The following is a 142,928-nucleotide window of genomic DNA, read 5'->3' as shown; positions in this document are numbered from 1 at the left end:
TAGTTCGTCCTGAAATAAAAAGAAAAAAAGAAAGTTTAAACACATCAACAGTTTGCTTGTAAATACAACATCAGGCATCTGGTCAACATGAAAAGTTTCAGATGCATTTCAAGTCAATTCTACAGTAAAGCAGTTGAACAATGAGTAAAGTCTTACTGTGTCTGCAGAAGAAACGGCCAAGCCCATCACGAGGAAAATGAAGACTTTCATCCTTGCAGTGTTTCTTGGACCACACCTAAGTCAAACAACAGAGAAGATGGTGAACCATGAAAAGAACTTCAAAATATATATATGCAATATAGCTACAATATGTGTAAGTGAATTGTTAGTTTAATTTTGCATTGAAATAGGATAGAAAAGGCCACTGATGTTTACCTTCTGCCACTCTGCCCTCAGCTGTAAAGAAGCTCTGGGCTGCAACAACCGGCTTTTAAGCGCAGCCGACCCTCTTGCAAACAAAACAGGTTTTCAGAGAATTTCATGCACGCATTGTCTGTGGACTAGTTGCTGATTGGGTGTAAAGGCTATGAAGACAAAAAATGTGGTCATGCAACTTGCAGGCAGGTCAGGTTGAAATCTTGTTTCAATTTTTCCAAATTACACTGAATCCATTTCTGACTCTTAGTTTTTGATATTTTGGTTTGCTCTCTCGTCTCTTTTTAATAATTTCCATTGCAGCACGACATTAGCTCCCTCTTAATTGTTGAAACTTGCTGCGTGATTACATTTCAGTCAGACAACTAACGTCAAACATTTAATGCAGCAGTAGAACAGGATTAGGCTCCAACTTAATCACTCCATATGATTACACACAGTAATAATTGGAGTGATGAGCAAATACTTGTAAACCCCCATTGGAGCCTACAGGTGGATGCTGGGGCGGTGGAGGGGCTGAAGCAACTGGTCGCAATACTGCAGCAGCAGTGCGAGCAAAGGGGATGATCGAAAATTTCTCTCAGATGATGTATGTCGCTCCATGGGACGGATGGACTTACAAATGGATGGACTTAAAGACTTTCATGCATAAAAATCACAATGTTTGAAAGCAATATTAGAGCAAAATTACAGTCTTTGGTCCAATTGGCTTTTGAATATTGGGATGCAAACAATACCATAGAAACATTTTACAAGATGGCAATGTCACTCTACCATCCATGATATTGTTCCAGATAATGGTTATGTGGTCATCTCTGTCATATCTTGATTGTTCATGATAGAAGCCCAACGTGTGGAGCAACTCATGCTCCACGGTACCAAGATGACCACATTGCTCATCGATGGAGACAACTTGGCCATTTTGGCTAACTTTGAAAGATAAGAGGAACACCTGCAGAGAGAAGATTTGTTGCACATCACAGACAGATCAATGAAGTGGAGAGCTGGATCGCTTCAGTAGAACGTGAGAATATGTTTGGGAAGGAAAAACAGAATTACCGTGAATTCCTTTTGACTGAAAGGTGCAGGGCTGGCCCTGGCAATGTTGGCTCCCTAGGTGAGATCTCAGATTGGCGCCCCCCCAACATAAACAAGCAATTTGTCATGCATCCCCAGGAACCTTTGGACTGTATATAGATGCACACATAGGCAGATAAAATTGTAAGCTATGAAAAATAATAAAAATATATAATAAAAATATGAAAAGAGTCTGAGATCAGCTGTACTGACAGCATATCATGTCATGTCGACAAAAATAATCATTATTGTGTCCACAATCGGGTTGAATTTTACCTCTATATTGTTCTTTCTTCTCCTCCTGTACTTTGCAGCGCTTTCTGAATTGTGCACCTGATAATTTAATTGTTTTTTGAATCATCTTTGACTCTAACCACAGTCTGACACCGCTGCGTGTACGTCAGGGATGCACCTGAGGCGGAAGCGCAAATTCTCGTGCGAGCAGCTGCCTGACTGTTCACACAGGAAGCGCATTTTCTCCGCGCTTGTTCAAGTGTAAATGATGATGGTCTTCACAGGTGACTGACCTACGCAAGCATGTAGCTGCTATTATGGAGTTTGTTTAATGTCAATTACAATAAAAGACATTTTAGACTCATTTCATTATGTAAACAGTCTCAACTATTAGCGGGTGCTCCTGAAATAAGAAATAAAGAGAGTAGAAGCCAGGTGAACATCAAACTGAAGTAAATTCAAAGACAAATATGAAATAAATATAAATGTTCTTACCCAGGAAAGATGAAATAGGCTCAGCAAGACAATTATGCAGATATACATGATCCAGAATACAAATTTGATCAAAACCACCAGTTCTAAAATATTTTCTTTGTCTCCCTTAATTGACGATTTTTCTTAGCGAATTCTTAAAATGTCTTCTGTGATTAACAAATTTCAGTGGTTGCACTTTTGTCACAAGTTCCTCCACCCGTTGACCTTGTTTCGTATCTTTCAGTATATTCTGCTCAGCTGATAATTATTCTGTTGCAAAACAAATGTTGGAAGCAGGATTATTGACCCAGGATTAATTTGCTTGTTTGCCAGACAGCGAGGGTGTGATGGGTGATATAAGACTGTAAATGTCAGTATGACAGGTAATAAGTGGTTGAGACTGTTGAGCACAGTGAAAGGTTTAAGACCCTGTCCAACCAAACCAGCAACATTTCAAAAATGTTTTTTAGACTGTGAAAGAATCTTCACAACAGATCTCCTGCTTTTCAAAAGAACATATAATCTTCGTAAATCTCTTGCGACATTCTCAGCAATCTTCGCAGCACAGCCCGAGGGATACTAATGTCAGCCGTCCTACCACTTTTGGGTTCATACTGAAGTGTCTCAATAGGCCTAACTAATAAATGGACTTCTGTAAATGTTGGTGCAGACGTTCATGGCACGATTTACCCTGGGAGGGCTCAATTTATGATCATTTTACCTCCACCTTGGAGTAAATTGTGCCAAAGGACCAACCATTTTTGATGTGTCATTGTTCTGAAATGACACAATAAAAAAAAGGTATGTATAGTAACACTTGTTTGCAATAAATAGACTTCTACTTTGCAATATACTGGTCAAAATGTAGAAATACCTGCAAAACCATAACTTTCTGCTGGATTTAGACCATTTGCTCAGTGCAAATTATTAAAAGTTTGCATGCTCACATGATGAACTGAAATGTATACCTTTGAAAACCTTACACTTGAAGAATGTGTAGTTGGCCTGGGGGGGTTGGAGAGCTGAGAACACAATGTCATGCAACTTGTTTGTCTGGCTTCTGTGAGAACGAAGTTGTTTCAAGATGAACATGATCTTTCAGCATGGTGATAAACCCATTACAGTGAAACTAATGTAATTATAAGAGACACATGTGTAATTTTTTACTTACAAACTATCTTCCAATGACAAGTTTAGAAACATTGTACTTAGGCTACAAAAATCATCAAATAATAAAAGCTCTTTTGATACACCTCAATCCAAAAATGTCCTAGAATTCGACATGTTTGAAAAAAACTAAATAGCCAGGGCGTGTTCCTGTAAAAGTAGTTTATTGGCAGATTTATGGTATTAAAAATTCATGCACACCTTCCTGTACTGTGGAGTAAACTCTCGTTATATACCAATTATGTACTAATTTCACTATAAAGTAAAAAGCTGACATTTTCAGGTCGTCAAGCGGAGGGTTCCTGCCATCAGGGCCAGTGAGGCTGTCACCATGGGAATCATGGTTCCTGTGGAAGGACTGGGAAGACGACATGGTGGTTACAACAGAGAATTGTTTGAATAAAACTAGTATAGTTTTACTCAAACATTGCATTGATTTAAGTTCAAATCTGAAGTGCATTGCTATTAATTTTTAGAAAGCATTTAAGAACATTGTTAAATTGTCATATGAACATGGCTGAAACAATAAGATTGAGTTGTCTGTTGACAGACTGAGCAATATCATGAAGTTATTATTTCAAATTTTATATATTTGTGATTTTGTCAGTGACACGTTGTTTTCCATAATATCTAAATGACATTTTATTATTAAAGGATCTAAGTAAAGACTGTGAAGAAGGTGCCAGTGACACAAAGATCATTGTACCTGACTGCAGATGATGATGTATAAGAAGGAATGAGAGTTGTTGTACTGTTTCCCATCCTGTCAGAAGAGGTAGGGGGTTATTACTGGTTTGGTTTAACAAGCATTTTCACATTCTTTGGCAATCCATCTCCAGTGACTCAGTACATGTGTACATATCTTTCAACACACTGTATTAGTTATTTTCCGTGTCGGCTGCATCTCTTACTGTTGGTTTAAGCAGCCTCCCTTATCGTCTGTCTGCAACAGAGTCACGAGGCTCAAGTTCGACCATCTCTGAGGCTCAGGGAGGTCCCAGCCATTCAGTCGCAGTTTTGATAGATCTGTAAATAAAAAGTGTTTAATATATAAAGTCTTAATAAAAAAGGGTTATGGTTTACCTTTCCTGTAACTCATCCAGACACCATGACACAGCAGGATTGAACATTAACCCTGCTGGAGTTAAATGGTTCCTAGTTATGCATCTATCCAATGTAATGGAGGAGTCTTTAAAACATCAGCACCATGAACTTAAGGTTCAGTGAACATGCAGATGCATAATCCATGTACCATCAAAGTTGAGGAGAATGAAGACACTGCCTCCTTTTATAAAGTTCCCTGACCAAAATGCATTGGAAGACAGGAAAGTCCTGTAGCCGAGGTTCGGACCAGCATAGTACGACTCTCCGTTGGTGTCGTTGATGAGATGCCCCACCTTCCTGGGGTTATCCCAGTATTGAAGTGTCTCGCCATTATCTTGATGTGAAAAACACATATTATGAACTCTCAATATACACACACATACAGTACAATTTTTTATCGTGTTTGTATTTGTCTTATGTCAGTGCCTCCCAGTCACCTCCACTGAACGTGCTCTCTGAATTGGTTGTGATGCTTATTTGCTTGGACATCCGCTGCTGGACGTGGGGACTCTGGTCCAGCAATGAGGCGGTCATCTGTCTCCCCGCACACGGCCACTGGAGCTGCTCATCGTTATCTGTGGACACCAGCCGAAAGAAAATACCGAAGTGGTCGGGGTAGCGATACAGCAGGAGCTGGAGGCCGTAGCCCTGTCTGGTTAAGAAGTGTGGGCTCAGTAAGCTTGTTCCGATGCTGCTGTCTATCAGAAAGTGGTCAAAATTGGGAATGTGCCAGATATGATGTGGACACTCAGCTTCAAACAGGCTGACGTCATCGACCGAAAACCCCCCAGAGGAGTTCCCTGCTCCTTTACGAACCTCGAACTCCACCTGGAAGGGCCTGGTGGCATTGAGAGGAATGTGATGGAGCTGCCAGTGGGATGTTGGTGGACCTGGAGAAGGATGATGGACATACAGAATGACTTATATACAGAGGTGTCAAGTAACGAAGTACAAATACTTCGTTACCTTACTTAAGTATCTATACTTTACATGATTACTTATTTTTTACTTCTACTCCTTACATTGTCACGCAAATATCTGTACTTTCTACTCCTTACATTTGAAAAATAGCCTTGTTACTCCTATTTCATTTTGGCTTGTTTTCATTCCGGTTTGTCATCGTTCAAAAACACACAATGCGTGTGTGTGTGTGTGTGTGTGTGTGTGTGGGGGGGGTGTTGCCAACACACACCCCGGACTCGTGAGACACCTGGGGGGGTGGGGGGTGCCATGCTCGGTCGAGTCGAATCAGGCTGTACCGGTTATGATCCTTCCGCAGGCATAGGCTCAAATGGCTTTGAGAACCTGCTGCTTTTGCGGCTGAACAAAGCCTATTGGTAGTTATGTTGTAAATACAGGATTGAGTCCAAAGGTCTCAAGGTCTCTTCCAATAAAGGTTATTGATAACATACCACTGAAGTTTGACTTTTTGCACTATTACAATACTTATTGGTAACTAATTATCATGTCTTCCGCTCCATGAAATGCATGTTAATGCTCAGTAGTACACATATGGTACTTTAATGTATTTGCATTGTAATAAAATTTGATCGTTTTCAATGGGCATATATGCAGCTGAAACGGGTAGCGTAGTGCATCCCACATTTTTCAACATAACATTTTAATAGAACATTATAGTCATAATATAATCAGTTTTGGAGGAGGTGGTGTAGTGCACTATAGGCCCCTGAGACGCGGCTTAAGAGTTTGTCCTTAATGGGGAAAAAATTCCCCTTACATTACTTTTACTTTTATACTTTAAGTAGTTTTGAAACCTGTACTTTTACACTTTTACTTAAGTAAAAAGCTTGAGGTGATACTTCAACTTCTACAGAAGTCCTTTTAAACCCTAGTATCTGTACTTCTACTTGAGTAATGAATGTGAATACTTATGACACCTCTGCTTATATAGCTGTGGAATGCAGTAAGTGCACATGCAAAGTCCTGCTCACACGCGAAAGGCTTTAAACCACACTAGCTAAGGTACGTTTGATTGGCAGTCACCAGCCGCTGTGTGTGAACTTTTCAAAGACGTGACTTGAGGAGGTCACAGACAATTTGGCGACAAATGATGCTTCAGAATACAGGATTTTTTTGTCAAGTTAAGGATCGGATTTACTTTTGGCTCATGTATATCTTCCAGTCCTATATGTCAATACCTCCTCTGAATATTAAGTACACATTGGATTTCGCTGCATAATGTGACCCCCTTTCAAATGACCATGTTTTGTGGGTACAGCAGTGTATGACGTGGAATTTGACCTGTGATCTGTCCCATTAAATAGGTGCTTTCCTGAGCATCCCTGTCGTACTCTCTGATCCAGATGTTGAGCTGGTCTCTGTCACTGCCACTGTGAAAATAGAAAAACTGGAGACACTGAAGTGGCCTCCTTGGATTCATTTTCCTGCTCTGCATTTTGGCGCCATCTCCCTCTTTTCCATAAGATGTGGTGCAGTGCATGAAGGAGCCTCCACCTACACACAATGAAGCACTGAAGTGATCCTCGTGCAATTGGCAGCAATTTAGACAAAACATTTGTGGGCACAAATAATGTTGGAAATTCCGACTCATAGCTCCAACCTTGCTGTTGAAGTATCATATAACAAAAAACTCACCTCTTTTACTGGTTGTTGTGCCGTTTTCATGAGAAGACATTGTTTGATTGTCTGTAAATATAATGAAAATGCAAGTGTTGTATATTTGGTATAGCTGTCAATGCTGATGTAGCATTTCCACTGCCTCTTTCCTATCTATCACAATGATATGAAGATCACTTTGAATAAAAAAGACATGAGCTGCTGAGCGATTAATGAACGGATGAAAAGGAGCTGAGGTCCTGCGGGTCCTTACCTCCCTGTGCACTCAGGCTGGTGTGGTCGGAGAACGGCCCGGCGATGGTGCTGCCGACTCTCTCCCAGCTGCTGTTCCCTGCAGCACAAACAATCACATCACACATCCTCTCGTCCTCAAAGCTGCACGACATCAGAAAGGTGACGGCAGATGCTGCGAACGCAAAAACACAAATTCGTCATCATCTGCCCAACAAATACCACAATTAATTAACATTGTGTGGTAAAATACTTACTGCAGTTGTAAAGCTGTTGGAGTTTCCGTACATCATTGGAGCTCATTTCTAGACGCTGACCAATCACGTCTTGGTACTCCGGTTGGTTAGCGATGATGGTGGACCCGTTGCCATTCGAGAAGGCATCTTTTCCATAGTGCATCACAGAGGCGTAATCATACGGCGTTCCAAATGTGGTTGTATGATTTGCACTGTGTTTCAAGAAATTGTGTTCCTTTCCTGAGCAAAACGTGGAAAATATGTTTTCTTTTCCTTTTGCATACAAACATCAGAATGAAACATTCAGCTAAAAGGTAAACAAACCTTCTTCCACGTTTTCCCAGACTATGGTGATGTACTCATCTCTGTCATATCTTGACTGTTCATGCCAGAAGCCCAATGCATGAAGGAACTCATGCTCCACAATGGCGAGGTGATCACACCATTCTCCAATAGAGAGACTTTGGTTGCCTTGACGTTGATTCCCGACATATGACCAACATCTGTGGACAGGACATTGGCAAAAGGCAGATAATGAAGTTACGTTACTAGTTTGACATTTGGGGAATTAGCCCCTTTATTTCCAAAAGTCTAAATAAAATGAAGGCCTACTTAATCGTCACTTGGTGCCAGTGTTGGGAGATGGAGTGACGGTATCGGTGTTGTGACGGCACATGCGCTCCACCAATCTTGAGTCGGTCTTAAATTAATTCAAACTAAACTTTCACACTTGAATGTGCCTTATATGAAGGAAACTATCTTCTAAAGAAAAATGTGCTTAATGTGGACTTTTAGTTTGGTCCATATCCCATCCACTAACATGGAGGAGGCAGGGTTTATAACCTTTACTGCAGCCAGCCACTAGGGGGGCGTATGAGATTCTTTGGCTTCACATTTGACGAGACATCACATCATAAATCTTTACACGTAGTCTTTGGTTAACGCAGATATCCTCATCGAGTTACATGGGGAAAAGAAGAACCAGGACAGAACCAAGACTTCAGCCTGAGCCTTCTATGTCATAATAAACAACAGCATAATGAATCACCCCTCGTCCCTGATGACCACGATGTAGTTTGGTTCGTCTTCCCAGGGTTTGAAGTCGATGCATGTTTTCAGCCGTATTTGGTCAAAAGCCCGTAGAACAACTCCCCTGGCATTTAAGTCTGGGTGTCAGGGAGAGCAAAGACACAGAGGTGCAGAGTTATTTATCGGCATGTAAATCAGTTTGTTTTCTTAACAGCTGAACGAAAACAAAGAAGATTCCTCAGTCGCACCGAGGCTCTCATCCAGCACATATGGGACCGGTATCTCCCATATCCTCTGCTCTTCCAGAACAATGTTCCTGTCATGGCCCTTTGAAATGCAAGAGAATGAAATGAGTGATCAGACAAAGAGTATTGTGAGTGTTGTTTGACAGTATTTCTTTAACAGTGAGATAGTTGAGATGCTCACAGTTATCACTTGTATGTCTCCATCACGTAGATTCAGATCTGAAAGGTAGAACGGTTATTGTTATTTTTTAATCCACATGGCCCAAAGTCACAGTTTGATGCATGCATGTCTAATTTGGTCCACTAGGGGTCTCTCAATCAAAACTATGACAAAAGACTTATGACACATTAAAAGGCAACCAAAAAGAAACTCCCCGCTACCTTGAATTCATTTTGGGATTTCTCAGGGTTTGTTGTTGGAAACATTTTGGTTATGTAAGTACACAAGTCAACAAGATACATTGTATAGATCCAGTCATTCTAGACATTTGTGTAATGAAGGATTGTTCCATGTTTATCTTTAACACACCTTTATTTATCTCAACAATGTCTGGTTCAGCTTCATTTCCATTCCAATCTGTTAAAAAAACAAGACAACATGAGATAAAAGAAAAACGTTTCAGCATGACTGAAATTAGTAATTCCAAAATTGATTATGTCACTCCATATGATCTCAGCTGGATAAGTCATTATGAGCTCATTAAATCAATTGACTTCATATAAAATGGTGATTGAGGTCATCAGTTATTATGAGTGACGAGGCTGCTGTCATCACGTCACCTCCAGCCGCTCCTGCAGTTGAAATGGGCTGTGGATGCATGCACACAAACGTGAGATGGATCGCAGCGGTAGTGTTGACAAACGAGATTAATGCTTTAAATGTGCGAAACCTACCGAGGTGGATGACTGCTGCAAAAACAAACCCACCAGTAGAGATGCGAAAACGTACATTTTCTGTTTGGAAGAAGGAAAACAGCAAAACGATAGATTGATCAAAGTTAGAGTTGTTAAAGATAATTTGTTATTCATATTTTAACATAACGCGTTACATAACTGTAATATAGAGAGCAAAAATTGGGTAAGAAATAATCAGTACTACGCACAGGTGTCTGGCAGAAAAAAACCAAATACCAGACTTTACGACGCTTCACAGCAGACACCTGTCATCTAAGTTTCTTGTAAAACTGTCAAACAGTAAACGAAAAATTAAAGAACACACAAACACTTACATTGTTGGAGACGTAAAGTTCAAGCATCCCTCTCTGTCCAGAAATGGATCCGACACAAAAATCTGCGTGTTCTTAAAGTGGACAAAGCTAATGGTCTGATGATCTGTGGACATTGAACTGCATCTGACTACAGATTGACAGAGAGGTTAGAATTTAAGTGCCCAGCAGGGCAAATTTTTCAATAAATGTCATGTTGGACAAGACTTTGTTGTTGACTTTGGCTTTTTTTCTTCCATGTAGTTTGATGTCTCACAGTGGCCTCTGCTGCAGGCCAGTGAAAGAACATTATTAAAGATAAAAATCAACCTGTCCTCGCCCCTTATCCAGTCTCCCTTCTTCAGCCTCACCCACATGTTTCTCACCCCTTCCTCTGTCAGCTTATTCCCACTGACACCTTACAACTGTCGCTAATGTGGCATTGTTACAGCCACAACCTGAATATCTAAACTTTTAGCTCGAGTACGATCTTCCACGTTTGCACAGACTCTACATGCCATTACATTACATTTCATTTAGCTAACACTTTTGTCCAAAGCAACTGTCATAAGTGCAATCAACCATGAGGGTATTTCTTTTATTTGCTTTATTAGGAGCCCGCCTCTAACCACTACGGATGAAAACTCAAATACAGAAATCTTTTGTGCAGGTAAAAACAGTACAAGTTGTGTTTTTACCTTTAACATGTCAGGAATTTACCTAAAGGTTGGAACACTGCTTATCCGGTTTTGTCAGTTTTTTTCCAGATGTAAATACAAAGTATTTAAATATGAAGGACCCATTCTGGGGTAAAGAAAACTAAAATCCGTACAATTTAGATGAGACACACTAGTGAAAACTTCACCGCATTTATTCTATATTATATTTCTTCCTCTAGATCCCTTTCACCTAAATCTTACACACTGAACCTTTAACATCTCAATGGAGCGCTGAGATTTTTCTTTCACACTGAAGCACTTACACAGCTCTGTCACTGGGTGGCAGTGTTGCCTATTCTATCGGCTCAGGGGACAATGACGTTTGTTCTCACAACATTTTCCATTTATGCCCCATTAAAGCTGCAAAATTGTTATTGTTTCTTATCATTATGGTTATTATTATTATTAGTAGTAGTAGTAGTGTTGATGCATTAGCATGTGCAGATGTGCTGTAAGTTCGGATTTACTTTGTTGTGGAAACTGATGATGTATTTAGTGTCTAAAAGTAACCAGTGCATTAAATGTTTTTTAATTAAAAGTGAAAGGTAAAAAAACGTCCCTTTAAAATGTAGATGAGTACTTCAAAGTAGCATATTGCTTAAATACAATTCAAGTACCTCAAAGAAGTACAGTAATAGTGTGAGTATCGGCCATATAACAAACTTTCAAAATAAAAGTTATTTGTAGCGCATCTTACAAAACAAATTTACTTGGAAAAAAAATTGAAGGTAAACAATACGCAATAATTTGAAAGATCGCATAGCAATAGAGCGCAGATGAAATTAAAAGAAGGTTACAGGTGAGAAAACGATCAAATAAAACCTCATGAAATGATTGAATTAGCAGATAATGAGTTTGCAGACAGAGCTTCTCAGGGAGATTGTTCCAAAGAGTGGGAGCTCTGACAGAAAATGTGAAAAGTCACCTCTGGTCCTCATCCTCTCATGGAAAAGTTTTCCCTTTGCAGTCCCACACAATCAGTCTCCAACAGACAATACCTTATAATCACATTTTTTTGGAGCTGTTGATCAAAGGACATTTCAACTATGTTTTAAGTGAACTGTCCCACAGTCCACAGGGGACAACAAGGTGGGACAAACCTCACAGCCTGAGAGCATCAAAATGACCCATTGACAGACGGAGACAGTTATCTTCTGTTGCCAACAGGCTCTGATCTGCTAATCTAACCAGCAGCAACAGCAGTAACAACCTCCTATCTACATCAAAACAACACTAAATCTCTATTTATCACTATGGTGAATATGGCATGATGTGTCTTGTTCAAAAGAGCTTGTATGCCTGAAACAACAGCTCCCTCCTCTGAGTGTGTGGAGTGTGAAAGGGGCAGACAACCGTCTAGCCTTTAGTGTGGGACGTGGCCGTTGGGATTGAGGCCTTAACGATGCCTTCTGGCTCTTTTGACTGATAATGCGACGCAACGAGTGGCCACATAAGTGCTAAACAGGCCGACACATGAAAATGTCACATCAGATTTGCATTTGTAAAGTCAATTGTAAAGATTTTCAGCTGTTTGCTCTCCAGCGGATGTAGCACTTTAAAATGCTGTAATTAAATCAAAGGCAAACTGAATTCTATTGAGTTACAGTGAAGAAAAGGTTCAAACCTATGCCCAACAAAGCCTCAGTAACTGATGTCAATGAAGCAACTTTGAATTCTCGTGAAATAATTTTGTTCTGTGGGGAATCTCTTATTCTGTTAAAGTTGTAGGATTGTAGGATATCTCAAGAATGACCCAAATGTATTCTTACTTCCACCAAGGAGGTTATGTTTTCCTCAAAAACACTCTACTGATTTCCATGAAACTTAGTAGGATAATGGGAAATGGGCCAAGAAACAACATTTCGGCATAGATCTGGAAAAAGCAGGGGATCTAGTTTTTTTTTTCCTTTCTATGAAATTGCAAGTTTTTTTGTATTTTTTCACTGATTTGCTAAAGAAGAGAAAGTCTGGCGTATTAATGATGTTATGTCCGTGGGAAAATGTCCCTTGGCAGAGGTATGAGCTCTATTGAGAGTAATTCTTGTTTGACAATGCAATTTTTGTAATTGTATGTGTGTTAGTGTGTCTACTTGTTTTTGTAAAGTCTTTACAACCTTTTCCAGCAGAAACACCGACCTTATCAGGACCAGTTTACTTCATTGATAATTCATCCAAACCACATTTGTGAGGTCATGGTTAAGGTAAGGGGTAAAAGGTGGGTTAAGGTGAGGAATACAGTTGTGGTAAGCCTGTCCACAATGAATAGAAGTCAATGCAAAGCCCTAATAATGGATAGCTGGGTAAACCTGTCTATGTGTGTGTGTGTGTGAGTGTGTGTGTGTGTGAGTTGTCAGTAGACTCTGACCCTCCACGTTGGAAGCTGGCACTCAATATAGGGGAAGGATAAGACTTTGTGTTGTGCAATAGTTAGATGTTGCACAATTCTTGTTTTCCATTGTAGAAAAAAGTTCTGAGGTTCTTGAAAAACATATACATTTGTTTTGTTTTGTGTGATGAAATGGGATAAACCCATGCCTGAAGTGTGTTGCCTCTCTCACATCACGTTGGTCATCCACATTTCTCAAAGCAGGCTCAGCGTTGACACCAGGAAGGTGAGGTTTCCTGGCAAGATAAGAAGTCTATGTCTTGGAAAAGATTCTGGGGAATCAAACGTGTTCCATGAGCCAGGACACGTTGAGACCTGGCAAATTACATCGAAATACCAAGATGCTTTCTGGGAATAGAGAGAACAACAGCACGTGTGCCACAATTGATTGTGAAGTGAGAGTAAAATAGAAATTTGTGTAGTGGAGGTACCGATTAGAGACATATTCTGTAAAAAACATGAATAAAGTAATTACCAGACAATTAATAATTTTTTTCAGATTAATCTATTTATTTTTTCATATCTTACAGACAAAAAAATTACAGTTTCCAACTACATTATGCACAATAAAAACTAGGTATATACAGATGTCTGCTTTGCAAATATTGCAATTAGCAATAAATATAATGTTTAATTTTTGATTTACAGTACAGCTCAGATATTTGCAACAGAGGAGACCACACAAGGCCGGCATCTTGTTCACAATGATGCAGGATGACGATGGAGGATGACTCAGTTGGCATTGACAAAGGACTGGTAGAAGGACATGAGCTGGGCTTGGAGGTCCTGGGCGTAGGGGTCAAGCTTTCCTCTCAGGTCCTCAGCATAGGGGGCCACCATTTTCTTCACGGAGTTGGCTCTTTGACTGAGCTCCACCTGCACCTTCTCGGTCATCGGGGCCACACTATCCTGGAATTCCTGCAGGTGCTGGTCCACCTTCTGCCTCAGGTCGTCGGTGTAGGGCCCCAGCTGAGCCTGCAGGTCCTTCACGCTCTGCTCCAGGCTGGTCTTCAGCTCCTCGCTCTTCTGGGTCAAGGTGGTCCTCAGGGCCTCGGAGTCCAGGGAGTCTGCGTAGGGGACCACCTCCTGCTTGAGCTGCTCCACTCTCTGCTGGATCTGGGCCTTCATGTCCTCGGTGTAGGGCTCCAGCTTCTCCCTGACAGTGCCCAGCTCCTTGGTCAACACGTTTCTAAGCACATCAGCCTCTGTGGTGATCTTGGCCATCAGGTTCTGGGCTGCAGGGGGAAGCTGCTCCTGGAGAGTGACTGCATAGGTGCTGGCGAGGTCGGCGCTCTCTGCCAGGCGGGCACTGGGAGACAAAAGCAAAGATTAGACCAACACAATGACTGTGTATTACCAACACGTGTCGGCCCAGTCATCATGGTCCAGTATCACTCTTACGACTTACTTGACTTCCTGTCCAAACTCAGACTTCCTGATCATGTGCAGCGTGTCGTCTGCTGTCTGGGTGGCCTTCGCAATGTAGTCCCAGAAAGAATCAATCAGCACTTCCATCTGTGGCTTGGGCTCATCAGCATAGAAGAGGTTGGCATGACAGCCTGTTCAGAGGACATCAGTTTGAGATTAGTGAAGAATTTATCAGTTAAATCAGTTTATTTAGTTTTCTCAACAAGCAATACAACATCATCTTTGACTTGGCTTTATAAAAAAAAACAAAAACACTGATCAGGTAAAAGCTAAACTTACCAGACAGCACCGCAATGGCTATTACCACAAACGCCTTCATGACTGTGTCTTCCTGAAAAACAACAGCAATGTAGCTTTAATCTGCATTAAGTCAAAACTTTCATATTTCCCTCCTGAAGTTTTGTTTTGAAATGTTGTCTAACTCTCACCTGCGTGTGGCTGGTGTATCTCTCGTGGTTTAGCGGGTTTGTGAGTGTGTGAGGGAGCTTCCGTGTATATATACTGAGGCCAGGTGACAGTTGTAGGCAAGAGCCCAAAGTCCAGGAGTTCCTGCCATGTTGTCACGACGGCTCTCTTCCTGCGTCTGCTGCCTCTCCCGCATGGCTACTATCACATGACTCATGAGGCTACGACCCACAGACACAATCTCTAATTCTGCACAGAAGTTAGGTGCATTGTAGATATGTCATAACAACAAAACTTACCCCAAAAGGAATGTTGCCGATGTTCTCCTCTGACCCCCTTTCCAGAAAGCATTGTGATAAACTATCCACGTAGTTCATTGCTAACAGCCGGGAGATAAGTCCAGATAATCTTGGAATTCTTACAATGCTGGACTTTGTTTTAGGGTCCGGCAACCTGAATAAAATACTTTTTGGAATGAAAAGAAATACTATCACACAGATTATCAACTTTATGTTTTACCAGAAGGTATTTGTGCCAAGTGTCAATCAGTAATGGCAACAGGGTCAGAACTGCAATATCTTCCAGTGTCATTGTATTTCCCTGACACTGTTGACACAGGCCCACATATTGGAACAGTGAGATGAAGACATCTCACTGTTCGAGGATGATGATGTTCTAAAAGGCCTGAGAAGTTTTAGAACATCTCAAATAACTCCAATAATAAAGTTTGAGTAATGTGTAAACCGCCAACCATGACCAACAGTCCCCTAATTACCCCAAATTTATAATAATTTATAATTTTATAAACATCATTCCTCTTAACATAACTTACTAACTCACCAACTAACTAAACTCACTCACTCTCTCACTGGCTGACTACACAAAAGGTAATGTCAGAGGTAATAAGGGTTTCATCTTTTACACAATATCAACTTATAAAAAAAGACCTTAACGGTACATTTAAACGTTACTGGTCTTAGGAACAATCCTTTGAAATATTCACACAGTGATTGAGCAGATTACAAAGTAATTCCTTTTTTCTTTTCATCAAGACCCTCAGGGATAAAAAAAAAAAGACCCATTCTCAGTGAGAGCAAACAGTGACACAATGAGGATTTCAATCTGATGCAACAAGACTGTTCAGGTTCACTGTCTTCAGCTGGAGGGTGTGAGACGGTTTTTGACACATTTGATTTGTTTTAGTTTTGTTCTTAACTGAGATGTGAAAAGTCAGATTGACGCATGTGGACATTGATCTATTCAGTCACCAGCAGCTTGAGTCAGTGGAACCTTTGTTTCATAGCTGCTGCTGCACAAGTGAAACTGTTACATGAACCATTTAGTTAAATAAAATAGGACAGGAATAGTTAATTAAATCACCAAGTGGCTTTGCTGGAAAACGCTCTGTCCTCTCTTTTTGACAGCCTCTCTGTGGGCATTGATTTTTTTTGTTGACCTTGTAACTCAAGTTAGATTTTATGTACTTGTAAAGGCCTAATAGCAGCAAACACATTGTTGGTGCCTAGTTCTCAAAGTGGGAGTTATTTTGCTTACACATTTCTCATGTTTGAGAATGACATGAATGGCTTTTTCGCTTTCTGCTGCTTGTACAGATTGGAACAATTTCCTGTATTGTCAAACTTCTGAGATACTAAGTTATTACTGAGCAAGCAGTTTTGTTCTACTCTCTAAACGGCTTTGCTCTTCAAACTACTACGGATCACTTAGAGGAATAATAGGAACACCTAGTTCATAGTAAAGTTCACAAACCCTTTCTCCATATAAAAAGAAGCAGGAGATACATAGATATACAGCTGAGCCCACTTGTATGAAGGACCCTCAGAATAAAATGAAGGACTTCTCAGTGAAATGTTACAGTTTCAAATCTCAGACAATTTGAAGGAGCTCTTGTAAGGCTTCAATGGATGACGGTGTCTGACATTGCTGACCTTTGCTCTTTGTGATACACTGAGATTACTGAAACGTTGGCGTGACGCAGAAACCAGAGCCATAAATTAATGCCACATCAACTTGCAAAATCTCCTGCTATTAGAGACAATAAAACAACAGACTCATATCTCATCAAAGCTGGGCATCAAAGACATTAAAGAAAGACATTTTGCATGTCTCTGCAGAGGTTTATCAGTGGCCTAGAACAGCTCAGTGATAACAGATGTGAACTATGCTGTGAGGACAGGGTTTGTTTGAGGTGAAACGTTTGGATTTTGTCACTGTAACACTGATGTATCACACTTGCAGGTGTTTGCATCATTTAAGGCCATAAAGGGATGCATTGATAGTCATAATTACAAATAAAAAAATTGCAAAAGCCGCATAATCACTGATATATGAAGCCTCAGAATCTGGGTTATGAACTTGTGTGTTTGTTCGTGTGTTCTCATGTGTGTGTGTGTGTGTGTGCGTGCATTGCAATAACAGTATATGGATGTGTGTGTGTGTGTATGGATTTTCTGGCAAAAGGTCTCAGTGAGGACAGGGTGAGGCAGGGTGACAGCAAGGCACTAGCACCTGGACTTTGGGATCATTCCTTCCTGGCTTGCTATAAAAGCTGCTGGACTTCACCAGCTGGACACAAGCATTGACTGGTGGATTTGCAGATACACTCGCAAAACTCAGGTGAGCTGGAGAACTAACGGGAGCTGTCTGGACGCCTGCTGCTCGCTGTGGTGACTTAACTCTCTGTTATTTGTTTTGTCTCAAGGTCTAAGAAACATGAAGGTCCTTGTCGTGCTCGTCCTTGCTGTCTTCAGCGGTGAGTATGATGGAACAATAATGTATTGTATTTTTAAAGTGAATTTAAGATTGTGAAAAATACAAACTGCACGATAAATAAATATGAAACTGTCATACCTCGGAACAGGCTGTCATACAGGACTGAACAGTCTCACTGAAACTAATCGCGTCTTCTCTGAACAGGCTGTCATGCCGACTTCTTCCACGCTGATGCACCCAAGCCACAGATAGAAGTGATGACTGATGCTTTCTGGGACTATGTTGCCAAAGCCACCGAGACAGCTGATGACACCCTGCAGATGATCAAGAAGACTCAGTTTGGACAGGAAGTCAGGTACGCCATACAAAATGTGTGACCATATGTGACATGAAATACACTGGATGCTGGTACCTGAGATGCAATTCTCCTATGAATTTGTCTTAATCTTAATCTCAACTTTCCTGTCCAGTGCCCGTCTGACAGAAAGTTCCGACCTCGCCAACACATACGCCCTGAGCCTCCAGGAGCAGCTTCCCCCTTCAGCCCTGGACATGATCACCAAAGTCACCGAGGAGGCTGACGTGCTGAGAGAGCGTATGATCACCGAGCTGGGCACCGTCAGGGAGAAGCTGGAGCCCTACACCGAGGACGTCAAGGCCAAGATCCAGCAGAGAGTGGAGCAGCTCAAGCAGGAGCTGGCCCCCTACGCAGACTCCGTGGACACCGAGGCCCTGAGGACCACCCTGACCCAGAAGAGCGAGGAGCTGAAGACCAGCCTGGAGCAGAGCGTGAAGGACCTGCAGACTCAGCTGGGGCCCTACACCGACGACCTGAAGCAGAAGGTGGACCTGCACCTGCAGGACTTCAAGGAGCGCGTGGCCCCGATGACCGAGCAGGTGCAGAGCGAGCTGACCCAGAGAGCCCAGCAGGTGAAAGAGCTGGCCACCCCCTACGTCGATGGGCTGAGGGAGAAGCTGGACCCCTACACCCAGGACCTCCAGGCTCGTCTCACCGCCCTCTTCAACTCCTTTGTCAAAGCCAACTAAGGCCGAAACTTCATCCAGAACATTCACCTTGTATAGAAATATAACAACATAAACTCACCGGTTTTGAAATCTGAAGAGATCTATAGATTTGTTTACATTATTACAAGTAGATAAATTGTAAATATTGAGTGTTGGTCTGTGACCACAGCGTTCTCTCCCTTTATGATGCAAATAAAGTGAAAGCCAAACGTAAGATTGCATGTCTGCTGTGTTATTTTTGAATCCACAACGAAATTATTATTGAATGGTGATAAGATTTCAGGTGTTTTTTTGCTTCTAATGTCAGAATATCTTTTAAATCAAAATATTAAATGAAGGAATTGATAACATTGACCGAAACAACAACATATCATTCCTGATTAAATTGCACATAACACAAGAAACCGGGACGTTCCTGGACCTCACTTCACACATTACTGGACCAATATACTCTGATAAGAATGAGTGCCCTCTAGTGAACAAGTAGAGTCACTCCATTGAAGAGATGCAGCTGCTTATATCTGCAACAGGGTCGAGTCAACTTTAATGCTCTTTCACATTTGTATAAAAATAAATAAAAAAAAAAAACTTTCTATATAAGCTCTACAAAAACATGAGGAATAAATCTTTTCTTCTTTGTTCTTTGTCTGGTTGCAAAATCTCCAAATCCCCCCGGTGCTGCTGTTGGTCGATAGGACAGAGGTTTTCTACTCTGATTCCTGAGTAAATACTAATATGATTCTAACTATTAATTATTGTTACTAATGTAACTTATTAATAAGAGCCTGTCATTGATTGGTATTGTTTTTACACCACCCTTCTGTCATATTTTAATGGAAGCAGCAAAGAGCTTAGATGGTGTTTTGTTGCTCTTATTGCAGAGGACTCTTTTACTTTACACTCACTCAAAGCAAGAGACTTAACCTCTTGGAAAGTAGCGCCAGTGGTGTATAAAGTACTTGAAAGCCATACTTGAGTAAAAGTACAGATATCTTACGAAAGTGACTCCGGTTAAAGTAAAGGTCACCCGTCAGACAATGACTTGAGTAAAAGTCTTAGAGTTGCTCATATTAAATGACCTTAAGTATCAAAAGTATCTGGTGTTGAAATGTACCAAAAAAGTACCAACATTAAAAGTGCTTTTTATAGTAGGCCTATACAGACACAAAACAACCCAAAATTGTTCAGTTCAGGATTTATTTCAACTGACTGAACTTCTAGCGACAACAAATAATCAACACAACAGAATAAACAAGTGCCTCTTGATTCTACCTAAGAACACTAATAGACCAAATGAACATTTTGTGTCTATTAGCTGTATTGTGTAACTGCCTGGATGTTTACCTGCCTGTAATCCTGCCCGCCAGCTTGTCCACACATCTACATGTAAGCCTGTTTATTTATCATTAGACTATCTTCACTGAATGGGCCTGCGGTTGTGTTTGCATTTGTTTCCAGCAGGGTAACAATACACCTGTAGGGTATCTTGCCTGTAGGGACGGCAAAGTGAAGACACAACCCTGCTTGAAGTTGTACACATTAGCCAGTTTGTACAATACATATAAATAGACTCAACAGCTTCTAAGTGGTGTTGAGTCAGCACAAAGGGCGACTAAGGATTGGAATTGGCAATATATAGATATATAATATCTTTGCAAAAACTATATTGGCATTATAGTGAGTGGAAAACCAGTGGTGGGAAGTAGAAATACTTCATTACTGTACTTAAGTAGATTTTTCACATATCTGTACTTTACTTGAGTATTTATTTTCCTGACGACTTTTACTCACTACATTGGAGCACAAACATTTTGCACATACAGGAAATTGCCTTGGTGTTATTGGTGCACTTAACATAAGACAACAATATAAAAACAACAATATATAACAAAATAGAATAAAATGGAATAAAAATATATACAGTAACAGAGTTATGGACACGTGCGGTGCTAAGGTGCAGTGATAGTGCCAATAATATATAAATTATAAATTATAAATTATAAATTATAAATTATAAATTATAAATTATAAATTATAAATTATAAATTATAAATTATAAATTATAAATTATAAATTATAAATTATAAATTTAAATTTATATAATTCCGAGCTCCTGCAGGAGCGAGAAGGCGAGAGAGAGAGAGGTGTGCCTCGTGTAAAGGTGCATGTTGCGCCAACCTCTGCTGCTCAAGTAACAAGCCAGTTTTGAGAATGTAAGGTAAAGTAGAGAGTACAGATATTTGTGCTCAAATGTAGCGAGTAAAAGTTAAAAGTCGTCAGGAAAATAAATACTCATGTAGAGTACAGATATGTGAAAAATAAGTACAGTACAGTAACAAAGTATTTCTACTTTGTTACTTCCCACCACTGGCCGTGGGTTTCGAACAGGGCATGTCCAGGTCTGTCTCTGCAGGTCTGGAGGTTCATAAACACATCAGGCTTCCACCTTGTTTTAAAGTTTTCCTTTTGTGCCTCCATCCCTGCAGTCAGATCTCTCCCACGCTGTCTTATCCAGGGGCAAACAACATTCCTCTGTTCTGCCCCCAGCTGCCACAGGCTTTGCACGCCATTAACCCTCCAAACACACACGCAGCTCCCATTTCGCCTTTTGTTTGATTAAATAAATAAAAAAGGAAAAAAGAAAAAGATTAAAGATTGTACGTTTTTTATAGTTAGACACGCTATCACCTTTTCAGATGTGTAAATATACTGTAAATGATTTCTGCGTGTTTAACACTGGGTTCTGTTCTTTTTTACTGGTTTTAATATGTCGCTTTGTCTAAAATATTTTGGACTATTGGTTTGAAAATGCTGTGTTGGAATGAGTGGCCTCTAAAGGTGGAAATGTGTATTGCAACCCACTGAATAACCCTAATCTCACCTCCCAACTGCGTAGAGCTGTTTTCAGACATGACCTGCGGGCAAAGTCCGACAGAGACAGGAAATAACGTATTAATTCTACCGCGGGAAGATCAACATGATCACTCTCCTCACATAACTCCACTTGACTTCCTTTGGACTTTATACTGAGAGACCAGGTGGAGAAAGTCCAAAGGTAATCCCGAGGGTCTCAGTCGAACATTTGCATTCACACAAGCACATCCTCCGGAGAAAATACTGGGGATCTGCGGAGTTCAGTGCATGTCTGAAAGCAGCTTAGGAGAATGTACAGTAAACTCCAGTTAACATGAGAAAAGGGAAATGCAATGGCGGTGCAACATGCCCGACACTTGTTGGAAGAGATGTATGTGAAGGGCTCATTCTAACCCAGGCGAATACATCACTTTTGCTACTTTTACATCTGGTGTTTACTACAGTCCTTCTCTGACACAGAGAAGAGCGTCTGGCCCAGTTTTAGTTTGAAACCTCCGTGACTGTGTGAGTCTGGACAGTCTGGTTCCAGTGACGCAAAGGCACACTTTCACTTCCTGATTTGGGTTTTTTAAACTCACAACACGACTACCACATTGAACGCAACAAGGGTTTCTAACCCTTATTGTCAGTAACACTTCCACCCTGTCATTGGTTCAAGGAAAAAAAACTCACTTTGACATACTTTTCGCTCTGCTAGTTGATCCTCGTTTATAACACTTTCTTCAACCGACTGCAGAGTGGACATTCTGCTACGTGGTTACATCAGCATGCATGTGCGAATAATCGTGTCATATGTTGGGTGTATTTGCACGGATAGAGGTCATTTTCATTTAAAAATTCATAAATATTATTCAAGAAGTCTCAGGTAATTAAAACTTTTACATTTCTGACAGTTGAGTTGCTAAATCCTACTCACTGGATCTTTCACGACTAAAATCAGATTACACTGATAGATCCTTAAAACTAAATGTTACCAGATAGCAAACAGGCAAAATGGAAAAGGCAAAGAAAATGAGTGACACTGAAATCCCTGTACTATCCATCTCGTGACATTTTTGATTGATTAAAGCGTGTAATTGATGGAGCAGATTGCCAAGATCAAGAGTCTGAATTTAAAATGTAGAGAGTTTCGATATGTTAGGTAACAGTTATAATCGTCTGTTTCCTCTGGTATTCAGAGCCGGCAGAGCAAGTAGAGGAATACTTCAACATCTGGGGAAACGCCTGCAGGCTTTACATGTTATGATTGACACCACTATCATGTCAGTGTGATGAAATAAAATCGCTCAGGTTGCAGTCACTGCCGCTACTGCTACAGAGCGCAGGTCGCCTGTTTATTTCAAGTTGATAATATTGAACAAAATTCACCACATTCAACATTTCACTTTCTTGTTCCGTTTAACATTATTCAAGTGTGAAGCTGATGAGATGAACGATTCTCAAGACCTTTGCAGAAGTTTCTGCATGGCGTCAACACCTTTAGACATCAGGCTTATCTCCTTTCGCCTCCCAGGATAAGTTCACCACCAGCTCGTCACTTCACCCTGAGCATGTCGCTGCTACGTGAATCCGACTCGGGAAACCTTTATCACAGAGACATGGAGCCACAAGCTTCAGGAGCCACAAGCTTTAGGCTCCGTAAGCACCAATCTCCATCAGCTGACTCTGACTCAGGCCCAGAGGCTGGAGGATATGCTGCGGGGAAAACAGTAATTTCTAAAGACAAACAGCCAGTTCAAACAGCTCTGAGCCATCACATGTCAACAGCAGTAACCCGGCTGACTCATCCACACAGATGCTTGAATGGTCTGAGGGGTGAGATCCTGCAGGTTTAAACAAATTCTTCACACCAGCTCCCAGAGAACACCAGAATCACGTCTGGGTTACTGTGGTTCAAACCAGGGAAAGATGCCCTCTCACGCGATCTGTCCTGATAGACGTTGGACATTGCCTCTGTTGTTGTGGTGCAAAAGGAGAAGCGACTGTTTATAGCCTTGTCAGATGTTTTACTGTATTACCTCACATTACTCCTGTCCCTCTGTTTCCCTTTCCTGCCTTCTGTCTCTCTCTCTGTCCTGGTCACAATGTGGGTTTATGAGGTTGAGTGTGTGATCTCTCTCCTCACCATGTGTTGCTGGTCGGTCACTCTGGTCCAGGTCACTGAAAATGAATAACTACATAGTTGTGGTGCAAGTACATGCTTCTATCAACATAATAAACAAAACGCGTCTTGATAAATGTGTAAAAACTCTAAAGGGTCAGCATGAGGATATTTTGCTCAGAACAATGGTTTGTTAATGGGATTACACAAAAACTACTGGACAGCTTTCAGCGAAGGTTTGATCGATGTGGCCGGGGTCAGGGAATTAACAAACCCTTTTTTCAACATTGCCAGATCGGGTGTTTCTCACCCTTTTCACAGATTTCTCAGAGAATAGTCCATGGATCCCAATGAACATCAGGGGAGATCTAGTGAGTTTAAATGTTGTTTAAAGGGGTCTGTTCGGGCCTTGGTGGAGGTTTGCACTCTACTGGGTGTTTCAACAGGATGGAACTCCCGAAGTGACATATTATTGTTGTGGTTTACCAAGATCAAAGGTCTTCCACAGAAAAGTTACACTTCAACATTAAAAAAACTGTTTCATCTCATTGTTAAAAACACCAAAGAACGTCTTGTTTCACAATTACAAACCAGCTGGACAATCTGGCACTGTGTCCTAATCTCATCAGTGAGCTGACCTCTCAGAGTTATCACACACTCGTGTTATCACGTCCTCACACTAATTACCCGCCCAAGTCGTGCCAGTTCACACTTTGTTCTCGTGTAAAGTTGCATTTCTGTGGAAAAAAAATGACAGGACATCGAAAACTGTCGGCTTGACAACGAAGAGACTAAGTGCTAAAGGACGAAGGTCGTTACACATGGTCAGCGAAGGACTCAGAGTTAAAGTTGATAGCAAAACAATGGATTTTAAACATAGGCAATGAGAAAATAAAACAACACACTGAGATATATCATGGCTGGTGGGGAACAACCTCAACCTTTGTCTGTCATTTGTTAAATTGTGGAGTTTAATTCAGGTGAGATAGTTTTCAGTTACTGGAGAAAACAACAAATAAAAACAGGTCGAATATGATACAGTCTGTGAGTCATTAATAGTTTGTGCTACTCAGTGGTGGAAAGTAACAAAGTAGAAATACTTCATTACTGTACCTAAGTAGATGGTCTTTTAGTGTTCTTAGGTAGACTCAAGGGGCACTTGTTTATTCTGTTGTGTTGATTCTTTGTTGTCGCTAGAAGTTCAGATGCACCTGTCCAATACTATTTTAACCTCAGCATCTCGGGTTCAAAATTTGTAAAATTATACATTATATATATAGTGTTGTTATAATTTTTCAGTCAGTTGAAATAAATCCTGAACTGAACAATTTTGGGTTGTTTTGTGTCTGTATAGGCCTACTATAAAAAGCACTTTTAATGTTGGTAGTTTTTTGGTACATTTCAACACCAGATACTTTTGATACTTAAGGTCATTTAATATGAGCAACTCTAAGACTTTTACTCAAGTCATTGTCTGACGGGTGACCTTTACTTTAACCGGAGTCACTTTCGTAAGATATCTGTACTTTTACTCAAGTATGGCTTTCAAGTACAGTAAAGTACAGATATGTGAAAAATCTACTTAAGTACAGTAATGAAGTATTTCTACTTCCCACCACTGGTTTTCCACTCACTATAATGCCAATATAGTTTTTGCAAAGATATTATATATCTATATATTGCCAATTCCAATCCTTAGTCGCCCTTTGTGCTGACTCAACACCACTTAGAAGCTGTTGAGTCTATTTATATGTATTGTACAAACTGGCTAATGTGTACAACTTCAAGCAGGGTTGTGTCTTCACTTTGCCGTCCCTACAGGCAAGATACCCTACAGGTGTATTGTTACCCTGCTGGAAACAAATGCAAACACAACCGCAGGCCCATTCAGTGAAGATAGTCTAATGATAAATAAACAGGCTTACATGTAGATGTGTGGACAAGCTGGCGGGCAGGATTACAGGCAGGTAAACATCCAGGCAGTTACACAATACAGCTAATAGACACAAAATGTTCATTTGGTCTATTAGTGTTCTTAGGTAGAATCAAGAGGCACTTGTTTATTCTGTTGTGTTGATTATTTGTTGTCGCTAGAAGTTCAGTCAGTTGAAATAAATCCTGAACTGAACAATTTTGGGTTGTTTTGTGTCTGTATAGGCCTACTATAAAAAGCACTTTTAATGTTGGTACTTTTTTGGTACATTTCAACACCAGATACTTTTGATACTTAAGGTCATTTAATATGAGCAACTCTAAGACTTTTACTCAAGTCATTGTCTGACGGGTGACCTTTACTTTAACCGGAGTCACTTTCGTAAGATATCTGTACTTTTACTCAAGTATGGCTTTCAAGTACTTTATACACCACTGGCGCTACTTTCCAAGAGGTTAAGTCTCTTGCTTTGAGTGAATGTAAAGTAAAAGAGTCCTTTGCAATAAGAGCAACAAAACACCATCTAAGCTCTTTGCTGCTTCCATTAAAATATAACAGAAAGGTGGTGTAAAAACAATACCAATCAATGACAGGCTCTTATTAATAAGTTACATTAGTAACAATAATTAATAGTTAGAATCATATTAGTATTTACTCAGGAATCAGAGTAGAAAACCTCTGTCATATCGACCTTTGTTTCTTACCAACGTATTTAAACCTCAGTCATTATCACAGCTCTGTGATGGAGATGGTCATGACAGCAGTGGTCTGACTTTAAGCAAATATTTGTTGGCTGCAGTTTACAGTCTCGTTCTGCGTCAAACTTCCCCTCTTTTGTGCCAATTTCACAACCCTGGAGATTTCTTGGATTATTTTACAACATAAATACAGATATGTCCTGTTTTTTCCTGCTTGTGGCTCCTGGATAATTTACTTATTTCGTTCAGGGTCTTTATCTGTTTTTTTTTGTTGTCGTTTTTTTACAGGTTATGCAATCTTTTATGTTCTCTTTTCTCCCCCCATAAATCTTGTACAGAGTTGGACCGCACCGTATCCCCATGCTCCAACATGCCCCACGAGTGCTGCTGACACATTATTTCTACTTCATGTACTCACTAGTAATTTAAAGGTCTACTTCATGCACCATTATGTGCCTCAAGTGAGCAGCAAATGAATGTATAGTTGAAAAAGCATTTGGACGATAGGAGAATGTGATTGAGATGCAAAGGTACCCTATGCGTTGGGGGTTGTTCATCTGCCAGGGGTGTTTAGATGCAAATGCAATGAAATGCAAATGTAATGGTCTGAAATGCATGTGAAGCAACTGAGGTTACTTCCTGGTGCCGGGGGGATTTATATTCAGATTAGATCACTGCCGATAACAATCTGAGAAAAAGCCTCAAGGAGCTTCGGTCGTTATAAACAAAACCTGCAAAAACAAAAGGCAGAGGAGAAATTTAAATGTCTGTTACCACCATGAAAAAGGCAAAAGACACAAGAACATTGATTGAAAACAAATGCAAATATCAAAAAACTAAAACTTGATCAATTTAAATTCTTGGAATTGCCCAATCTGTAATACCACATCGTACTCAATTTAAAGTTACATAACAGTTTAACAGCTTCAGCTCCACCAGCTTATTATAAAATAAATTCTCTTTATACAGTAATTAAGCAGTAATATATATCCTACAATATATGTACTTTTTTTAAATATGATTTATCTTTATACATTTTAATGCATGACTTGACTTACATGCTAGAGGTTTATTTTAATGACAATTTGATATTTCGACATCCAAGGGCATCTTTTTAATCTTTCATCTTTAGCTGATACAAGAAATACAACATGACAAACAGAGCTGTCTTTGGAATCAATATCTGTGGAACAAATAAGGAAGAACAACAAAATAAACATGACGTTCATCATCAGTCTGTGACTGGACATGAAACTTTGACCCCATTTATTCTTGTGGCAGCAAGTTGCTCAATCAACACTTCAAACTTCGGTCGCAGTGTTGGTGGCACGACGTGTGTGCAAGGAAACAGGATTACACTCAGCACACAAATCATCATCTCCACGTGAGTGAGCGCCAGAATTCACCCCTCCCTACCTCCCTCCGCCCACCCCTCCCTCCACCCCTCCCTTCCTCTTCTCCCCCCCATCCCCTGGGACTGTATAAAAGCCATCAGTCTCTGCTCAGGGAGTACGAAGAACTCAACCCTTCAGGTGAGTGAGAGCAGCATGAGACCTGAATTTCGAAGGAGATGGAGTACATAGCCAGTCATTGGGTGTGACTGTGTTTATCTTGTCAACTTTTCTCTCCTTCCACCTCAACTTATTTTACCTTTCTATTCCACAGGTGCATCTGTCCAGCAACCATGAAGTCTGTAGCTCTGATCCTTGCCCTGGCCGTCATCACTGGTAAGTGTTTCGATAGTTTATGTACCAGCAGCATGTGATTTTCTCCTGTTCTAGGTTATTTATGTGTGTTTTCTTATGTCTGTCCACAAAAGGCTGCAATGCCCGTGTTGTGCGCCAGGCTGATGCCACCCCAAACGCATGGGAGGACACTGTGGAGCGTTTCTGGACTGCCATCTCTGAGCTGAACAACAACGCTGATGGACTCGTGGACAACCTCAAGGCCTCTCAGCTCAGCAGGGAACTAGAGTAAGTTCATTTGACTTTGGTTTTACCTTGAAGTGCTCCGTTCTTTTCCAGGTCTCTTCTCCCTCTTCCCAGTTCCTGCATTTTTCCTGCATATCGTAACTGGCCCCTGACACTTGCATAGCACATTTGTGACCATCCTGTTCTTCTCTTTTCTAGCACTCTGATCACTGACACCATGGCAGAGCTTTCAACCTACACAGACGAAATCCACACCAAGCTGAGCCCCTATACTGACATGTCCACCGGTCAGCTGTCTCAGGACATGCAGCTTCTGGCCACCAAACTGCAGAAGGACATGCTTGACGCCAAGGACCGCAGCACAGACTATCTGGGTGAGCTCAAGAGCATGATGGAGCAGAACTCCGACGATGTTCGCAACCGTATCGGCATCTACTCCACCAAGCTGAAGAAGCGACTGAACAAGGACACCCAGGAGATCCGCAAGTAAGTGGTGAAGTCTTTCTGACCTATTCTTTATTTTTCACTCTTGTCCAACTTGTGAAACTAAAAATGATCTTCTCCTTCTCCACCACCAGCACCGCAGCCACCTACCTGGGCGAGCTCCAGTCCCGCGGCTCCCAGAGCCTCGACACCGTGAAGGAACACGTCCAGCCATACATGCAGCAGGCCGGCGACACCGCCAGCAAGAGGCTGACCGACATGTCCACCTTGCTGCAGAGCCAGGGTGAAGTTCTGGGCGTTCAACTGCAGTCCCAGGCTGAGGAGCTCAAGACCCAGCTGGAGGCCACCGCTGAGCAGCTGCGCACCTCCCTGGAGGGCAAGATCGATGAGCTGTCCGAGCTGATCGCCCCCTACGCCGCCAAGATCCGCGAACACGTTGATACCATCATGGATAAGGTCAAGGAGACTACCTCTGCTTAAAGAAAGACTCTTTAGGGTTCTTTTTTTTAAGGGTTATAGATGGTTTATGTTAGTAGAAGGAGAAATGAGTAAAACACAGATAGGGGTCAGTTGAAAGCGGTGATAGTGTTGATCTCTTCATTTTGGGTCTGGTGTTCAGGAGTTAGGAGGTTGACGAGAGGAAGGAGGGAGGATGAGGATTTTCTTGCTCCTCACCCTAACTTCTCCTATCAACCCCCTTTCTCCACGAACACAAGCACCACAGTAAATAGCAGCCTGTCATGCACAAACAGACGAATATTTGTAATATGCTTTGCTTTTTCTACTTTGAATTAACTCCCCCCCCCTGAAATTTTACAATTTATTTCGTTTGGTTGCAAAAAAATAACTGCAGAGTTTGAGCCTCACGGGCAGGAAACTCAAACCAAAATAAATGCACTAAAATGTCATAGTGAAAGGAATCTGGGAACAGGCAGTCATGTGTAATTATTCTGGAGCTGAGACTGAACCACTAAAGTGCCCCTTTGTCCGGGCTGTTGTATTGTTGTCGCTCACACTGAGTTTGAGTGTAATGCTACCAGTCTGTTTCTTCAGTGTCCCCAATGTTTCACATGTCCTCAAAGCTGCTCACTAACTGCACACGTCCTGTGGCTGGACTGTGCTGAACAGTGCTGAGTGAATAAAGAACCTGGAAAGCATTCTCTGTCTCCACCTCGTCTCTGAAAATGAACATTAAACTAAAGTGTGGTAAAAAGATGAGATTCACATATGTTAACACACAGAGGCACCACAAAACTGTTACATTTAATCTCAGAATAAAAAGACAGTCTCACAGGTTTTACACCAAATAATTTCTTTCTTTATTGCAGGCAATTTACAAATGCCTTAATAATACTAAGCTGCAGGTTTACCCCACTTGCCCTTATACTTAGTAGCTGTTGCATAAGGCTACATGAGCTAATTATATAAGAGAATTTTTCTGAAGCCATTGGCTACTTTTCATCCACCTCCTGACACGTAACACGGAGGCCTCCACTTCTTTGCCAAACTCTTTGCTTACTGCTGCTGTTCACTCACAATTGATTCAAGAAGAATTAAAAAAAGGTGAATTCTTCTCCCCCTTCTTGTACTTGTACTCCACCCCAAGCATCTCCACCGTTTCCCCCCTAATGCAGCCACCCATCACCCCCGCCCTGTCTATTTTTCTAGTCCAGTCTTGTAAAGATCTGCTTGCAGATTCCTTTCTATTGATCACAGCAGGCATTTGGGAACACAGTGTGCCCCAGACTGAATCAATGCGATGGTGACCTTGCTCCTACCTTTCGCTCAGCTTGGCAAAAGTAACACAACGTGCATCAGTGCACTTTTATACACATATTTGCATGAGCATGTCAATAACAAGCCGTCACACACATATATTGTCAGAGACCCAGTGTGCTTGCGAGGACATGCGCCCTGGTGGCCTGGTGGTAAAGATGCATATCATGAAACTACATTGTTTGTTTCTGGCAATCTGTTGCATGTCATCCCCTCAGGCAAATAAAAGCTTTACTGTAAAAGTGTGTGATTGTGTGCTTTATGTTTCTTATTACTGTAGTTTTTTAAGAAACATACCAGTACCACGTAAAACATGATCACAATCTTGTTTCAGTGCCGTGAAATGCAAAAGAAGATTAAGATTTTCATCTTTCTTCACATCTGGACCTGCCGCAGGCGATGAATACGGTCCCCATTGTCCTCAACTCAGAGAAGTACCTCTTGCATTCAAAGCTCCACTGATCAAACTCAGCAGGCTTTTTGCTTTGAAGAGACGAGGCCAGCAGAGGACACCATTTGTCCCTCGTTCATCTCCACTCCTCTTCTCTGACCCCTCCACTTGAATCCGTGCTGCACGACGCTGCAGCTGTGTTTTCATTTATGGAGATTGAGCAAACTGTGTCAGAAAATAAAGCTGCACAATCTCTGTGAACGATAAAAAGCAGCAGCAAGCGTTACATTTAATGAGTAGAACAAATGTAGAGAGACAAGTACATTTTGAAAATAAAGAGTCAGGGTCACGAGGGGCAGAAGACATGTACCACTAAACCCTATTGACCATAGTGTGAAAGCAGCTGGGGGTCTTTCTTTTTATTCGTATTCACGACATTTGATGTTGCACTTTTTACAGTACGCTCTTAGAAAAAGAGAGAACATTCTCAAGAAATACAATGTTATGGCTTTAAATGACATGTAGCTATTGTGCAACATAGAAGGAAGGCGGTTCGATCCTCCTCCAAAGTGTCCTTGGGCAAGACACTGAACCTCAAATTGCAGCCGCCAAAAACAGAGCTGAGCATGCACTGCATGAATGTGTTCCTGGCAAAACGCTCTTTGAGTGGCAAACCAGTAACAAACCACCCACCATGGCCTGCATTTCTGTGAAAGTTGTGCAATTATTCATCTGTACAAAACAACCTTTTGGTCTGACAACAAAACATGTTTACCACTTCTCTCTGTGTTAAAGGGCATCGCATGTAAAGTGAAAGAATGACTAACATGGTGACAGAGGTGTTTGTGCCCTATGAAATCATTCCTGTCAAAAACCGGAGCTTGTTTTGAAACTCAGACAAGTGAAACTCCTTCGCCCGACTGTCCGCTGTTTTGCGAGGACCAGACTGGAACGGTAAAAACAGGAAAACCACAAGCATCCTGCCGTTTCAGCACTTCTGCTCCGTCTGTTCTTATAGGGTGTCTGAAACCTGAGCACTGCCCAGCAACAACAAAAAAACAATACTCCCAGCAATTTATCAGGTGCTAGCAAGCCCGTGACTGCAAGTAACCCCTCTGATAACACCCCTGCAGAGATTTTACCCCCCCATTACAGCCACCGCTCTTCTCTCCTTCCTCTCCCTCCCATTCAGAGCTGGCACACAACACCAGGCTCTGCAGGGGCCTTCAGCCAAACACAAAAACAGCTTTTTTGTAAGCTTGTTATTGCAAATTGGGAGCACGCAAGACATGCACTTTCACGCCCTGTGCCTCCTTCAATTATTCAAGAGAGGATTATATGCACGCAAGAACAAGCTCATACATAAACCTACTGGCCACTTCATCACAAAAGTAATGGAGATTTAGTCTTTCAGAGGTGTTGTGTGAGAGTGGAGGCATGTGAAAGTTGATTTGATGCAAGCAGAGGTCATTCAACAAAGCATTAGCACCTTATAGCTCAAATCATCGGCAACAAATGTGCATTTGGTCTTTTGCAGACTGCCTGGTGTGAAAGTAGATGTGTTAAGTGGTGGTGAAGACTTTAAACTATCAGGGACAGACTTCCTGGCTCTTACTCAGGTCACAGTTTTTAATGAGGGGGTTACTTCAGGTCATGCACTTTACTGTTTTCTCTTGCATGCCAACTTACACAATGGGCCACATTTGGATTTGTCTGATTTACTTCCCTATTAAGAAAGGGAAGGTCTGGATAAGAGAGACAGAAATTAGGCAATGGGATTCTAAGTCGGGCATTTAATTAAAAAAAAGAAAGGGACGATATTTTAAAGAAGTCTGCTTCAGTCTGCAGGCGACGACTTCTGCCCCATAACGCACAATGCAATATGCAAGATTTAGCAGAGTTTGTGAAAAAGAATCAGAAATTAAATAAATAAGTAACGTGCTGTTAAATTCTGAGGTTCTTATGATTTCCAGTCATATTTAATTATACAATAATTTAACAATTCAAACAATTCAGACATATATATGACTTTTTTTATATTATAAGGATACATTAGTTTCTATTTTTCTATTTTATGAGCTCCACCTTGACCAAAATCTACATTTACTTTAATTTCAATGCCTGTATAATAATATTGATAATTTGTTACCTAATTCTGTATCCAAATATTTTTTTAGTTTAACCCCATCATTTTGAAATCAGGACTTTTAAAGATAACATAAACATTTTTCACTCATTCAAGGGATTATAATACATCTCCATACCCTAAAAATTATACAGTAGGCCACAATAAAAATATCAGTATGAACATGTACAAAAAATGGACGTGGAGGTTAAAACAAAAGATAAAGTAGAAAGAAAATCACAAATCATTTTTTTTCACGTTTTTATTTAAAGTCAATCTTTTGAATATCTAATATTGATCCTGTTTCAGAATGATTCACGACTTAAGTCCGTCTTCTTTATCTAAAACCCTTCGTTCAATATATACATGCCTGTTTGACACATGAGTCTTGTCCAACACGTCAGGTTCAAAGGACAGCTGAGGTCTACACTGGTAATAATGACACTATCAATACTGACCTATGTTCCTTCAGCAGCACGTCTCACCTTATCTACCGACACCATTATTAAACTCTGACCCAGATCCCATGACATAACCGCACAGCTGGAATCTCCTCAAAGATAGATAACAACTTGATTGTATTCTTAGATTTATTTTTGCTGCTAGATGTGAGCTATGTGGACACATTTCTGATTTTGAAATGATCAACTACACTTCTTGTTGTCAAATAAGTGACTGACACCTACACCCCCTCCCTGCGGAGCCTCTGACACTCTCCTGCAGCACAGGACCCATTGTGCAGAGTTTCTTTATCATAATCACTATCTTTTAATGCAGTTAACCGAGGCGCTGATCAATAAAAGGGGCAGTGGCTCGTCAAGGTTACCACGTGTATCTGTTGACTTAAAATCCACCGTTTCTGCGTCACTCTGCCGGGGCCGAGCAGGATTATAAAAAGCGACCCACATAGGAGCTCAAACACTCCCGATTGATTCCCCTTCTGAGACCCGAAGAACCAGGTAAATTCCACATTTTTTAATCTGAACTCCGCACCGAGGTGGAGAAGTTTGGACTGTTTGTTTCTTTCATTAGAACATCAGATTATCCTCAGTTATCATTATCCGATTCATCTCTTCATGTGAGTCATTAAAGTCAAGCATAGAATTATTTGTGAATCGAGGTTTTAGACGTAAATAGATATTTAGGAAGAGAGGATTGTGTGTAAAAGGGGAGCTGTCCCCCCCTCCGTGGTGCTGACGTACCGCGGAGCTGCTTTTAAAGAGAACGTATTTATATGTGAATGGTTCTGCCACATGAAAAACGTCCTTTCAACCACAACCTGTCTCTGTGCTTTGCTCCTCAGACACTCGCAGCCAAGATGAGAGTCTTCCTCGCAGTTGCCGTGCTGATGCTGGCTTTCGTCGCCTACACAGGTGAGATACACAGATCCGCCGTCAATACAAACCTGTCACTGCTACGAGTTCCCTGTGATTAACCTTAACGTGTGTCGGTCCCCTGCAGAGGCTCAGGAGGAAACCATGAAAGACAAGTTCACCAGATTTGGGGAGAAGGTGTCTGAGCTAAGCCAGACCATGGCTGACAAGGCCAGGTCCACCTTTGAAACTATTCACAACAGCGAGGCAGCAGTCAAAACCCGGTACGTGCGCGTGAACACCCGCAGGAAAAAACACGCACATTTGCACAAATGTCCCGCGTGCACACTTTGACTTGTGTGTTTATTTTTCTTGATGTCCTCAGCGACTGGTTCGAGGAGAGGATGCAGCAGATCAAGAACTCGTTCCAGTGAAGTAGATGAAAAGATGGTGTCAGCGGTCGTCCCCCCCCCACACTCACGTATCACTCACATCACCCTCCTGACCAGCAGCAACGTGAAAAGTACCACCAAATAAAATAAAAGGTTTTCGGTGATAACATTAAAATTTATCCTGCAAAGAAAATATGAAATGGGTCAATGTAATGCGTGGAAGCAGATATGTTGTTTGATACGAATAAATGAACAATTCTGGTCTATACACTGTATGTCCTCTGTGTCTCTTTTATAAACCCACTGCATGTTAACAACCTGCACCACCATATTTAATATATTACAGAGCTCTGAAATTTAAAATAAATTCAGAAATACACATACACATGGTTTTCTGTAGTTTTGTATACAGAGCCAGTGAAAACATTTAATTTACGTTTAATTATTCCTGTGTTTACTTATGATACATTATCATGTGTTCTTGATTGTCTATAAAGGTGCTGTGAAATTAAAACATTATTTATTTATTTATTATTTACCAATCAAGTCACAAGCATTTTCTTCGTTTTTAGTTGAGAGACACATTATGTGAGCTCAATTACTGATTCTTAATCCTTAATGTATAAGGTTTCATAAACTGCAAATTAAATGCAGAGTTATTTCTGTTGTATTTCCACACATTGAACATGCTTATTCTTAACGTTATGGATCACTATTGAAAAGATCTCTACTTACGCATCTGCTTTAGCTAGAATATTAGAGGTTTATTTTCATAAATTAACCGAATAAACAAGAATTTAGCTTCACTCATAACGATAGTTTCCATCTGTATATCATTTTAATGTTAAATTTAAACTCACACGTATCTAATTGTGCTTCATGGGGCAAATAAACCTACTCACGTTATCAAATCAAATCAAATCAAATCAAATCAAATCAAATCAAAGTTTATTGTCACATGCACCAATGACAGCGTCATTGGAGCAGTGAAATTCTTGGGACATGGCAGGCAGCATCTATGCAGGCAGCATCTACACAGTAGACGGGCTTTACAAAAATTTTAAAAAAAAAGAAAAGAGAATTGACATACCATATAACATATTACATATAACGTATAACGTATTAAAATGAAGCAGAAAAATATTAAAATGAAGCAGATGTTTACCAGGTGGGTTAGGGTTAGGGTTAAAAAAAAAAAAAAAAAAGAATATATATGTAGTAAGTACGTAGTAAGTGGGACCTGTGATCTTTTGACCTGGCAGGCAAGGGCTTTACAAAATAAAAATAACACTAGAGACTTTTACGTTTGTCTGGTCATGATACACCTGTGCATTGATTTTTGTGAAGATCGGTCGATGGGAACACCTTCCGGGGGTCTCGGGGGGTCTCGGGGGGCACCGTTGAGCCATTTTGCGACGCCCATTGAAAATTCTTCCAGAATACGTACATTTTCACCACTTTTCAACTTTGTGCAAATTTTGGTAAGAAGTTGAGCATGTTAAAGCCCTCAAAAAGCCAATTCATTTGCCTGAATAATAATAATAAAGATAACAAGCTCTTTGGCGGTTGGCCTCTGCCGATGAAGGAAGAATAGAGAATAATGAACATTCAGTGAGAGTAGGTTCTGTAACAGGAAGAAGAACTAGTTGGAATCAGTTGTCTAGTTTTTAGATCATAAGCACGTGAGCGAGTGCCATCACATAAATTGGATTCAACATATTAGCAAGTTACTAGAATGTGACTTTGATCCTGTTTGTATATTTGGAAAAGTACAGAACAAATTCTAATTCCAAATATAAAATTTCTAGGGCTGCAAAGCAGCACTGGGCGGGCCCGAGCAAATGCATTTTGAAGCGTTGCATGCGTTTTGCCTGAAAATAATAAAAAAACAAAGATTCCTTTGATATTTGACCGGCTCAGCATCAAAGGATTCATGGTCAATGTATGTACAGAACATCGTGTTTTAATATCCAGGACATCGTGTTTACATGGCGTGTAATCAAACTTTGACGCCACGCCAAGGTCACACCGTGTGACTAAAAAAAAATCCGTCAGTCAGTTTTTATCTCCATCTTGTTGTGATGACACTCATCTCAATTTGAAGTTGATCCGATGAAAACCCTGGAACAAGTGTATCAAAGTAAAAATGTGGAATAATGGCCAAAATGGCCACTAAATGCAAAATAGCAGGCTTCCTGTTGTGTTTTTCCAATTGCAACTGAAGACTTTTTTGTTTGTCTGGTCATGATACACCTGTATATCGATTTTTGTGAAGACCGGTCAATGTGAACACCTTCCGGGGGTCTCATGGGGCACTGTTGAGCCATTTTGCGACGCCCATTGAAAATTCCTTCAGAATACGTAAATTTTCACCACTTTCTAACTTTCTGCAAATTTTGGTAAGAAGTTGAGCATGGTAAAGCCCTCAAAAAGCCAATTAATTTGCCTGAATAATAATAATAATGAAAACAAATACGTATCATAATTTAAGAAAAAGTCTATACTCTTATTCTTTACAAGAATTAGGATTTTCCCAACTGAATAAAAACGTGTTCTTACCTTTCCTGTGTTAGTGCTCGATTTGCTACTGGCAGGCTTTTGTGATTTGATCATACAGCTAGGTCTGATATAATAGTCCCCGCCTACTAACCCAACTAATAAAACCATTCATATTGAATGTCCACTGTGCCACCTGCCATTTTCTAATGTGTCATTCCTTTACCTACTGTTGATATTGGGTTTCCTATTGTTTTGCCTTTACACAGACTTTTGTTTATTGTGGTCCATCTTTCACACTGCTGCTCACAAGTTAATCATACATGATTGTGCTACTGTAGAGTATCTAGTAGCTGATGGATCTTTTGAGCATGGTTGTGAAGTGCTGTGACATGTTGGTGTCCTGGGGCGCCTTGAATCTTATATCTAGACTTTTATACCTATTCAAGATGCTCTCTGCTAAATTCCTCCTACTCTGAACGTTATTTGAACCGTGCAGTGTATTATAAAATATAAAAACAGGTTCTGCAAGGAAGTGCACCTGCTATCACACCTACAGATGAACTTTGTGGTTTTCAATCTACAGACAGGTGTTCAAACGTTTCTTTTGAACACAGAGCCGTTGAAAATTCACTCCAGGATTTACATGTAGATAGTGTCTCGATGTCTCAAAGGTTAACCTGTTCGACCACGTTCACTTCTACCATTGGAGAACTCAAACCTTCCCTCCTCTCAGCTTGCACCCAGTTCTGTCTATTAATTTCGTTGTCATGCAGAAGGCAAGTCAGACTTTCACTGTTGGCTGTGATGTCTCAAAGTCTCTAGAGCTCGTCCTGACCTGTGAAACTTCTTGTAATAAACATTATACTTGAAGTTCTGGGTCTGCGGTCTACTCTCTTCAAACACCGACTTCGACAAGACACTGCTGCTAAAAGACACAACACTACTTTTTTAACTTTATTCAGTAAATATATCAAAACAATGCTTTTGCATGACATAGACAAACAGATCCTGGCCGATTTAGGAAAATCTCCTGACAGGTAGCCAAGACGCGGAGGAATTGATACCTAAGTGCAGGGGTCACCAACCTTTTGGGGTGCTCGGGCCCACCTCACTGGGTGGGCCCGAGCACATGCATTTTGAAGCGTTGCATGCTTTTTGTCTGAAAAAAGAAAAATAACCAGTTCTGAGAGAGAAAGAGACGTGACCTTTGCAAGACATAAAGTTTCCTTTGATCTAGGAAGACTGAAATCAAAGGATTCATGGTCCATGTATGACCGCGTTACAGAACATCGTGTTTTAATGGCGTGTAATCAAACTTTGACGCCACGCCACGGTGTGAAAAAAAAAAAATCCGTCAGTCAGTTTTTATCTCCATCTTGTTGTGATGACACTCATCTCAATTTGAAGTTGATCCGATGAAAACCCTGGTACAAGTACATCAAAGTAAAAATGTGGAATATGGCCAAAATGGCCACTAAATGCAAGATAGCAGGCTTCCTGTTGTGTTTTTCCAATTGCACCTAAAGACTTTTTTGTTTTTTGTTTGTCTGGTCATGATACACCTGTATATCGATTTTTGTGAAGACCGGTCAATGTGAACACCTTCCGGGGGTCTCATGGGGCACTGTTGAGCCATTTTGCGACGCCCATTGAAAATTCCTTCAGAATACGTAAATTTTCACCACTTTCTAACTTTCTGCAAATTTTGGTAAGAAGTTGAGCATGTTAAACCCCTCAAAAAGCCAATTAATTTGCCTGAATAATAATAATAATCCTTATAATAACAATAGGGTCCTCCCTGACCTTTGATCAGTGCTCGGGCCCTCTTACAATAACAATAGGGTCCTCCCTGACCTTTGATCAGTGCTCGGGCCCTAATAATAATCCTTACAAATCCTAACAATTTGAAGCGGGGGGAATATTAAATTAAATAATATGAATATATGTGTCCTAAGCAGCCCTATATATTTTTTATTGAAAACAGTATTTTAGAGGAGGAAAGTAAGATAATACATTTAGTGGCTCATTCTAAAACTTAACAGCGCCGTGAAGATATGTGGATGAAACTGTGTCTATCAAAGAAGTTTGTTTTAGACACAAACTCATCAACCTGTGATTAAAATAACTTTAAATAATGAGTTTAATCCCAGGCTCAATAATGAAAGACCTCCAAAGCCGATCACCTAATTGAAGAATTGCCAGCAGCGTCTAAAAGATTATATCAAGATAAAAGTGAGTTTGTTTCAATAGCTGGTAGCAAAGGGCAAGTGCCAACATGGCTGCTTGAAATGATCAACTACACTTCTTGTTGTCAAATAAGTGACTGACACCTACACCCCCTCCCTGCGCAGCCTCTGACCCTCTCCTGCAGCACAGGACTCATTGTGCAGACTTTCTTTATCATAATCCATATCTTTAGTCAAGGTTACCACGTGTATGTGTTGACTTAAAATCCACCGTTTCTGCGTCATTCTGCCGGGCCGAGCAGGATTATAAAAAGCGACTCACATAGGAGCTCAAACACAACCCTGATTGATTCCCCTTCTGAGACCCAAGAACCAGGTAAATTCCACATTTTTTAATCTGAACTCCCCACCGAGGTGGAGAAGTTTGGACTGTTTGTTTCTTTTATTAGAACATCAGATTATCCTCAGTCATCATTATCCGATTCATATCTTCATGTAAGTCATCAAAGTCAAGCACAGAATTATTTGTGAATCGAGCTTTTAGAGTTTTAAATTGATTGCGTTTTTAGGAAGAGAGGATTGTGCGTAAAAAGGGAGCTGTCCCCCCCTCCGTGGTGCTGACGTACCGCGGCGCTGCTTTTAAAGAGAACGTATTTATATGTGATTGCTTCTGCCACATGAAAAACGTCCTTTCAACCACGGCCTGTCTCTGTGCTTTGCTCCTCAGACACTTGCAGCCAAGATGAGAGTCTTCCTCGCAGTTGCCGTGCTGATGCTGGCTTTCGTCGCCTACACAGGTGAGATATTCAGATCCGCCGTCAATACAAACCTGTCACTGCTACGAGTTCCCTGTGAATAACCTTAACGTGTGTCGGTCCCCTGCAGAGGCTCAGGACGATCTGTCCCCTGCAGAAGCTCAGGACGATCTGTCCCATGCAGAGGCTCAACACGATCTCTCCCCTGCAGAGGCTCACGACGATCTGTCCCATGCAGAGGCTCAACAAGATCTCTCCCCTGCAGAAGCTCAGGACGATCTCTCCCATGCAGAAGCTCAGGATGATCTCTCCCCTGCAGAGGCTCAGGACGGAACCGTGGAATCCAAGTTCTCCAAATTTGGGTCGAAGATGTCTGAGCTAGGCCAGACCATGGCTGAGAAGGCCAGGTCCACCTATGAAAATATACACAACAGCGAGGCAGCAGTCAAAACCCGGTATGTGCGCGTGAACACCCGCAGGAAAAAACCCCGCACATTTGCCCAAATGTACCGAATGCAAACTTTGACTTGTATGTTTTTATTTTTCTCGATGTCCTCAGCGACTGGTTCGAGACGAGGATGCAGCAGATCAAGGCCTCGTTCCAGTGAAGTAGATGAAAAGATGGTGTCAGCGGTCGTCGTCCCCTCCCCAACACACACAGTCACGTATCACACACATCACCCTCCTGAACAGCAGCAACCTGAAAAGTACCACCAAATAAAATAAAAGGTGTTCGGTGATAACATTAATATTTATCCTGTAAAGAAAATAATATGAAATTGGTCAATGTAATGCTTGGAAGCATACATGTTGTTTGATACGAATAAATGAACAATTCTGGTCTATACACTGTATATCCTCTGTGTTTCTTTTATAAACCCACTGCATGTGAACAACCTGCACGACCATATCTAAATATATTACAGAGCTCTGAAATATAAAATAAATTCAGAAATACACATACACATGGTTTTCTGTAGTTTTGTATTCAGAGCCAGTGAAAACATTTAGTATTGGGACACATTTTAATTATTCCTGTGTTTACTCATGATATATTATCATGTGTTCTTGATTGTCTATAAAGGTGCTGGGAAATAAAATTAGTATTTATTTACCCATCAAGTCACAAGCATTTTCGTTTTTAGTTGAGAGACACATTATGTGAGCTCCATTATAGATTATTTATTTTTAATCTATTAGGTTTCATAAACTGCTAATTAAATGCAGAGTTATTTGTGTTGTATTTCCACACATTGAACATATTCATTCCTAAAGTAATGGATCAATATTGAAAAGATCTGTACTTACGCATCTGCTTCAGCTAGAAAATTAGAGGTTTATTTTCATTAATTAAACGAATAAACAAGATTTTAGATTCACTCTTAATGTTAGTTTCCATGCTTGTATTCTCAGCCTGGTATCCTCAAATGGAAAATGAAAAACAGATTATTTTCCAAAGTCCTTTCACGCATCATTTTACAAACAAATGTCCTGAATAGTGACATCCCATGTGTATGATCTTTTCAATGTTAAATCTAAACCCTGTATCCAATTGTGCTTCATGGGGCAACAAACCTACTCACGTTGTATCTGTGGATTATCCGGTTGTGTTCATTTCCATAGTAATGAGAAATGAACCTAAGCAGCCCTTTATATTTTTTATTGAAAATAGTATTTTAGAAGAGGAAAGTAATACATTTAGTGTCTCGTTCTGAAACTGTGTCTATCAAAGAAGTTTGTTTTAGACACAAACCCATCAACCTGTGATCGAAACCTAAAATAATTAGTTTAATCCCAGGCTCAATAATGAAAGACCTCCAAAGCCGATCACCTAATTGAAGAATTGCCAGCAGCGTCTAAAAGATAATATCAAGATAAAAGTGAGTTTGTTTCAATAGCTGGTAGCAAAGGGCAAGTGCCAACATGGCTGCTTTTCAGGCATTTCACAACTCCCGGGCTAAAGTCACTGTTTATGCTGAGTTAATAATCCATCAGTCGTCCCAGTTCACTGAAATCAACTCGGGTGAAGAGAAAAGAGCGACGGAGGTCAGAGGCTGGTGAACTCAGGTCACAGGCCGCACGCTGTCTCGGCTGAAATCAGCTTAAGAGCACTTTCACTTTGATCCCGATGAGGTGTCGCAGAAAAGTCGAGCTCGACGTCTCCGTTGCCCTTTCAGCTGTTTCATTAGAACAGATGTTCACTGTACCTGCCATAAAAAGATTGTGCTTCAGCTGTTGGGGGTGGAGGAAGATTAACCTCCTCAGGAAGCTGAACCGGACACAACGTGACACAGAGATTGAAAACATTTGTCTGCAACGACTCCTTCTTTAAGCTTTCACTGAGCGGCCAAATGAAAACTAAAAACGTGAGATTCAGATCGTTTACCTTTGGTTCCAGTGACACTTTTATTGATGCTTTTACAAGCTCTCGTTTTTCTGTTGTAAACTGATTTATTCATGTATTTTGATGTTTTTCTTTCTTGTGTTTCCCCTCTGGTGCAATAAAGTTGAATTTGAACTAGAAATATACAGTATATTCAAGCAAAAACATATAATTATGAATATTGGCTAAAATAGCCCTCATTTCACATTAAAATTTGTATAAACTAAATGCATATACACAGATGCAGTCTAATTAAGTCGTGTAAATAGATGCTAATATCAGACTGTGATTTGTTCTTTATACCGACATGTGTTTCTTATATAATTTATATCAGGAAGGCCACCACAATACAATACAGTTCAAACCACCTACAGTACATAAAGCTGAATCCACCTGAATATCATGAAGGCAGAATTTATCGCAGGACTCATAGTTGCATTAGTTTTAGCTGGATGTACCTAATGAGGGAAAAACTGAATGTGTATTATAACAAATATGGTTGTTTTGATGCATGATGGGAGGCTCATGTCAGGGTCTCACGCACGCACACGCACTCTGATCCGATGTTCAAACCCCGTCACACCATTTAAAAACAATGAAACCGGTTGATCCCGTGTGTTTAGACAGCTGCGAGCGCAGGTTTGTGGGGAAAGCAACGTCGTTCTGAACTCTCGTGTCCACATCATCGCTCTGAGTCCGAACGCACAGCCAGCACAGAGCCTGAGTAGTGACAAGATTAAATTGATCCTGTGGTGGACTCTGGTCACAGAACTGCTTGGCTTGGGTGAAACTGTTTATCTACGTGACCCCCTCCTCCCTCCGGGCTCCACCAACACTGATATCTCTCCTGCAGGAACAGAGACTTTGACTGGCCTGGATACATAACAGCATCCGCCAAATGGGCTGAGGGATGTTGACCAATGGGCGTCAGGACCGTGTTTGAACTCAGCTAATGTTGATCTTGAAGAGATTTCAAGATTTTAGGTTTGTGCGGATTTGAAAAAAGCAACGTGTCTTTCCAACATTGTAAAACAGCAAATATTAGCGAGGGAAGAGAAAAATCAAATCATAATTATAATCAATGGTTTAAACTTCAAAACCTTATTTGTAGGGCCCATGTGACATGAATGGTGATTGAATTGCACTTTAAAACCTGGATAATTTCACCCAGAGAAGGAAAAGTCCTAGTTTTAAAGCAAACATAAACCAAATCTCTTTAAAGGCATTTTCTGTTTCTTTTTATTCATGAAAAAAGTCACAATAGTTGGAGACAAACTAATTGATGTTGGAAACTTTAGGTTGCTTTGTAACTTCCAAAGAGCTGTTGCAGTGATACCTCTTAGTTTTACGTCGGTAAACCAATGTGATGAAATGAAGACGAGAACAACAGCTTGGAGTGGTCATCTGCTCAGGACCAATGTGCACTCTGTTGCAGTCACATGATACAAATAAAGTGGCTTGATAACACGGTTTTAGTTTAATCCTCTGCTGACCAGAGTCCGAGGAAAAGGTAAAATCACCATTGTTCCTCCTTTGCCTGTGTTTGCTGTGTTGTTAATCCCAGGTTACATTTTACTTTGCAATCTGTGATTTTGTTGTGATAATGTTGTTGTTGATCAAGTGAACAGATTCACTTGGGCGGTAAAATTAGTTTTGCAATGACCACATCTCGTCTCTGTGGCAGATGCATACAGAGGTGCTCGTGTTCGGTCTCGTCTTACTAATGCAAGGTGAGGCTTTTTACAAATTTTCTTCGGTCTCAGTTCTTTTTACGGCCGTGCTCGTTTCCAGCTTAATCTTTTCGTCCTCCTCTGCAGCGTGCGTGCCCCTGTCGGCCCAAACGCTCGCCCCAGAACCACCTGACTCTCCGGGAATACTGCAGAGGCTGGCGGAGAAGGCCAGGTACTTTCTGACAGCTCTGTGTGCAAGCTGGACCTCTCTGTCAATGATTGGCGGTTATCAGAACCCCTAAAAATGTAGTTTGTGGACACATCGATTGACATTGTGTGTGTGTGTGTGTCTTATTACTCATCTGTGTACTTGTGCTTCTCGCAGGGAGGCAAAAGCTAAAGTCCAGGATTACGGGGCGATAGCAGTGGGCTTCTTTGGCGCTTACTATGAAGACCACATCCAACCTGTGACCCACAGCTATGCTGAGTGGGCCTCTAATGTCAGAAGCTCCATGTGGGAGAAGGTCCAGACACGCATTGATGGCTACATTCCATTTAGAGGCACTAATGCAACCGATGTAATGTAAAGAGAAAGCTGACAATAAAGTATCTTTCTTGGCAACTGTCTTGTCTGTATTTCCTGAACAGATCCTGGCTCAAGGTTTTCACTGGGCTTTACCCGTTGTGTTAAATACAGGAAGAATCAGTTTAGAATAAACTTTACATGAAAGCAGCTTTTCTTTTTTGCACACGGGCCCAGTTTGCCTTGCAAGCAAAGCACAGACAGGTAAAGATCCTAAGAGGGAAAATACATTTAGAAATGCAAATGTAAATGTATAGTTTTCAAGCACTTTTTGCAGATTCCAATAGAAATAGCACAGTTTGCAGAGTGACGTTGCGGTCACCTTTGGTCTTATTGATTTTGGTGACTCATTCATCTCTTCTCTTGTGGCCATGGCTGCTAAAGCTTTAGCTCTGGTAACTAAAATGTAGAATTACAGCGAAGGGAGAGTGGGACATTATGGTAAAAAGATAGAGAGAGAAACAAAAGACTATTAAAAACATAACGGTGCAGATGATCTATCACTGTCGATCACGCAGTCGGTTTCAGGGTATGAGGGTGAAAGGTTAGAATTGAACTCCCAGCATGCTTTGCTTAGGGTTCAGCGCTGTGTGTCTAGACGGGTTCTGGTTGATTGACCTGCTGACCATTTGACTCTGATCGGAGTCGACGTTATACAGTGACTAGCTGATTAGCAGCAGTTAATCCATTCAGCTTTATCTTCAATTTCAGCAGCACGAGAGGTTTTTTAAAAGTTGATTCTTTTTCTTTTTGCCCTTAGAGACATGACTATGATTCCATGCGTGCACTGTGAGACCTCTCCAGTATCAGGCGGTCTCCAAGTGCACCACCATACGAAAACAGATAAAACATACAAACATTGCATAACCACCAAGTCATATTTCCACATACAGTATTTAAAGTGAATATCATGTACACTGGACTTTGTTTAGGTGAAAGTGTGTGTGGGTGTGTGTGTGTGCATGAGCATGCTCATGTGCATGCGTGCGTGCGTGTGTGTGTTTGTGTGTGTGTGTGTGTGTGTGTGTGTGTGTGTGTGTGTGTGAGTGTGTGTGTGTGTGGGTGTCTGCTCATCAGATGACGTTTGTTTGCGGTCCCCCCCTATATCATCCTGTCCAGATGTGAGTTCCCAGTTACAGACAACTCGCTTTCAGAGAAGACTGTCACTTTCTGGATCTGTACGTCCAACACAGCAGCAGGTAACCTCTCTTTCTACTTCTGTACACATTTCACTGAAATATCTATTTTTTGCCAAACAGTTAAAGTTCACAGTTTGTGCATTCTGCAGCCTCATCAACTTTCTTTTTTATTATCCTCTGAGGTTAAAATTCTCAAATATGGAAAAGAATATTGACTCCAAAGAAGAAGAGTTTGATTTTGAATGTTTCTTTTTTGTTTTGTTTCAGACATGAATGCAAAGTACGTCCTGGCGCTGATCCTGGCCCTGCAGGGTAAGACAACTGAGTTGGATTTTTACTTTTGAGGCAAATGACTGAATGTAGATGCTTTGTTGCTTATGTTTCACTATTCATATTTGTTTCAATACCTTACTTCTCACTTTCTCTGGGGTTGACCTGCAAGATAAAGACGGATTTTAAATGACACTGAGCTTTTGAAGCTAAAACATTTCACTCAATGAACATTGTTTAGATAAATCTGATTTCTGCACACATTCATCAAAAACCCAAGAAATTCAAAGCAGCTTTTTTGTCCTAGAGGGCAGAATCACACAAAACCCCAAACCAGCTGCAATTAACATAGCTTGCTCTTTCAAATTAACACATTCTCATCAGATTTTTATTGGTTTTGACGTGTCAATCTTATCATTCTTTTTCAATCAAGTCTCCACGTGCCTGTGTGAGGTTCCCGCACCATCGCAGGAGCTTGTTGACAAGTACGATGAAATGAGGAGCACGTTCATCAAGAGGTTGATGCACGCTTACGGCAAGATCCAGGAGGTCGCTGCTCCTTTAGCCGCCAAAATCAGCGAAAGCGAGCGTGGACAGACCGCCAAGACCTACGTGGATGATGTGCAGGCCAAGCCCGCGTACCAGGCCGTCGTCAAGGTTGCCCAGTAAGTGTCACCCCCTCCCCCCCCTGTGAAGACAATATAGATATTTCACTGCTAGTTTCAGGGTATTATTCGCAACCGCCATTTATAAGGGGTGCGTCATTTCAACTGCAATTTAATATTTGAAGTGTTACTGATATTTATTCACAATTTCTTCTGATTATATAACACAATAGGCACTGAGATGTAGAGAGATTTCTTTAATCCTGTGTTCTCCCTGTTTTGTACAGAGGCCTCGCTGAGGAGGCAGCACCCCTGGTAGACAAGGCCCGTGTATCAGCGCTGGGCGTGTACGAGGAGTACATGCGTCCCCAGGTCGGCCAGTACATGAGCGACGTCATCGACCACATCAAGGCCTACCTGGACCTGGTCATGCCCGCTGAATAAAGACGACCGACTTGAAAAAGCCGCCAGTCAGCGACCTGTAGTAGATCATAGCTAATAGAAACTTCACCAGTTAAGGCTGAGAAGAGCAATGCACAATGCAAATACATTCATTGGCCTCTTTCAAAACATCAATATCAGTGCCAAATCGTGCAGAGGCTAAAACAGGGCAAACAACACCTTTGCAAATTGTGCATGTACAGTATTTTGTGTTTGATACACTAACCAAAAGTCTGTGTGTGATTGTGTATGTATATGCGTGAATGTGTTCAATAAAAAGAACTGGAAACTATTTGAAATGTGCTTTTTCCTCATGAGGCTGAAGGTTTACTCACACATGAAGTTGTTCAGGGCTCCACCAGTAGTGGCTGACTCATATTTTTACCAATTATGTTTTTTTGGAACGTTGCTATATTAAATCCTCAAATCACTAATGTGTTAAAGAACACAACAATTCTTTCAGAAGTGTTATTCATTTGGAAGGAAGGTGCTGCAGAGAGTTTAATAACTTCTCAGCACTGTTACAGTGATTTCATTGAAACAAAACTCACTGAAGCATTTCCTATGTTGAGTGGCAAGAGATTTATTTCCCTGTGAGCAGATCATTTGAAATGGCGACAGGTTGCAAGAGCACCACTTCTTTTTAATGTCTGCCTCATTTCACACATTCTAGTGATTGCATCGCCACAGTTTGATTAAAGATGTAAATACGCCGACTGTGCAGTGACAGGGTCCGTGACACAAAGAGCCCGGGGCTGATGGGATAATGTATCAAACTGTATAAGCCCTGTTTAATCATCACCTTTACAATAACACCCGTCACAGCACTGAATCATCTGGATTGAATCCAAACTGCGAGCTCTGACTCGAACTGGGACCACAGCTGTCCTCAGACCGACCCGGGTTCTGGGGTCACAGGCAACACGCCATGTGAGGCGGGATCACGTGACCGGCTGCAGGGATGTTTACTCAGGACTCTGGGGGACGTGTCGCCTTGCCACAGAAAATTACTCATCAAAAAGACTTCGGACTAAACCGTCACAAACGCAGCGAGCTGTGAAGTTCATAGACTTCTGCTGAGTCGATAAAAGTGTCATTGAAAAGATGTTAACCAGTCACAGACCAACACATCCTAATAATGTTGGGATTTCAATGTGATTTCTGTTTCAATGGGTTAAATAAAAGGGACTTTTTCACAAACAAACATGTGATTACCTTCACTCTTCCCCTGGTTAGAACAACAACATTTTTTACTTATTAACTAGAGAGACAAATATTTATCATCAATAAACAAACAAAACCTCAGGGCCGAACAAACAAACAGTGAACAAACTGTTTTAGGACAGTAAATAAAAAGTATTTCTTTGGATGGGATATAAAACATAAAATTACCAATTACAACAACAACAATAAATACTACTAATACTAATACTCTATTTATACAACAGCTCTAAAAATCGGGGTTGACAAAGTACTCACTACTATAATAATAATCAGAGGCGATTGCAGCAACTATTTCATACTGATTAAAGGAAGACAGGATCTCATTAAATCAGTTTTCAAGTAAAGGACTAGGATAACTCTAACGAAGAAGATGACATGACATAAAAGCAAATAATTAAGAATAAAAAGAAAAAAAGATGTCATCACGTAAAGGCATGCCTGTAAAAATGGGTTTTTGAACAGGTGATTTAAAAAACAGGTAATGAATCTGCAAGAGATATCTCCAATACTATTATTGGTCATAATTGTTATATGTACAAATCCCAAACACCTGCAACAGCCTCAGGAACTTTGCCAGTAAATTCTGGGTTACAGCAGATCCTTTATTTCACAGGAGGGCTGAAAGAGAAACAGGACAAGTAGCTTCTTTCCAGCTGTGGCACGACAAATCTTATCTAACTGGCCTTAATATGTCATAACCTGGATTAGCCCCGATGACGTGTTCAACACCCTCTAGACCTGGAGCCGTCTTATTAGGACTCGGACACGAACGCATCACCTTCTGTTATGCAAGCACCTCTTTCTGTAAGCTTGTGAACTGGGCAAGGTTAATGAGTGTGCTACATTAATGAACTACTGACGCAATCAATGGAGAAACAACAATCGATCACAGTGTATCAATCCCTCTCCTCATACAAATCAAACCAGATTAAACTTCTGACTCCTGACGACGTCTAAATCCCCCTTTGATGCTGCTTTTTTTTATCAAGACACAATGTGACACATGGTCCCGCAAACACAAACCTTACAACAGAGCAGGTTTATCTCCCACACAGTGCACTTTGGCTCCGGGAGCGACAAGTCAACCCATTTACTCTCCTATATAAATGGCTCGGGCCAACAGGGCCTCAGCTTCGTTTCTGGAGAGGAATAGAGTGAGTACGGACACTTCCACTTCATTTTCAGGGTTTAAACGTCTTAAAGTAGAGAAGTAGAGACAGAGCTCAAAGAGGGTTGATGTTTTTGACATAAGATGCATGTTTAAGGTCAGAAAAGGTTTTTTGTTTTTCGTGGAGGAGGGAAAAGATCAGAACAGATAATATCAACACAAATATTTCAAACTCTATGACAACATCCCACCCTAGTGGATAAAAAGAGTTGAGCCCTAAATGTGACTGTTTTCTGTCCTCATAGATCCAAGTGACATGATGAAGCTGCTGGTCGTCGCCGTGCTCGTCGCGCTCCTCGCTCTCAGTAAGTGTTTTCCTGTTTAAAATAGAGAATAGATCTATGTTTTACATTTGACTTTGACTCATTTATTGTCCTTTGTTCCCTCTCTCAGATGCTGAAGGCTTCCGTGTGAGGAGGGAGGTCGAAGAGGAGGAGCAGGGGACTCTGACCAAAATCACAGACAAGGTCAAGTCCCTCTACCAGGGCACCGTGAGCACGGCCAGTGGATACCTGGAGAGCATCCGGGGCCTGAAGCTGGAGGAGAAGGCAAAGTAAGAGATTTCCCAAATGACCTAATGCAGAATATGAAAATTTAAGTGTAGATCCACATTTTAAACTCTTCTTTCTCTGTGTGCAACCTGCAGGAATATTTACTTGGACACTTCCACGGTTGTGAGCACCTACGCCAACATTGCACATGACCAGATTTATCACTTCTTCTACACCCCGCAGTAAAAAAAAAAAAAAGATTTCCAGTGACTGAAATTTTAAAAGCTCGGCGAGAGAGGCTGCAGAGTCGTTTGAGAATCTGACCTCTGCCTCTTATCTCACTTCACCCGAACATCCCAACCACACACAGCATCTTCACGAACAACGTACCCGGGAAAATGAAAAACGACCACACAATCAAGACTGTATTAAATAAACACCTTAAAGCTTGCACTGAGGAAAATGGGGGGAACAACTTTGCGAGCAGAAGAAGAAAGAAGCAGCATCTCCTCATGAATTTCTCCACGGGGGTGTGAGAATGAGCAAAATGCAAACAACGTTATGATCTATCGCCACCTACTGGTGAATTTGTGTCCTCATAGTTCCACCTCTGAATGAATTAAAACTATTTGTATCTTATCTTGAAATAAACATATTTATACAAACAAACTGGTGTCTGGTGGATTAATGATACTTTTATTATATGATTGATGGAGTCAGTTGTTCTCCTGCTTGTGTGAAAGTTTCTGTTATCTCCCTGATGCCAAGGATCACGTGTTTACATCTGTGTGAATCTGCGATGAGGCGTCAGACTTTCAGCGCCCCGGACACAGGCCCATGTCGCAATTAATAATGGATGAAAAGAGACACGTGAACTGCAGAGAAAACCGACAGAGATGAATCACAAACACAAAGACTGTGTGAAGTTTGTTTTGCGGATTATGACAAGCTCTGATTTCTAATTAATGCACAGATGTACAACATGTGGCCTCTTCTGAAGCTGCAGCCGACACAAACAAAAGATTTGCTTTCAAGTATCACTGTGTGTAGCTGTACACAAGATGTGTACTGTAGCCATAGGACAAACATCTGCATGCGTTTCAAGCACCACGATATTCCAATACTTCTAAAAGAATATTATCTATGTGTACTCATGAAGAGAAATGAATCAGTGCAACATGCAGGACCATGTTTCTGTAGCCCTGTTCAAACCTGATTCACCTACTGTAGCAGAATTAATTGCACACGTTTTCTTTCAACTAAAAGCAATGAACCAATCTGGTTTGACACCAAAACAGTTTAATCTGCACAACTGACGATTTACACAGTTTCTACATTGTTGGGAGCGAGGAGGAAATCTGACAGATCTGATCTGACTTTATTCCACTAACTGGATTCTAACATTTATATTACTAAACTGTCCACTGCCCGGATTTCTATATTCTAATGGTTTTAGATTTGTCACAGCAATTTAATTTAACAAAGTTCATTTACTTCATTATGAATTAACAGATATTTTTACATTTATTTCCGGTACTTTTCACTTTTAATCTATATATCAAGTTTCAGGAAACATGGTCAATTGAGATAATAAATGAAACAAGGCATATTTTTTTCAGAGCATTGTGATGTCGCTGTGAAATTGACCTTTGACCCTTTTGAATATAAATTGTCATTTCTTCATTATTCATCCAACTTGACACATGCTAGCTGATTCTTGATTTATAGCCAAAAATGTGTTTTGTGACATCAGAGTGAGGGTGACCTTTGACCCTTGACCACCAAAATCGAATAAGGCTTTTTGTCTATTTTCAGTCAACAAAACTAATATTTTAACACCAAACTGCCTTTTTACTCCCAAGTGTCCAGAGACCAAACCATCATGGACACATTTAACCACTTGTTTTCAAGCCTGAGATCCACAACTTGCTCTGCAATGGATTTAGAAACCATTTATATATGATATGACATTTTTCCAATCATAGTCGTCTTCAAACAGGAACATTCAGAGTTGTGTAATCTGTAATATTTTTAATCAGCCCTTTTTAAAACTGCGTCCTGGTGAAATATTAACAAATGTATTAACACTGTCGTAACACATTAACTTAATGGGAACTTCCCAGCAGAGTGAATCATATCTCAACTCTTTATCTTTTTCATTACTAGTTCTTGTATTGCTTCAGAAGCTGTAGTGTGTATTCATCCGTGAGATAATTGTCTATTGTAGAGTGAGGGTTTCACACAGACTGACCATAAAAGGGGTTTTAATGGAGCCCCACAGAAGCTGTGCACAGCAGGTCTCTATGAAAACAACATAAACTTCCCCAAAGCACAAACACGGAAATCTCATGAGCCTCATAAATGTATTTCATATACCATCATATCCAGGAAAACAATAAAAAAGGTCACAGGAAACAGGGTGTGTCTCCATAGCGGATCATGGACCTGTTGTAATTCCTCAGTTTATCACAAAGGTTACGGCCAAACTGGAAATGAAGCTGTCTGATGATAAAGCAGCGAGTTCCTCCCACTGAGCTGATAAAAGTTTGCAGGTATAAAGACGCGACCGATCAAACAAGTCATCAGTTACAGAACAACAGAGGCACAGAATGAATCTTCTCCTGGTGTTTGCTTTGGGGCTGGCAGGTAGATATTCTTTACCACATTGTGTCTGGAATATTCAATAATCGACATTAGAAAAGTCTTTTGATTTCAGTATTCTCAGTAGTCTCATCGTGTTACAGGAGCTTCTCCCCTGGGGGAACACAAGGAGTGCCCGCCTCACTCCAGACCCTGGCAGGTGAATCTGCACGATGGAAGAATGTCCTGCAGCGGAGCACTCATCGACCAGTGGTGGATAGTGACCTCCTTTGACTGTTCACCCACGTGGGTACTGGTGGCTCTTAACGCCAAATAACAACTCAATGCAACTGATGAATTTGTACTCTCTCTGTCTTTCTTGGAGATTTTATTTTTATCTTCTCTTGATCATTTTATTTTCATTGTACAGCACTTCGGTCGACTCCGGTTGTTTTTAAATGTGCTTTATAACTAAACTTGATTTGATTTGTCAATTTTTCCGAAACAAAATGTAAAAAGTGGTTCAAAAAGGTTTCCTCCTTAATAGCCGCGCTTCAGTTTAACGTTCATCCAATTTCCTCCCAATATCTGCAGTTAAATCACATTCGGGCTCGTTTGAAACCCGACTGAAGTGCTTTAAATATTCCACTTTGCTAAAATCCAACCATGTATTATTTAAATCAAGCGTATTTTTTCTTGACGTTTAATTCAATTGCTGCAGCGTTTTTCCTCTTGACCTTCAGCCTGCAGCTCCGGCTGTGTCTCGCACAATTCTCCTGACGAGATTAAAAAAGCAGAACGTTTTTGTGTTTTTTGTTTCCCTCTCACGAGTGATTTATGAAGCACTGCACACGTCGTAATGCACTTTAATAAATAACAGCAGAATATAACATGATAATCGGCCTGGTGTCAGTCAGGGAGTCGTGGGATGAGTCTTTGTGTTGAGATGTTAAATGATGTGGTTCTTAATGTTAATAAGACTGGATACTGTTAATAGAACAACTGCAAATTCCACTTGCTAAATAAATAACACCAATTAGCCTTTGGTTCTCGTCTGATTAAGGTTTACAGTTCCTTAGTCCTGGGCCTGTTTCTGCCTGAGGCCTCAGAGATCTTTATAAATCACCTCCTCTCATCCCAGAGCCCACGGGACCATCGCGACCCTGGGAGACCACGATCTGACGGTGGAGGAAGGAACCGAGCAGCACATCCACGTCGCCGAGGTGATCCGTCACAGCCCGTACCGCTCGCCCCTCCACAGCCTCACCATGGTGCGTCTGGCCCAGCCGGCCCACTTCAACCAGCATGTCCAGCCCATCCCTCTGCCCACCCGCTGCCCGCAGCCCGGGGAGATCTGCTCTGTGAGCGGCTGGGGCTCCACCAGGCCCAATCACTGTAAGTGAAATCAAAAGTGCTATACTGTGGCTTTTACACCTCATTAGCTTGTATCCACATTAGACTTCAGTGCAATTACAAGATAAACCAGTCTCCCCTAATCCAGTCCTCAAATATTACCTGTCCTACAAAGATTTAAACTCCAGCTTCCCTGTGAGATCCCAGCTAAAGGCTCCTGGTGTCTATTTCAAACAAACCTTTCCCCTTGAGAACCGCTTTTAAATCAATAGTTGGATACTTTGACAAAATAAACTCATTCACTTTTTTGCTTTCTATTACATTTAATTACTGAAGCAATTAGTTCTGTGGTTCCTTGCGGTTTTTATGCTATTCTGGGTTTATATTGGTCATGCAGATGTTAGAGGGGCATTTCTCTGCGGGGGGGGGGGTGAGATATGTACCTTGTCACTGCCGTATTGCACGAAGATCCATGGAAATCTACTTAGTAGTTTTTTGAGGAGGAAATTATGAATCTGGAACCATGTTGTAGTGGTTAGCTTTGCTAAGGATATGCTAACTGAATCATGTTTATCTAATCCGTAAAAAAAATAGGTTTAAAACCCCTATTTTTTTGTTTTTCCAGGGGGTTTGTTTACAGGACTATTCCTTGGCCTGGCATATGACCTTCTATGACCTTTAGAATAACCTTAACGTCTTTGCAACTGAAATATTAAAAATAACTAGAGAATTCTTGATACGTGAAACCTTCCCTGTTTAAATGCTTGCTCTCATTGGGGGCACAAGTCCTCTTCAGAACACTTACCCAGATTGACGTCCTTGGAACAAGTAGCATCGACCTCTTTAGAGCATTTATCATAAACTGGAAAGATACAAAAAGAAGCTCTGTTGCTCTCATATTTTCATCACGATTCTGGGAAACGTTGGATTCTGATCGGCGGCTCATCAATATTCTGCTCACCGCAGCGCTAACAAGGCATGAAGGCTCTATTTTAATAATGAGTAAAAAATGGCTTTCTTTAATCAGAGGAGTTTCTAATTGCCTGCCAAAATGCCCAGTCAGTGATTGAGACTAATTAAAAGCGGAAGACCTTGAAAATGGTGTTTATTTAAGGTTTAGACCTTATGCACCGTTGCCAGTAGTGGCACTGCATAAAAATGGAAACTAATCCGCAGACCTGCTGAAGGCAAGGGAGAGGGAGCTTTCGTGGGAGACGGAGAGGCAGGATGATGAGTAATAGTGGTGGATATATCCTGACACCTAAATTGCATTGATGTGATATATCCAGATGACGCACCAGCACGATTTGAAGTACTTAGTTTGAAAGAATCAGGGCAATGACTCACCTTCATCCTTCTCTGAAACAGACGAGCCTCAGCAGCGTCTGAAGTGTATAACCGTGCCGGTCGTGGATGATCAGACGTGTGTGAACACTTTCCCTGAGTACATTTACTGGAGCCTGGGCATGGTCTGCGCTGGTCGAGCAGACACAGATAACTGCATGGTGAGTATATACACAACCCCAAGAGACTGTGTATATATGCATATTCCTCACTTCTCTGCAGTTTTAAATAATCTGTCTCTTTTTCCCAAGTCTTCCTCCTGTGTATCACTGCATTTTCTTTCCAGGATAATGGCGGCAGTGTGATGGTGTGCGGAGGCCAGCTGCAGGGGGTCCAGTGGTTCAGACATGGCTGCAGAAACCCAGCTCACCCGAGTGTCTACTCCAAGATGTGCAAGTACAACAACTGGATCCAACAAGTGATGGAGCGCTACCCCCCGATCGTGCCAACCACGACACGAGGCCGCAGGGACTAACTTCATCTCTAATTAAATATAGACATTGTTATGGATATTGCAATACTTTCAGAGGTCACCCTTCCAGTAAAAATAAAAATCGGAATGATATATATATCCTACGCGCAAAATAAAAATAAAGTAAAATAAAATGTTGTTCATGTTTTATTCATGGTTTTTACTGCACCCTTAACTCTGATTGCTCTTTTTTACTCATTTGCCTTCGTAAACCCATTCCACAGCTGGCTAATAGCTGCTGCTAATTGGCTCTGATTCCTTCCCACTACATCATAGCTCCACACGCGCGGCTGTGTGTGTGACACTGGGAGGGAATTAGACGTGACAGGGGACATTTGTTTGTTCCACATGTTGAACACCAGAACCTCTAAATCTTGTTGCTGTCTCCTGCTAGAGGACGACATCCTCAGATCAGTTGTTTCTAAATAATAAAGTGGATTAATGACCAGTGATGAATGATACATTAGAATCACCTTCAGATTCTTGAGTACACCTCAGATCTATGGAGTGTTTTAGCGTCTTTCAATCTGAATGTTTTGAGCAAAAGGCAAATGTTTCACACCAGTGGACAGACATACAAGTTATCATCTGGTGAACAGCGCAGAGTGCAGAGCAACATATAACTTTATAAGGTAGTAAAACTCTCATTGCTTTGTTCACGTCTTCCTCTGACTGGCCAATGAGATCAATTCATTCAAGTTTGATCTCTTGGGTCTTAAACACAGTTAAGCAGGAAACTAATGGTAGTTTTTAAAAGCATGGTTGCCATTTTGTAAATAATAGAAATTTTATTAAGTATTGAAACACTGGATTTCAGTCGTGACAAAGATGTCCACAGAAGGAGCCTGACCGTGGACTCTGCACTGGAATATGGCCCCATGCAAATATTGCTCCGATTCCAGTGGTACAGCAATAACGTAGATGCCCACTAGATGGAGGTAAAGCCCAATCATAAATAAACAAGACGTCCTTGTGTGAGAGGAGAGAGAGAAAGAAAAGCTCTGCTCATGACTGTGTGGACAGGTGATGTAAATCCTAAAGTGTTTTTCATGGTTTAATGTGAACTCATCAAGACGTCTGCAAAAAATGTGTTCGAGCAATAAACACGTGGATCAAACGGAACAACACAGAGACACAAAGGAACAGTGCAACAGAGGAGTGGGTTGCACACACACACACACACACACACACACACACACACACACACACACACACACACAGACACACATTCTCCCAAAATCACCTACACACATGTGCAGACACAGACACACTTCCATGCAAAGTGACTGACAGCTGTGTCCATAATCACCCGTGCAGTTGCAGATATAGGGGCGACCCTGCCATCTGTTCTCAGCATTTCTCTCCCATTCCTCACCCCCTCTCCCCTGCTCCCTCTCCCACCTCAGCGGGAGTCAGAGGACAAACCGAGGGGCTGACTCTGGTGACTGGGATGCCACAGTGTGATATTAATTGCTGTGGGTTTTAGGAGCTGCTGTTTGGGTTGTTGTTTTGTTGTTTTTTTCAATTTGGAGAGTCATTGTTTACAATTCTGGGGGATTTGGCTGATATCTATTTAACAGCTATTGTGTCTGTAATTGTTGTCTTTTGTAACAGATACAATAGATATTTCGCTTGTTCCCTGAGGCAAGATACCAAACACAACAAGCCTGAAATCCTGTGGGAGTATATTACTGTCTCTTTGTGGACTTAATCCTAAATGATATGCAGTTTGTTGTGGTGAGTTGAATGTGGTTTACCTCCCGGTGTGATGCCTCCCCTGGTTTATCAGTCTGCTTAAGACATATGAAGCGTCTCCCTAATAATTTCCACCAGCACTCTGCAAGTTATCTTATGTGCCTCTGCAGACATCACACCCCATTTCTTATTTCAATTTATAGCTGGGGCTCATCTTTTTATTTCCCCTGCAGCCGAAACAAGTCCACGCCATTCGATGAAGTTAAACTGTGATAAACAGAGTAGAGGTAATGGACCAATGTGCTTTAAAGTTCCCTGAGAACAGTGTTTAAGGCCTCATTACCAACTCTGTGAGGCAGTACTGTGGCACAAAGGGGCTTTGAGCTAACATGCCATCCATCATCATCCATCCATCCATGTATCCATCCATCCACCATCATCCAGGGTCGTGGAGGAAGCTGGAGACAAACACACCCTGAAGAGGTCACCATGTGTATCACAGGGCCCAACATACAGAGACAAACAAATGCTAACGTGCTCACAATGACAAGTGCTAACAGGTTTACAGTTGTAATGTTTGCCAACCGTTGATCTGTCATCAGCATTGCAGATATTTTTTCTAGAACCAAAGTCCTGGACGTAGTGGCTCTCGTGAAAGGATCAGTTCAGTTATTAAAGTTCATCCTCTGGGCTGCTTTGATATCACAACCAAATGTCACGGCAGCACATCCAACAACTGTCCCGACATTTCACTAAAAAACATAAATGTCAGCGCCAGAGCCGGGCCAGAGGAAAAGTCAGGAGATCCTCAAACTCACTCGGCGTCAGTGTCTGAGGACCATATAGGTCCGTTCAAGGTTTCAACACAATCCATCCAATAGCGGTTGTGATATGTGGGCCTGAACCAAAAAGGTCAAATGAATAAAGGAACATAGGCATGCTGTTGGCTATCCTTCAAAAAAGTGTACGAATAAAAAGTATAATACAGCTTTGTTTTTCTATCGAAATGTAATATTCTCTCTTTCTCTAGAAACACAGATTGTATTCAAGGTACCACGATGTGTTTTGGCCAGCGGAGGTCAGATGCACCCTCCTCAGCTCCCACTAAGATTTGAATAGACCAACCTAATCAGAAGCTGCAGAGATAAGACGACCTTGGTGGTGAGACGGATTATTCTGCCATGAAAAACATTCAACAGAGCCGCCCTCCTTCCGTTTCTGTTGTTTCTGCCCTTCAGATAAACACACACACGTATTACAGATATCTCCGAGTGGCAGACTTCTCAGTCGGCTATGATATGCTAACATTTGCTAATAGTTAACCGTTGCTCCTCTCCCCCCAACTTCGCCCCCCTGTTTTTTAAGACACTGTAAATTATTTTTCTCAATTTCTAAACATCCTCCCTTCCTCTTTCTGTCTCTCCTGGGATTCATAACTCAGGCGTGCGTCGCTCAGCCCAGAACCGAAAAACAAGTATCACCCTCAATTGCCCAAACGCAGCGGCATGAGCTGATTAATGAGGGAATTAAAATGAGTGATGATCCGCGGGAGGAAATCTTTTTCCTCGGGTGTGACAGAGCTTATCAGCGGTTGGTGCAATATCTGAAGAGTAAACGCAAGGCATCAGCCCCCCCCCCCCCTGCTCCCCTCCTTCCTTCTATCTCACTCCATCGCTCCGTTTCTCGGGCAAACTGTCGCCATCACTCATCAGCGGCTTACATTCCCAGCATTCCCCTGTGGCACCTGCATGTGAGAGGAAAAGTGACAAACACGCACGCGCACACACTCACGCCTCCATCACACACTTTTTCCTCCTAATAGCTGACAGGTCTTTTCACTAGGATGTAAATGAATATGGCGAGATGGCTTACATTAAGGCAAGCCAGTGTGTGTGTGTGTACAGTACTATACATGTGTGTGTGTGATTGTGTTTATGCTAATGGCTCATTGAGAATAGTGCAGGCCAAGTCAATCACGCAGTATCTCCCCGATGGAGACCTGTGGCTCATCAGGGGGGATAATTAGCCTGAAGAGCTTTAATGATACTAACCTAATAGCTACAAGAGCACAGTGAGAGGCAGCCATATGTGTGTGTCTGTGTGTGTGTGTGTGTGTGTGTGTCTGTGTGTGTGTGTGTGTGTGTGTGGGATGCGGTGTGTGTAAAGGTGTGGGTTGTGTCTGAGAGGTGGTGAGTAAGCGAATTAGTGATTAAAATCCTGTTTTGTTTATACATGTGTTTAGTTTGTGTGTGTGTGTGGATGGTGATAATGTGACGGCTCATGGGATAATGAATATGGTGGCTACACACACACACACACACACACACAAACACACACACACACACACAAACACACACACACACACACCATCCGTCATTTTGTTTTACTCTGCTTCTCTCCCACACCCTGCAGCGTTGTTCATACAGTGGAGCAGTGAGTTCGCTCTCGCCTGCCGCACAATGCAAACCTGACGCACAAAAACCTTCCAGACTCCAGAGACCGAGGGGGGGGGGGGCTACATTATGCATTCATTTTCGAAATTGTTGGGAATTTAAATGAGTATGTGCACTATGGTGAACAAGCTGCTTTGTAAGTGTATTCCAGCCCCTGATGCATACATAGGGTGGACACAGTTGTGTTCAAATTGTGTGCACTGTATAGACCATATATCAAAATCAATTATGAAACCTGTGTGTTCGCTGAGTTAACAATCACGTAGCCCATTGGCCATCGTCCAAAAACCAGTGCAACAGAACCGAGTACAAGCAAATACCCGAAATACTAAATTACATTCATCAAGTTCATCTTTAGTATTAAGAGGAGCCAACAAAAAAGTCAACCCAGCCCAGAGAACCACTCTTCTCCTTCAGGCAGTGACACTTATCATAAATATTGGTATGGAAAATAATTACTTACTTACTTTTCTTACAATCATCAAAATGATCCTGCATAGAAAACCTGATACAGGGTGACCGACAAAAATCTATGAACAAAAATCTACAAATTGTTTCTTTTCAAACCTAAAGTTACCTCTGTTATGATCCGGGAGCGAATCATTGAAGTGAAGAACAGAGAGAAAGAGAACAAACAAAACAAAAGCAATAAGCAGCCATATTGGTGTTTGTGTGTGTGCGTGTGTGTGTGTGTGTGTGAATAATTACACACATACAGTAATGGAACTGCATCAAGCGATCTCAAATGTTTGGATGTATCAAACGTAAAAGGAGGAGATCACACACGTGTGCTCTGGTAATGCATTAGTATTGATAGTGTTGTGTTGAGGTAGATCAAACACACACTCTAAATGTACCCCCCCCTGACCGCACACTCACACACTCACACACTCACAAACATGCATACACTCACTCTAGCACACACACACACATGTCCATTTTCAGTAATGGTTTTCTCAGAAAGGGGGCACATCTACAAAGAGGTAAACCCCACAGGGAATCCATTTGCCTTTCCTTGCAATCATCACACACTTCTCCAAAAAACGCCGTGGACTGCCGCCGTTGCCATGGATACACACTGCTTCAACCCTTCCTCTTTACGCTGTCATTTTCCCCCAACGTATCGTTCTTCTTCTGAAAGACCTGTAATCCCTGCGGCAGCATACCGGAACGTGTTGTTTCCTGCAAGTAAACCTGTGTGTGTCTGTGTGTGTGTGTGTGTGTGTGTGTGTGTGTGTGTGTGTGTGTGTGTGTGTGTGTGTGTGTGTTTGTGTGTGTGTGTGTCTGTATGTGTATGAAGAATGCTTTACTTGGGGGCACACTTTTCTTTAGGGAGAAGGAAAAATAACATCTAGTGATCCTGCAAACACAGATATCACCGTGGTTAATGCCGCTAACAGCTGCTCACCAGTGAACAGGCGATATGGAACAACGTATGTACGCTCATGCACACACACACACACCCACACACACACACACACACACACTCACCCACACACACACTGTGCCACAGACAGGACCCCGAGCAGAAAGAGATGTCCCACCGCTAACACAAGGTAAGCCTGACAAACTCCCCTGAGCATAAGCCGGGCCTCACTGATAGGCCTGTCACACCGAGGAGAGAAGTCGACTCATATATCACCGCCAACCTGGAAACTCCCGGCCTGCAGAGGAAAAAACGTCCTCCACAGAATACTGAAAATGCCTCAGACAGTGATACTCTTCAGAGAGTTAACAAAAGGTGAGCGGCTGGCCGGTCACTTTATTTCATCCCTCTTGTCCTGTCGCAGCTGAGTTTTCCCGCTTCGGGCCTGAAAGACATAAATAATAAAGTGTTTGCGAGATCCTCCTTTCACATCTAGGAGCCACTTGAAGATTGTTATCTTTAAAAGGAAAGAACTGCTAAATTAAACATCTTCTCTGCACAGGGACCAACCTGTAGATTGAGCAAATGGTTTCTCGGAAATAATGCAAATAACCTATCAAGATTGCTGAGTGTTTGGGGAGGTGTATAGTTTGCAGCAACTTATAATTGTAGAGTTTTAGCAGCTGCAAAACGTCTTACATCTAACACGATAGAGCAGGTCTCACCTATGAGATAGCTTCCTTTTTGATTGATGTTCTGTTTTGTTAATACTTAGTTCTTCCAGAAATAAATCCATTCCTCTGCCTCACTGGAGGAAAACTACACTGGAGTTATGATAAACAAACATGGAGATCCTGAGCAGCATCATGAGGATTTGGCAGCTGCTTCGTGCTGTTGGAGAGAAACTGAAAAAACGAAACCATGTCTGACAAAATAGACACAAAGCAAATCAAACATTTGAGCAACTGTGATATTTTCTTCTAGATATTTCAGATGGATCCAACTCCAAAACCTCTATTTTCAACATATGAGGCTGAACGGGCTTTAAATGAACCTCACATGTTTGTTTTGTACATTTAATTCTGTAGGTGAGATAAGTTTCTCTGTCTTTTTTCTGTCGGTACGTCTGTGGAGAAATGACGACAACTCTTTCTTCTTATTATTTTTAAACAAACTGCTGCCGCTGCTTTTGCCAAACGACTCAAACAAATCCTTTTCTTTTTAGCCTATTTGGAGAGACCAGTTCCTCTGAGGGCTGTGTGAAATCTTTGATGAGCTGGGCATAGATCCAATCAACATACTTCTCTTTGGCCAATAGGGAAATGTAGAAAAACTAATACTGATATATTTCATAGCTTATTTTTTGATATAGTGCATGTTTATAGAGGGAGAGCACATTGGAATAGAGTCACAGCTGGGCAACCATCGCCCCATGTAACCCTTGACTCCTGTTCCTTTACTGTAGCGCAACAGCAAACCTTTGAAACATAAAACCTGACCCCGGGGCTGACCCCTCGGTACCAAAGGTCGACTTCACAAACTAACGTCTTGGCAACAATTTTCCAAACTATTCTGCACCATGAAGCATAACAACACCCACACACACACACACACACACACACACACTGAGGGGAGGGAGGGATGGAGAGTACACGTACAATTAGTAAGGAATGTAAACCCCACCCGTCCTGCCCCTTACCCTGCAGCCGGTGGCTCAGAAAAGAAGCTCACACAGCTTTTTTTCCCGACAGGACAGGTCGTGACCGGAGCACCACATCAGACTTACAGTTCTCTGGAAACATTCAGGTTGAGGCAGGTAGAGTGTCTGTACTGGAGGAATCTGGGAGTTGTGGTCAGTGGGTACAGGAGAAACTCACAGCACATTTATACTTTATATGAAGCTTGATAAATGGAAACAGCAGTTTGGTAAAAGACAGACAGACGCATCCAGGCGGTGCAGGAATGGAGGGGGGGGCTGGAGAGTTTAGAAGTAAATAATTTACACTGACATGCACAGTTACAGTAGAAGAGCATCTGTAAAATATCTAAACCACCAGAATGGCACTCAGCAGATCCCAGTCCATCCTGGGGCGTGCTTTACCTGTATCCTATGAATAATATCAGCTGTATAGTCCATATAATCAATAGTGCATAATACAAAGTATAAATGACAACTGTAACCTGTGTAACTGAATTACATGTATATGATAGTTAGTTCCTCAAACACACTGTGTGCCAGAGAGCGACAAAACAGGAACCAGCCATTGCAACTGACTGGTAACCAAGCCCACGAACATGTGTCACTCTGATAATAAAATACAGTTTGGGTAATGTTGTGATTATATCAAATGTCATTTGCTTGCGCGCTCATATTCGCTGCATTAACACACACACATACAGGATGTGGAATAAACTTATGTGACCTGAAGAATCGCTCAACAGGGCAGAAGCCTGCGTTATCTAGGCAAATGTCAAACTGCTATTACTTGCATAGATGAGTGGTGTCCGTTAAAGGTTTTCACTCCACTAGCAGGTTTTCAAATGCTTCATATCTACACAGAAAAGACGTTGTTGAACTTTCATTCAGGGGTTTGCATGTAGGTAGCGTTGCAACATCTCAAACACCCATTGAAGGACTCAAACCTTCCCACCTCTGAGGTGCACCTCTTCTATTGGACTCAAACCACCCTCATGCCAAATGTACTTCTCCCATCTCAGGCCACACCCAGTTTCTCTCTATATAATGTGTTGTAATTTGTCACTCTGGGCTTCTTCAGACATGATCCAGAGAACCTGGTGACGTGTCCGGCAGAACCCCAGAGACTCTAAGTATTGTTCTTATACAATAAACGTATTACTGTGAAACTTTTGAACATGGAACTTGTCTAACTTATTGACCTTTCACACTTGAACCTCGAATCCACGAACACGACGCTGTCCGGCCCAGACGGGACCGGGCTCGACACTCTCCCGGAGGCCAATACGTTTTTATCACAGTTTAAGCGTTTTGTTTTGGTTGTTTTCCTTCATATTTGTCAAGGGTTTAGGACAGAGGATGAAATTTGATTGGATTTGGTTTGAGTAGAGTGCATACCTCCGCCAAGGCTCAGCGAACCACATTCATATTCCCATGTAGATCCTTTTTTTAAAATTTGGATCTGCACCAAAAATGCAAACACTCACAGATATCAGTCTCCTCAACATACCAGACTATTCTGTCATCAAGATCTGTGAATCACGCTCTGAGAATTCAATGGAAATGTGGCAAAATGTCCAATCACACAATGTTAAAGAACGAGAAAAACGAAATCATGGATCTGCCCCCTGATCCGAATCTTCACATTAAATGTAACCATTAAATGTAACCATCCCACCAAGTTTCGTGGAAATCCGTCCAGTAGTTTAGAGGTAACCTTGCTTACAAACAAACAAACAAACAAACCAACAAAGGAAGGACAGGGCTGAAAACATCCCCTCCTTGTTGAAGGTGAAATATATATACATACAAACTTTGAGAAAAGAAATGCTTTGTGTATGTGTGTGTGTGTGTGTGTGTGTGTGTCTGTGTGTGTGTGTGTGTGTGTGTGTGTGTGTGTGTGTGTGTGTGTGTGTATGTGTGTGTGTGTTTGTGTGTGTGTGTGTCTGTGTGTGTGTGTGTGTGTGTGAGAGATGTTGTGCAGATCTCTGTCCTGTTATCGATTAAAGTGGACAGGTCTGATAAGCAGATAAGGATGCAGCAGAGAGAAACACCAGGGCTTCACACACACACACACACACACACACACACACACACACACACACACACACACACACACACACACACACACACACAAAACCTTGACACAGGTAGACTCGCCGCCACAGCAGCTGTCGGCGACTAAACACCTTGTCGTGCTTTCGATCACCAGGCAGAGCAGCTTGATGAGGCCCCTCTGGCTCTGTAATAAACTGAGCTCTCTCATCACCGGGTCGCTCGCTGCTTTTTTCCATTAAGGCAAAGGAAGTGAAGAAGGTCAGGGGAGTGAATGAGTGCTACAAAATAGAAGCTCAGGTAAAAAAGGGGAGATTGAAAATGGAAAAGAGGGAATAAACACTTGCGCCCTCTTTGAACCCAACAAGGGATACACACGAGATTGTGTTTATTTCCGACAGACGGAGGGAAGCGAGGGAAGGGAAAAAAGGAGGACAGAATAGGATTCAATGGCAAAGCTTCATTAGTAAGGCAATGGAGCATATGATAGTAATTATCCGGTGTACTCTTGGGATGCCCTAAGTTGCTCTCACTGTCACTGCTAGTGCTGTTACAACACACGAGGGAAACAGATACTGTTCACAGCGTGTGTGTGTGTGTGTGTGTGTGTGGATGCATGTGAAATGGCAATCAAAAGAAGAAGGGAGAGAGAAGAGAGTAAAGGAGCGATATAAACTAGATGATGTAAATGCTGCCATGGTTTTCTTGGCTGTGTGATGTGTGTGTGCTTGGCCTCAGGCAGGTGTGAGGTGATGTATGTGTGTATGTGTGTGTGTGTGTGTGTGTGTGTGTGTGTGTGTGTGTGTGTGTGTGTGTGTGTGTGTGTGTGTGTGTTTGTGTGTGTGTGTTGAAGTTGTATTCTCTATGGTGAGAGTTATGCAACAAGGTCAAGAGCAAAGAATGTGAAACCCTGTCATTATGCTGCAAAACTCAACTTGCTTCTAGGTCTGTACGCCTGACACACACACAAACACACACACACACACACACACACACACACACACACACACACACACACACACACACACACACACACACACACACACACACACTGACTGCTCATGCAAGATAGGAGGAACAATTGTGTGTAACTTTAGTATGTGTCGATGTGAAGACTCTGTGCTTCTGAGTGTAGATCATAACCAAAAAACAAAGGTGTGCATGTGTGTGTGTGTGTGTGTGTGTGTGAGTGTGTGTGTGTACTCAAGGCAGCTGCTGTGCTGTAATGTTAGCCAATAGGCTAACTGTGCCTGCAGCACAGAAGTTCTCAGAGGAGCAGAACACAGCAGCTGCTCTTCAGCTCCTCTGGGCCCTTCTCCCTCTTCTTGCCTTCAGCCGTTCTTTAACTCCGGCTTTATGTTGTGTCGTGAGCGAAATAAAAGACAAATTCACGCACGAGCACGAGCACGAGCACGAGCACGAGCACGAGCACGAGCACGAACCATATAGTATTTTATCATAATCCAGCATGACGGTTAACAAGTCCTTGTTGCAGTTTATCACTTGATGTAATCTACAGTTTGCTTCCCACGATGAAAACTACACCTCATCTTTAAAAACTTTAATAAGCTGTTTTTTGAATAACAGATTATATTGACATTGAATTAGAACATGTCATATTCATACTATAGGGTTGTACACTCAGTCATGCATGATAATTTTTCTTATTATCAAAATGACTAATGACTGAAAAGATGAGACAAATATGTTGGCTCACAAATATAATATATATTTGTACGTTGCATAACTTTTTGGAAAGCTGCAAAACTAAATCGTGTTGATTTACTGCAGGAAAGTGAGTGATACTGATTTCACATTATTAAATCCATCTGACATGACTCTGCTTGAACAGCTCACACATGTTTGTATTACTGCCAAAAAGTATATGAACAATTATGTTTGTGTGCAAGCAAAAGGATATTCATGGTGAAGTTTACCTCAATTACAGTTTATATTAGCAAATGAGCTTTTTAATTATAATTAATGATGGCAAACTCTAAAGATTATGTGTTTAAGTATGTGTAATAAAACTATTACCTTAGCCAAGGAGGTTGTTTTATATTCTGTCTGCATTTGCTTGTTAGTTAGTTACACAACAACTATCCAGATATGTTTAGTCCTAATTAAGTTTTGGTGCGGATCTGGATCAGGAGGCGGATTCAGGGGATTTTTTCCGCATTTTGGAGCATTTTCCTTGATTTTGAGGAGAATAATTCAAGGATGGAATTAGTTTTAATTCCCTGTTAACGGTAGAAAATGTTCTTTTTTAATGATAATGATGCAACGGTCATGTGTTTCCATGAGTCAACATTATTATGGTCATTGGTCTATCTTTGGTCGAAGAAGCACAAAGAGAAGCAGGAGTATTATTTTGTTGTCCGTGATGTCGTTGCCTAGCAGCAGCGTTCCCACGATTTGATAACTTGGATGTCACGCAAATACAAACACAACTTCCCATTGGACGAGTCGTTGGAAAACTTCTTAAAATAGTGCCAACTTTGTGTTTTTAATGGTTAAACTGAATCTTGAATTTGACCTCGACCTGTCATGGAAAATTTAGGCTTAACCATTGACCTCTGCAAAGTGATTCACACACATCACATCATTCTGGCAGCGTCGCGGAGGGATCGACTCCCACTGACGTTCTACATGCCTCTGTTATGTTTATGTTGTTTTGTTTAAAACATCTAAAGCTCTTGAACGCTGCGGGATATTACATCGTATTTTTCTCCAATTCCCTCACACACGACACAAAGTCGTCGCACCAATTAAAATGATAACACACCCGGCTGGGCCTTGAAAGCCGAACGTCCCATCGGTGGCCCGGGCCTCGTGCTGCTCGGCCAGCGGGGGGGCGGCCGCCACTCGATTTAATAGCACGCTCACAGATACAATCAATGGAACAAATCTTCCTTGCTGTGAGATGGTTATCAGAAATACAGCCAATAAATGCAAGCTCACAAAGGTAGAGCACAGACACACACAGACACACACACACACACACACACACACACACACACACACACACACACACACACACACACACAGAGTACACAGGTACCACTGCTCTGTTTTGTCTCTCACAATCGAACCCACACAGTAAACACGTTCAGGCCGAACAGGATATTAAACCTTAGGGTGGGGGGGGGGGGGAGAAGATAAACACATTTATCACAAAAGCGCTCTTTCATGCTTTATCTCCGTCCACCTCTCCGTATTGCACCTTCGCCTGGTCCCCCCCTTTTTCCTCCTCTTTTCCTTCCTCCCTCTCTCGCTCCATCTCCTGCTATATTTCTCTGTTGTTTGTGTTACTCCCAGATCCAATGCAGATTTATGACAACTTAACAAAGCATCTTCTGTTTCGTCCTTCCTCACCAATCACTTAGGACAGTCTTCCTCCTCCCTCTACATGGTCTCCTTCCTCTGTTTGCTCCCCTCCTCATCCTGCTTTTAAATCCATTTTCACTTCACTCCATCTAGCTTTTTGCCCTCTCTGCCATTTAAAACTCTTTCTATCTGCTATCGTCTTCCTTCCTCTCCTCCCTTGGCACAGGTGTTGGTCTATTAATCTCCAACGCTAACGCTGATATCCCTCCTGCCTCATTGCTCTCGGGGTCACGTGTGCAAACTGTACGTGTGCGCTGCTGATTACGCAGGATGACAAAGCACATGTTGTCAGCGAGCCAGGCACCCCCGGGCCTTGTTCTACCTGGATCCATCTCAACAGCGCTGCATTAAAAGCAGTGCATCTTTTTCTATGTGTGTGTGTGTGTTTCCAGCTGAACCCAGTGGGACGTAGCCATCAGATGTGGCCGGAGCAGGCGGAGGGGACACACAGGGGCTGACATCCCTCAATAGCCTGACACTAAATGGCCAAACTGGTTTAGAGCTACTGTAACTGAACCCGGCGGAGGCAGCAGGAAAAAATCACAACGAGCGGAGAAGAAGAGGAGGAGGAGGAGGGAGGAAGGAAGAGAAGGACACTGGGAGGAATGACAGTAATCCCCTGCATTCTTAGTGAGACTTAAACACACTGATCATTTCTTTCTTTGTAAAACAAAAACCTCACACTCGCAGACACACAAAAAAACGCAAGATACGCAAACACCTGCTCACTAGAAATACTCCTCATCCATATCAGGCCCAGTCTCACTGTGTTTGTGATTACAATTCATACATTTATTCATCAGTGCAGCAGCATCACAGAGAGCACGTCCTTGAAGTGAGACTTTGTAACTTTGAAAAGAGGAACCGACACAATCCTCCCAAACTTTTTCAAATGAAAAAAACTGAAGTCGGAAGCAATAAAAGTCGCCTTCCCTCCGGTTAACACACTCTGGGGCTTTTGTTGCTTGAGCCGTGGCTATTGTTGGAGAACTCTAGTATCTGGGTATAGGCTCTAACATCCCTCAGTTCACTGACTTAATGAATCTGCTCCACTTCTACTGCAGTTGCACTTGCAGTCTAAGTAGGAATGGGATGGAGGATGTATCGCTTTCAGATCTAGGTCTGTGCAGTCTGGTCTGCAGCTGTGGTCTCTACCAGAGGAGGAGAAGTGTGATACTCAAAGGTTGTTGTGTGTGTTCTCAGCTGAACTCCTCCACTGTATCCACCCTGCAGCTCTACAGACAGAATGAGGGCTATGCTATCTGATCAAAGACTTCTATATACAGCACTATATAGTGAGCTCATAGGGAAAAGATAGAAAACGCTTTCAGACACGAGAGATGCAGAGAAAATACAAGATACATTCATTAATCCCACACACATGCACAGACACTCTCATGCAAAGTTGGGAAATTTGTCCTCTGCTTTTGAACCATCTGGTGAACACAGCAGGACACACAGAGCAGTGGGCAGCCATGCACGACCCCCGGGGAGCAGATGTTGGGGGAGTAAGGTGCCTTGCTCAGGGGCACTCGACAGTGGGGTAGGGAGAGTCCTCTTGAACAGATCCAAGTGTTGTCCATACAGATATGTTTTTGTTATTACTCCATGGAGTAGAACAAGAGACCTTCCAGTCTGATGTCTTCCCAATTTTCTTCCCATAGTCAAATTTTTCTGCCACTAGTCCACTGCCTCTCCAAAAGTGAGTTCCCATACCGGGAGTCGAACCCGGGCCGCCTGGGTGAAAACCAGGAATCCTAACCGCTAGACCATATGGGACTGGTGTCAAATTGTCATATAATTATCAAAATCACGATTCCATTCATCAACATCTAAGACATAAGTGTGACACTTGTGTCTTTATGGCCGCACCATAGACACCACAGGAGAGCGTCAGGTGAGATAAATGAGCATATCATGATTTAACTATTGTAAACTGATGAAATATATGTTCATTTGTTTGTTTATCTTCAGGACACAGTGAGCCAAAGTGAACAAGGTGTCAAAATTAAACTGTTCCAACCTTTTGTGCTGTTTACAGCTAAATATACATTGATAAGTATTTTTTTTTAAAGCTGAAATCCATATTTTCCTCTGTGTGTCTTACTGATGCTGATATTTTATGTTTTTATCCAACTTTTTCTGTTATATTAATAATTGAGACATCCTACAGTCTTCTTTTAAAAATTCTAACTTTCTTATATGAAAAATACATCTGAGACCCTGAGTGTTTGAAGGTTTCTTTTCAGGTTTTACAGTGTGAAGCCCCCGAGGAAGCTGACACGTCCCCTCAGCTCCATCACCTCAGCAGGGGACGACACTGACACTGTTATTTATCTTCTCCATAAATTCCCTCCATCCGCCCACACTCTTACACTGCTCCTGGCCTGTTTTGTATTCAGAGCACAGATCGATTTCTCCAGGTCACATTGATGAGAGACTTCTAATTTCCTAATGGAAAACCAGCGGAGCACTTTGTGTGTATGTGTGTGTGTGTGTGTGTGTGTGTGTGTGTGTGAGGACGCCCTAGGCCTATAACTGGTAAGCCTGTGTGTAGATGCACGGTGTTTGGCAAAGCTGTCACAAAGTGGTACAAGGTTAGATCACCCTGTTTCGTAAGCCCGAGTTCAGAGGGAGGGGACGGGGAGAAAAAAACAGCATATTTCAGATTTCTCCTTATTCACGTTTGGTTTTGATATATGAAATTTCAAATGGCGAATTATGATTATGACGGCTATTGATAAAAGCCGTCCTGTTAACGGTTACTGATCTATGCACGGAGCCGCGCAGCAATTTACCGATGACTGATGGCTTCATTTCAGCTCATTTCTAAACATGAAAGCGAGCAGAGACAACTCTGCATCATGGAGTCGGCGGCGAGCCCGTCCCCTGAAGCAGTTATCGATGCAAAACATGAGCTTCCTCAATTTCTCTGTTCTGTCACAACAAATCACGGGACCAATCAACGTGAGGGAGGCGATTTGCATAACGTTGCTTATATCAAAGAGATTAAACTTTGTGCGAGCCGGCACTCAATTTAGATGTCATCTTCTTGGAAGTGAAAGAAAAAAACATTCACAAGGCGAAATTACATCAGACGCAATCTGATTTGTGATAAGACGTCTGGTCGGGTGATGTGATGATTTTAGAAATGACGGGGAGTGTTTCAGTTTCCTTATCGTATGGACAGACACACTTTGTTCTCTCCCATTTTAATTTGTTTATCTTAAAAAGTAAATGAAAGATATTAAAACTAGGATGGCACTCGTCAGAGCGCAGACCTCCACGAGGGACCAACACTCCTCTAAGGCTTCATCCACTCTACATCACGTTTTCATTTAAAATCGCATCTAGTTGAAGAGTTTAAGAACCACTTGAACTACGAAGTTTGGAAACTATGCTGGCAAGTTTAATTCCGATAACTCAGAAACCAAGATGTTTGGCAACGACGACGTAGACGCTCTGATTGGGTCTTTTCAGTCACGACGTAGCCTTCGCTGATTCGTCAGGCTCCCATCACATGACCCTCTTCCGGATGAAGGTAACCGGGATTAGCATCGGCTACCAGTGTTCAAGCTACATGGATGATCAATCAAAGGCATTGGTGACCCTGTTGTCTTTGCTAAGAGCTGTCTTGCGGTTAAATTCTGCATTTTACAATCATACAACTGATTATAAGAGACGAGCTGTTATTCGAGTAATCTCAAACAATTCTACAGCTAACAACCAAATCAAGGGATGTTCCTTTTTCAGGTGTGTTTGTAAGGACGGGGATTAAAACGTTGTTTGAGATTACATTACATGTCGTTTAGCTGATTTACAATTAGTGTGATATGTATCTGAGATGGAGATAAAACGTAGAAGTATGGATTTTGCCTCGGATCCAATCTAGCTAGACCAAACTTTCAAACACATAAAAAACATCAACATTATTCCCCTGGGAAATTGGTGAAAAATTCTAAAAACATCCTATTTCTCAATGTAACAGGTCCCTGATGCACCAAGTTTTGTGTGAATCCGTTCAGCTGATTTTGTGTAATCCTCCTGACAAACAGGCAAACAAATAATCTCCTTGGCAGAGGTGATAACACTGATATCGTTCAAATATTTTATATATTACCTGTCGCAGGGATGGAATAAAAAAAAACAAAAAACACACATGATTTCAGGGGTGAGTGGTTTTCTTTGAGTTTTTTTTTTTTCATTATAAATTTTACACAGCTGGAACAAAACAAAAAGATACATCAACACACCACAGAGGTCACAACAGTGTACCACAAAATATACAGTATACAGTACAGCGAGAGAAGTAAAGCACTGAGAATATCTCATAAAGAATCCTAAATATAAAATAAAAAAACATGTCTCTTCTCTCAGTGAGCGGGAAATCGTGGGAGAAATGAAAAGCTCAGTAGTTGCAAAATGAAGAATCCCCTAAAAAAAAGAAAAACTTGCATACCACAATATTATTTTTTTGTATAAAACATTAAAATCAAAAAAAGGATGCTCCACACTCACGTATCTATCTCACCTGCCATCACAGGTTAGCTAACAGTCAATATGGCAAGATCAGTAGACAGACATTGATTTTAAAGAAAAGGCCTTGTGGGCGCAGATAGTGGTTTGAGGTGACCTTTTTAGAAAAAGTAAAAAATCAAGGCCATTGGTTCCAGTGTACAACAAAGTAAAAGGGCACATCAACCCGCTATCAGACCTCTGGGGCCTGCGAACAGTGTAGAGGAGGAACAGAGACGCCAGGATTTCAAACTTAAAACACAGACACACACTCCTGAAAACTCTTTCATTTGGTACAAAATAAAACGGTACACCACAAATTCCAGCAAAGAGCTGTAACCCCATCCCTCCCGCTCCCTCCCCTCCGAGATTGTATTAAACCATGAAGTGAACGAGTGAACGTATGCCGGTGATTTCTCCAAACAGGTGAATCTGTGACTACTGCAGCTTAGCCCCCCCCCTGGAGGCTCTGCTGTGCCGTCATTAGAAAAACAACACACACACACACAGGCTCAGCACGCCTCTTATTTGAGCCCGTCGACCATTTCCACCATAATTCCACCAATTTTACAGCGAAAGTCGAGGATAATTAGGTTCTGTGAGCGGAGACGCCGCTCGTGAGAAACGGTTTCATTCCGGTGCAGAAGACGGGTGGGGGGGGGGGCTGCGAAAGGCTTTGAGAAGAAATGACAGCAATTACGGTCCCAGGGCGGCGGCTTAATAAGCACAGATGCTTTCTGAGCTCCACATTGTGCACAGTACACATCAGCATTTGAATCCACAAAAAAAAAACAAAAAACCAGGAGAGCAAAGTAAAACAACAAGCAAACGAGTGGTGCACTAACATAATGTACAAGCACGCTGGAAATGGGAAGAACAAATTTGTACAACCTAATAGCTTTCTTCTTTCAGTGGCTTTTTTTAGCTGGATTGGAAAAACAAGCAATTGTAGAGCGAGGATCGACGTTATCAAAGCAGTTTCTACCGGAAACTAATTAGGGAGATGGGGGGGGGGGAATATCCATGAACATTTGCAGGTGGCAAAAGATGCAATTAAAGAAACAGCACTGAAGCAAACGCGGAGCTTCTTTGAGCGGAAATGGTTACAGGCGTGTGTTTAGGGATTAAATGTCGTGAGCATAAATCGTCACTTGTTACTGGGCTGGATGAAGCCGAGCGACAGCCTGAGAGTAGACGCTCGGTGTTGCAAACAAGCAAACACACACTTCCGATTAAAACACACACATACACACACAGGGGCTTAATGGCATTTTCTGTGTAATTTGGGGAAGATAAGAACGATTGTGCCGCCGTGTTTGTAATGTTCAGCTCTACTCTGCAGTGGAGTCAAAGATGTGATTGAAGGAGTTAGATGAAAATAATAATAATTAAAAAAAGCGATGATAGTGACGTCATCCAGTGATTATGAGTCTTTAACCTGTGGCAGCTCAGATGGGTGGAGCAGAAGAAAGTGGATCTTTAAAAAAAAATATCAAGGAATGGGGGTTATAACTCCACCCAGCAGGTCTACCCCAGGTTATAAAACAAGCATGACTGATGCCTGCTAAGCCTCCCGAAGTCCCCAGAACAAACCCACGTCCACGCTCCACCTCGTGTCCCCTCCTCTCAGTACTCCTCTAGTATAGTGAATAAAAAATTGGCCCTGTTGTCTTCATAACAGTTGTCCTCCTTCCCTTCATCCCTCTGCCGGTTGTTTTCCTCCACGCAGTTCAAGACTGTCAAAGAGACAAACACAAAAAAACAATATAATTACAACCAATTTACAAACATTAGTTCTTTATGATAAGAAACACTGTGTTTATGACTTTCTGGTATTTATCTTGATAAAAAAAGTGGCTCAAACAAAGTATCTACCTGTTAATTAACAGCTCATTTAACAGCTAATTAGAGCAAATTTAATGTAGCTTCCCTTTTTTGCATTAAGATTAAAGCATGCATCAAGAAAATTACAGTTACCGTAGATGGATATATAGATAGATATACAAATAGATGGATAGATAGATAGATAAATAGATAGACATACAACTATATGGATAGATAGATAGATAGATAGATAGATAGATAGATAGATAGATAGATAGATAGATAGATAGATAGATAGATAGATAGATAGATAGATAGATAGATAGATAGATAGATAGATAGATAGATAGATAGATAGATAGATAGATAGATATATAGATAGATAAATAGATAGATAGATAGATAGATAGATAGATAGATAGATAGATAGATAGATAGATAGATAGATAGATAGATAGATAGATAGATAGATAGATAGATAGATAGATAGATAGATAGATAGATAGATAGATAGATAGATAGATAGATAGATAGAAAGATAGATAGATAGATAGATAGATAGATAGATAGATAGATAGATAGATAGATAGATAGATAGATAGATAGATAGATAGATAGATAGATATATAGATATATAGATAGATAGATAGATAGATAGATAGATAGATAGATAGATAGATAGATAGATAGATAGATAGATAGATAGATAGATAGATAGATAGATAGATAGATAGATAGATAGATAGATAGATAGATAGATAGATAGATAGATAGATAGATAGATAGATAGATAGATAGATAGATAGATAGATAGATAGATAGATGGATGGATAGATGGAAAGATAGGTCGATCACTATTTCTGGGTATTTAATTTGACAGTTGAGAGGAGCCAGGGAACGAGGGAGGACAGAAGATTTTTGTAAAATGATCTGTTTTTGCTCATATGAAGTTATTGAGCTTAATGTTGTTTCAGACTGAAACTGAATCTGCCTGTGGCTTGGTTTTCAGTAGACAGCTCACAGACTAATGTTCTTATTTGGCGTCTCTACAAATAAACATCACTTGATAGAATTTGAACAGACTTTTGCATCCTCCTGTTGTTTCCATTTTAAATATAAAGCCTGTTAGTCCGCCGTCTTCCTGCAGTGCTGCAACATTGCGCAGTTTGCTGTCAGCACTTTCAAACGTCCCATAAAACAAAGCTCCCTTAAAAGGGCTTTCACATGCACGTCAAACATGCCACTACCATAAATTTCAGGATGAAGTGATTTACACTCATGACGGCATTTTCAGATGACTGCGTACAGCTGTCAGCCTCCGTCACTCGAGCCGCAGCGACGAGTTTCTAAATCCCACTGTCTTTGAACCACAACTGTCGAAACCCAGTCAGCGTGACTGATGTGTCGGAAGATATTTACTTACTGTAAAGCTTGTGTTCAAACTGATCCTGCTGTGAAGTCTCAGTGGGAAGGTTTACGTTTACATGGACATACTCAGCTGAATGTTCTCCAGATAGATAAGATTTACTCCAGCCAACAAGCCACGTTGACCTTATTCCCCTAAAGATTAAATCCCACTACAGGTTTAACTTTTCTTTGTATTCTCTGAAAAGAGTCTGCATTTCACAGGTTTGACCACAAACTGTCACTAAATGAACAAAGGAACTAAATGGAAACGTCTTTTATGAGAAATGTAGGAATAAGAAGAACCTTGTTTTCATACACTGTGGCAAGAGCACTGTGAATCACAAGGTCAACATTAGTGAGTTTCAGACACAAACTCTGGAACTCCCATACAGCCACTCCAGAAAATGTCAGGAAGACCTCTGGAGTTCATTGCATGTCATGACCCACCAGCCCTTAATCTCTTCCCGTGCCCTTTGTCCTGACCTGTTCTGTGGACGGTCTCTTGTTGAGGAGACCGGCCTCTTCATTGGCCTTGTCTGTCTTCATCTCAACTACGATGTCGTTGTTCACTTCTCCGCTGGCTCTGCAGAGGAAAGGAAAAAACAAAAAGTCAGTGAGTGTGTTGAAATATATTCTCCTTGTACGACGTGACTGAAGGCCACTGACCCCTAGTCTTAACTCTGCACAGCGTTGTTGACATAAATAATATTGGTCTGCTTAATCCAACATCCATCTCGAAATGTTGTTTACACTCTACACCCATTGCCTGGGATAAACCATTGCTTGGTTTTAAGAAAGATTTTCTTTTGCTTTGTCTTTGAGTTTAAACACAAACTTAATTCAAATCAAAACTGAGATCAAACTGCTTTTCCAGCTATTTATCTGACTACAGAGACAGATGTGAGAACAAACGTCAGAGGCGATATCTCTTTGAGGATTATTTACTGAAAGAGCCTTTCAACTTCTCGCCCTGCGTCTCCCTGCATACTGATCTAAAAACACAAACATTATCAAACTGGAAACGATTGAGTTTGTCATGATTAGATCAAACTCAAACAGATTTAGAGGATACTTCTTCATGCTGATATTTTTCATTATCAGCACTTTATTAACAAAATAAGCATTTTGAATGTGGCTTAAAGCGCTTTGAGTAGACCACGAGAGGAGAAAAGCAGTTCATTACAATCCCAGCCGCGATTGCTCCTTTCTACCCATCTTAACTTCCCCAGCGCTCTGTACTCACACTTCCTTCTTGTCCTTCTTGCTGCAGGGCAACTTGCGCTTCTTGTTCAGGAAGTAGATGAGGGCCACCAGCAGCAGGAGCAGCAGAACACACACCACCACGGCTATCACCACCCCGCTGGAGCCTCCCTGCTGCTTGTCAGCTACAGTGCCGCAAGGGACGCATGGAGGGAGGGGTGGAGGGGAAGATGGTGGGGGTGGAGGGTTGGTGGAATAGTTGAGGGAGGACAGAGAGGAGGCAATGAGGGGGGAAGTGAGGGATCGATCACAGGGGAGGAGAATGGGAGGAGGGTGCGTTTGATTTTGAAGGGGCAGTGGTAGGGAGAGGGGCATCATGGCGGGTGGAAGAAAAAGGGGTGTTTTGATTCGTGGGGTAGAAAAGAGAGAGGGAAAAGGAGGGTAATGATTTCAGAGAGAGATGGGGTGACGGAAGGATGGAGAGGATGAGACGGGTGGGGTCCAGGCGATGGATGGATAGATGGAGGGGTGGGTGGGTGATTGGGTGGAAAGGAAAAGAAGTGGGGAAAGGGGAAGTGGGATGTGGGGTTAGTTTAACTTTTGAATGGACTGACTGAAATGTGATGGGACCCCAGTAAGGGCCTGTAAACTCACAGGTAAAACTAGACAGCTGACCAGAGCCAGAAAACACTGAACATACTCACCCATCCACATAGACTTGTATCACTACACTTGTGAGGACATGACTCTCCCCTCAAAACTGATGTTGCTGAATAAACTCTAACTTTTAAAGGCCATTATCCATTAATACAGATTTATACCAAGGCCATTAGGGATACTAAGTGTTTCTGACTGGATGGAGTCCTTAAAATAATGGTTTGGCATTTGGGGAAATATGCCAAGTTGCTTTCTTAAAAGGATGTGATAAATTATAATATTAATACATCCGATATATAATGTGGCTGCAGCCTGGGGATGGTTGGATTATTTTGACAGTCTGGTAACGTCTGAAGGTAAAAACTACACCGTCACCTCAAAAGTTCATCCTTAAAACGCTATAAATCTTTTGTTAAGTAGTGTCACAAGGTTTATGTGATGGAGGAGACTTCCTGGAGTCTCAGCTGGTTGCCTGGCGACCCCGGGAAAATGTCATATTATTGCTCTAAATTCCTCAACCTTTTTTTCTGGCTCTCCTTAACCATGACTTAGGTCAATCTAAAAAAAAAGGCCACAAAAGCTTTAAGCTGTGATACGTGGCTGTGGTAGAAACTTGCCACTGCGCTCTGATGTCTCCTCCTTTACAAAAGACCATCAGGTGAAGTTGAGGAAAGATTCTTTGACTCCACTTTGTTAATTTCTGTCATATCACAAGATCTAAAACATAAGGTTTTGCTTTTGTCGCATTTTTTTGGGCCCATAAACTCTTCTCTGAACCCAAATTCCTTTAGATTTAGCAAATAATTATGGGACAGATCTGATTGGACATATTTAGGTTATACATTTCGGCCTCGTTGTTAAGCATTAAATTAAAGAAAAAGGAAAATTTGGGTCAATTACAGAACAGATGTTATGTATCTGTATCATCGTATAGGAGGAGCCTGTATGATTCAGCCAGGCACAATTTTGGGAATTTATTGAAGTAATTTTAAATTCCAAACTTTCTCTTCTTTTATTTCAGGGTTTTTTAATTGCTGTGTCATTAAAAGAGTAAACTGCTTGAAAAGAATTGTCAAACTTTAAGTTGTGCTTTCTGACACCAGAATCTTCCTTCTTCCCCCTAAAGTCCTAGTTTAAAATCAGTCCTCACAACAGTAATACAAGTTTGCATACAAAAACACATCAGCTCTTGTAAACACAATTACACTAACCTGTGCGTGTGTGCACACAGACATCAATACACACACGGTGACTTAAAGAGTTGTAGACGTACACCGTACACATGTCAGTAGGGTTAGCAGTACACACCTGACGTAAGCACAGGGTTTCCAGAGAGCAGCACTTTGAAAGAAAGAAAGTTTCTCAGTCGCGTAGCAAAGCAAAGCAACAAACACTCGACACACCACGGGGGGTAACGCACACAGAAGCTAAGGTTAGAACACAATCCTACACACAGCACCCTGACGAGTAGAGACACGACGAAGAGGGAAGAAGCCAGAAACAAGAGGACAAAGTCGGAAAGAAGACCACGAAGAAGACACAGTGAACGAACAAAGAGAGGAAAGGAAGGAATAGAATAGAATAGAATCCTTTATTGTCCCCTAGGGGCCACAAAAAGTGTAGTAGCATCCACAAAATATAGGACAGACATCATACAAAGGTGACGAGAGAAGAAGAATAACAATATACAATATCCACAGTGTTCGGTAGCAAGAGGGCAAATATACAAGATTACAGTACAGAGGAGGAAGGTGTGTATGTGTATATGTGTGTGTGTGTGTTTGTGTGTACGTGTGTGTTTGCGTGTGAGATGGAAGGGCAGGGGCAAGAGGAGATGGGTGTTGGGGGGGGGGTATTGCTAAATTACAGGGTCTGTACAACAAAGATTCCTGAGAAAAGGAGGGAGGAGAGGAGGAGGAGGGAGAAGGCGCTACCTCTGTCGGCTGAGTTGTCAATTGCTGCAAAAAAGGAGACAAGAAAAAGAAGGGAGGGTTCAGGTTGCAGGTAATGGATCTGCTGTAAGAGCAAAAGACAGCGGCAGTGATTTGAAATTCTATATGTTTTTTTCAAAGTCTTAGTTTAGTCTAGTTCAAAAAGAGATTTGTAAAAACAGATTATTGCACCGTTCACATTTGAAAGTCTACGGATTTTATGACTAGAAACCTCCAGCTCAAAGCAGAAAGGAAGATCAGTTACATTGTACGATAATAACTTCTGCCAAGGAAGTTATGTTTTCATTGCAGTTAGTGTGTCTGTCATCAGGATCACACAAAAAAACTACACAACCAATCTTCTTGAAACTTGTTGGAAGGGTGAGACATGTGCCGAGGAAGAACCCATGACTTTTCAAAAGGAATTCGATTAAGGGGATGAATCCAGGAATTGGAAGTGCAGATTGTGCATTTTTTGATATGTCTCATAGAAATAGCGCTGCCAATAGATGCACTGCGTGAGTGTATGTGTGTGTGTGTGTTTGTGTGAGAGTGGCAAAAACTGTACTGTAAAGTGCTGAGTGGTCATCAAGACTAGAGAAGATCAATTTGATTCAGACCAACATTTTATGGGTTCTTCCTCGACCCAGGCGACATTCTTCAATCTATTTTCATGGTAATTCATCCAGTAGTTTTTGAGTAATGCCACTAAAGAACAGGCAAACCAACGTGGGTGAAAACATAGCCTCCCTGGAAATCATAAATTCCTTTGAAGAAGACGTAGACGCAGCAGCATCATCGCTGCCGGCGCGTCCTGACACTGACCTCGTTTCAGAGATACCGGGAAGGACTTGCTATCAGCTCCGTGCTCGTTGGTGACCTCGCAGGTCACCCCGGCCTTCATGATCTCGGCTGTGGTTTGCAGGGTCACGGTGCTCACCACCTTGTTTCCTTCCACTGACACAGACTGGCAGGGGCGAAAGGGGGGGAAGGAGGGAGGAGAGATGGAGGAGAGCAGACAAAGAGAAGACATTTATTTTTATTTCGATGCTCACTCATCACTTCTTAGCGAATACATTTTAACTTTGTGGCTTCTTTTCCTGTTGCACTTGGCCCTAACTCATTCTTTGGTCCCTTTCATTGTGCACACACACTCTTTCTTCAATTCTTCTTCCGTTTTATATTGATTCAAAAAAGTTTAGGTAGCTCCATCTTTGATCATACATAGTGAATATCACGACTTGCTTCTGAAATCATCCAATTTGAGGGGATCATTCATTTTTTATCAAATTTTCTTCACTTTATATGATATAATATTTAAATTATGAAGCAATATTCCCTCTGTAAATTTCTTAAAAGCCGCTAAATATGAACTGTATCAACTGTATCACATCAATATGAAATATGAGTATAAAATATTACAGCACCACAAGCTGTCTCTCTCTCTCTCTCGCTCTCTCTCTCTCTCTCTCTCTCTCTCTCTCTCTCTCTCTCTCTCTCTCTCTCTCTCTCTCTCTCTCTCTCTCCCTCTCTCCTTTTTCCATGGGTTTGAAGTTTAACATGCCGATTTTTCCAGAAGAAGATCTTAAGATGCTATGAAAAATGAATCATGCCTCAAAACTTCACATCTTGACCCAAATGGAAACTCCACTGCTAATAGCCCTGTTTGTTTGACATACATCTTCACCTCCACAGACTGTACACTTCCCTCCAGGAGAGCATCAATGGCTCTTATTGACTAAGTGCTTCTTATAAATTGCACAGGAGGGAAGAGGCATCTTTGTCTCGGCCGGCCTCGCCTTTGTTTTCACACTCGTACCTCCTTTCCTGAGGGCTTCCAGGTGAACTGAGGGGCGGGGTAGCCGTAGGCCGAGCACTTCAGAGACACCATGTCTCCTTCCTTCACCACCTCTCCTGCAGCGGGAGTCTCGATCATCGGCTTTCCTGGGGAGGGAGAGAGTGCAGGGGTGAACAATTGGAACGTTTTTTTATAAACAGTGCAGCCAAACCCTCTTAAAACACACACACACACACAGTGCCTCAATCTCTCAGCTGCTTCCACCCACTTCACAACCTCCTTCCTCTGACTAAAACAATACTCTGCACGCCCTAACACTGACCGCTGTTATTAGACTATGTGAGTGTGATTTAGAAAGAAAAAAAGAGTGTGCATTTCCCGAAACCTATCTGAGTCTGAGAGGAAACTAAAAGATCTCCACCCGAACCTGACTGACATTCTGTTTATTTGTGTCTATACCCGACCCAACACCAACGCAGTTAAAGTAATCTGCACCAAGTTTGTGTGACACAAAAACAGTTCAATTGTGTGTGTGTGTATGTGTGTGTGTGTGTGTGTGTGTGTGTGTGTGTGTGTGTGTGTGTGTGTGTGTGTGTGTCTGTTACCTTTGACGGTGAGGTTGACACTATACTCCGCTGTCAGTCCTGGCACAGAGGGCACAGCTCCAACACACATGTACTCCCCAGCTTTATCATAGGAAACATCTTGTATTGACAGAGTGCCGTCCTGAGAGAGCACATCAGAGCCCTGGAGGAACACAAACATCCAGGAATAAAACCAACTGGACTCCACACTCCTCTTCATCCAATGTGTGTGTGTGTGTGTGTGTGTGTGTGTGTGAATATGAGAGCCAGATCTGCTTTGTGAATATCTAGTTGGTAGGCAAGCTGCTATGCTGGGAAAGAAGAGGAAAAACCTCCACACTCCACAATGTGCTGATAACAGATCAAAGTCGAGTCCTCCATGATGAGCCTGTCTCTTGCAATTCCTCTGAGAGGAATCTTTCTCTCGAAGAACAAACACTTTCTTTACCCACAAAACTAGCAGTCGGTATGTGTTTTTCATGGCACCCCGAAGACACAACAATAGATAGACAGGTAACAACAACAAGCCCGACACTGCAGGAACACTGTGCACAAAACAGAAGGAGGAGCAGGGATGAAAACCCCAAAATACCAATGCTGATTTGAGGTTTTACAGTAACAGAATGTACAGGGTTGCTTCAAATAGACTGAAAGAGTCAATACATCTTCTGCTCCCTGATAAGTTAAAACAAATAATTTGAGGATATGACATGTTGTGCATAGTTTGTCCCTGAAAAGAGACGAGTGGAGCTTCTGGTTGCCATCAACTGCTGCTCCTCCAGAAAGAAAACACATAAACAGTTTTAAATGTGTAAAGTCAAAAGAGATGAGGTAACCGTGAAAAGTTAAAATATAAAAAACACATTTTCCCCTTGCATGTCTCCCACAGGGGTTTGGATTCACACTTATATACTGACACGCACCATGTGTGGCTGTTTTTTTTTTCTTTCTCATTCGCAACATTGAGCAAACTCTAGTGTCTCTCTCCAGTTGCTGCAACTGGATCCGATACAATACAGCCAGTGTAGAGGGGCCACAAGTGTCGGTAAAGGGAGCCCTGCTTCAGACCTGCAGGCTCCAGGGCTGAGGAGCAGCTGCATATACAGTGAAGCTCTGTATCACAGTTTAGAAATGTGGTATTTGACCACTGAAGAAGGGCACTGCAATCTTGGTCGCTACAAAGCTAAACTATTCTAAAAAATGTTGGAATACAAAGTCCAAGGAAAAATCTCGCAATATGTCGGAATGGTTGGTGTGAAAAATAACCGTTGTCTGTATTTGCTCAGAACAACTTCTGATTAGGAGAAGAGGTAAGTTCTGCATAAAAACATTACATTTCTATGAAGGTGGCAGGAAAGAGAACGCACCTTTTTCCACTGAACAGTGTGCGCAGCGGAGGCCTTGGTCTTGCACTGCCATTCCACCTTGTCTCCCAGCTTGACCACTTGAGGCTCGACAGGGGTCACGTTCACGGGGTCAATGTCTGACACGGACAAAATGAAGAGCAAATGAGGGACGGGGGCACAGGGACACACAAAACTCATCTATATATATTAAACAGTTAAAGAAGTGCCACTTGAAATGAAAAAAGCTTCACATCCTTTAAACAACCATGTAATAAGGTTCTTAGTATGCCCATACTAAGCAGAATATTAGATTTTTACAAAGCTAATGTACTTACTCTGGAGTTAAGCCCATTTCGAAGCCTAAGTTAAGCCTCTTCCATGCTATTTCTGGGCTATCTGTGCGTAATTTGTGCGATAAGATCAAATTAGGTAGTGTAGTTGGGATAACATTAAAGTAGCAGATCAACTGTGAAAAATTGAATTGGATATCGGTCGGCTGAAAGGATTCCATTAAAGCTCATTCTCCTCTAACCCTTTTAATTCTATGACTTACTGATGGAAAAGAATGGCCTCACTGCAGCGGCTAAATTGCACAAACAGGACGTAAACAGTTCTTTATCTGTTTGTACAGATAGTAGCTCTGTGTTTGTGAGTGTGTGAGTGTGTGAGGGTGTGTGTGTGTGTGTCTTTGGCTCACTCACAGTGGACATTGAGGTTGATGGTTCCGGTCAGGTCAGCGTCCAAGTTGTCGTAATCAATGGCTGAGCACTTGTACAGAGCGGTGTCTGTGCGCTTGACGGATTTCAGCGTCAGGAGTCCGCCCTGACCGGTGATGACCTCTCCCTGCAGGTGGACGCACAGGTATTATAGTAGAAAGAGACATGGATTAAGACCAATGAGCGTAAACAAAGATGGACGACATGACAGCCCACAAAAGTGAAGCCAAAACGTCTGGAACACCCCCTGCTGGCTGGCTGTAGTATGGATAATAAACCCTGTGCTATCTTTGTTAGCAAATGGACCGAACTAAAACAAATCTAAATATATGTCGAATAAACTTTTCCCAAAAAATGGTTTCTCTGGCTTCAAACCACGATCACAACTGGGCAGACTCCAAATGAAGTCACCCGCACAAGATGGCGGCACCCGTTTATTTTGGCTTCATTTTTGTACAGTGGGAGGAAGTAACGACATGTCTTCCATCTTTATTCACAGTATATTGTAAAGACTAAGTGAGGGTAGGAATATTATCTAAAGTTTATAAAAAGTTGGAATAAATGGCTGTATTTCTATATTATGTTTCTTTCCTGTATGAAAACTCTGTGCACATGAAATACACACGTACGTCTTTAGTGAAGTCGAACTCGGGCTGAGGGTTTCCATCAGTCTCACACTTCATGGTGACGGTGTCGCCCTCTTTGACTGCACTGGCGTTGACGAGGGAAAATGTTGCTTTCTCCGATGGATCTAGACGGACAAGAACAGACACAGAACAGGTGGAAATTCCTCCTTTGGATACATTTACACTGTTCTACTGTAAATCATCAATCAGAGATGGGCGATGCATTCCTGAAGGGATGTTTTACTTTCCCAGCGCCTCCCCTTTCTTTAGCTCATCTTTCTTCTTTAGCTCACAATCAAATTCCGCTGTGGCTGCTTTAAACGGCATTGTTCGGCAAAATGAGAGATATGCACCCAATGATTTAAACCCCGAAAGCAAATACAGAAGATCATCTATCAGTTTTTAAAGGGCTGCGACTACATATTGTTTTCCTTATTTATCAGACGGATAATCCTCAAATTTTTCTTAGCTGATCTATCGTTTTGTCTGTTTTGCTTGAAACAATGACTCAAAGAAAGACTCAAGCTTCAGGGGCCAATTCATATGAACTAATTCACAACCCTTTATGGAGGAAGAGCCCAGGCCCATTGAAGACCCTGCTGGAACAGCCTCGTCATACTTTAACCCCTCCCCAACAATTCTGCTGTCGCCCCGTTGCTCTCCACTCACAGTTGAGGTTGATGGTGATGGTGTCGGACTTCTTCTGTTTGATCTGGTCTCCTGGCATGCTGAACTCCACGGTGCACTGGAACACGGCGTCCTTGTCGGCCTTGGTGGGCTGCATGTACAAGGTGCTCTTCATGGTGTAGAGACCTGAGGCCTCCTTCACCACCGAGGGGACCATGAAGGTCTCTGGCAAAGAGAGGGGAAGACATCAAATGATCAACTAATCAGTCGAATGTGAAAAAAACTGATAAGTTCCATTCCAATGGACAGAATACGAACTGTGTCCAGAAACCACTCATGGATCACTATCATAGTCAACTATATACTGAGTGTGAAATTGAATAGAGCTGTCCCAATGTTTGAAATGTACGACATAATCCCACGACAATTAATAACCAACGCAGAGAAAATGTCCCAAAGTGTCTTTTTCTTTTTTCTGATGAGCTCACAATACAATACAATCTACTAAGAAAGTCCCTATACTGGGAAGTAGGGGTAAGTCACTGAGTAGGGGATTTTGGCCACAGTTTTTTGATCATTAGCCAGAGAACACTTACTCTCTTTCCTGTCCTTGTATTCAGGTAGGGGCTGGCCATCTTTGAACCAGATGATTCTCGGCTGGGGATGTCCATTCATCGTCACACATGCGCTAATCTAAAGACAAAATGTGGGAAAAACAACAGATAAGTGGCAGAAAATGTTTATCGTCAATCTTTATACAAAATCAGTGAAAAAACAGGGAAACAAACACAAACTGCCCACACACCTCAGAGCTGGTGGTCTCTCCCACAGATATGGCCTGACTGGATGGTCTCGTGAGCACTGGCTTCTCGGGAGCCCCTGAGACAGAAAACGGGAGGGCCAAGTTCGTTATTACTCACGAGAAGGAGAAGCTTTAATTGTTAACCCTGAGATTCACACACACACACACACACACATAACCACACGCTGAACTTCCATATAAGCAGCGCAACCCACATGCCTTCTGACCTTGTTAATTATGTCGGGCAGTAAATATCCTGCCACACATTATTCCACTGTGACCTGGTTCACATGAGCTGATAAGGGTCAGATCACAAAAACACTCCCTCCTCCTTCGCATGCACACGGGTTCCCTCTCGTTTCTCTGCTTTATTCCCTCGCTCACTTCTCCACATGCAAGGTCATCTTATCACTGCCTGCAGCTGTCGAACTCTTGCAAAAATAAACAGTAGATGGGTATTTCTCTCTCTGACACACTCGATCAGTTCTTTTTTCTTCTTACGCTGCGGCCATAACCACTGCTTAAAACCATTTCCTCTTCAGACCCCAGACATATGTAAGCATTGAGTGAGAAAACGGTAACATTGAAAAGCAGGAATCTTCACCCTGACCCTGAACATGACCAAAAAAATGTCAGTCTATAAATAAGTTATTTGAGAATTGCGAACGTTCGGAGGGTTGCGGCAGGAGAGGACAGGCGGAAAGAAGTGGAAGCAGGATTGGTTTTATTCTGTTGAAGGGTGCTTCGGCTCGGTAGACATACTGTTTCAGTCTGTACTGTAAAGCCTCCAGAGAGAGAGAGAGAGAGAGAGAGAGAGAGAGAAACCAGGCTATCACTGCTATAGCTCAACGCCTCAGGGGACCTCATAACTCAGTCCTATTAAGTGAAGGCAGCACAGACACACAATAATTCATCCCCCAAAGAGTCAAGTGTTCAAATGTGCACAGAGTAAAATTGCTGGTCTGTGAGACAGCCTGTTTGTTTTTTTACAACTTTGGGCATAAAGTGCATCTTAAAAAAAGGCCCTTGTCCAACAGCTCTTCACTGAGGTTTTGTCAAACACCGACGGGCCCACTCACATCCAACAGCGTGTTTTTTACGAGGTTGCTTTAAACTCCAGCGCCTCTGAATGGATGAATGGTTAACTTGTAAGCTCATTTCCGAGCGGCAGCTTCACCAGAGCGACGGTTGTTTCGCTATTCGAACGGTGCAATCCCCTCCCCACCCCCCCCACCACCACCATTTAGCGTGATTGATCAGTCCAATCCAAAATGCAAATGACTCCTATTCATCTCGGTGTGGTTACTAAATGCAAAGAAGTATGATTGATGCCAGTTAAGGGATTGCAGTGGGAGGTGCAAGGACACGCCGCGGCTGCACCGGGGTCAGCCCTCGGCGCCCGGGTGATAAATCTGGACTGTTATTAAGGTGAGATATATGAGACATGACAGGTGGGATTGAACTATTCATCAATTGTGTCAGAAGTGATTAGATTGTGGCTAATTGACCCTTGGGGAACTTATCAAAGGAAAGTGGTCACCCCCCCTCCCCATTGGAAAAAGCTCCACATAGTAAAACATATGATTTAAAAAAAGTATCTACAGATGTCGACGATTGTGACAGATCACACTTATTGATATTATATTTCCATATGGAGGTTTAGCATGGCGTTAGATTGAGTCGGTGTGAAATGCAATAAGCTAAATAAATGACACGCATTAGGGCCGATTAAGCCACTTTTAAATCAGAGTATGCATGAACTCACAGATCTGATTAAAGCATTAGAACCTAGTGACGGTGACAAGTTACTCCACATATCGACAAGTGTGTGGGAAAGTGTCTCTGTGTGTCAGGGTCGCGTTTGAGGTCACATAAAAGGTCAAAGTGCACTGGGCCACTCACAGAAGACTTTCAGCATGGTGGAGGCCTCTGCGACCCCGGAAGGGCCAGCCATGACCTGGCAGTAGAAGAGGAGCTCGTCGGAGGGCTGGGCGGAGGCGATGGTCAAGCTGAAGTCCTCGCCCATGGTGACGCGGCCTGCGAGGGGGGTGCCCTCGTCAACTTTGGCGTCGCCACCCTGGGGACGGAAAGCCACGCGCTTCCTGGCTCCCTGCTCGTCCTGAACGGGCAGACGAGGTTTAAAAGGTGAAGGAAGAGGGAAATAGATAGATAGATAGATAGATAGATAGATAGATAGATAGATAGATAGATAGATAGATAGATAGATAGATAGATAGATAGATAGATAGATAGATAGATAGATAGATAGATAGATAGATAGATAGATAGATAGATAGATAGATAGATAGATAGATAGATAGATAGATAGATAGATAGATAGATAGATAGATAGATAGATAGATAGATAGATAGATAGATAGATAGATAGATAGATAGATAGATAGATAGATAGATAGATAGATAGATAGATAGATAGATAGATAGATAGATAGATAGATAGATAGATAGATAGATAGATAGATAGATAGATAGATAGATAGATAGAAAGATAGATAGATAGATAGATAGATTATTTTTATATTACTTTATTCCTCCCCGAAGGGAAATTAAGTCGTCATAGCAGCCGGTATATTTGAATACAATAAAATACAATACAATAGAATAAAATAAAAAATATTGAGGTAGAAAGAATAAAAACAGAAACACAAGATAAAATAGGTAGATAAGGTGCAGTGGCAAGATGATGGTAATAGTACTGATGATATGATGGTAATGTTATTGTTACACAGTATATAAAAATAGTACAGTATATATAGTATATAATATAACATAATATATATTTATATATGATAGTAATTATACCAATATAATAGCAGTATATAGTAATAATGAAAAATGAGGAAGAGGAGGATTAATAATTATGGTGGGAAAAAAAGACAGGGAAACTGAATAAAGTGATTAAAAATACAACTTTTGAAAGTGCCTTCTTCACTTGGGTAAGAATTTCTTTGATCTAAAAGTAATATTCAGACATTACTTACCATGTACCATTCGACGATAGTGTTGGCTGATGGCGGAGCGCCGGTGAAGGTGCAGGGCAGTTTGACAGTTTCTCCTTTCAACACCTCCACTTTAGGAGAAACGTTCACGGTCACAGCCGCACAGCAAACTGGAGAGAAACACAGAGGAAGAATGGAATTGAGGACCAGAGGGATTTGTCAAAAAGACAGATTTAAGTAAATTATATACATTTTAAATTTATAGACAGGTCACTTTTCTAGTCCATAAAACACGCAATTCTTCTTTCCTCCACTCAGTCAGGCAAAAACCTTTGACTAAATGGCACCAATAGCAGGTTGTTTAGGATTTAGGAAATTAAAAACCTGTGGCTAAATTCCATTGGGTGTTTGGATATACTTTGCAGTGGCAGCCCAAGATACAGAACATAACTGAATCCCTGCTTCATTACAAAACCTTATGACTTCCAGTAACATCTTCGAGTCGACTTATATTAGACAGAGTCCAGCACGACACGCAGGGGGATGTTCAATTTCACGATGTCGGGAGGAAATGAGGAGACACAGAGACGGGAAGGAAAAGACAAATAATGAAGTCACAATGTCTACAACCTGTCTCCGCTGAACGCCAGCGTGCATGTTTAATGCCCTCAGGGCGTCGGAGCGTTCAAACACTGTTACGAGAAGCGGGAACAGCCGCGCGGTGACCATGAGGGACTTTATCAGCACCGGAGCACGCCTTTCCCTGCAGCGCCTTGGGCAGGCTGCTCTCATCACTTGTCGTGTGCACACACCACACACACTAGGAGCAAGAGGCTGGGGTCTGTGATTACCCCACGCTTTTAGGCAGAGTGCTGTAAACACATGTACACACACACGCACACACAAGTAATACAGTAGACATGTTGTGAGGCTCTGGAGATGACAACTGCAGGGCGATGCCAGAGGGACTGACCACACACACACACACACACACACACACAAACACACACATAGGCTTTTAACTGCACTTTGCCCTTGACACACAGAAGCACACAAATCCTCCACAGGAAAATTAATATTATCTTTACTGGAAAATGTGCATAATCCCAGAATATTAACAACGCTTGAATTCGATCAGATTGGATTGACGGCAATTACAACAATATCAATGTCAACAGAAAGTCGAGGCAAAGGAGTAAAGCTGCACCAAAGCCTCCACAACTTCCAGTCCTGACGAGAGCAACATACACAACTTCCCTGTTGTGCTACTGTGAATGCATTTCTTTAAAGTGCTGTCTGAAGCATTTTTTAAGACGTGTTTGCCAAACAACGTCTGTTTTCGAACAAATGAGTGACATTTAGATCAATGACCAGTGGAGGAGCAGGAGCAGGAGCAGTGTCAGGAGTTTCTACAGACGTTTTCACATGTTCTTTTTGTCAATGCTCTTGGATTTGACGTGAATATCTGTGATGGCTGTGAATCCAAACAGAATCCAGCAGGTTACAACTACCCTTCACCCATGAAGAGATCCTGAGGGAAGCTAAAAGGCCGTCGTGATTGGCACTGTCAGTGTTCTCCATTGAATAGAGACATTAGGATTCACACGGTGTCCTGGATCTCAATGGGAGAGAAGAGAGCGAGACCAGAGGATGAGTTCAAACTGGTGTCTGTGGTTAGAAGAGTTTTTCTGCAAACTCTCTGAACGACTTGCTATCGAGAAACAAGGAGGCGAGTAGGTTACTGCATTATGAGGGGAGGAGCGGGGAGAGAGGAGGGAAGTGATGGGAGGGGACGGATGGAGAACCGGATGAAAGGACGCAGCTCCCTTTCTGCTAATGAAATCACTGTAGCACATACGGTGTCGTAAATCGTGTCAGGTACAGTAATGTATGAAAACAAGGGAGCTCACTGTTGTGAGTGTGAGGCTCTGATAAATGGAAACGAAGGACAACAGCAGAGGAAGGACGACGTTGTTTAAGGTTAAACTGACGGATCATTTCCACTAAATCAAGTCATCAACATGGAAGGCATCAATCATCGTCTGTCCACCTTGATAAAGACACACGCCTGCCCGTGATGTGCTTTAAAGAAATAATGAACGAAGGAGTGGAGCCATATTCAGAGGTTTAACAGAGAAAACTAAACAAAAATATGGGTTAATGCAGAGTAAATAAGTGAAGCTTGGAGTAAACAGCCAAAATACTTCTATACAGAAAGCAAGACTCACACAAAATCAAATATCCCTAAAAATCCAAAGATTTACCCTCAAATTAATATTCATACTATCCCGATCAAATCCAAGTTGCTAAAGAACGAGCTGCAGCTCCGTATCCTGTATGGTTACATAAATTAATCATTTATTTCTGGACAACAAAATCTACACGTGAATAATTTATTTCTTGCGAGAAACTGCCAAGAGCAGAGGAGGCCCGACTTCTGGGAATCCCAGTTGCTTGACAGGCTGTTTTTTAATAACAGGGGCGGGAGAGATGAAAGCGTGTTTGCTCAAAATGTCTAAAGCGAGATGAGAGGAGCTGAGGGGACGGCAACCTTGTTATCACCCTGCTGAGGAAGAGAGGGAGCCGAGGATGAAGAGAGAGAGAGAGAGAGAGAGAGAGAGAGAGAGAGAGAGAGGGAGTCGAGAGGAGGTAATAGGAAGGTCTGTCAAAAACACAAACTGCGGTTGCTTCGTTTAGCGTGTGTGTGTGTTTGTGTGTTTGTGAGTATTGTGTGTTTGCGAGAGACATTCCACCAGGGGAAGATGCGGTGATTCACCACGACCCACGAACCACATGGAGGTCAGAGGTCAGTCAAATGTTGACATTTGATAAAGGATCCCATGCCTCTGTCTGCTCTTTAATTCTTTCACTTCCTCTTCATAGACTGTTTCCACTTCCCTCAACTCTATTTTTATGCCGCCTCTCTAAACTCTCTTTTTTTTTTCTGGTGCTATCTCCATCCCTTCCCAGCACAGCATCCCGCCCTGATCAAATATTATGTCCTCCCTGCACAGAAGCTCCGGAATAAACCAACATTAGTTTTACAAACCGAGTCTCATGTTCTGAGTCTGTGAGAGGGATGTGGCCCAAGAGAAAAAAATCCTCCTCTGTTTCTGCGCCAACACAAACAGCGAAGCCAGACGAGCAAACGCACAAGAATGTGTGAGTAAACCCAGCGCTGTGCTTTTAGGGCAGCACTCAGGATTTTAAGGGTCCCGCTAAGTGGTGCATGGGAAAAATACACACCCACAAACACACATACCACATTAAATCAAGTGACCTGCTGGCACATGCAGAGCCCGACTCTTCACCTGGTTACTTGAGTTATTTAGGCTTTTGAAAAACACACAAAAAACTCTAAAATCTTAGTAAACTGGCTGTGGTGGAATATAATCAGAGGAGCTAATACATGAGTGGGTGTTATGGCCATGTTAATAGTCTCAGGGAACTTTATTTTGTAAAACTTGTGTATCAGTGCAGTTTTTGATGAGCCAAACTTTCTACAATAAATTAAATCAAGTAGCTGCTGCTCCCACTTTTGTCTTTTAAATCACCCCATTATATACTCATATACTTTATTAATGGTGCATGAAAACAAGTCGCAAAAAGAAAGAGACATAAAAGATGTTTTAGGGGGGGGGATATTGTTCTTTGGGGATTTCAAAATGAATTAAAAAAAAGTGTCTTTCACACTCGCCTGAGCAAAAGTGTCAGGAAAACGAGGACACGCCCTACAAGTCTCAGTCGAGTAAAGTGCTAATTAGCGAATGAGCATGCTAACGCGCTGAAACGCTCAGGCTCACTGTAACACTAGAGCGGCCAGAGACTCTGGCTGAGTCTGAAATCCCTCACAACCTACTTCATAGTCCACTATAAGGTGAGTTTGCCATTTTGTAGAGCCGACCAAATGTTTACTGATAGTTTTCCTACCCACAATGCATCATGAATGGTCGTTTACTGAGCAATATACACCATCACGAGAGACGAGACGAGATTTGTGACCTCGCTGACTGTGCACGTTGACTGCACATACATCAGGATCAGGTGAAGCATGTGCGGAACGACACGGACCCCCATAGTAGTATGAATGGAATCGTGGGCATGTGCATGTGACTGGAGCGAGAGAATGCAACCCTCCCTTGAACTGTGAGGGGGGGGGGGAATGAGGGAACGTTGGTCTTGTCACATGAAAAACTGTCATATGAATAAACTCAGTGCAGCTGATGAAGCCATATTTATTCATGTGTCATTCATGTAAACAAGTGCTTCATCTGCTGTCTGGTAACTTTTTAGCTTTGTCAAAAGTTTCCCGTGTAAAAATAGAATCATCGGCGTGTTTTGACATAATGGCATATAAATAAAACTGCTGAACATTTTCCTTAGACATGAATCTTGTATGAGGTAGTGGTAGTCACAGGCGTATCAGTCATGATGGTCTGAGGATGTGTGAATGGTTTTGTGGTCTCTTCTTCAGACCTGGTACTGAAATACATATTTTTCTCTTTGCTTGTTGCTTCCTCTTCCTCTTCCTCCCCATCCCGCATTTGATTTTTCTGTCTCTTCTCTCCTCTCCTCTCCGTCTCTCATCCCTTTTCTGTCTTTCACACACATCTTCTCGGTGTCCTTCACAAAATGTTTTGGACCCGAGTGATCAATCAGGCCGCTGCTCTTTGTTTTACACACACGGCAGCTGGACGGACAGACACAGGCAATTAAAACATAATTAGGGAGTCTTCTGTCCAATCCGAGGCCCAGAGCAGTGAGTGTGTGTTTGTGCAGTTAGAGGCACAGTCTGTTAGCTTTCAGTGTGTGCACGTGTGTGTGTGTGCGTTTGTGTGTGTGTGTGACAGACAGACAAAGAAAGAAAGAGAGTGGTGGGGGGCAGCTACATGGGGGTCTCGTTAGCTGACGCAGGCCGGCTAATCGGATTTAGCCAAAGAGAGGGAAAGTGTGTGTGAGGTGGAGTGTGATGGGTGCGTGACTTGGAAAGACAGATGGGAACGAGACGGTCAGACTGTGACCTGTATAAACACACACACATACATACATGCACACACACACACACACATACAGTATATCTATAATGCATGTGATATTTATGAGAGAGTGAACCACCCCACAAAGCCACAGTTAAGTACAGTGTGCGAAAGAAATAAGAGGGAAAAGATCCAAGTGCAGTCAAAGCAGCGTGGCGGAGGGAGACACCCCCAGCTACTGAAAAGTTAATGTGAAACCATCTTTAATACTCTCTGTGTGCCTCTGCTCCGGCCGCTTTCTTTGAGTCCTCTCTCCCTGCTTGTCTTTCTCCTTCACACACACACACACACACACAAAGGACACACACACAAGCGGGTGCCACTCATTATGAAAGGAACCAGCTGGATCCTCTGACGTCTCTCTCTCTTTCCTGTCCTCTTTTCCTTCCCTCTCTTGTTCTCCCCTCACCTACTGCCGTATTCTGGACATCAAACCCAGAGCCCCCCTCTCTCTCTCTTTCTCCCTCCCTCTTTTTTATTCCCCATTCTCAAAGAGCATCTTTAAATACCCGGCGTTGAAACCAGCTCGTCTGCACACGTGTGTTTGAAAGGCAGAAAAAAAAAAAAAGATGGTGGGAGAAAGGCTCAAAGAAAGCCACAAACTGGGAGGAAGAGGAAGAAGGGGAACAAAAGATGATGTGTTGATGTGCACATCCAACTAGAGTTTTCTTTATGAAGCCACCATGGGCCCCTGATCCCTGCTACCTGCATGTTGCCCTGCTAACCCAAACAGTGTTAGATTACAGTCAGGAAAGAGTCAAAGACACAGAGCACAAGGATCCGCTCCAGCGCCAAGACTGTGACGAGGAGCGTACGGACGACTTGCTCCATGAAGCGGGTGAAGCTGAAAGAGGAGTGCAGTGCGGTACCTGCTGGATGAGGAATGTCATTGTGAGTCTGTGTGTGTGTGTGTGTGTGTACCTGTATATGTGTGTGTGGTCCAAACACATCCCTGGCCTCTAACAGGATTAGTGTGTTGGACTGTTGGCAAAGCAAACAGTGTCCTGCAGCAGAAGACACAGCCTCAATGTCACGAGGACTGCGGTCATTTTAAAAACAGCACGCAATAATAACTTCCACTTTTCATTCATCACTTTCCACCGACCAGAGCCTTTTATAAACTGATTACAAATATTTCTCAATGTCCTATTTGTGGTTTCTTCTGTTTTATTCTACCATGACCACATCTGAAGCTGAATTTATCCTCGAATTAGAATTTAATAGAGACTAAATGCATAGTTCCACGCAGTCTATAATGTTACCGTATATAATGTGAAAAGTTGTATAGTTATATTAAACTGATCTTTAGGTTTACATTGCTGCTTTGGCAAATTGAATTCAACATTTTTAAATGATTTTGCACATTTTTCATATATTTTCAAATATTTTACAGAAAAGACAATTAATTGCTGTATCAAGAGAATAATCGTCAGATCAGTAAATAATGTCAATATTTCATATAATTGAGTATATGTCCATAAAAATGTAAAAAGTATGTAAAGACCTCTCCTACTAAGTTGCTGATGCTGGTGGTGAGTGTCCAACAACAAGTTAATGGGCTTCCACTAATCTTCTGCTTTTCAGTAATAGTGAATCTTCTGCTCACAGCCATTTTCACTTTCTACCACAAGGGGAACGCATGAATCTAAAGAGTGGACAAACGCCTGACGCAGTATTAAAGTATGTCACTGTAGTCATATCAATCGATGAATCAACTCCAGCAACAGAGGCATCTAAAGTTCATGTACAGCTGTGGCTTCACTCCCACCACATGATGTAATGACTTCTTGTAATCCTGAGCCAGGGGGTCTGTGCACATGTGAGTACAGTTGTGGCAGCCGAGTGCCCTCAGCCCCCTCACACTTATTATGAACCCGCCAATGTTCCAGACTGCATCTGACTCAAATCTCTGATTTACAGGTCGTCCAGTGCTCACATTCGTCTGCCTGCACATTATGAGAAACTGACCAACTTGTTGCGTCTAAGAAAAATTACCCAGAGGGACCAGATGTAAGGAAACACAAAAAACGTCTTTGTTGAAAATAGGATTATGTTTTCGTGAAAATCTCAGACATAATGAAGTTAGTCTGTAAGATTCTGGTATGGCAAGTGAATGTGTCATCTGTTACAACTCACTCGTTTGAAAATATGTGTGTGTGTGTGTGTCCTGGGGTGTGAGGGGGTGGCCAGTGGCGGGCTAGGTCATACCACCAGTGTCAGGGTGGGTCCATGTAAGGCCTGAAGTCCGTCAGTGCCTAGCTGATGAGACAAGAACAGGTGCAGTGCGGAAAAGAGCAGCTGCTGCAACTCACTCACACTCACACATTGCCACTTAGAGAGGGCAAGGGAGAGAGTGAGGCAGACACACACAACCACAGAGATGACAGACAAGGCCACAGACAGGAAGTTTCCCAACCGAGCAGAACAACCAAACAGTTGTAGAAGTAAAAACAGTGGCAACCAGGGAGACACACAACTTAAGACACAGGAGAAAAAACAGGAACACACTCCCTGTCTCAAAGGAAACTTCCACTAATGTTAAATCAGTCGTTAGAGCCGTGCACAGCAGAATAAGTTCTGCAAAGTCTGTCAGTGCCAAGTGTCTAAGATTTGACCTTTTTGAGGAAGACATGTCGCGGATTAGAAACCACTGTGATGTACAACTATTGTCATAAAGTTGTTTTTCATGTAGAAAAGTGTCTAGAAAGAGAAACGTGGATTAAAATAAGGAAAAGAAAGAGAAAGGAAATACAAATCTCATTTTACATATATGTACGTAAACCTGTCCTGTTTAAAAGACCATGATTCTGTACATATACACTACATTAATAAAACTATTAATTCAATATATTCCGAGAAATGCAACATGTACTAATTACCATTACAGAAGCTGATTCAGTTATGACTCATTCTTCACAAAATGTCCAAACCAGAGTGAATATTCATAGGAAGATTCTGGGTTGACCTTCCCACACACATGCGTGGTTGTGCCTGAACACTGGCCGCTGTTTGCTCTGTGTATGGCCCTTTTGTGTTTGCTATAGTGACATGTTTTGCTTATGTTCCATGACAAGGGACGTAAAGTATTTCAAGTGCCTTCATATTGGCGTCACGCGAGACCCTGATGAGTTGTTCCCCAGAGGACTTCCTGTACGTCTGTTTTATTTGACATTTCTATTCATTTATCTTTAGTAACTTTAATGCTACTTCAGAGGGGGGGGGGGGGTCAGTCTGTAATGCATCTCCACCAGAGTGTTGAGATAAAATAAACTTTTAAGAAGAGTTTTCACCAAATCTTAATCAACAAACTGGTAAAGAAGCTCACAAGAAACCCCTGAACAGCTTTTTTCTTTTAAAGATCATTAGGTCGATATCGAGGGCAACATCTCTCTGAAATACCAATCACAGCGATGAAAGACTCGGGGAAGATGCCTGAAAATCATCTACGACTTTTCAGACTCCAGTCAAAAGCTTCTGCAGCTTTAATTTCAAGTCAATAGCCGAGCTCTATTGTGCTTTAAAGATGGTATCTGGGCCTCTGATTGGAGTCGAACACAATCACGTCTGCGGTGATCATATTTCATTGTTTGGTGAAACGTGGCGCCTGTGCTGTGTTTTATGCCGGGTGTGCTTTATGAAGATTACGTGTGATATCTGTTAGCAAGGCAGTGTGTGGGGGGGGTGCTTTGATTAGGGGGTAAAGATAGGCCCGATCCCGGATGTGCAGATGCCACATGCGAAGCTCTTGCACCACAATTACAGGATATGGAGAGGCCTGTCTATCTTCACGTCTGGGCTTGTACGGATGTACCACCTGAGTGGAGGTAGAATAAACACCTGGAACCCTGCGGCAACACTCACACACACACACACACACACACACGCGTTCAGGTTGCAACTGGTTGTAGAGTTCATCTGAGACTGAGCAGAGCAGACTGTTTAACCACTTTGTTTATTTATGGACACTAAAACCACCAGCTCCCGTGTGTCTGTTGTGGACACGAGAGAGGACATGTGGCCAAAGACGGACAGTGATGGGGAAAGAGATTTTATTAGATGTTAGATAAGAATCTTGTAACCTGTTATTGTTTTGTTCTCAGGCCTCTAAATCCTCAGCACCACCTTAATTTGTCTTTTCCGTCAGGCTCCAGTTTTATGGTTCTGACATCAACCTCCGCTCTTGAAATCTGATCCATCTATCTCACCTTGTGTGTACAGCTACAGCCTGGAAGGAAGCTGACACGATTAGCACTCAAAGCGCGTTTAACCTAATTTGGATTCATAAGTAGAACTTTGTTTAAAACAAGTAAGGGGAGACAGAGGACAGTTGTCGGTCGGGAGGGAACAAGGACACGAGTTGAGCCGAGTTCTGATGTTCCCAGGGACTTGACGCTGATGTAATAGAGCTGAGTCAAACTTAAGGCTGTTAGCAATTAGTCTGGGTACGCATCAGTCTTCTGTGCTTCCTTGAACCCATTAATATGAGCATCTGTCCATGCAACTCGATGGAATAAAATGCAGAGTTCAGTGACTCGGCAAATGATGTCTGCCGGCCAGGCTGTGTGTGTGTGTGTGTGTGTGTGTGTGCTTCTTTGTGTTTGAAAGAGTGTGTCGTGTTGGGGTAGAGGGCAGAGAGGTAACATCACAGTGTGTGCAGTTGCGCCGGATAAATCTCAGATGTACTGGTGTGTGTGTTGTGTCATCTCGTGGCAGTTTAAGGGCTCCAGACAAACAGTGTGAAGTGGGCTACAAGGTCGGCCCCTCACACACTCTTTTGTGTGCTGGGAGATTCCCCAGCGCCGGTGCTGTAGTCCCGGCAACGGGGTGAGAAGTCAACCCCATTCAAACAGGGGAGCTCGGAGCTGTGTGGTCACCGAGGGTGTTTGTGTGGGTGGGTGGGTGTTGCTGCGACGGGAGTGGGTGTGTTTGTCCTCTTCGAACATGAGCCAGTGAGTCAGGAGGAGAAAACGAGGACAAGGATGGATGGTTGGAACAAGGAGGACAACAAACAAAAAAAGAAAACAAAGTAAAAGCGAGACGGAGGGCATGAGAAGAATCTAAATCGCTGCAGCTGGCATTGCAGTCTCACGCTTCATTCTGCAAAAAGAAAAATAAATAAATAAAATAAAGCTCAGACGTCGCGTAAGGAGATTTATAAATAGAGCGATGAATACATGAGTCTGGTGAGTTTTAGTGCTGTGCAAGTATTTGTGCAAAAGTAGCTTTGATATATTGTCTTACTGATAAATCTAAGTATCCTCTGAGTGGCCCACCCCATTAGAGTTGGAGAGTACAATTGCACTCATCTCTCACACAGAATATCTGGGCCATTTGTAAAACTAATATCTTTTAGCTGACACAATCTGGTGCCATTATACGTGGCTGCATTGACAGTGAGTGATGATGACAATAGACATGTTGCGCTCCTGCTCGAGCTCACATCTGGGTCTCAATACAGAAGTGGCAACAAAGAAAAAAATAGCCAAGGCCAGGGCAGTGAATGACATGAAACATCTGATAAAAATATCAAGTAGAATTTCATTACTTTTTGAATCAAAGGGCACAAAACAGAGAGGCTCCACCAATTACTGCTGTATGTTTCCTCCTGGCAGCCCTTCATTTTCAGGAGGAACTCAATTTGGTCAAGAGAGAGAAGAGCGAGAGGAGGGGGGGGCGGGGAGAGTGTGTCCTCCACGAAAGAGAGAAAACCCAATCAGTGGATGTCACTAAAGGGGCAGAGATGAGAAAAGGTGTTAATATTTAATGTTTTGGGGCCCCCCGAACCTGGGCCTCCTTTCCCTCTTCTCCCTCTCCCCTCAGGCACTCCAATTAACACACCCTGTCCTTTGCTTCCCCCCTCACTCGCAGTCTTCTCTCGCTGTTCCCTGCTTCCTTGAAACAGCCCCTGGCGAAATCTAAAATTTAGAAACGGGAGAAGAGGGTATGCAGCGATGGAGGGGACGGGGAGGCAAAAAGAATGAAGAGGGTTTGCCTGGGATCCTGTTAGGCAGCACGGAGCAAAGTTTGGACTCGAACAAGTTGAGAAGGAGAACGAGCAGACGCAAGAGATGACTGATGCTAATGCAAGCGTGAGCCGACATTAACCCGGAGAAAATAGAGTTTGCACAGAACATAAGCTCAGTGAAAACTGGAGCAAAAGAAAATGAGAAAGATGGATCGAGCGGAGGAGAGAATTTGCCGTATATATTTTCTATTCCCCACCGTCTCTATACCTATTTATCAAGGTAAATGACTTGCTTTAATGGGCCAGAATGATATGCAGTGTTTGGGAGAGGCAATCTGCTTGCATGTGTAGCCACTAATGTTGCCGACGCTCTATAATGGGGAATCCTAATGAGGTGCATTCAATGATGAGTGAGGCAGTAAAGACCTTAAATTCCTATCAGAGCCCAATAAAGGAAGGGGGAGCCCTGGAGGGATGATGGATGGATGGATGGATGTATCTATGTTGAACTAGACTTTGACAAAAGGATATTTAGTTTGGACTATAACTATAGAGTTGGGTAATCCGGGAGGTATAGATATATTTTTCTTAAAAGGTCAAAATTTAAGCAACAGAGTCTAAGAGCACGTTTGAGGCCCATTTAAACTTCTGTAGTCTACGATGACTGCATGGATAAAGTCTTTGGGGTCACATTATAGGCTGACGTTTGCCAAGTCCAGAATAAGACATGCCAAAGTGATGGTGCCAATATAAATACCACAAGAACGTGTTTCCAGTTTTCATATAAATATTTACAGTGCAGCTTCAGTAGGTTTTGTCCATCTTTCTATACAGCATGAAGCACAAACATGGAAGTGCACAGATAAAGCTAAACATATGAGCGTCCATCTCCCATGGTGACAGGATTTAATCAGTTCCTTTGTGTGTTAGTCTCTAGTGGTCATTTAACATGTCTGAGTGAATGAGATATCTCCCCTGGTATCCCCCCCGACCTACACTGTAACCCCGAGCATCCGACAAAAATCTATTCCTCCAGTTTGTAAGAGGCATTTTGTAACAAATTTGTTTTCTTCGGGCCAAGCGGACCTCAGAATTGACAAAGCTCCCTGCAGAGCCAGGGCAGACACCATTTTACTGTTTTGACACATCTGTAAAGTCAGTGGAGCTTCTCTTTGAATATATCACTTGTGCCCGGGTGGTGGAACAATTCCAGATATTGCATGATAAAAAAGAACTGCAGCAATTGATGGAAATATTCCGGTGGCTTATTGAAGTTATTGTCTCACTGATTTACAGAGGATAAGAGCTCTAAATCATTCAATGCTTTCCTAAAGGGATAATTTGGATGACAAACTATCTTGAATGAAGATATTGAAACATTTTAAGAAGTCGAGCATTGTAGGTTATGCTCCATTGCTCTTAGTGATAGCACCTCAAGGACCATTGATATCTACAGTGACAAAAAGAAAAACTAATAAAAAAGAAAGGGTCGCCTGGGGGAGATTGGGCTCAGGATTCAATGTCCTGTTTCTTTTATCTAAGGCAAAACTCACATGGCTCCGTGTTGTTAGGGATTAGAGAAACCAAAGCAGTGCAGAACAAGGTCACTTCTGTTGTGTCAATGGATATCCTTTCACAGAGGTGACTTATGGCTAGAGCTGGCATTATCCCTTTTTGTCACATTGGACTTGAGGAAATAGGGAATACAAGCAAACTGTCTGAGACTCGACTGCGAGCAGTGAATGCTACTCTCTCTCCCGCTAATTATTTTGTCTTTCAAAAAGAAAACGTATCGACACCGCTGTCGTTTCCAGTCAAGACAGATTGTCAGAGAGAGGGGAGAGGGAGGACGAGGAGAACGGCTGACTCAGAGTATAAATAAAAGGAGAGACATTAAGACTGCAGCTAATCTCGCTAAAAGGGTTAGGACAAAGTGCTGCCGCCTCTGTCGTCTCTCTCGCTTCCCCTCTCCCTCCATCCTCGAATCAATTTATCCTGCAAGTCATTTCCTCCTGGTCTGATAAAACCTCAGCACAAGGTAGTGCTTATGCCCATTTACTGTAAATACAAAAACCCCACTGGCCTGTGTCCAATACAGTGTTGGTATATGTTTGTGTGCGTGTTTTTTTAGTATACTCTGACTGATGGTGTGTTTGATTAAGATAAAAAAAACTCACAAACTTTTTGTTCTAGAGGGGAAATGAGATTTGAGATAAGTTGTAAGGTGAGGAAAAGGTGAAAGGAGGCCAACATGTGGGGTCTCGGATTTCTGCTCTGGACTCTACTACCAAAGACAGACAGACACACACACACACACACACACACACACACACACACACACACACACACACACACACACACACACACACACACACACACACACACACACACACACACACACACACACACTTGATAGGTCGTCCCGCCAACACATGTATTTTAATACCGATGAGCCTCGGGATGAATGTCTCATGTCCTATTTACAGTCGCCTATTTACAGTGTATGTTTACTGTTACATTCACAAACACACCTGCCTGGCCTTCGTATCTCAGCAGCACGATTCCTCAAACACGCTGGGTTCCTCTGTCACCTGCACAATCGGGTCGTGCTGATTTGTGGCACCCAGGTGTTTAGTTGGCCTTAGGAAAGGGCCGGCCTCTTCCTTGGTGCTCGGGGTTAGACACACAGAGTGAGGTAAACAAGGGGAGGGACCACAAGGCGATGTGGGTAAATAACACCAAGACGCTACAGCACCCACATTGTTACCCTGGTGAATAGCACTTGCATCCGAAACCTTCTTAATCGGAAAATGCATCCTTTTCTCTCCGATTTGGTTTTCGCTCTCACCTAAATCTTCTCAGAATGCTTTATTAGAATACATTTTTGAGTTTGATGGCAAAATCGTTGACCGTGGAGGTCACCAGAGGACAGAGCGCAGGTTTCAGATTGTCTCACTCCTCCCAGATGTTGGCTGTGATCACAGTAAAGTGCACTCTGAGATTTGGCCATTTCCTCCAGTAAATGTTTGGCACCAGTGCTCATTTCCAAACAAAATTGGATTTTTAGATTGAGCCTGGGCACACTCCTGCCTTCTCCTCATTTTCCTTTATCGGATGCATTAATAAAAGTGGCGACAATGTTCCTGCTTATTTCTTTGCTTCACTTAAGCTGAATCACCGTCTGCGTTATCACTCGGATGCATCCTCTTTTACAGCCTTTCCTCTCGCTCTTCCTCGTCTCTTACCCTCTCTCGCTCTCTGTTTGTAGATGTGCAGAGTAGCACTCGGCCCATCTCATTTGGAAACAGCCCTCCCTGCACTTCTAATGAGCCTTCATTTTGGCAGAAGAGGGAGAAAAGCCAGAGAGAGGAACACCATTTACACTACTTGAGCTGACAGCGGCTCCCTCTCGAAGCCCTCTTCTATTATCCACATGGGACGAGACAAGAGGGCTGGTATAGGGGGAAAATGGTGGAACAAATGGATAGCCACTCTCCCCATTAGCCTCCATTATCCGCAAGCATCATTTCATAACTAGCGACTAACAAGGCTTCTGTGCCCCTGTTGTATGTTTGAATGTGTGCCTTGGCTGAGCCAGGATACACAAATCTGGTGTGGACAGCTCGGAAACCAGAGAGAATTGCCCTTCTTTGTGCCCGAGCTGAAATACGAGAGCACTGGCTGTATAAAGGGGTCTTATAAGGGGGCCAGGGCACTCCTTAGGGGGCCAGTCAGCCGGGCGTGACAAGCCGGTACCGCTGTAATGAGATAACAGGCCACTGGAGTACGCGTTGATTCATTCCTCCTTTCTTTCCTCGCTTCTCATCCATTATCCCATATCCATCCATTGCTCCATTTTTTTTTTTTAAAGCAGGCCATCGTGCTCAGCAGCCTGGTAAAGCCCTGTGTGCGAGGGACAGATAGAGGGATAGAGAGGAAGGGGTAAACACACTGCCGCAGATACAGATAGAGTGAAGGAGAGCGGAAAGGGCACGAGAGTGTGGAATTGAAAGGCCGGGAAAGGAGCGGGTCTCTTTGTGGGTGTGTTCCTGAAAGTATATTCAAGCGTACGCTAACAGGAGCGTGGAAACGTTGAATTTAAACATGGCCACTGTGAAAAGAAATGGAGATAGAGGACAGGGAGTAATCTGGAGGGTGTCTACACTACGGGTCAGCGCCTCCAGACAGGCTGGGTAAAGATTACCTCCACTCCTCAGCCATCACAAAATTACCCCCTGCACCTGCCCTCTAGTCCCAGTTCCCCTCCCGCCTTAGACAATCCGCCTTACACAGTGTTGACAGTGACAACACTCAGTGGGAGGTAGCAGGACGCGGGAGACTCCCGGCTAAAAGCTGGAGTCAATGTGTGTTCGGGATATTTGACTTTTATCCAAGCAAACCGCCCTCAAAACAAAAGGCCCCACTCATGACTTTTTGTTCTTTGACCTCGGCTGAACCACCTGATTCCAACTTACCTCTCTCACCTCCTCCTACTCCAACAATGATTCATTCATTGAATAAAAACACAATCGTTGTTTTCTGTTTCGCTCTCTTCAATGGGCTTCTTCTCATCGTATTTTGGTTCATTTAAAGTCGTGATAATCGAAGCCGTGATTTCATCAGAGCGACATGAGCAGATCTCCCCTGCCTGAGCCATCAACACTCGATGTCCCAAAGCGGAGTATAAGCCAGAGATTTAGAACATCTGTCCAGCTCTAAATCTGTGGGCTCCTGCCTGCCAATGGCGAGAACACACACACACTCACACTACACACACAGACACACACACACAGACACATTACCTACAAGCTCTACCTCCCACCTCCTGTTCCTTCTCCTCTACCTTCCACTCTCCCCCTCTCCTTCTTTTTGCCTATTATGGCGGATTAACTTATAATGCTTGGATGAACTTAAGTAAGTGTGTGTTAATGTGTGTGTGTGTGTGTGTGTAGGGAGGAGGGGTGTTATTAAGTCACACATCAATACACACACAATCGCTGGCTGGCTGGCAGATATGGTCACAAGCCCACTGGCACAGACACAAGGAGCCTTCTGGACACCAGCAAGACACACACAACTACACACACACACTCACACACATTGATGAAACACACAAACACACATTTACATACAGGAACCCAACTCATATGCCGAAATTGAGCGAAAGGAGCAGAATCCGAACCTAAGCCTGTATTAATCCCCCTGATCCCTCAGAGATAGAATAATTTCGGAGTTAATTACTATTCTCCTGCATTCCCCTCTTTCGCCTTCTTGATTTCTAAATCCACTAAACTCCCCCCTTTTCCCTCAATCAGGCAGCCGTTTTAACATGCCCTCTATTCTAACATCCGTGTTTGTCTTCCACATGTCTATTTGTTTCCCTCCACTGCTTTGGCACCCTTTCCTGCCCGATGTCTTGGCGGAGATGAAATAAGAGGTAAATGTGGTTATGAGCTCCTCTCTCCCCTTCGATTGTCCTCTCTCCCGCTCTCTGACACTAACACACACAAATGTACAGGTCTTGGCAGCCGCTGACACACACTCTGGCATCGAGAGCGTGAGTTTCTGGAGTTGGGAGCCACTGTGAGTTTAATTAGACTGAAGAGGGACCACATGGCCGAATGTCTGGCTGCTGTAGGACTTGCTGAGCGGCTGCAGAGACACACTAACAAGCGTGCTGTATAGATGCAGGCCGAAAGAAGAATATACACCCGCGTGCAGACACAGCTAACTGCAATGTATTAATAGCTGTGTGGATACAGTAGCTGCACACTCATCTGTATGCAGACTGCTTCCTGAGATATCTCTGTCTCAAACTAACAGCATTCTCATGCAGATAACGCTTTATTAAAAAGATAAAATGCTCTCGTGGTATAGACTTAAAAGCTTCCTACATCATTGCCCCGTGTCACACTGCATTATCTTGTGTGTCCCCTTGGTATTTTGTTGCATGCGAGGTGCATACTTAACACAAGGGAGGGGAGGAAAAAAAAGAGAATGCATTCCCCCAAAGTGGTTTCTATTTTCTGCACCAACACTTCAAGACAGGCCGGCAGATAAGCTGGAGACGAGGAGATAGCGACTGGGGCCAACGCTGGGCCATACATGGGTATAGGGCAAGGAGACAGGGAAAATGCTGAGGTCTGCTCGCACGCACACACACACACACACACATATTTACACACGCCCAGAGTGCATATTTCAAATATCATTCAGCATATGGGCAGAGCGATCACACATATCACAACTGGCATGCAGATCACGTCTTATGCGCTCATATTTTAGCGTAAACTCGGGGGAATATGAGCGCGCAAACACACATTCCATTTAGCCAACTCCCATCTGTGTTAGCCTTCAGCATTCCTCACTAATCTGCACCATAATGGCACACCTGTCTTCTCCCGTTCCCTATTACCTCCACAGATATACAGTGGGGTGGGGGTGGGGGGTGTTAAAGGAGGAGGAAGGGGGGGCATGCTAAACATATTCGTGAACAAATAGCTGGTCCATCCTCTCATTTTCTCTTTCTTTATCCATCCCTTTATCCATATTCAACCCTGAACAGTCTATTTTTTTCAAAGAAGTGGAGCAGTGGTTTGTCTTTACTTTAGACGGGGGGGCTGTATGTAACCACGGTAACAGACATCAAGGTTATTGTCATAGCTAGACAGGCATTATTGGTGAAAGTGGGAAGGATGGGGCAGGAGAGGGGTTTTTCAGAGGGCAGGTCAGGGATTGAAACAGTGCAGGCCAGGGGGTGAATAACTAAAGCAGTGGGCAGGCGGGGTAGATAGGTAGGTCACATTATTATTGATTGCCTGACATTATGTGGACGGCAGGGGGAGTCCAAAGAGACAGAGGAATAAATTGTGGCTTGACATCAAAGTCAGGCAGCTGACATTGAGCCTGCGGGGGACAGAGGCTGCCCAAGGCTGGATTAGAGGAGGATGGATCCACACAGGCACGCACATACATGGAAATAAACAACGAGCTGTTCCACGGTTACCTGATGACACGCATGTTGTTTTGGAAAGAGCTCGGAAATGAAAATGGCAGAATGAAGCAGGAGGAAATGTCAACTTTGAATCTTTTCCATTTCCAAGCTCTGATTCTTTCTCCTTTTTTTCGAAGCTGCTTCTCCAAAAAAAAAAGACACCAGAAATGTCTCATTTACACATCAAGCCTCGCCAGAGGTGCTTTAGTCCGGCGCTCATATAATTTCCAATCTGCTACCTGGTACAGTTTTGCAGTCATTAATTCTTTATTAAATCATTATTCATAGCTTGGCTGATGATGTGATTAGAAAAGAAGTGGGAGATAACAGATGAAATAATTAGGGAAATGAACCTCGGATTTAAATATTCAACATTCAATCTCATTTTAAACAGATTCCAGATACACTTGTCTTGTGGCTCTGCAAAGCAAGACCGAAAATGTAACAGAGTTGTGCAAGAAGGTGATCGCACCAGCCTCCAACACACACACACATTATCCAGCGAGGTTCACGCCTTTTGGGGTCAAGCTATCATCTGTGGGCATCAGACCTGACACTGAGGGCACCATCCGTCATTGTCTGGTAAATGATTGACCGCCCTGTGGAGATGGCTATCAGCTAAGCTAACCGGAGCCTGGTGATAATATCTGGAATGTGTGAAACTCGAGAGAGAGACAAAACAAGGCGCGAGTCTCGACCTGCGTAGACGTGCAGCTCCAGGAGACACTGAGGGGCTGAGGTGGATGATCGTTGGGAGAGAGGGAGGGGGGGTTCAGGTGAGTAGAAAGAAAAACAGACACAAACAGTGGGAAGTTGTCATGGCTGGAGAAAGAGACAAAGACAAGTGGTGTGGTAGTGGCAGGGTGTTTGGCAGTTTGACAGAGTAACATCCTCTCGAAAGGTTTTCAACAAACACAACCGCTACTCTCCTTCTCTGACTGTGGATGCAAAAGCACATTCATCCGTATTCCTCTGCTCACAATGAGACCATGTCCTGCTTTTCATTAGACAACTCAAGTACCATCAACTCTCTTTCTCCTTTTTTACAGTCCCAAGGTCGCAACAATGAAGGGAAATGCTAATTGACATCTCAATCCAGATGGGCCTGTGACCCCTAGGGCTTATGCTTCATTTCGCACTCAGACATAGACAGACCAATCATTCACCCTCATGTAAATACAGCTAATTTAGACTTTTGGATTGTCTTTGTTTCCCACTGACATCTCATCAATATCACCGCCCCTCCACTGCAGGTTCCTGCCGCTGACTGTCCACTGAAACAAAGGGTTTGACTGGTTTGGCATTGAGAACACAAGAGTTAGAATAAACAAGTTCAGGGGAGGTTACAGCTGTCTTGAGTTGTTATTCATTTGAATGTTGAAAGGAGAAGACAACTAAAATAAATTTCATTGACAACAACTTTTGACAAAGAGCCAAAATCTGTTTCCAGATTTTCCAATACTCCATAATTTGGGGTTTTCTACTGTTGGTTGGAGCAAACAAGGATGATGTCACCGTTAGCTATAAATACTACATTTTATATTTTTTCATATCGACCATTATAAAAATGGTAATAGCTACTAAAAATTACAGTAAGCCAGAAGAGGTAATTTGTTTAATACGTTTTCTTTAACCATTTGAGCGAACCCTTGGACACAATCCTCTCCCTTCCACAATCTTCCCCCCCGTGCCTCCATTCTTTTGCAAACACACAAATCACATGTCGAGTCAAGATACCGTATCGGGGAAACAATAGATTTATGAAGTCAGAATAACTCAAGTGACGACATGGAGATGGAATCTGTCAAACAGAGATTACACGGCTGATGGACACTGATAAGAAGAGAGGGGGGGGCACACACTGAGTCAGTGTCGCAACACCTGCACGAAGAGGTACTTCTCATCGCTAGCATACCAAGATCAGAGGGGAAATGAATCATGAGAAAGGAGTGTGACAGGAAGTCCTTGTATCATTTGAATCATACCACAGAGGCAGACAGGATGGAGAGTGTGGCTGCCCTCGACTCAAGATTCTCCTGCTCGATTACTAGTTAGTTCAATCCATTATTCGATTAGTCCAATGCACATTTATGATATCAATTGAGAATCTGGAAATGTTTTACATAACTCTGATAACAGTGACCGTATTTTTGTGTATGCGGGTAGACTGACGTCCACACGGACCATCACACACACACCTCTGATGATAACATGTCTGTCACATGGACCGTAGCATACCTCACGTTCTCTGTGTGAGCTGAATTGTCTTGGAATCCTGCTTGAGACACGTGCCGATCAAAACTTGGTCAACTATTTTGGATCGGCCTCAATGATAAGTGATTTGTTCTATTCTTTTAACTGTTTAAGTTTTTTACTACAGAATCCTTACTTTCCTAAAATAGAGAACCAGTAACATCAGTTGTTGACTTGGCCACTTAGACTCCTGTGCGGTATATTATTCTAAAAATCAATTAAATCAATCAATGTAATTAAATAACCTAACACACTTATTTACACAACGTGTGCAAGTGTAAACACTAGCACCTTTAAGCAAAATGAGGGTGATAAGTATTCCTCTTTTTCACAACAATAATAATAATAATAGTTAAAATGCAGTTATGCATTGTTTACTAAGCGTTCAGCCTGAAAGTTCAAGTAGACGGATCTTGTTGTTGGTGTTTTAAAGGAGCAGATGGTGATGGTAGGCGTTGGAAGTGCTGGTTGTTTAGGATAATGGAGGAAATAAAACATCATGTGGTGGGAAGCCGAGCTGGCTGTTTGCATATCAGTGTGTGTCTGTGTGTGTGTGTGTGTGTGTGTGTGTGTGTGTGTGTGTGTGTGTGTGCGCGTGTGAGAGAGAGAGAGAGAGAGAGGGAGAGGGAGAGAGAGGAGGAAGCTCCTGGAAATCTTTTGGGTGATGAAGCTGAACTATCAGCACCTCCGCTACCCTGAAACCATCTCATCCTCCTCCTCCATCCCCAAGCATCTGGTGATAATGTAAAAACGTTAAAACATGTGAAGGTGGAGGTATTGAGGGAGAGAGAGAGAGAATAAATGAATGAATGCATAGACGAGGGAGGTAGGGAAAGTCCAGAGAGGTGAGGACAGAGGGTGGGGTCAGCCAGAGAGTCGCGAGGTGGAGACCAGTGTGAGCAAGATTAAAAGATTAAAACATAACCAGTGCTCTTCACATTTTAGCCGTTTAGCCAGTAATATAAAAAGGGGTGACAATGCCCCTGAAATTTAAAAAAGCTGATTAAAAGAAACTAAAGAAGTTGTATGAAAGGAAGCTCATATATTTATGGACATCTGTGATCACACGTCTGCCGGTGCTTTTCATTCTCAGGGTGGGGGGTGGAGAGAGATCCAGATGAAAGCAGACGCAACACTATTGAACTTATTTCAATCAGACGAACTCAAAGGCGGCGGCGGCTCTGCTGTGAAGCTTCACCTCCCATCAGCATCATTCATTTATTATTTCCCTGACATGAAATCACAGGCCTGTGGGCAGCTGCGGCTCAGGAGGTAGAGCAGGTTGACTGCCGAGCAAAGTGTCGGTGGTTTGATCCCTGGCTTTGTCCGCTCTTCCGCTTTTTGAGGGGTCAATGTGCAAGACACTGAACCCAAAGGTAAGAAACGCTATATATAGAAAAGGGATTTGAGATAAGATGGGAAAAGCACTGGAAAGATTCAGTCCATTTGTAAAAATATGTTTTTTTAATGAAGGTCACAGATAACCTGGAGCTTGAGTAAGAGATTCACTTTACATTTCCAAACAAAAGATGTGTGTTTAACTCCAATAATGTCCTCTAGCCCTGTATGTCACCAAATATCACTTGGTGATGGTGTGCTTTTGTAATGTCTTCATTAAAATTACACATGGGCTGCGGTCGGGTTAGGGACCCTTAGGCAAGTTTTGACATTTATGGTGGGGAAGGTTTAAGACTGTGTTTAAGAGGGGTTTGCAGAGGCAAGCGGAAGCTTGTCCATGCAGGTATATGGCAGGAAGGGGGAGAGAGGGGGAAGACGAGAGGGCTCAGGAAGGAGGGGGGAATCTGTCAAACTCTGGAAGAGGTGAGAAGAACTAAAGAAGTGTGAGCTGAGGAATGTGGAGGAGAAGTTATGGAAAGCTGACGGACGGGACGATGTGGAAGCTGTCGATCACCCGCCGTGCCACAGAATTTTCCATGACTTCAACCCTCCCGTCTCCCGAGCAGAGAGGGAGCTGGGAGGCAGGGAAGCCAGCGTCCTATCTCCATAATGAGCTGGGAACCGCAGGCTGAGGTGGCAGGGAGACAACACTCGGAGGTGCTTTAGGTTCCAGTTGTGCACAAGTAAAGCAGATGGGCTCCAATCTCCCAGTAGATTGAGTACAGTATGTTCCCTTGATTAAAAAGGCATCATATACATTCAGTAGACGAGCACCCAGATGCTCACCACCCTCTGGAGACATGAATCACAACAACTGGTTGCTTCATCCACAATATTTTGCGAATAATTAGCCACATGTAACACGTCTGCTATGCCTCAAAAGCTGCATGATGCAAGATCCCATATAAGAAAATACAACCATTTTGTGCAGACAGAGCACAGGGCTACTGCAGGGAAGTGTCTTGAGTGGCACTTTTGAGTTCAGCAGTTGCAGGAAGTGAGAAATTGAGCTATAATAATAACACTTGGTAGACAGATGACAACTCAACATGACCTCACCAGCCACTGAGATAACCATCTGAGGTGTGTGCGGGTCTCTGCAATGCAAACTCCACTGCCCACCCACATAATAACCTCATGTGAAAACAAGTGATAACAGTTCTGCATAAACATATCTGATAATTCTTTCCATTTTGGACAGTGTGCAGGCCCCAAAAAAAAGCCAGCTGCTTCAAACAAACAGAAGCGCTGCTGTGTGTCAGTGTTACTGGTTAATGTGGTTTACGGAGCAGACCTGTGAACCGAGTCTGGCTCAGGCTGATATGGGCGCTTGTTTCCACGGTCCAAAGCCAACCGGCCAATCATTTGGACATTGTCTCATGTTTGCACTGGAGGCTTTGGCTGCCCTCTGTGAGTCAACTGACTGATAATCCACTGCAGGGGCTCTGACCACACAGTGGAGCGGGGAACAGTCAGAGAGAAACAAGAAGTGGAGAGAACGAGAGTGTGACGGATGTGCCGTGACAAATCACCTGAGCAAAAACAGTATTTGGTAGAGGCAGTAATAGCAGTAGTGAGAGGGAGAGCGTCCGAGAAACAAGAGGAACTGGAAGATGGTGAAAATGTCAGAAGACGGGAGGGAGACGACAAAAGGAAGAAATGAGGACACGGAGAGAAAGAGGTGCAGACGGTGTTGTAAGTTAACACATGGAACATGATCTGGGGTCTGTCACCGTCCAGCTGTCTCTTCTCTTTCTCAGTCCCTGCCACCGTTTCCTTTGTCCCTCTAAATATGCTACGCCTTGCCCATGGGAGTCGGGAAAGAGAGAGAAAGAAATGAAAAAGCACAGAGTTGGCGGGGGAAAGAGAAGGTTTGTGGATGAAGGAGGAGGAGGTCCTACTCTGATACTTGGATACAGCTGAAGTGTGGGAGGAGAGAACAGGTGGGCAGCCACACGAAGACAAGTATGCCATTGTGTTGGGTGGTATCTCTGTAACCATAAGTTACATGTCTCCTCAAAATGCTCCTCGAGTTTACGGCCAATATTGCAAATCTTACTGTGTTTCCTAGTTGACATCTTTATCAGCATCTTCATTTAATGTATGGCACCTCTTTTTGAGCCTGAGAGATTTATTTTTTAGTGTTTTGCACTTTGCGTCCGACGTGTCCTCCCTTTTTCTGGACATTTTCACGAGGGGCTCTGAAATGAAAAGTCCTGGAAAAGAACAAATGACTCTGATGTTTACTTTCTCACATTCGGTCCCTCCTGAAAACTTCAAGAGAATGTGCAGACTACAGTGCCCGTCTGAAAGCAGCTTATGCGAGTGGAGGGTTAGCATTAGCTTGGTGTTAGTGTGCTTTGACTTTGATTGACCTGTCATGCCGATGGTGGGCCTGGCTTTGATGCTCTCCTGAGCCGTTACACCAACTGACGCCAAACGAACGCACACACACACACACACACACACACACAGGCACACACAAACAGATGGAGCGAGGCAGGGTGTGTGTGTGTGTGCATGTGTGTGGGTGAGGGGCTACAGAGAAGGGTGCAGGGTGGTGGATGGTAGAGTTTTGGCGAGCTGCACCTTGCTTACTTCCTTGCCAAGGAGAACAGGCTCTGACTCTGACAGCCTGGATCATGTGCCACCAGCTGGCAACTGGGAGCCACAACCAGGGGGGCACAATGTGACACACGGCACATCGGGAAAGGCGACAACTTTCGACAGAGAGAAGGAGGCAGGAGCATAATTTGAGAAATAAACCTTGATTTCCCCATTTTTGGTCAAATATATTAAAAATGCTATTAATCCTCTATTAGAGAAAGACTAGTGGTTCAAGCCACGTGAGGCCCTCTAGTGCACTGGTGGGCTCTCCTTCTCTTAAATCCACCACTGTCCCATCACCAGCTGGTACCGCCATCGATGTGGGTCTGGACGTGCGCACACACACACACACACACACACACACACACACACACCTATTTATAACCTCTACTAAGTCCGGATTCCAGTTCACATTGGGGTAGCAGAATCGTTCACATGCTCTTAGCAGCCCTGTCTGCTCCAAGTGACGGGTGCCCACACACACAGCAAAGCCCTGTCACACACCCAGCCCTAACTCTCCCCTTTGTCACACGTGCACAAACACGCACGCACACCCCGGCATGTTACTTCAGTTAAAGGGGTGTGCATTCCACACACACACACACACACATACACACTCTGTACACACTTTTAAAAACCCTGACACCTCTTCTCACGAAAATGAAGAAACACACGTGAATACCTGCACATGCATGTAGTCATCCATGTGTGCACATGGTTTAAACATCAACAAGTACCACCGGCCGTCAGGCTCTCCCTTTCACTGTGCCCCAACTCCCTTCACTCCCTTCACTCTACACCTCCTCTCCTCTCCATTCCTTTCTCCTTCCTTCCCGCTCCCTGTCTCCCTCTTGGCTGTGTGTGTCTCTGTGTGTGTGTGTGTCTCTGTGTGTGTGTGTGTGTAATCAGGCCAGTATTAATACCTGCATTCCAACAGCCTACAGGAATGTCTTAACAATGTAGCCTTGTTCAGGTGCAGAGAGACAAAGAGACCTCCCTAAAACACTGTGTGCTGTGAGAGCAGGAGTGAGGAGTCCCAGGGCCGCAGCACCAGAGAACTGAGGCACATCATGATCTGAGATGAACACTGTGTTGAGTGGAATTCACTTGGCTCTCGTGCTGCCTCCAGCACTCCAGGCCAATATTCATACTCATGCATATACAGTATTATAAAGTACTGTATGGCACTTGATACCACTCTCTTTTAGCCGCAGAGTGTACAAGCTGAGAATGCACCGGGCAGATACTCGGCTATGCTGCTTCATCACTATTCTAGTCCTGCTTCATTGATTTCATGTTTCATCTTGTAATGACAGATTATATCATGTTGCAATAGCATCCAAATTAGAGCTGTGGTTGATTAGTCAAACACTCAGTAGATAATAATCAGCAACTGTTTTTTAGATTGTAAAGTATTTTTTAAGGAAAACAAATATATCCCACTGTTAATCAAACAAAAGGAGACATTGAAAAAAGCAGCTGGGGTTGTTCCCTTTTTAGACCAAACAAATAAATAATTAGGGAGAAAATAATTGGCAGATTTAACAGATAATGGAAATTATAATTGGTTGCTGCTTCAGTCCAAACTAATTATTCCAAGATAATTGCACTCAAAATTACTCATTTTGTTCCATTGAACATAATCTATTTTTCTTATTATTTTTAAATGTGGTTGGGCGTAGTGGGATGTGATGCTTTTCAATGTGGGGAATTATTCTTTTTAATATGCTGATATTGATTTCAAGGCTAAAATAGAAGCTGAATAGAAGAGAAAATGAAAAGCAGTGACATACTGAAGGCTCCATCATCCTCCCATCCCTCCTCCCCTCCCTCCCTCGGCCTGTCCCCCTTTGTCAGGCCTTATTATTGAACATGTGTCCTCTCTGGCCCTGCCATTAACCAACCCCACCCTCGCACACTGCCTTCAATGCACACACACAGACACACACAAAGTGGACCGCACACTCCCAAATTGCTAATTGACAGGGGGAGTTGGTGCTTCTTCCATCATTCTCCAGGGAGACGAATCTCGAACGAGCGTGTGTGTGTTTGTGTGTGCGTGTGTGTGTTTGTGCGTGCGTGTGTGTGATGTGAGTGGGGAATGGGGATCAAAGAGGGTCCTCCACCCTGCCTGTCCAAAAGCTCTCAGGCCCTCTCAACACTCCACACGGCAGCCAGCAATGGCCGAGCATCTATCGTACTCATCCTTCACGGGTAAAGCACAACGTTAATGTACAGTTCGTTCAGCTGACTCCAGCTTGATAATCATTCAGAACTAATAGTTAACTAAATTTAGACTAACTGCCGCAACATGGCAGTCGGGGCTGAACGCATGATGCTCTCGAGGAAAAAAAACCGGGGTTATAATTACTTTAGCCCTTAATAACAAGAGGCTAAATCAGTTAGCCACTCTGTAAGTCCAACATTATCCCCACAATAACTATCCATCACGTTTGTTGTTCTGCAGATTGCACAGACGCGTAATTGGGAATCATTTAGCCTGATGGAGCCATAACCCAATTGAATGCAATTGATTTTGGATTAAATATTCATATGGAGCAGGTCTAGTAGGTCTGTACTTTTATTCCTGGTAGACTGAATCAAAACACAATGCTGTGAAACATGACTCTGCTTGTATTCCTGGAACATGGCCCCAACTGAAGGACAGCTTTGAAAAATGCACTTCACCTAATGGAGGACTTTCTACCACTGCAGCACAGAAGTGATGCAACTTTGAAAATCCATGTACATCAGCGGGAAGGGAGTGGAAGTCAAAGCCCTTCTGGATTTTGATTATTGCCATTAGCTGAACTGTCAGTTAAATGCTAAAAATCACCACCGATTTGAAAACGCCCTGCTTGTCTTGGCTCCTATTTTTGAGACTTTTGCGATGATTAAACAACACATGGTCAGGATGATGCATGTGTTTTCTACGGCCTTTGGCAGGGATGACGTATGACGGATGGAGGGTGAAACAGGGTTGGATGAGGAGAGAGGCAGAGGGGTGTGAGAGATGGAGAGATAGGAAAACACGGTGATGGAGGTGATGATTCACAGAGCCGGGCAAAAGCAGGGTGCAGTAGTGAGACCGCATAAACGAATTCCAGGGAGAGATATAACTAAGAGGAAACTAAAATAACTCACACTGAAGTCAGGAGAAGAGGAACTGACGTGATGAGAACATTAACAGTCACAGCGCAGTAACTTTACCCCTCGACTCCCTTTCAAAGTCAAGTTCACACAGGCGCAGAGGTGCAAAGGGAACTTTTGTGCTGTGGTAGTTGTTTCAGAGGGGCTCTGGTAAGTGAAACCTCAATAAAACAAAGACGGGTTATGTCCTTAGGCAAGTTGCTTGACTCAGGAAGCCTGAAAACTGACACTGGATCTGTTTCGGTGACGACACCCTGGCCGGGCTCTCAGGTAACATGGGGAGCCCCCTGTTCTCACACACACACACACACACACACGTGAAGTCATAGCAAACATCCAACACACAGCACCAAACACTTGTGTTGTAACACAAATACCACCTCTGGGTCTCACACACACACACCATCCCAACGTTCCCCCTCCTCCACGTACTGCTCCTCCTCTTCCTTCCCACCATGAAGGATTAAAGTTCCCACTCCGGTCTCCCAGATCCCCCCCCCGGCCCAGTTAAAGGAATAGGATCTCATTGTCAAACAGTGACCAGCCTCACCGGAGAGGTTAACCACCGCTGCTTAACCATTAACCAGATTAAAGTCGGGTGGGGTGTGAGGGGGACGCAGAGGAATGTTCTCCAACAGATGGAGACGGGAGATTGGACAATGTGAGCTATGTGTGTACAGTGTGTGTGTGTGTGCACATAACGCGTGTAAACACAGAAACTTCTGTAGCCCAGTGAACTTTAAGTCACCCTCCTGGTTATCATCATGCAATATAGATAAGGGAGGAGAAGAATCCTTTGGGGCTCCTCTACCATCATATTTCTCAAACCACTCCCTGGGAAGCAAGAGTTACTGGGTCAGAGGGGAATTTAAATATTCGTCCCCAGGCTTCATATTTCGCCTCGGTTACATGGTCGGCTGTTCAAAAATCATGTGCCGTCGATTTCCGGGGATAACGAAATAACGAAGAGGCAAACGAGTTAAGACTCAGGGTGCGTGCACCGCAGAGAGTTTCACTTCCTCTCTCTCCTTCCCCCACACCGGGCAAAAAACTGGTGGTGTAGAAAGACACAAGGTGGTAATGGAACCCCAGTGAGTGTGTGTGTGTGTGTTGTAGTCGGAGTAGAGGGGGAGAGGGGGGGGGTGCATTCAGCAACTGCTGCTGAGGCAACTGTTGATGTCTGAAAAGCAACAGCTTGCGGCTCTCCCAGAGGACGGCCTGCCAGCCAGCAGTCAGATGGAGGCTTTAGGGTTGGAGGGGCGCTGGGGTTAGGATTTCTCCTCCGCTGCCAGGAAGATGATCTCCTTGGCCGCAGATCCAGGCTTTTCCACGGCATTCCCCATCCCTAATTGGTATTCCTCAATCCCCGACATAGTCCGCCCGTCTGATCCGCCCTGCTGCTATATCTGTGCCGCTATCGCTTTTGTTCAGCTTCATCTCCACGTTCGGGCTGTTTGATCGATCGAAACAGCCGGACGAGGACACGAGACGAGTGTTGAAGAAAGACAATGTTTCGAGGCAGATGTATAATATGTAGTTTATCGTATTTCCTTGCTGGTGCAGATTTGTCCTGCACACGACTAAGAGAGACCTCACCCCAGTGCCATATTGTACATTACTAAAGCACACGCTGAGAAATTATCCTCATCTTGCTGCGGCACTCTGCTGATAAATGGATTGGCAGCACTTAGCCTCGTCTCCCTCCTAGAGCTTTGTGTGAATTTCCAATTTTGCTCCAACCCTGAATTTCAACACAAACCACCCCAACCCTACCCCCCCCCCCCTCGCCCCTGCGACTAAAAACAACCATCGGATGTAGAGAGACAAGGACGCACACACACAGATGTGGAGCCTCATCTCAAGGCTGCATTTTGAAATCACCCATCGCCACCGTCCTCCCTCCCTCCCCTGAGAGGAGACTGCACGGTAGCAAGAAAAAAAAAACTCCGCTTTAATCATCTCTTATCCCATCAAAAGATCTGTGTTTATCCCCCCCCGTCTCTGATTTCTTCCGTCCTTCCCTTGCTCTTCTCTTTTTTTCCCCCAACTTTCTCATCTTCAACTTACAGTACTACTCAACGTTTTTCAGACCTATAAAACCTGCTTTGAAGATTCAAACACGGACAGGGGCAGAGGCTGACACCGTGCTGAACTTGCGCTTTCTGAAAGTGAAAACCAATGAACGTGCCAAGCAGGGGGGGAGGATGGTCATTCTTATTTTAAAATCATTAATAGCAGCCATAAATCTGCTGAGGAATGGGGCTCCTGGGACGGGTGTGAAAGCAAACAGAGTCCGCTGGCACTGAAACACAGCAGGCAATCCTACTGATGCTATGAAGGGTCATTAACTGTGACCCACGCACAAAAGCACAGTGGTCGGCACGGGGCGAAAGGCAACACGGGTAAATCACAGCGAGCAAACACACACACACACTCACACACACACGGGAGTGGACGTCCAATGAGCTGCTCTCGAGTGTCGTTGTAAAGAACCAAAACCGAAAGAATGTCGGGTAATAGAGAGACAGGCCGAGACAGACAGAGATAAGAAGGGATGAGACAGAGGCATAGACAAAGCTGGTGCTTTTGTTTGTGTGTGTTTATGAGTTTCTATGGAAGTGTGGTGTGTGTGTGTGTGTGTGCGTGTGTGTGTGTGTGTGTGTGCATGTGTGTGTGTGTGTGTGTGTGTGGTCGAAGTCTGAGTTTTGATCCTAAACTCGGCTTCTTCTTCTTCTTCTTCTTCTTCTTCTTCTTCTTCTTCTTCTTCTTCTTCTTCTTCTTCTTCTTCTTCTTCTTCTTCTTCTTCTTCTTCTTCTTCTTCTTCTTCTTCTTCTTCTTCTACATATCTTCGATATCCTCTGTTTCTACTTTGGTTGAATGTTTTTATTTTTTGTTTAAAGAGAAAAAAAGTGTGTCTGGTGTGTGTTTGTGTGTGTGTGTGTGTGGCTTCAATTCTTTTGAAGCTCCTGGAAGGATATGGCAATGAAACTGTTCTGTCTCATCCTGTCTTAGTTACTTCCAACCAGGATGAACCTCACGCGTAGAACCCATCATCTCCTGATGCTCGGTTTCCCACCGGTGCTCACCACACTAGGAAACATCAGCACCGTATCCAACTTCTGTCTTAGGTTTAATGTGCCGTTCAATAATAAACACCAGTTGGGTGAAAGGCTGACAAGCTGAAACCCATGTCCCGGAGTTCAGTATTTACTTAATGAACTTCCCTTGCACGAGTCAGCGGGAAACGGGCCTTTTTTATTGTGAGTGACTGATGTTTCACTGGGGACCCCCTGCTGAGTGACGCCCTGTCAAACCACAAGAATGCACCGTGGCTGTGAACAGATTCCGTCTCTACACTTGTACTCTGTGTGGTGAGAGGCCGGCCACACTGAGGCTACATGTTTACACGTGGATTACTGCCTGTGACTTGTGGTGAGAGGGGGCTTTAACAGCAAGAAAGGGTCTCCCACCCCCCCCACCCACCCCTTTTCCACAGAATTTTAAGTGATGACACACAAACACACACATTACAGCGCAAGCTCCAGCGTGTCCGGAGGAATGCCACTCATTCCATCTCAGTGCTCTCCTCCGTCAATGTCTCACACATAGTCACACACAGGGGGAATGAATCACCTCGATAGTAACAAGCCAACCATTCCAAGACCCACTCCCCCCCAAATCCCCAGGGCCCAAATGACAAGGGGGCAACCATGGACTTGCTCTCCCAAACCAGCAGCTATTAATCTGTCACTCACTGCTATACGAGCTAAGGTTTCCAGTGTTGCGTAACACTAGAATGTTGCAATTGGGAGGCTCTCTGTGTGTGTTCTTACAGCACATATGTGTGTATCTGTACACTACTTTGCATTTGTGTGAATGCACAGTTAAGTGAATGCATTTTATCAGTGAATGATTAAGAGAGCTTCTGCATTCATACATTCCAGGATGCACGTGTGTGCTTGCACAAACAGAAGTCAGAAACCAAGGGCCCCAGGACAGAGTTGAAAAAAACAGTCCTCTGGTTTTTATCTCCTGAAGGCAAAATAGCTCTTTTTCTGGCCTAATACCATAATAATTACACATGGCTGCAGGGGTGCACGTTTGATGCTGCGCCGGCAGGGGGGAGAGAAATTAAAATTGAGGAAATGACTGTGGGAATTAAGGCAGCGATAGACAAAGAGGCTGACGCTGCGTGTTAGTGGTGAACACCTTGAACTGAGCTGATGCTTGTCACAATGATTCTTTCCACCACTCTCTGAATACTTTGGTGTTGCTACAGCTTAGCTCGGACTCATCTGATCATTTGACTCTTGTTTGGTCTCTTTACCTTTAGGTGACTTTGTACTTTTTCATCCCCCTCCCCAAAAAAATCTAAGTTAAGAGAGCATCTAAGACTGACTAACTCAAATCATGACTTTTCTTTGTCACTTCCTTGGTGATTGTTTCTAATTTCAGAAGGAATGAAGTTATAATTCTGCATGTTTCCTCTGTGGTGTCCTTAGCTGCAAATGAAACCTCAGTGGCATCTCAGAAGCGTCGAGCAGGAGCAATTTAACAACACGTCTGGGTGGGGTGGGTGGGGTCAAAGGGTCAGTGCGGTCCCGGGCCCAGGCATGCTGAGCACCTCGGGGTGTCCTGCGTTGCCATGCATCACATATCCGTGTGTCAGAAATATGAACATCTATATACAGGCCGAGAAATGTGTGTAGACACACTGGCAGGAGAGGACACACACACACCCAGGTGCTCGGTGAGCCATGGTTTTATTTAGTGCACTGCATGCGCAACACTGACATAGTTGCAAGTTGCAAGAGTGTGACCATTAATTGTGAAAATGTGGGTCTGTGTGACAGAATCCCACTGAGACCCAAGAAGAGCTGCTATTATTAGACAGAGGTATGCCAGTGTGTGTTTGTGTGTGTGTGTGTGTGTGTGTGTATGTGTGTGTTTGTGAGAGAATAAGACCTGGCAAAGCTTTTCCCTGAAGAAACTCATGTTGCACCAAAGTAGAACAAACACAATCCTTCTCTCAGACTTCAGGGCGGCAGAGCTCAGCACCTGGACCCGAGCCTTTGAATCACTGCAGCTGGAGAGGGTTTGTGTGATCTACACAGCGTCCATCAATTACAGGGTACACCTTTTTTTCCGACACCTGTTAAAAGGCTCCGTGAAGGGCAGACCAGGACAACAAGCGTCTGTGAGATCAGAAAAGAGGGAGAGGCCGATCGTAAAAACAAGAAGAAGAAGATGTGGGAAACGAAGTGGTGCAAAGAGAAGAGAAGCGGATGGGAACATGAGAGGAAGTGAAACGAATCTGATATTCAATTCATTTAATGGCTTCAGAATTGTTGAGAAGTACACAATGATCCACTGGGGACAGGTTGGTTTAGAGGGGGAAATGAAAGATGGAGGGAGGGTAGAGTCGGACATCACTTCAGCCCCGCCCTTTACCTCATCCTGCTTCAAACCACCAGAGGCTGCTGCTCCGGCTGGGAATACAAAAAACTGCTTTCTCCAAATTACCAGAAAGCATTCTCGCAAATTAGATTTCGACAAACACAAATAGCCTCAAAGGAGAATCTGACGGCTACGCTAGATTTCTCAAGAAAAACATCAAACAAATAACCCATAGCACAACTTATACGGATCTTATATGGATCACAAGCAATGTCATATAATACGAGATTTTTTACACTAAAAGAGAATATTAAACCAGTTCAACATGATCTCACCAGCAGCTTGTTAATCCCCTGCAGGGGCCGTTAACCACTGGAGGTCAACGTACAAAGTACACTGAGGTCAGTAATAAACTTATGGACAAACCACAGCAGCTCCTGGGACCAATAGGCAGTGGTGCTTAGGGTCGATAACCACAAAACCTTCCTTCACAGATCACTTAAGGCCAAAGTCAAGTTGCATTTAGACCGGCTCCTCTCTGGCAGCCCTGATGGGTGAGGAGGGTGAGGAGGAGGGTGAGGAGGGTTGGGAGGAGGGTGAGGAGGGTTGGGAGGAGGGTGTGGGAGGGTGTGAGTGAGGTGGAGGGTGAGGAGGGTGTGGGGGGTGTGAGTGAGGAGGAGGGTGAGGCACTCTGCCAAACTGGAGACGCAAATCCAGCAGATCAGACATCAAAGCGCTGGAACCTGCAGCAGCAGCCAGACATGAGAAGGACTGGCTGAGCAGGGCCTTCAAAATAAAACCATATAGTCTCCTCTGCAGGTGAAACTGATGAATAAACAATAGGAGGTTCAAATTGTGAAATTGTGGACATTAATGGTTTAAATATGTTGGGTTTTTTAAGGACACATTTTCCACAGGTGGACATTGTGTTTTTCAAAAAAAGTTTTAATTTGAAAAATTAAACATGTTTTATACTTAGTTAATGCCCATTGGTTTGACATGCGGTGTCCGGAGGTGAGACCCCCGGTGCCACCGCAGTCCAGTGCGCAGAGACGTGCGTAAAGAAGTGCGGAGCCACAAAACCATAACCACCAGTCCGGGGCTGTGGGAACCTGCTGCCCAGTAACATGTCTCCTTCTAAACCCAGTAACTCCACTGAGGTTTAAACATGAAATCGTTACAATCTGAAACAGGTTGTTCAGCCGACAACAAACTACAAAGTGTCTGATTGAACTGAACCAGCCGCTCCGGACACGTTCTCCTCTGCGGGAGAGGGAAAGTGAAAACCTGCAGCTGGAGCCTGGAGCTCCAGGAACAACCTGCTCCTCCGAGCCGAGGGGAAGTCAGTGGAGGGAGAGAATCATTTTTTAGAAAGCATGTCGCGGAAAGTGTGAGAGAGAGAGACTTACCCAGCAGAGCCCAGAGCAAGGTGCACAGGGGCGACGCGCGTCCGAACATTGTCCCGTCCATGTCCGCTTCTCTCAACTTTTTCAAGGAAAAGTATTCACGTTGTTTTCTGGTCTTTGTGCAGAGAGGAAATATCTGGCAGCAGCTACAGTCTTCTTCCTTCTACCACTGCTCCAAAGCTTTCTGGACCTCTCTCTCTCTCTCTCTCTCTCTCTCTCTCTCTCTCTCTCTCTCTCTCTCTCTCTCTCTGCTGAAGGAGTGACTCTCTCTCTCTCTCTCTATCTCTCTGCTGAAGGGGTGCCTCTCTCTCTCTCTCTCTCTCTATCTCTCTCTCTCTCTCTCTCCCTCTCTCTCACACACGCAGAAATTTGATGCTGGTGGTGGCAGTTCACTTGGTTGATGTATTTGCACAAAAGGTGACCCCCCCCTCCACTCCACTCCTCCTTCTCCTCCTCCCAATACAACCCCCTCCCCTCTCCCTCTCTCTCCCTCTCTCTCTCCACCTCACTTGCAGTGAAAAGACCTGCTTGACTAATCGTGTAGTAGCCCGGGTCCACTGGGGCCCGCAGGATTTCTTTCAAGAAACTTAAAAGTGATTTTATCATGACGCTCCAGCTCACTGCCACTCCACTAAATAAATAAATAAATAAAACCTTAGACAAAATAACCTAAGTTCTGTATCCACAGTTTACTATGTTCCTATAGCCCAGAATAGTAAACCTATTTTTGAACTTGATTAGAGTCAACATGGCACATAGAGCCCGACCGATATGGCTGATAATATTGGCTGATATTAGCTGTTCACAGACATATCAGTATCGGTGTTTTTTTTAATGTATTTGTTTATTAATGCGTTTTTTGATGTTTAGTTGTTTATTATAAACTTTCTGGTAGAAATGTAAAGTATCAATCCTCTGAGACATTTGTCATGGGCTTAATAACGACGTCTTTGCAATCATTAACAACCTAACCAAACTAATCTACCTATGTTGGCATCGATCCCAGAACTCTATGTCGGTCAGGCTCTACTTAATAGTTTCATTTATTTTCTTGCCTGAATATGAGGGAGATAATGACACAGATTTGGGGAATTAGCCATTAAAAAATTGGCTGTAGAATAATTAACATTGGGTTAAGTAGAAAATTTAATATGCCGCCATGAGGAATTGTTTTCATCCTCTATAGCTCAAGGCTACTAGGTAGTAATCATTATCCAGATGTCTAGATCTCTCCCCCAAACTGAATTGTTGGAGAAAAACAATTGGTCTTCTTCAGCTTTTCATAGACAAATTTCCGGCTCTGGTTTAGACCTTTAACAACCCCAACTAGCATTATGTCTCGAATAGTGATTTTCATTTTCAAAGCAACCAGAGGCCATTTCATGGGACTGGGCTAAGCTGTCTGTCATTGGCAGACATACCGTTCATTCCTAGACATGTAATCCCTTCAGAATCTGTTTGGGTATTTACAGGGTATATGGGACAACCCATGTGGGTATTTACCATTCACATATACAGTTATCATGAGGGGCTAAGTGGCTTATTCACAATGCTATAATTCCAGTCTGAATACTCGGAGTTGGTATTGTGTGACCCATGAAGTTGATTTAAGCCAAATCCTATAAGCTGACACTTGGAAAAGCAAAAACAGATGTTAGTCCTGCGTAAAATGGTTTAATGGTACCACATCCAAATCCTCACCGAGAACATCCATTTTTCTTTCTATTGGAGACAGGTTGACTCTGGAGCTATGCAGATAATCGGCACACCCTGCAGGTAATAATAGACCCTGGCAGAGCAGTTGCATTCAAAGACATACATTCCAAACATAGCTGGTCTAAAACAGCTGGTTAATATTTTCTCAGGCCCGTTTCAAGATGAAAAGTAATACTTGCAAATTGTTCCGGAGCAGCATACAGAGCAGTCACCACCTTTGCATGCACTGATAGCTGGAATGCACAAACAGAGCTGGTCTATACACAATGAGAGGTCATTGGCAGCAGTGTGTGTCGGCTACTGAGAGTTTAATGGGACCTAGGTAGCTAGTTAAGCTTCTCACTCCTCTCATTCTCTCAGTCTGTTCCGAGCAATGACAGCAGGAGGGAGATACAGCCTTCGCACTGGCTATCTAACATCAATACAGCCACTTATCTCTGTTATCGAGCCAGTAATAATCACCTCTCCATGCTGCACAGACATGAGATCCACTAACAAGTTCTATGTCCTGTGGTGATGGACTTAGTGTGGTGAGCCTTTACATAATACCCGCTGTATATCATGCTGCATTGCTGTGGTAAATGCTGATTTAAGCGAGCACGGGGTATTCTTACATAAGGCCCTTGGTCGTACGTACAGTAGCTGAGGGTGTGATTTACTGGATGGGCTCATTACCTAATGGAGCTGTGGGAGAGGAGAGGAGAAATAAGGACGGGAAAGGATTTGTCCTCCTGACACAGAAGAGGACGGCGTAAGTTGTATAAAGGAGAAGGGGGACACATGGAAAGGAAAGGAGAGGGATTAATAAGGGGACAGCAGGAAGAAGTAATGAATAAAGAGAAAGAAGGAATGAGGAAGGGAAAGAAGGTAGTTATGTTGGCAGACAGCTGCAGACACCACGGACACAAAGTTGTTTGTATTAGACTCTATTTGGTGGACAGATACCAGACATCAACAGTAGATCTGTGTCTAGATATTCTGAGCACGTGTGGTCCAAATCAAATCAAAATGGTGACATCCATACAAGAAGAAAAGCAACTAAACATGGTGGAGGTCGTAGTCTCCTCACAGTCTTATTAAATTCAGTGCCCATTTTTGTTTTCCAGCTCATGCCGTGTGTCCACACGGACACAATAAATTGGCAGTTATACGCAGGACCACACACAACCTTTTGTATCCTCTGATGATGAAATTTGTGTCTCCCGGAGCTTAGCACACCCTCACTCCCAGAGACAGAAAGCAGAAGGTCTTCTCGGCGTCTCAAGGTTCAGGTTATTTAGTTACTACAGGTAAGAAAGGTTGAGCAAAGAATGGCATGAACATCACGAGGAGGCAGCTGTGTACTTGATTTGTAAAAGCTCTGTCAGACAAGACACATTTTGAAATGATAGGGTAGTAATCCTTCAGACACACTGTCTTTTGTGTTCTTCGACATAATCCTTCAAGTGCAAAGCACGGTTCAAATGCTATTATTTCAAAACTGTGTCCCCCATACTTGGCATAAAGATTATATGTGTTTGAGTTTATACATGTGTTGGATACACATATTATCTTAAGCTACGAGTAAACAAGTGTAATTGTACTGTTCTCGTGTTATGGTGCAAAGTCCTTTACTAACAAGTCACACTTTCTTCATGAACAGTACATGGAAGAATTCTAGGTCTTGAATAAGCACAACACCACAGCCACTTGCCATTAAAGATTGACATTGTCCTGTTTTGTCTTTTAACAGTCAATGGAAACATTTGAATCCACTCACAGATGAACCCATCTCCTACATCTTACCAGGATGTGGTGACAGGTTGCAGTCATATGACTAATCTATAGATAAACCACATGTCCTTCACCCCATGCACTCTTGATTCCCGCAAGGACACTGATATGTTCCCAGGCCAGGTGGAATGTAATCTCTCCCATGGGTTCTGGATCTGCTCCAGGATCTTCTACCTTCCTAGAATACCTCCACAAGGACATATCCAGGGGCATTCTGCAGATATACTGTACCTGAAACACAGCAACTCCATCCAAATCCTTGTGGAGCGTCCATACAGCCCTCCAAGAAAACTCATCTCAGCTCCTTAATGAGGTCATGGCCATATCCTAGTGCTGAGATGAAGATGAATTAATCAGGAGCATTGCCTTTAGGATCATCTTTATCTTTACTTCCGCAGTCTGTTGGAATGTCTGCAAAACCCTGCTGATGCCACATCAATGATTCTGTTGATCTTAAACTTCATCTTCGCCTCACTCGTGTATAAGACCCATCCATGACACCCTTCACATGGGAAAACTCCACCTCTGAAGAGAGAGAGAGCACAACTGCATCACACAGCAAACCAACCCTGTGCATCCAAAAGGTCACTCTGAAATATAAAACATCAGAACTGCAACACCAGCAAATACCCAGAAGGCAAAGTTGACCCTTTGCAGCACCATGGAATAAACTTGCCTGAGGAGAGCAGTGTTTTACTCTAATAAGTCCTCATCGGTAACTGCAACCCCCACATGTCAGTTCTTAGGAACATTCCATACGTGTAACACCTAATCTGGTGGATGATGATTCTTTAAAACCACCCAGAAGTCCTGCTTTGCTTTCACAGCCAGTGCAACAGGCTGTGGTGTCTCCTGATTGTATGCAAAGGCATCATACAAAGCTCATTAGGTCTTCATTATATTAGTTTAGCATATTTTCATGGGCCAGTGAGAATTGCGTCAGATTGTATCGACTAAAGTATTGAACGAATACAAATTGTGACCTGATGATGGCACTAGATGAAAACGTATTACACCTACTTAGCATTGCACTCCTATAACTCTATGTTATGCACAGTTAAAGAAGAAAAAGGAGTTGAGATTTGGGTGCATTATGGCGTGAAATACTAATGAAGCCTTGAGCAGACTATAGGGGTCTTACACGCTTGTATCTAACCGCACATCCCCAGAATTTCACATTATTAAACTTAAGATCAAACCATAATTTTCTCACATATCACTTGAAGCGATTTATCAGACTTTGCACAGCTCCCTCCGGAGCTCCAAAACCAAATACAACTTTTTCTCCACATTTGAAGCAGCACTCCCCAAGACCTATAAACAGACTTTGATGTGTAAAACCAGCAGAGTTCCCCTTTAAGGGATCACCAGATTTAACAAAGTTACTCATGATACATTGTCTGGGAATAGTCTTGATTAAAAAATTGTGTGCCCATCCATCCATCCAGTCCCCGATGCGATACTTCCATGAAAACTTTGATCTGCCCATTGTGCTCGGTGTTAAAAAAAGGTCAGTTCGGATTCCACCTCTGGGGAACATTTCAATACTCGTTGAGTTATTTCAGTCAGGAGCAAAGAGGCAGATGGACAATGCCATCCCTGGAGCCATGTTTTTTTTCAATACAGACATTTCAAACACCTCCATGACTGTTTAAATTATCTAAAGGTCATAACATCCAAGCAAAGCCGGTCTGCTCGTCAGCATTTTGAGACTTCAAGAGAAATGAAACCGTGCAGTTGTGTGACACCCTTTGCACGGAAATTGTCACACCTTGCAAAACAGACAGCCCACTTAATAGACCCTTGTTTTATGTGATTTACCACCCCCACCCTGTGTCAAAAATTAGGCTACCTGACAGGGAGAATATTTGACACATCAGCCTAAAGCAAAGGGATAAAGGGAAACAGAAGCATGGAGACACTACAAAGGGAACCGCGATGTGTAATGAAAGAATAATGAAGGGAAGAGATTAGAAGAGGAGGAGGAGGGGAGAACTTTCATTCCAAAGTCAGGGGATGGGTAACATGTAGCCTCGGGGAATAGTGTAAAGTAGAGTCAGAAAGGAAAAAGAGGGGGAGAGATAGAAAGTGAGAGTAGCTGTAATCTCGTATAAATTCTCATGTCTGGTTTGAGCGTGGCAGGGAGAATGAATGAAAGATGTGCCGAAGCTTCATCCTTCCCCCATGACTCTTTGATCTATCTCTTTGTTGCGCTCTCTTTGTCTCTCTTTCCGTTTGTGCCCTCCATCTCTGTCCACTCCAATCCCTCCGTAAATCTCTATCACCCTCCCCTCCCGTTCCACTCCTCCCTCGCTCGGACTCTCTCTTCTCTTCCCTTGGCCTGCGTCCTGTTGGCCGGACTACAGATGATCACGCAGCTGTTTTCCTGGCATTGATACATAGCGGTGCGTGAGTCACGGTGCAGGATTTTGTGCAGTGATGAAGCTATTCTCTGGGAACGCAACGCTACTTCATGTAATGTGACTCACTTGCTGTAGCTGCCAGTTGGCTCCGGTGATCAATAGACCCAACAGCAGAGTCACTGAAACAAACTAATCATCGTGACGCATCCTTAAGTAGCTTTCTGTTTTCTGTCCAGTTGGCTTCACCTGCCTTAGATGTGACAGATTTAACAGATTGGACTCTAGAAACAATCTGTACAACACGTTGTGCTCTCCATGCATTGTGTATTTGTCGTGTCGGGGATCAAATGGGTTGAAGCGCATTTTTATGTCACAATGTGTGTTTGGGTCTTTAAGTGGATTGATCCTGGATCGGTTCCAGGTACTTTGACGGTGACTCTGGGAGAGAAATCAGTCCTACTCACTGATGACATCAGCCAGGAGACAGGAAATAGTGCTGAACAATACAGGCCACACCCCTATCAGTACCTGGAGTGGGTCACTGCAGGATAAAGGTCAGATATGGTGGAAGCTCTGTAAAAAGATCCAGGTTATACATAAGAGTAAACAACTGTCATGCATCCAACTGAGTTCAAAAGGGAAAATCCAGCTCATCATACAACATGCATGCACAATTTCTATGTACAGCGGCAAGATCGATCTGCATTCAAATCCACACCCACCACACCATGGTTATTAAACTAGGATATAGAATCATTTGTGATTCACAACAGCAAGTCCTGCCTTCAAATACAATATCGCAAATAAAACGTGTCTGAACCCCCGAAGGTCAGATTCTAATTCCATGTCACTGAGCTTCTCCAAATATCATTTCCAGCGCAAATGATGCGTGTTATAATTCTGTTTTCTGTGTTTGGTAGTATTTGGACTGAAAAGCCCATGAGGGAAACGGCAATGAAGATTGCTTTTGCTTTTCTTCAAAGACCGACCCAGAGTTTTGCATGTTTCATCCCACGTATAAGTCACTTTTTAGATCATTTAAACCTCCTTTCCACCCATTTGAATACACAGAGAATCAATTTGCGATAGTACTTCTCGTGCGGGTAATCCCTAACTGAATATATCTCATTTAAAGTTTTGTCAGAGTTAACTTGCCAGCGTGTTGAGCTGGTTGATTAATCGGACCATTAGCCCCTGAATGTGTGTTGCCTGAGCAACACAGGGGGCAACTCTGAGGTCTTTCAAGTCTTTTTCCACTTTTTTATAGGCCTCTGAGGAAACTCTTTTTTTCAATAAAGCCTTTGCTCCAAGCTGCAGCTTTCGCTCCATCACGTAATGATACGTCTACAGTCTGTGTGGTTCCTGATGGTATCACAGTGATGCAGTGGTAAGTGCTTTTCTGTGTATTGTTTTCACCAGGTGCCTCCATTGGCTTCGTCTGTCCAAAGACAAGCAAGTCAGGTTGACTGTTGATCCCTCTGTTGTGTGTGTCAGTGGGACTTCGATATTTCCATTGTCTCGGTTAAATCCTGCTGCAAGTCCATATAAATGGCCCAACGTACTTGTATCCCTGTCCATACATATAGGCAAAACCCTGTAGTGATTAAGAATGGTGTTGAGAATGGTGCAGTTAAAATGGTGTCTGACTGGGGAAGGTCAAAGAAGCCTGAACCCGACCCAGGAGCAACAAACCACTCATTGTTTTTTATTCAAAACAATTCTCGTCTCATTTGCTCATATTGCATCGAACTCTGAAAACATAGAATAACCTGCCTTAGCACTTTTCAGTCATTACATCATAGCTCCTGTAGTTTCTCTCAGCTAATTATTGGTCGATTTCAGATAGATCCTGATCCTGTAATTTTTTGAATTCCAAAGTATCATGACACAAGTTATCTCGAGGCACTTTTTATATAGAGCATGTCGAAGCCATCCTCTTCATTATTTTATTTATAGAGATTCACACAGGTGGTGAAAGCAGCCCTGACCAGTAGAGACTCAGGGTAGGCGGCCTGTGTGGGAAGCACAATCCACAGAGCGGTTTGCTATAATCGAGAGTCGACTTAAACGGCAAGTTTTTAGGCGCATTAAGTTGCTTATATAAAAGAAAATGGCTTCCACTGATTTATGCTCCTATCTTTCGGTAAAAACTCCTTTGATGCAATAAACTAAATTTCCATGTTAAAAAAGGTGATGCTGTGACTTCGGGCCGGAGGAAAGAATCTAAAATATCACGACTAGCTGTCAAACAACACCCGACTCCATTTTCATGAACAGGCAGACCGACGTCAAGCTTGATTTTTAATTGAGTGTCTATGATTAATTAAAGTTTAATCCTAATCCCCAGTTTATTATTATTTAATTTTCATGCTCTGCGTCAGGTGTAGAAATTAAACCGGATCTCCTTACGTCCCTATTATAGAGTTCTTTAATTCTGTATATTTTTTAAGTCACGGTCTGAAGCTTTTCTTTTTGAAAGTTATATTTTGCCCGTCACAATCAAATAACCAATACAAATGTTTCTCCCTCAGAAAATGACCTCAGGCTATAAAAAGGAAGTGGGTGAACAGTTTAACGAAATTCAAGAGCAAACCCAAACAAATACGACTTTCCTACAAAGCTCTAAATTAATATATTCCTCCACTGGTTCTCTCTTTATGCATCTTCCTCTTTCATGCTCCTGAACCACAGTTGGCTTCTCTTCAGACGTCTTTTTTTCCTGTAACGCATGTAAATGCAGCTTTCAGGAGGGAAATTAATTAGGATTCAGCGCTTTGCCTTCAAAGTCTCCAACATCTCTGCACTGCACTTTCTGTTGCTTACAAACACACACACACACACACGCACACACACAACCCTCTTTGCCTGCTGGGCTGTGAGGACTTTATCGTGCCTACACCAACTCAACGTTTGGCGTCATCTCTGCGCTCAGATCCTCAGGCCTGGAATATGAATACATAAACCATTTTATAGAATATTAATCGTCCTTCACCACTGAACGAATTGCAGGCAGCTGCATTTTCTCTGTGTCTGCCCCAGGGTTATGAAAGGAATATAAAAGTGTTGACACCTCTGTCAACCTTATAAAACAGTAGCTCAATGTGTGAGCACATTCTTATTTGCATGTTTACTCTGTCCTGGTGGGATCCTCGTGTCACCTCGAGCAACGTTACCCTGCGATTTAAAAGCCCTTTTTCTTTGCAAATTATTACACACACACACACACACACACACAAACACACACACACACATTGATTGTGTAACCAGTGACCCGTCGAACATTATGTGAATTATGAGCCGGCCAAGAAAACAATGTGGAGTTTATATTTAAATGAGATGTTCAACATTGGAAAATAGGTGCTGTGACCGAAGTGGATGCAGATGCAAAGATGATAATGGAACATAATGATTTATTTTTTTGTTCCATCAACAACGTGTTGGATCAGTTGTAAATATTGATGCCGAAATTCTGAATCAGTGGAAGAAGAGATGTCATATTAAATAGATCAAAGGCAGAGAGACAGAGGTACAGTTATTCATGATTTTTATGATTTGGAATTCTGTAAATTGTAAGTACATGAAGGATCACAGCTTTGTAACCCAGAAAATACACTTTCAGAGAGTTTTGATCACAATCAAATGAACATCTCTTCATGTGACTGTCTTGAGATTTAACCAAATCTGTCGTCACGCCTGTGTAACTCTGCTGCTGGATCTGTTGTTCCACCTGTGTGTGCATGTGTGCGTCTGCTGTAACCCAAGTCAGGGACCCATCTGTGTGTGTCCAATGAAGCCTGAACCATTACATCTCTACTGATGTGCCCCCCCCACGACAGGGGCCAGGGGCAGCGTGTCTCCTGGGATGCACAGTCCCAGATTGTTTCATTCTCTCTCACTAAAATCAATCCAACTGATCTACTGACCAACAGACCCCCCCCCAAACAAACTCCCCTCGCTCGCTTTGTCAGATTCCAGTTACTTCTTCCTCACTCATCTCTCCATCCAACCGTTTCATCCACCATATCCATCTCTTCTCTCATCCGCTCCCCTCCCTCCGTCCCCGTCTGCCTCCCTTTTGAAACCACCTCGCTTTCTCCTCGTCTTGCCCGTGATGGGGGGTCATTACAGCATCACAGCCACAATGACTGTGCAGAGCGGGCTGAGTAACCGTGACACACGCTCATGCGCCACGGCCAAGTGCTGCCATCAATACAGGCTTCTGTGACTCCACGGGAGGGCATTGGGAAGAGAGAGAGGGGGGGGGAGGGAAGAAGATGAAGGGAACATAAGGGATGAAGGGGCAAAGAAATAAAAAGAAGAGAGACAGGGACGAGAGAGAGCAGTAGGTGGCCGACAGAGGTGTGGAGAGTCAATTAGTAGAAAACGAGGAGGACGAAGAAGAAATGAGATGCCGGTTGGAGAGGGAGTGAAAGACAGAAGAGAGGGCGAGTACAGCCAGGGTTAAAAGAAAGTGATCAAGTGAAAGAGAGAGTGATGTGTTTCAGACAGCCTGAGGGAAGGTGATGAGGAGAGAGAAGGAGGAGAAGGCGTCTTTCAATAAAAGCTGCAGTCAGCATTTGCAGGCCGGTGGCTCCTCTGTGAGCGGTCCTGCAGTTCGTCCATCTTGGCGAGCTGAGCTGGGCAGACCACTCGTCAGGATGAGATTTACTGCAGCTCTGTGGTGGGCTGCCAATGGGAATGAAATGGATAAAAATGGCCGCTCACCTCACTGCTCTGGCAGCAACGAGAGGAGCCGGCCACGAGCAGAGAACTTCTTCAACCGATTCACCTAAACAGACATGGAACATTACTTTTTAATTATTTGTCTAAAAAGAATGATCAGAAACACTTTCTGATTTAAGTGGTGTACAATGTCCGTGGCATTAAAGATTAAATGGCCAAATTAAGTGGTCAGCATATTTGGTCGCACCTCATTACCCCCCGCGTGAGTGAATTACTTCTGCTGCTTCAGCTTGCCCGTTCAAATCAATATCTGTTATTGTAATCAAATGGCAGCAGATGGTTTCTCCATAAATGGGATTCGACTGAAACTGGAGTGCAGGGCCGTGCAGCACTTAAGAGGAGTGCATCAGGGGCCCGCTCCCACAACACTAACATCATTCTGTGTGTTTGTTGGAGGGTAAGTTTACACTTAGACCCCTTCTAATGGATTCTCCTGGAAGACGCCTGCTCAAAGCCTCCTGTGTTCCTCCAATCCAAAGACAATCGTCCATATTCACAGATCACAAGTCCACTTTGACTCCGCTAGCATCGCTAAACAGAGGTCTGATGTCATCAACACAGGCCGGGCTGTTAAATCACAAACGCACCGCTGACCTCGTGGTCATTTGTCACCGCTGTCAGGAAGCGAGGGGGGGGTGACGCAGCACTTGGCCGCGGGAAGAGATGAACAGATATTGTCCCTGATTGTAATGTGTCATATGGCACAGGAGCAGGAAGCCTATGAAACTGGATCCTGCTTTATTGACTCAGTTGTGGGCAAAGTGACTCAGTTTTGGGTATGACTGTGCAGAAATGATTGTCCACGTGACATCATGAAATTGTTCAACCACCGAGGAATAACCAGTCTTGTTCATTCATTAGAGCACAGGAAGGAAGGTGGGGAAAAAACAAACTCCTGGATCCTCCTCATGGATTTCAGCCAAACTTTAATGGCTCCATATCGGCCAATATCTCGTCCTTCCACAACTTTAGTAAAAATCCATTCAGTATATTTTGTGTTTCCCTGCTGACAAGCAAACAAACAAACCCACTGGCAAGGGTCAGAACATAACCTCCCTGGCAGACGTGCTAAAGTGCACACATTTGCTCAAAAGTAAATAATATTATTTTATAGGAAAGTGGTGTCAAGACTTTTGGACTCAATTGTGCATAATATAACCTCGGTAATAACAGAGTGTGTCCTGGGGCCAGAGCACAGTTGACTTTCTGTTTTATACAAGATTTCTTTCACTGTTCAAACTTCCAGAGTTCACAATATTAAGCGTCTTGAGATTTTGTCTGTTTTTTAGTTTATGCTAAATTATACTGAATGGATTCAACCACCGGCTCATCCAGGTTAATGTAGTTAGCAGCAGGAAGTGGGAAACCGGCATTGCCGAGGACAGTGATTGACACTTGGATTAATAACGGCACAGAAGGCTGAGAGTGAGCTCGTCTTTGTTTCAGCCTCAGACTGGGAAACGCTTTTTGAATATAAATGCAAATCCCTGACAGCTGCTTGTTGTCTTCTGAGGGCTATCGGCACCGAGTGTCACATGAATGTCATCATGTGCTGTATTTGTGATAAAGAATATGACAATGAGGATTTTTGATGTGCATAGTGTGAGGTGCTCTAACTTCGAGTGTGAGCTTATCAGGAAAAAAAGCATTTTGGTTTTCACCTAAACCAGCATCTGCAACGTCAGCTCTCTTGACTGCATGTGGGCACATTGTGGTTAATTTAGTACTTCAACAGCAGAAAATGTGGGAGGAAGTAATCAGTCGCTGTATTTGTTTCTCCAAGAGGCCGTGAAACTCCTCTGAGCTCAGGGTGACTTGTGCGAGCTCGGGTCTGATGGGGGTCGATGGCCTGGACCACCTCTGCTGTGGCAAGACAAAAGGGAAGTGGGCGAGAAGCAGAGGGAGACAAACAAGGAACTGTGGACAATTTATATTCAATGCATCTTTACGTCCTTATCTTAAAGAACAATAACTGTGTATCGTGAACTGGGGAAGTCTCTGTGTCACTATTAGGAATCACACCATTTTACTTTCAGGCATGTGCTACAAGTAGGGCAAGTCTTTGTTAAAGGAGTAATCTGCTACAGTATCTTGTGTTAAAGATGAAGAATGAAGATCACGGTATGTAGAAAAAACTGGTCACTGTCACATGCACAAAAGCAGACGAATGCTAAGAAGCATTTTCTAGCACCATCAGTCTCAATCTTAGCTCACTATGAAACCTTCAGCCAATGACAGAGCCAAGTGGGGTCAACCACACATTTGCTACTGCTGCGTTTGTGCATGTGTGACCGTGCACTAACTCTTTCTAAGAAGCAATAACCGATCATCAACGGGTTCCCTCGGTCACGTGGGGGCTGAGCTGAACTTGGGACGCCCTGCTGAAGTCCCCTGTGAACACCAGTTTTCCTCAGTAACTTTGAAATTGACGTCTCAATGCATGTGACCAGATAATAGCCGGCACACACAGAGGAAGCAAATCCTTTCGTTCCCTCCCCAGTTCAGACTACTGCCACATTCACTCTGTGCCAGTCCATGCCCTGGTTACTTCCTGTTAAGAAAGAGCAAAAGAAATAGTGAAAGGATTAAGGCATTTTTTTTTATCAATAGTCTATATCTAGAAAATATATGGATAATTAAAAATATGTACAAATATATACAGAATTCAAATGGAAAAACAAATGTTCATATATTTATTCTTTCATATTTGGTTATTCATCTTTACATTTCTATATTTCTTTATTCTACTTTATATTTCCACATTCATTCTCTTATTCTTTTACAGGTTTCCTCTTCTGCATGGGTCCAGCTGTGAGGGGGAGGATTGAAATGGAAATGGGAAGGAGGGAAAGAGCAGATTATGCTGCTCAAACGCCTGCACTGCCTCCTGGCCGGACCACCAGCTGAGTAGAGAGAGAGCGAGAGAGAGAGAGAGAGAGAGAGAGAGAGAGAGAGAGAGAGAGAGAGAGAGAGAGAGGAACAGTAACACGGGTGGGTGGGTGGATGATGGGGGCGAGGAGGCAAACAAATTAGGAAGTAACAGTTAAACAGCAGCAAAGTGAGAGGAGTGAGGTCAGTCAAGCGATTTTTTTGGGGCAAAAATTAAAGAAACAGACGCGGGGGCTGCAAAGCAACATCAAGACTATTCGAAAGTGGGTTTTTTTGCACTGACACACACACACACACACAAGCTCTAATGGATGAGACAGGACTCATGTGAATAGACTCGATGGCCAGACCTTGAACTGAAGCCGCTGAGATAATTAACTATGTGCAACATTATACACCGTGCTACACATAGCAGAGATACTGATAGCAGGTTGGAGTCTGAGGACACTAGCTGCATTGTGTTGTTATGGCAGAAAGAGAACTGTGTAGGAGAAAAATCATCACAAAGTAAAAAACATCTGTACAACTCCATTTACCAGCTAAGAAAGGTTTTGTGATATGCCAGATGTTATGATTTATCAAAATAAAGTGTAAAAATTAAGAAAAAAAACATTCACATCCTGTCTCCTTGGTACAATCAAAATATTGAAATGAACTTTAGTTTTACACCCACTTTCCAAATGTCAGGGGGCCTGCTGGTGCATTGCTATTCATGAGATTCCTGCGTCCCGGTGCCACGGCAGAGTGGTGGGTACTGACCTCAGCTGGAGAAGCCAGATGGGAGAAAGAGGGGGAAGAGGGGCGAGAGAAACAAATAAACTGTAATGGAAAATGAAATAATGAAAACGCGACAGAGAGAAATCAGGAGAACAGTTTCTCCATCAGGACCCAGAGTAGCGTGACCCTGCTGCTTTGCCGCCTGCACGTTTACGGCAGGCCCGGAGGGGGGGTGCATACTGTTAGACTAATGTCGCTCCGGCCCTGTGCCACGGCACGACCGGCCATCAAATTAAATGCTATCGATGAATATGGGTCCCTGTGGTCTGCTTGGATTTTGATGGTACAGTGCGATTTGTGCGACTGTTGTCCGGCGGTCAAATGAGGCATTTGGTCTCAGATTCTCTTTCACCCTAAAGTCGTGAATCCAACTGGTCCCCGGTGCCACATAACCAGCAGCAAAAAACACTGTAGCCAGAGCCATTTTGCAAAACTCACAATTTAGATTTCCACTAGTTGGAACACAGTAAAGCTATAAGACACTGAAGTTTCCCAGGAGATGTGTTGACAGTGTTGTGAGTGGAGCGACGAGGAGGCGCTCAGCCCTTAATAAGATTTCTGCAAACACAACCTCACCCTCTCTGTCTCACTGTTTTTGCACGCACACACATTTGCAGTGTCTAGTTGTTTCTCTCTCTCACACACTTTCCCCGTCCGTCCTTCTGACGCGCATGTGCACCAGGATGACAGTGGCCTATTGATAGGGTTGAAGGATGGCGGAGTTTATCTCTTTCTTCAGGGAGGTAAGACGCACAAACAAAAGCCCATTGACCGGCTCAGGGTCCTCCAGGTCCAAGGACTCCCAGGCTGGAAATAATAGGCAGGATAAGGGTGCAACATGAAAAACAAGCACAGATGTGCAGAAATAATTCAGGTACAACAGACAAATCTGAACAACAACACAATAGTATGAAGAATGAACACAGGAGGGGTTCAGCAGGGTAGGAGCGGGGAAGGAAAACAAGGAGAAAAGAGAGAAAATAGGCTGTGAGGAGGTTGAGAGAAAATAAGGACATGTTGGAATTGGTCCAGGGGGAGGGGAGAGGAGGTGTGCAGAGAAACAAGTGAAACACAAGAGCACAACATCGGTATGAAATGAGTTCCGTCACCTCGGCAACCCTGCACCAATAACACAACTACACACTCACATGTGCACACGTATACAAGCAGCACACCTTGGCCCGGTGTGTCCTGAAGGAAAGTCTATCAAACAGCACTCGTACAGAAACTACAGCCCGGGCCTTACAACCAGTCTGCAGCTGCATGATCCAGTTCTCTGCCCAAAATTAAATTGAGAAACATGTCACAGAGTCACAAGATGATCACACTGAAGCGACACTAACACGAGCTGCTGGTGAGGAGCAGGTCTGAGCTCGGATTGTGTGATGCTGACAATTTGCTTTGAAAAATTCGAACAAGGGAAACAAAGAACCAGTTAAGACAAAGTTTAACTGAGTTAACTGGTAAAATCTCTATTCACAGCATCAGTTTTAAACCCCACTTCCTGATACGTTGCTTTCAGACAGTGTGAGACCCATTCACTCTCTACCTCTGCCCATGAGACAACGTTTTCACCCTGTCTGTTTGTTTGAAAGCAACATTACACAGAAACTACTGGACTTTGATATTTTCTCCAACTTCCAAGGGAACAATTCATTCATCTTGAAAATCTGGGATATTTAGGGGACTGACATCTACGAGTGTTTTTGATTTGGAGCGGCTTAATCCAATTTAATGGAACTGTTGGGCCGTGGCAGAGGCTTGTTATCCTGGTTTCTGTTATGTTGCAGCCTTATGTTAGAATCATTAAAATGTGTATTTATTTAAATTATCTTTTTGATGTGACACTTAATATTCATACATTTTTGGATAATTGACAATAACAAATTATTTTATTTAATACATCGACAATGCAAGGGATAATCGAGATGGGTCTGGAGATCCAATACCTGCAGTTTTCCAAAAAACTGAGATTAAACTGATCAGTCATAAGATTGCGAGATGCTGATTAAATTAATTTAACTTCAGTCCCATTAACTCGGAGAAACTCAAGAGACATCAATGGGAGTTATTGTATGACAGTAAAAATAACTTTGACAGGCTGAAGTGGAATTACAAGTCATGTGTTCACTGTTAGGATTTAAATTGGAACAGAGGAAAGAAGCTGATTGAATGCGCGTGAATTAAGTGACGGATCATCAGAACAAAAACAAGCAGTTTGTAAGACACTTCTTAATCCGATGTAAGAAAACTGTTTTTATTATTATTCACATATTCTTTATAGTAGTTAGAGTTCTTGATTCAGATGTTCGTGCTGCTGTGATTCTTCTTACTATATGATTCAGTGTCAACATGTTTCCTTTATTTCCAAAGAGATTAAAGTTCAGAATGGACTTTTGACAGTTTTCTGGGAGCGTTTCTAATCTCTATACTAGTGGAGTGTAAGAAATCACAAGCATTTTGAATATCAGTTATTGGAATATTCCTCAATTAACTGTAATTGAGAAACATCTCAGAATAAACTTTCTGAGGCCTAATCCCTTTGACAAATGACATCAAATCTGTAATTATTCGTTTTTGATTTAACCCTATGCAGTAATACTATTAATGTATTCATGAAAACCAGACCACCAAAGTATAACGTCTGCATTCATTTGATATCAAATATTCAAATATGAATGAGGTTTCCCTTGAAATAATTGTTAATGTGTGATTCCATTATTGATGAATAAAGAGGTTCAGGAGTTTGATGGAATAAACATTTTTAGTAAAGACCAAGCAAGACAATGAGGAGAGATTTTTAGCCCTGATATGAGGATCAGGAAATTTGAAATAGGGAAGCCACAGCACTACAGGATAAGGATACAGGGGAATAGGTGAAAGTGGACATGCAGGAAGAGGAGGAACACAGACCTAAAATAGAAAGGTGGGAAGAGAAAGTGAGAATTGGAGGGATTGTTTAGATTGGAGGAGGGAGTTGTAGGAGAAAGGAGCTCGGACTGAGAGAAAACAGAGGAAGGAATGAGGGTGAGAAGTCTTTTAACTGAAGTCTCAAAAACTGGAGCAAGTTCAGTCAAGAAAAGCAACTGATTGATTATTTTTCATATCTGAAGAACATCTCATTGCTACACTTTGAAAGCTTTTCTCTTTTATCACATTGGAAGCTATAATAAAATCAATCTTCTAATGTGTCATATTATTTTAACTCACTACATATTTGTATTCTTCAGTTTGTATATTTAATTAGAAACTATTCTGTTATTTATACCCTGAATCTAAGAAAACTATACAATCAATTCTGCTACTGCCAAAGGGTTTGGTTTCAAAGTTTTCCACATCAAGAGCTCGTGTGTTTACAGTAAATCCAACTACATGAAACCAAGCAAAAGGCCACAGGGGTCCGAACGGCTCAACCAATCCTCCTTGATGAAGCATACCTGAAAGGATCCCAACTATTATCTCATGCACACATTAAACCTCGGAAATACTTCTGCAGGTTCGCACAGGAAAGAGACACCAAGCTGTTGGAGATGAGAACTCCTGGTTATTAGATGCAGAGTCCGGAAGCTGTGTTACATGATTCGGTCACTTTCTGACACTTCCTCCCCACGTTTCTTTGGAGATTTCCCTTTTACCTCCCACAGACATGCAGGGAGATAGAGGAGACAGTGAGGGAGATAAAGAAATGATGAAGCACAGAGCTACAAACACGGACACTTCCTCCTATCTCTGGGTGTCAGTGTCAGCTAGCTCCACAGCCATTGGTTGTCACACTGCTGTCTGACTGTCTCCCTCTGTCAGTTTTTTTTTTGTTCTGTGCTGAAGAAAGTGCCGGGGCTGCAGCTTCAAAGTCTGAGTGAGTTGAAGGCTCTGATCTGGACGTGCACACAGGCAGGGGCACAACACACACACACACACACACACACACACACACACACACACACACACACACACACACACACACACACACACACACACACACACACACACACACACACACACACACACACACACACACACACACACACACACACACACACACACACACACACACACACACACACACACACACACACACAGTGCAGAGGACACACTGGGCAATTCAGTCAGTTGGGCTGGCTTTGTAGACAGCATCTGTTACGCGACCCATCATCTTGCCTTTGCACCCCACCCTCTGTGACAGGTGGAAGGGATTCACACTGGCGAGGAGGGAGACGCACACACAAACTTCACAGAGACCCAGAAGTCTGTGACACATGGTTAGTGTTTGGCCTGCACACACACACACACACACACACACACACACACACACACACACACACACACACACACACACACACACACACACACACACACACACAGATATATATACACCTGCTGTGGGGCAGTGCCCTGTGGTGCCAGGCAGGCTGAGCGGCGTGTTACATGTTTACACCACCTGCTCTGAGGCCAAACACACAGTGAAGGATAAGAGCTGACGGCTCACAGACGAGCAACCACACACACACACACACGCACACACACCAGGCAGATGTATATACAAAAAAAAACTAACACTCTCCAGGAGGTCAATCAGGTCAAACTTTTTCTTTCTTCTATAAACAGAAAAAACACTAAACCCATCCATTAATCAGCTTTTACACACGCGCTGGGACGGATTGTTTTTTAAACCAGACGTGTTGTAACAGTGGAGCGTTGTGTCCCTGCACACTTGTGTTACACACAGGGAAGCGACTGTGGCCACGATTATAACAACACCGCCCTTTTGGCCTTGGTCTAATTTCTAAAAACACACATACAGACACAAGGCTGACTTTAGCCTCACAACATCAACACAGACTAACACCAGCTCCTACTACACGATAAATAGACATAGACAGGACTCGAGATATTCTCTCACACTGGACATGCATGAATGTATGAGAAAAAGCATTGTGTTGTTCAACACTGGGAGATTGTTGTTATGTTGGCTGAGCAAGCTGGGTGTTCAATGGGAACCTCCA

The 142,928-nt window shown here is 42.9% G+C and overlaps 10 protein-coding genes and 1 non-coding gene across 13 annotated transcripts; 7 read left to right on the top strand and 4 right to left on the bottom strand.

Annotated features, from left to right (window-relative positions):
• Nucleotides 1–3,606: 3,606 nt before the first annotated feature.
• LOC133013933 (meprin A subunit beta-like) lies at nt 3,607–9,590 on the bottom strand. The gene is made up of 12 exons (XM_061081016.1): nt 9,551–9,590; nt 9,300–9,347; nt 8,952–8,989; nt 8,774–8,852; nt 8,545–8,662; nt 7,821–7,999; nt 7,518–7,736; nt 7,262–7,435; nt 6,694–6,900; nt 4,869–5,321; nt 4,633–4,765; nt 3,607–3,685 (listed from the first exon to the last, which is right to left on the bottom strand). Exons 1-12 carry the CDS (start codon nt 9,588–9,590, stop codon nt 3,607–3,609), a joined length of 1,767 nt encoding a protein of 588 aa, XP_060936999.1.
• Nucleotides 9,591–13,566: 3,976 nt separating this feature from the next.
• Nucleotides 13,567–15,021, bottom strand: LOC133013631 (apolipoprotein A-IV-like). The gene is made up of 4 exons (XM_061080632.1): nt 14,937–15,021; nt 14,788–14,839; nt 14,489–14,639; nt 13,567–14,389 (listed from the first exon to the last, which is right to left on the bottom strand). Exons 2-4 carry the CDS (start codon nt 14,825–14,827, stop codon nt 13,813–13,815), a joined length of 768 nt encoding a protein of 255 aa, XP_060936615.1. The 5' UTR covers nt 14,828–14,839; nt 14,937–15,021; the 3' UTR covers nt 13,567–13,812.
• A 2,462-nt stretch (nt 15,022–17,483) lies between these two features.
• Nucleotides 17,484–18,886, top strand: LOC133014809 (apolipoprotein A-I-like). Its single transcript, XM_061082074.1, has 4 exons — nt 17,484–17,550; nt 17,636–17,686; nt 17,851–18,001; nt 18,117–18,886. The coding sequence occupies exons 2-4, from the start codon at nt 17,647–17,649 to the stop codon at nt 18,691–18,693; spliced, it is 768 nt and encodes a 255-aa protein (XP_060938057.1). The 5' UTR covers nt 17,484–17,550; nt 17,636–17,646; the 3' UTR covers nt 18,694–18,886.
• apoc2 (apolipoprotein C-II) lies at nt 18,771–50,733 on the top strand. 3 transcript variants are annotated; one of them, XM_061082077.1, is made up of 4 exons: nt 18,771–18,780; nt 49,819–49,878; nt 49,967–50,126; nt 50,220–50,733. In XM_061082077.1, the coding sequence occupies exons 2-4, from the start codon at nt 49,830–49,832 to the stop codon at nt 50,308–50,310; spliced, it is 300 nt and encodes a 99-aa protein (XP_060938060.1). In that variant the 5' UTR covers nt 18,771–18,780; nt 49,819–49,829; the 3' UTR covers nt 50,311–50,733. The 3 variants fall into 3 exon arrangements, with proteins under 3 accessions (XP_060938060.1, XP_060938059.1, XP_060938058.1); XM_061082076.1 differs by lacking the exon at nt 18,771–18,780 and adding an exon at nt 49,484–49,559; XM_061082075.1 differs by lacking the exon at nt 18,771–18,780 and adding an exon at nt 49,497–49,563.
• apoeb (apolipoprotein Eb) lies at nt 27,768–29,810 on the top strand. Its single transcript, XM_061080396.1, has 5 exons — nt 27,768–27,810; nt 27,944–28,005; nt 28,098–28,251; nt 28,408–28,695; nt 28,788–29,810. Exons 2-5 carry the CDS (start codon nt 27,963–27,965, stop codon nt 29,131–29,133), a joined length of 831 nt encoding a protein of 276 aa, XP_060936379.1. The 5' UTR covers nt 27,768–27,810; nt 27,944–27,962; the 3' UTR covers nt 29,134–29,810.
• Nucleotides 33,815–34,918, top strand: apoc1 (apolipoprotein C-I). Its single transcript, XM_061081092.1, has 4 exons — nt 33,815–33,904; nt 34,249–34,318; nt 34,407–34,542; nt 34,644–34,918. Exons 2-4 carry the CDS (start codon nt 34,264–34,266, stop codon nt 34,690–34,692), a joined length of 240 nt encoding a protein of 79 aa, XP_060937075.1. The 5' UTR covers nt 33,815–33,904; nt 34,249–34,263; the 3' UTR covers nt 34,693–34,918.
• apoc4 (apolipoprotein C-IV) lies at nt 43,900–44,765 on the top strand. The gene is made up of 4 exons (XM_061081203.1): nt 43,900–43,983; nt 44,158–44,203; nt 44,291–44,375; nt 44,529–44,765. The coding sequence occupies exons 2-4, from the start codon at nt 44,158–44,160 to the stop codon at nt 44,728–44,730; spliced, it is 333 nt and encodes a 110-aa protein (XP_060937186.1). The 5' UTR covers nt 43,900–43,983; the 3' UTR covers nt 44,731–44,765.
• On the top strand, nt 45,836–47,473 carry apoa2 (apolipoprotein A-II). Its single transcript, XM_061080506.1, has 4 exons — nt 45,836–45,925; nt 46,133–46,177; nt 46,569–46,800; nt 47,028–47,473. Exons 2-4 carry the CDS (start codon nt 46,135–46,137, stop codon nt 47,182–47,184), a joined length of 432 nt encoding a protein of 143 aa, XP_060936489.1. The 5' UTR covers nt 45,836–45,925; nt 46,133–46,134; the 3' UTR covers nt 47,185–47,473.
• Nucleotides 50,734–52,667: 1,934 nt separating the features above from the next.
• Nucleotides 52,668–55,877, top strand: LOC133014725 (trypsinogen-like protein 3). The gene is made up of 5 exons (XM_061081988.1): nt 52,668–52,710; nt 52,809–52,950; nt 53,786–54,039; nt 55,366–55,502; nt 55,628–55,877. The coding sequence occupies exons 1-5, from the start codon at nt 52,674–52,676 to the stop codon at nt 55,814–55,816; spliced, it is 759 nt and encodes a 252-aa protein (XP_060937971.1). The 5' UTR covers nt 52,668–52,673; the 3' UTR covers nt 55,817–55,877.
• Nucleotides 55,878–70,172: 14,295 nt separating this feature from the next.
• trnae-uuc (transfer RNA glutamic acid (anticodon UUC)) lies at nt 70,173–70,244 on the bottom strand. Its single transcript has one exon. It is a non-coding gene; the product is annotated as a tRNA-Glu (tRNA).
• A 2,394-nt stretch (nt 70,245–72,638) lies between these two features.
• On the bottom strand, nt 72,639–123,848 carry bcam (basal cell adhesion molecule (Lutheran blood group)). Its single transcript, XM_061082073.1, has 16 exons — nt 123,668–123,848; nt 89,501–89,628; nt 88,401–88,617; nt 86,502–86,575; nt 86,293–86,389; nt 85,739–85,921; nt 85,073–85,194; nt 84,429–84,570; nt 83,749–83,864; nt 82,403–82,544; nt 81,819–81,943; nt 80,825–80,966; nt 80,003–80,026; nt 77,455–77,596; nt 76,695–76,794; nt 72,639–74,716 (listed from the first exon to the last, which is right to left on the bottom strand). Exons 1-16 carry the CDS (start codon nt 123,726–123,728, stop codon nt 74,711–74,713), a joined length of 1,821 nt encoding a protein of 606 aa, XP_060938056.1. The 5' UTR covers nt 123,729–123,848; the 3' UTR covers nt 72,639–74,710.
• Nucleotides 123,849–142,928: the final 19,080 nt, after the last annotated feature.

The sequence above is a fragment of the Limanda limanda genome, chromosome 11 (genome assembly GCF_963576545.1).
Source record: "Limanda limanda chromosome 11, fLimLim1.1, whole genome shotgun sequence".
In the NCBI taxonomy this organism is placed as follows: Eukaryota; Metazoa; Chordata; class Actinopteri; order Pleuronectiformes; family Pleuronectidae; genus Limanda; species Limanda limanda.
Note: the sequence above shows the minus strand (reverse complement) of the source record. Positions and strands in the feature narration are given on the sequence as shown.

Bases quoted from the DNA above. Each gene is read 5' to 3' on its own strand.
- apoc2 (XM_061082075.1), top strand. From the start codon at position 49,512: ATGGCTCGGGCCAACAGGGCCTCAGCTTCGTTTCTGGAGAGGAATAGA. The intron at 49,564-49,818 runs GTACGGACACTT...CTGTCCTCATAG, and splicing joins TCTGGAGAGGAATAGAGTGA to ATCCAAGTGACATGATGAAG. The intron at 50,127-50,219 runs GTAAGAGATTTC...TGCAACCTGCAG, and splicing joins AAGCTGGAGGAGAAGGCAAA to GAATATTTACTTGGACACTT.
- LOC133013933 (XM_061081016.1), bottom strand. From the start codon at position 9,590: ATGCATCCACAGCCCATTTCAACTGCAGGAGCGGCTGGAG. The intron at 9,348-9,550 runs GTGACGTGATGA...TTTTTTTAACAG, and splicing joins AACTGCAGGAGCGGCTGGAG to ATTGGAATGGAAATGAAGCT. The intron at 7,436-7,517 runs GTAAGTATTTTA...TTGCGTTCGCAG, and splicing joins CCAACAGCTTTACAACTGCA to CATCTGCCGTCACCTTTCTG.
- apoc1 (XM_061081092.1), top strand. From the start codon at position 34,264: ATGAGAGTCTTCCTCGCAGTTGCCGTGCTGATGCTGGCTTTCGTCGCC. The intron at 34,319-34,406 runs GTGAGATACACA...GGTCCCCTGCAG, and splicing joins GGCTTTCGTCGCCTACACAG to AGGCTCAGGAGGAAACCATG. The intron at 34,543-34,643 runs GTACGTGCGCGT...TGATGTCCTCAG, and splicing joins GAGGCAGCAGTCAAAACCCG to CGACTGGTTCGAGGAGAGGA.
- apoeb (XM_061080396.1), top strand. From the start codon at position 27,963: ATGAAGTCTGTAGCTCTGATCCTTGCCCTGGCCGTCATCACTG. The intron at 28,006-28,097 runs GTAAGTGTTTCG...TGTCCACAAAAG, and splicing joins TGCCCTGGCCGTCATCACTG to GCTGCAATGCCCGTGTTGTG. The intron at 28,252-28,407 runs GTAAGTTCATTT...TCTCTTTTCTAG, and splicing joins CAGCTCAGCAGGGAACTAGA to CACTCTGATCACTGACACCA.
- LOC133014725 (XM_061081988.1), top strand. From the start codon at position 52,674: ATGAATCTTCTCCTGGTGTTTGCTTTGGGGCTGGCAG. The intron at 54,040-55,365 runs GTAAGTGAAATC...TCTCTGAAACAG, and splicing joins CTCCACCAGGCCCAATCACT to ACGAGCCTCAGCAGCGTCTG. The intron at 55,503-55,627 runs GTGAGTATATAC...TTTTCTTTCCAG, and splicing joins CAGACACAGATAACTGCATG to GATAATGGCGGCAGTGTGAT.
- apoc4 (XM_061081203.1), top strand. From the start codon at position 44,158: ATGCATACAGAGGTGCTCGTGTTCGGTCTCGTCTTACTAATGCAAG. The intron at 44,204-44,290 runs GTGAGGCTTTTT...CCTCCTCTGCAG, and splicing joins TCTCGTCTTACTAATGCAAG to CGTGCGTGCCCCTGTCGGCC. The intron at 44,376-44,528 runs GTACTTTCTGAC...TGCTTCTCGCAG, and splicing joins AGGCTGGCGGAGAAGGCCAG to GGAGGCAAAAGCTAAAGTCC.
- LOC133014809 (XM_061082074.1), top strand. From the start codon at position 17,647: ATGAAGGTCCTTGTCGTGCTCGTCCTTGCTGTCTTCAGCG. The intron at 17,687-17,850 runs GTGAGTATGATG...TTCTCTGAACAG, and splicing joins CGTCCTTGCTGTCTTCAGCG to GCTGTCATGCCGACTTCTTC. The intron at 18,002-18,116 runs GTACGCCATACA...TTTCCTGTCCAG, and splicing joins CAGTTTGGACAGGAAGTCAG to TGCCCGTCTGACAGAAAGTT.
- bcam (XM_061082073.1), bottom strand. From the start codon at position 123,728: ATGGACGGGACAATGTTCGGACGCGCGTCGCCCCTGTGCACCTTGCTC. The intron at 86,390-86,501 runs GTGTGTGGGCAG...TTTTGTCTTTAG, and splicing joins GAGAGACCACCAGCTCTGAG to ATTAGCGCATGTGTGACGAT. The intron at 85,195-85,738 runs GTGAGTGGAGAG...TTGTCCGTCTAG, and splicing joins CATCACCATCAACCTCAACT to ATCCATCGGAGAAAGCAACA.
- LOC133013631 (XM_061080632.1), bottom strand. From the start codon at position 14,827: ATGAAGGCGTTTGTGGTAATAGCCATTGCGGTGCTGTCTG. The intron at 14,640-14,787 runs GTAAGTTTAGCT...TCCTCTGAACAG, and splicing joins AGCCATTGCGGTGCTGTCTG to GCTGTCATGCCAACCTCTTC. The intron at 14,390-14,488 runs GTAAGTCGTAAG...TTTGTCTCCCAG, and splicing joins GAGTTTGGACAGGAAGTCAA to TGCCCGCCTGGCAGAGAGCG.
- apoa2 (XM_061080506.1), top strand. From the start codon at position 46,135: ATGAATGCAAAGTACGTCCTGGCGCTGATCCTGGCCCTGCAGG. The intron at 46,178-46,568 runs GTAAGACAACTG...TTTTCAATCAAG, and splicing joins GCTGATCCTGGCCCTGCAGG to TCTCCACGTGCCTGTGTGAG. The intron at 46,801-47,027 runs GTAAGTGTCACC...TGTTTTGTACAG, and splicing joins GCCGTCGTCAAGGTTGCCCA to AGGCCTCGCTGAGGAGGCAG.